This window comes from Lytechinus variegatus, chromosome 5 (genome assembly GCF_018143015.1).
Source record: "Lytechinus variegatus isolate NC3 chromosome 5, Lvar_3.0, whole genome shotgun sequence".
Lineage (NCBI taxonomy): Eukaryota > Metazoa > Echinodermata > Echinoidea > Temnopleuroida > Toxopneustidae > Lytechinus > Lytechinus variegatus.
The window spans coordinates 48,207,427-48,317,475 of NC_054744.1; the positions used below are offsets into that span (position 1 = coordinate 48,207,427).

General features: G+C 35.9%; 5 protein-coding genes across 6 annotated transcripts; 3 read left to right on the plus strand and 2 right to left on the minus strand.

The window, feature by feature from the left end:
• The first annotated feature begins 6,996 nt into the window (after positions 1–6,996).
• Positions 6,997–8,178, plus strand: LOC121415497 (uncharacterized protein F54H12.2-like). The gene has a single exon (XM_041608697.1). It carries the CDS (start codon positions 6,997–6,999, stop codon positions 8,176–8,178), a length of 1,182 nt encoding a protein of 393 aa, XP_041464631.1.
• A 2,554-nt stretch (positions 8,179–10,732) lies between these two features.
• Positions 10,733–19,538, minus strand: LOC121416344. 2 transcript variants are annotated; one of them, XM_041609910.1, is made up of 2 exons: positions 18,731–19,538; positions 10,733–17,668 (listed from the first exon to the last, which is right to left on the minus strand). In XM_041609910.1, coding segments are annotated over exons 1-2 (5,100 nt in total). In that variant the 5' UTR covers positions 18,732–19,538; the 3' UTR covers positions 10,733–12,569. The 2 variants fall into 2 exon arrangements, with proteins under 2 accessions (XP_041465844.1, XP_041465845.1); XM_041609911.1 differs by lacking the exon at positions 18,731–19,538 and having other exon boundaries at positions 10,733–16,905; positions 17,263–17,854.
• Positions 19,539–19,916: 378 nt separating this feature from the next.
• On the plus strand, positions 19,917–63,894 carry LOC121416345 (alpha-N-acetylgalactosaminide alpha-2,6-sialyltransferase 2-like). Its single transcript, XM_041609913.1, has 11 exons — positions 19,917–20,112; positions 27,680–28,051; positions 37,807–37,944; positions 38,474–38,702; positions 39,111–39,279; positions 39,902–40,082; positions 43,587–43,725; positions 46,788–46,891; positions 47,931–48,014; positions 60,707–60,797; positions 63,661–63,894. Exons 2-11 carry the CDS (start codon positions 28,032–28,034, stop codon positions 63,838–63,840), a joined length of 1,335 nt encoding a protein of 444 aa, XP_041465847.1. The 5' UTR covers positions 19,917–20,112; positions 27,680–28,031; the 3' UTR covers positions 63,841–63,894.
• A 12,482-nt stretch (positions 63,895–76,376) lies between these two features.
• On the minus strand, positions 76,377–97,199 carry LOC121416346 (46 kDa FK506-binding nuclear protein-like). The gene is made up of 14 exons (XM_041609914.1): positions 96,965–97,199; positions 95,232–95,324; positions 93,580–93,732; positions 92,690–92,863; positions 90,918–91,007; positions 89,998–90,102; positions 89,235–89,432; positions 88,389–88,474; positions 86,737–86,835; positions 86,176–86,298; positions 84,630–84,716; positions 80,599–80,728; positions 79,641–79,689; positions 76,377–78,242 (listed from the first exon to the last, which is right to left on the minus strand). The coding sequence occupies exons 1-14, from the start codon at positions 96,972–96,974 to the stop codon at positions 78,164–78,166; spliced, it is 1,476 nt and encodes a 491-aa protein (XP_041465848.1). The 5' UTR covers positions 96,975–97,199; the 3' UTR covers positions 76,377–78,163.
• A 212-nt stretch (positions 97,200–97,411) lies between these two features.
• Positions 97,412–104,764, plus strand: LOC121416347 (immediate early response 3-interacting protein 1-like). The gene is made up of 3 exons (XM_041609915.1): positions 97,412–97,623; positions 101,040–101,141; positions 102,374–104,764. Exons 1-3 carry the CDS (start codon positions 97,533–97,535, stop codon positions 102,427–102,429), a joined length of 249 nt encoding a protein of 82 aa, XP_041465849.1. The 5' UTR covers positions 97,412–97,532; the 3' UTR covers positions 102,430–104,764.
• Positions 104,765–110,049: the final 5,285 nt, after the last annotated feature.

Below are 110,049 nucleotides of genomic sequence, written 5' to 3' on the forward strand. Positions count from 1 at the left end.
TAATGCCGCTCATCGAACCATATTGCAAACAAAGGTAAATAATAGTAATTATTTATTGAATATTCTTTTGTATAGTCATAATGTTTTCAGAATATTGTCTATATAACATGACATCGACGGGGATCAATCAAATCATTATTGAAACCCATTATGCTTTAATTGGGGGTGGGGGCATCCTGGGGCAAATGAACTCGAGCCCCTCCACTCAGTGCTGTATGTAGGACAGTTACCGTTTGGTTTAGAGAAAACATTGAGTTTCTTTGTTTATTCTTGTCGAATTCCATGATAATAAACTTAATCATGAAATAATGAAATGCATGATAGAGCTTTTCCAATTTTCTTTCAAGGTCCAAATCCAATCTCTGGATTGATTCTTTCTGATGTTGCAGAATTAGGTCATATGAATTCCCTCGGAAGTGGTTCGTCAAACAGGAACAATCTTTGCATTAATCGATTGTATTAGTGGTTACTGCAGCTGTGTTTTAAATCTTATGAGCCAGTTAATTCATTATGTGAACGATCGCTTATTTTCAATGGTGGATAGTTTAGGAGTCATCCCGGCAGAGATGTAAAGGGGTGAACTTGATAATTGTAATCGGGGCAGATGGTCTGTTACAGGATCAGTCTCCTTTTCCAAGCCTAATAAATCATACAACCATATTAATTCGTTCTGTATATATAGATCCCAAAACGCTCATAAATTTGTACTTTTAAAGGTCACGTTTACCCCAGAAATAATGTTGAATTGAATTAATCGAGAAAAATCAAAGAAGAATAACATTTTCATCAAAATCGGATGTGAAAAAAGAAGAAAAAAAGTTATGACATTGTATAGTTTCGTTTATTTTTCACAACAGTTATAAAATTATGAACAAATCAGTGATATGCAAATGAAAGAGTCGATGATGTCCCTGACGGCCTCACTATTTTTTTGGTGTGAATAAACAATATTTCAATTTTTACAGACAAAAAGGACCAACTTGACTGAACCACAACAAAATGTTAAAACAATGGTAATTCTATTATGTATAGGGTGACAGAAAATATTGCTTCACATGAGAATGAGGAGAAAATTTGATTATTTCATATTTCATACAATAAAATACGAAGGAAATAGTGAGTGAGTGACGTCATAAGTTCTCTCATTTGCATACGGATTAAATTAAGCGAACATCAGTTCTAAAGTCATATTTTTTTTATTTTACATTCCGATCTGAAAGTTTCAGTGTTTGATGCTTGTTAGATTTTTATCTTTTTATTCAAATAAACTTTTTGTTTGAGTAGACTTGTCCTTTAACTATGAAATTGGGACGGAGTGGGGTATTTTGCTCCCTTTCCATTTATATATTGGAATTTCTCAGTAATATTGACTGTGTTGTTTTAAGCTTTGTAACTATCGAGTTATGTTGCAATTGGGCTGCCTTTTCATGTTTTGGGGGCTAATCTATTTCAGGCCGGGATTTTAGTCCGCGAGTAACTTTAACATGTCAGGCCGGGACGACTTGGGCTAAACTGGTCTATCCTTTCATTTTATATAGCCGAAGTGAGAATTACTAAACCACTATTTGTTCATTTTATATAACGGGGTTCGATCCCCGGCTACGGCACCTTTGCTCTTTTATTCTGCATTCAAAGAAATGGAAATGCTTTACGCATTATTGGTATTAATAGGTGTGCACTTAAATAAGAAAAAAAACCGCAGGTATACCCCATACGTTCGGTACCCAAATGGCAAGCATAATGTCTCCTGAAATCTTGAAATCAAAAGTCAGATTAAAAAAAAATGATTATATTATCAATATTATTCTTATTCATGTGTGAGAACAAACTTGATAAAGCCCCATATTGCACTCATTATAACCCCTTGGTGTGCATTGTAGGCTTTACCAAAAGTATAGGGTTTAGATTTGGACCCCCATTTCTTAGTGTAAGTAGTTATTCAAGATAATGAAATGTGTTTACAAGGCCAACTATAATAAAAACTTTATTCAAATTCATGGATGTGTTCCTCGGATGTTGTTCCGGTATATCCCGAGGTCCAGTGTGACATGGGACGATGCATGTATAAAGGTCAGATCTGACCATCTCTGTATCATCGGACCTTTTTGGGGGAGCAATTTGAAGGATTAAATTTGGATTTATCTATACATCGATTTTCACATGGACAAATCGCAATTAAATCAGATGCAAATAAATAAATATATATATCATGCAAGCCTTTGGCAAGATTTCAGGTTGTCAATAACTTCCCAAATCCGATCGTCATTTGGTTAAAAACTTGCATTATGAATAAGTTACGGGTCTATAGAAGTCAAACAATCATTATTGTGTCGTTAGTCTAGAACTGATAGATAATGCAAGAAAAGAGATGAGTTTTAAAGTATTGTTTGATTTGATTTGATTTTATTGACTGAAATGTGTTGAATAAAATCTCAGTAGATTATAAAATCTATTATTGTCATGTATTTTATTTAATACAGTGCTCCCATGAACGTTTCTCTAGCACAGGCACTAGCGTACCTACGGGGGGGGGGGGGCGGGGGCAGTCTGCCCCCCTGACGAGCTTGAAAACCTATTTTGCCCCCCCCTGACGAGCTTGAAAACCTATTTTGCCCCCCTGACGAGCTTGAAAACCTTTTTTGCCCCCCCCCCCTCGACGAGCTTGCCTTTTTTTTGGCTTGTCATTTTTTTTTTCTTTCTGGTACGATTGAAGACCTTTTTCATCATTGAAAACTTTTTTTTGTTGGGGGGGGTACGAAATCCTTTATTTATGATTGATGACCCTTGTTTTTTGCTTGTCAAATTTTTCGGCGGACGGTTTTGCCCCCCCCCCCCCGTGGAAAATCCTAGGTAAGCTACTGAGCACAGGTACGAGTAGTATAAGGATGTCTATGATGTCATGACGTCATCGTCCATTTATGGACGATGACGTCACGAAGTGACGTCATGAAGCCACGCCCCCAGCATGACGTCACGAAGTGACGTCATGTGTAAGCCACGCCCCCAATCCCTGACGTCACGAAGTGACGTCATGCAGATGACGTCACGAAGTGACGTCATGTTTATGACACCATAGAGGGGCGATATTGCGAAAGGGTAGGGTAGACATGCCTGGACGGGAAGGGGTATATGACACCATAGAGGGGCGATATTGCGAAAGGGTAGGGTAGACATGCCTGGACGGGAAGGGCTATAAATAATGTATTACAATAAGAGGGTAAATTTAGCATGCAAGAAAGTCTTTATAAAGAGGGGGAGAACACCATCGTTTTATACATTCATTCAGCAACATACACGACAGCGTACGAATATAATTACGGCTGAGCCAGAGAACTCTCAAGATGTCTCCAAAAACTGTCGAAAAAGAAGACCAGGAATGGTGTCAAATATTCCAGAACCAGGTGGAGAAGGCAGACCTGCTCTTGGTCATCGAATACATAACGATCGTGGAAGTATTCAGGGACCTGGCAAAATATCCCAGCACGTGGATAGAAGACATGGTCAAGGACAATCCTCAACTGAAAGTTCACCAGGCTGTACAATACCTGGACCCTCAAAAGGTGGCTCAATTTTACCCTCATGTTGCGAGAGTAATGTGGTTGAAACCAGAGCTGATGGATCCCTGCCTCTTCACAGAGTATCTCAAATTTCTTCTGAAAGGGGAAACAGAGGAGGAGTTAAAAGAGAAAATGGAACGAATAGCCTTCCACATCGAGGGAGTAGAGAGCGCTGTTCGCACAGTGTACCGTGCCATGGGGGAAGAAATCCTGGGTTTGCCGGAGAAGAAAGCCACTTGCTGACTACGATCGTCAACGGTTCGAGCAAAACACCCTGTCTAGAAAAAGACCTAACAAAACTCATGGACATGTGTCAGCGCATTATGGAAATGGAAAACTTTAAATGTGTGGAAAAGATTGAACTTAATCACGACGATGACTTCAATGCATTCGCCCAAACTCTTTTATTGAACTGCATCGGGGAGCCATCACACGGTAATGCCATGGAAAGAGCCATCGTCGCCGTATGCTATTTTATGAATATGTACAGCTGCATAGACGATCAATGTCAACAAAAAGACGTATTGAACGCGTTCATCAGAGAACTGTATACATACAATATACAATGGACATTTAAACCATCTAAATTCAGCATTTACCGAACTCTAACACAGACAGTGATGTATATTATGTATTACGTACTCACATATGATGTCAACAATGTCAATAATATATGTTAAATTTCAATGAAGAAGAAATGATTGGATGAAGATATAAAGGCATTTTTGCCAATGATATGAAATATTAACTATCTGAATCTGTGTAATCATGATATTCGTCTGCGAGTTTCTTTAAAGGATGCATGATATTGGTGTGTGAGACCATTGACTGTTGAGATAGTGGAAGAGGGAAGTCCTCGATTATGGGTCGTGTAGAAGATATATTACATAAAATATACTATGATCCACGCAACGAGGGTAGTTTTGGCGGTGCCGTGAAATTGTGGAAGGCGTTAAGAAAGAGCGGATTTGAGAAAGTGTCGTATAAAACTGTAAAAAAATGGTTGGAAATGCAGGACGCATATACCCTTCATGCTCCAGTAAGAAAAAAGTTTGTGCGGAATAGAGTGGTGGTGAGAGGCATCGATGAAATCTGGGAGGCCGATCTCCTCGATGTTCAAAATTTGAAGGGGGATAACGAAGGGTACCGTTATTTGTTAATGTGTATTGATGTATTGTCTAAGTTTGCCTGGGCAGTCCCTATAAAAAACAAGACGGGAAAGGCGATAATAGAAGCTTTTAAGCAAATAACGGACAAAGGGAGGGTCCCCGTTATGTTACACACAGATAAAGGGCGCGAATTCATAAACAATGAATTCCAAAACCACCTAAAATCTCAAAACATATATTTTTTCACTACAGAAAATGAGGTAAAGGGTTCCGTTGTTGAAAGATTGAATAGGACAATCAGAGAGAGACTATGGCGATACTTTACGTTTAAAAATTCTTACAGATACATAGATATTTTAAAGAAAATCATGGATGGGTACAACAATACCTTTCACACTAGTATTCGAATGAAACCTAGTGAAGTATCCATCGAAAATCAAAAACAGGTATTGAGGACTTTATACGGACAGAAAAGGATTAAAACTCGAGGATCAAAATCGAGAATATTATTTAAATTCGAGGTGGGGGACAAGGTCCGTATAAGCAGGAGTAAACTGAGGTTTGATAAGGGATACAAAGCTAACTGGTCTGAGGAAATATTCACCATTAAAAAGAGAATAGCAAAGCCTATTGTTGTATACAGAATAAAGGATTATAACGGTAATGAGATAAGGGGTACCTTTTATGAACGTGAGCTTCAAAGAGTGTCAAAATCAGACGGTGAATTATATGCTGTAGAAAAGGTGTTAAAAACGCGAAAGAAAAGTGGTAAAAAGGAATATTTAGTGCGTTGGCAAGGTTATGGAAGCGAGTTCGATAGCTGGGTAGAGCGAATAAAAAAAAGATAAAAATAGAAGGTTGAACACATGATTATCATTTTGACTCGCGAGGAGGAAGTGTGAGGTAATGCACAATGGGTTCGCAATTTTACGTCACATTACCTAGTAACAGTTCCCTGAGTTATTTCCCAGAAAACAAAACGTGTCACTATACCACGAAATTACACAGACCACTCACACTAAGCGAAGATTTTGAAGTTGGGCTTGCTGAAATCCAATTTTTGCACAGTTGGTTTAACCTAAACGGCGAGGAAAACTGGATAAAGCTGTACACCTTAGATGAGTCAGGCTCTAATCTAGTTTTGACGTACATGTTAAAGGTCCCAGCCGGATATTACAATTCAGGAGATGACCTGTGCGAAACCATTAACTCTATCATTCCTGATGTTGTGCGTAGTAAGATCGGTTTCTACTATAAGAAAAGATCACGGCGATGTTACATAGATATCAGAGAACGGGCTGAAATCGTCATCTCTTGCTATTTAGCCCGACTGTTGGGATTTGACGGGGAATGCCGTATTACAGAAACGACAGAAAGCCCTCTACCGGTCGATGTACATATGCAGTTTCATACATTTTACCTCTATTCGGATATTGTACAGTCTCAGCATGTGGGGGATGTGGCCGTCCCACTCTTAAGAACAATTGCTGTTGTACCCAGCAAAAGACACGAGAATATCGTCAATTACTACACATCCCCGCATTACGTCCCCCTGAAGATTCATCATTTTGAAACCATTGACATTATATTAACAACTGAAACGGGAGAAGTTGTCCCATTTGAGCGTGGGAAAGTCATTGTGAAACTTCACTTCAGAGAGCGCTCTTCGAGTTTACCATAACTGAAACAATTTTAACGATCATGGTACGTATGAATAATTTTAATAGAATTATTCATAATCATCCCCTTTACGTAAAACAACAGGGTATGGGTATTCCAGTTTTCAGAGGAGCAGTAATGCAGCGAGGACATGGCCTTGGTAGTCTTGTGAGAGGACTATTTCGAACAGCAACTCCACTCCTCAAAAAAGGGGCCACGGCTCTGGGGAAGGAAGTTTTAAACACGGGACTAAACATAGTACAGGACACTTTAAGTGGACAACCCTTAAAAACCGTCGCTAAAAGAAATGTTTCTCAGGCAGGGAAACGACTAGCTAGAAAAGCCCTGGAAGGTGTACGAAAGAAATCACAGGGTGGAGGGGGACGAGCATTTATAGTTAAAAGGAAACAGCGAAGAAGAAAACCTGTCATTCGATCCGAGAAGTCTCGTGTGAAAAGACGCCGCCTGGACATCTTTGATTAAACCACTCCTTCTTCAATACCCTACTACGCATCACCATGGCCCTTCTTCATGAAAAAAGTGACATTTGCTGTAAGTCCGAATTGGACCTATTTTCAGTCCCCTTTACCCAGATGAGCATTGTAAAAGGTCCGTGGGTGGAATACCATCCAGTGAGCAACATAACAGATTCAGGACCTATTGAATTTAACATGGCTGGAACCGCCGAAGAATACATCGACTTATCACAAACCATGCTTCATGTACTGCTAAAAATTGTCAACCCAGACAACACAGCCCTCGCGGAAGATGCACCAGTAGGACCCATCAATCTGCTGCTTCCTTCACTTTTCAGCCAGATAGATGTGAAACTGAATGAGACTCTCGTTTCTCAACCATCAAATACAAACGCTTATAGAGCTTACTTAGATGTGTTAACCCACTATGGACACGATTCGATGACATCCCAGTTGACCCAGCAGTTATTTTACAAGGACGAGGCTGGCTATTTTGACGTAGTAAACCCCCTCCTACCTCAAGTGGAAGCGAACGCTGGTTTGAAAAAGAGACAGAAATTTACGAGTCAGAGTAAAACTTTATCACTACTGGGACCCTTGTATGGAGACATTTTTTTCCAAGAGCGGCTCATGCTTCCAGGTGTGGACGTTAAAATCAAGCTCAACCGAAACAAAGATGGTTTTTGCCTGCTCACATCGGACGCTACGTCCAAATACAAGATCATGATAGAGAAGGCTACCCTCTACGTCAGGAAGGTGAAAGTCAACCCGTCAGTGATGCTGTCGCATGCAAAAGGGCTAGAAAACACTCCTGCCAAGTATCCAATAAACAAAGTAGACGTGAAATCCTTTACCATTCCAGCCGGAAATATGTCCATTAATAAAGACAATCTTTTTCTAGGACAGATCCCTAACCGTATCATCATAGGATTTGTGGATAATGACTCTTTCAACGGGAGCTACAGAAAAAACCCTTATAATTTTAAGCATTATAATTTAAACTACATTTCAATAACTGTGGATGGAGAGCCCCTTCCCATGAGGCCTCTGCGCCCTTGTTTCGAAGAGGGCGGGAACCAGAACTATATTGAAGCCTACAATACCCTGTTTATGGGAACCAGCCGCTTATTCTCAGACCATGGAATAGCTATAAATAGGGAAGAATATGCCCAAGGATACACACTTTACGCATTTGATCTCACCCCCGATTTAAGTGATGGCTGTCATCTTAATCTTGTCAAGGAAGGGAACGTACGTCTCGAAGCAGGTTTTGATGCTGCGTTGCCCAACACAGTGAATTGTATCGTTTACTCTGAATCACAAGGACTTATCCAGATTGATAGGAGTAGAAATGTCATCTATGATTTCAAGGGTTAATAGAAAGGACGCATACATGGATACGTTTCAGATTGATCACGTGCTCAAGAGTCATCCTACTACCAAGGACTATTTTCAGGGGGTTTTCGCATTGGATGAAATACCCCATGTCTCGACAAACAATAGATACTGTTACGTTTTCAACACCGACCCTAGCAACAAACCCGGCTCCCACTGGCTCGCATTCTATTATGATGGAAACAGAGGAGAATTTTTCGATTCGTATGGGAATTCACCATCTTTCTATAGCGAAGAGTTTAAAGAATACTTGGATGAAAATATAAAGCATTGGGATTTCAATACCAAACGACTGCAAGGATCGTTTTCTACAGTGTGTGGACAATATTGTATCTATTATTTGATTAAAAGACTGGGGGGAAGGAGACTAAGAGATATTGTGAATGTTTTTGGCCTTGATTTCAATAATAACGATAGGAAAGTAAATGCTTGGTTTAATACCAATTATAATACATCATTTCCTACCCATGATCTTAAACACACCCTTTTGCAAATTGCAAACAGTTTTGAAGACCGTGAGGGTAACTCTTAATCTCCTTATTTAGTGGGAGTAGGGGTCAGAGTTTGGAATAGGGTCAGGGATAGGAATAGTGTTATTATTAGAAGTTATATTGCCCATTTCCATACATCATCCGTCCTTTCTTCTCCTTTTCTCTCTCTCTCTCTTTCTCTCTTTGTTTTCTCATCAATATACCGCCCCCCCCCCTCTCGCTTTCTATTTTCATTTACCCTTTCATCACCGTTTAGGGTTAGGGTTACATTTCATCAACATCTCTCTCTCTCTCTCTCTCTCTTTCACAGCCACCCTCCTCTCTATCCATTCTTATACACAGTGAATGTACAGTAAAAGAAAACAACACTACATGTTGAATTTACAATGTAAGATACTATAATATCGATGAATAAAGATTTACATCCACATATATGTCATTTGTGTTCATGGTTATATTTCCGTGTCTAACTGTCTGTCTTTTATTCTTGAATTAATTACATCAGGTGTACATTAAATAAACCTGTTACTCCTAAACCGTTCAAAAACCAAAATATGTAAATATATCGTCATTCGGACTAAAAATAATATTTAAAAATTATCTACTTTTCCGTATCTTTTGGTATGGAGATCTTCCTAATTATAGCTTGAAGTACGGAATTATACTAATTATCAATTTAAATAATACAAAGTATGGTCTCTAATGGTACGAAAATCGTACCAATTATTCTTAAGAAATATCAAAATTTACAATTCCTAACACATCACACTTCATACAGGAACTATCTACATTTTATTTCATACGTATAAACATTACCAATCGTAGGGAATATAATATAAATTCATGGTTTATATTGGTTGTAAATAAATACATATTTTGATTATGAAAGATACAACTCTAAAAATATGTACGTTAGACATAGCAGCCGATTGACAATTTGACAGTTTATACATTATTAAATAAGTTAGATCTCAAATAAACATTTACAATTCCTTACACATCACACTTTATACACGACTTATATACAGTGTATTAAATATTAAATATAAGCAAACTTTACCAACCATGCTGAATATAGTATAAGTTAAAATATTTCTGTTAGACATGACATGCAATTGGTCATTTGCCCGTTTATCCATTTGCCCATTTGGCCGTTTACCCATTTTTCCATTTACTAATTTTGCCACCTATTCCCGAAATATTCTTAATTCAGCATGGTTAATGATGCAAATATTTCTGAATACATTAAAATAAAGGCAACATACAGTATAAAGGGCTTCACTCTGAAAAAAATGACTTGTAAAAGTCTATTAATTTCCAATAAATAGATAGGCACGTTCCCCAGCACTGGTGACTGAAACTTTGATCCCACCCTCTAAAAATGAGACCATTTTTTGGATGGAGGTTCATTTTTGTTTCTTTTGATGGATTTGACTACTTTTAAAGATGCACCTGACCGTTTGGCTACTTTTTCATTTTTCGTTACCGCTTGGTCCTCTTCAACCTCTTCTTTCTCGAAGACGTCATCTCGTTTCCATTGTTGTAGATCGTGCCTTCTCTTAGGATTGGTGAGAACCGTCTCCGGGATATTCATCTCGGCCAGCAGCCGGATAAATTGTTCACTGCCACTGGGGACGTAGCTTTTCCGCTCGCGGAAGATATCGTACATCAAATCGCAAATATTACTCCCTCGCACGGGTTTTCCATGAATAACTAGTTGACCGGTCGATGTCCATTGTACAGTTGGATTGTTTTTTAATTTTTGGAGTAGCTGGTGAGCACGGGTTGCATAAGATTTGGGGATATGCTGCATGATATCGAGTTCGACCGGATCAGTCACATGGTCAGGATCATAGTTCGTAGGCGGGGTGGTAGCTCCCATCTCCTTCTTTGAGGGTTCGATGTCACGGATCTCGATGGGTACTGGTTTTTTCAAGTTGTCGGACGCTTTAAGAAATGATTGTAAATACTGAGAGTACATGTTTGCTTTGTCGTGTACATTCAAGTCCTTCATTTCCAAGATCATACGCATTTTTTCGTCGAGATCATCTAACTGATGCTGCGTTGAAGAAGATGGACCAGTCTGCAGAGATTGCAACATATTTGGAGGGACGAGAACCATCTTACGTGTGTGCTCCATGACTGTTTTTATTTTCTATTTCCAGTAAAAGCGTTTGCGATGGCTCCCACAGCTGGAACAACGAGTCTCATTAACATGGGTAAGATGAAACCTCCACGTTGATTCAACAGTCTTTTTCTTTCCTTGAGTGAAGTTCGACGATCGGAGAGCTTTCTCAGTCTTTGTTTATGCTTAGCGAGGGAGCGTTTATGAGCTGGGGAAATTTTGATATTGCCGTTGACCACGTTTACGATGCATTCGCAAATGGCGTCTATAAGTCCTTTGTCTGCTGTTTTCAATAACGCCTTTCTTTGCTTGGATGTGCAGTGTGCCAATGTCTTGAGAAGGACAGCGTGTGTCCTGATACGTCGAGACATCTTTCGATAATAAAATAGATTCTGAAGTGGAATGTTCATTTATACTCTAGGGACGTAGCTAAATTGTCTTTCCCCTGGGAAAATATTCGTTCTCAAACGGAAGTCCTCGGGGGTATCCGGTTTCAGATCAATAAAAAGGTAGCCATAATTTTTTCTGGTTGCATCGGCGTAAGCTTCTTGAAAATATTTAACGCGGCCAGGATACATCTGTTTAGCTAAACATGATATTTGCATTTTATCTCTACAGTTTTTGAATATACAATAATATTGGGTGTTGAGTGAAATCGCCCTTGATTCTCTCCCTTTATGAAATAGGTTTTGGGTAATATAAATAACACTAACATTTCTATGATGGCACCCCTTCGTAAATAAAGCAGCCACCCTTTTATTATCACCTGCAGCATCCATCAAATCATCTATTACAAACAGAGTAGGGTTTGCGCTGTCTGTATATGCATAAAAGTCCTCGGGTAAGTTTTCATGAAATTCAATATTTGGAATGGTATTCATCATGCTGAGATATTCATTTTGGAATTCACCGTAAAACCATACAATTCTTTTTGGCGTATGGTCAAACATAGTTGGAATATTTTTTAATAATTTTTTAACAAACATGGTTTTACCCGAAAAAGTTGGACCGACAACGCACATGGTAAAAGGATGTCTCATCCGTACATCCATGACAAATATAAATATATACACAGTATAACAAAGTTAAAACACGTGTAAGTGAATGCAACGTAAAATCAGCCTAGTAAGAGATGTGGGTATAGTGACGGCTAAACAGTAACTAACGCCCAAGCACTTAATTGGACATTTAAATATATATATATATTCATAACACTATTAAACAAAAAGTACACCAAGGAATTTTATCTCAGTCAATGGAGAAAGAACTAGCGAAGCTCTCTTCACCAGTAGAGGAATTTGAATACGACAAGGCCACTGTATCATTACCAGTGATCTGCTTTGTAAGTATTATATCAAGAAAAAAATTCGAGAATAAAATGATAAGAAAGAGTACAATAGCAATGAAATTCATGCGAAATGAATTTTGAGGAATGCCCCTCATAGCGGATTGCTGAATTCTACGAAATGATGTACTATCCATCTCAAGGTATAACAACAACGACAACCTCTTCTTAAGAAGGCTAATATAAAAAGTGAATCTAAAACTTTAGGACAACGTATAAATAGACATAATGATGTTCTCATAAACATTGAATTTAACCAATCCAGACTAAGATTCCAGTTCGCATCAGAATAATGGATTGTCTCAATAATAATTAATTAATGTATTTATTTATATTTATTTGTCCGTTCATGTATGGATTGCCAGTCGGTGTACCATATCATCGTATTGTACTTTAGTAATTTTTTGTTTGCCTATGGGATTTCTACATGGCCATAGGGTAAGGTTTCGGAACCATCCCCCACTCGAACCCTTTTGGTGAAAACGACTCGATAATCTTTCTTTCGCTCCACGGTATGAAGGGTCTTTGTCTCCGTGTCACGTATGATTTTTGTTTCATGGATTGTGCGTTTTTCTTCTTCATGAGAGCGAATGAGCTCTTTGAGAGTGTCGTGGTTTATTACAAGAGAGTTAGCATTGTTTAGGGTAAACCCTCTTACTTTGCAAACCGTGTTCCCCTTATTCGTTTTATAGCTATAATTCTTTGGACCTGCACAAAGCCATGTTTCTATGTGTTCATCATTGCTCGAGTCAATTTCATTAGTCAATTCCCCTAAATAGTCGCCCGTTTTAGGATCAGAAGGTTCGAGGGAGGGGTCCGTCCTAAATACAACACTATCGGTGTCGTGGTACAAGACTCTATCTCCTAACATTTCTAGAATACTGTATAACTTCAATCTAGCCATGGCTGTGGTGAAACTTGCCAGTATTATGTTTGTATTTACATTTTGATCCACAAAGCCTTCACTGCATGTATAATTCACCTGTACCATTTCGTTCATGACTATTAAGTCGTTCACAATTACCGAATCGTCATTAAACAATTTTAGTAATTCTTCGGAGGTAGTGACATATTTTGTTTGCCTCAAATTGTTGCGCTCGGCAAATTTCCCCCAAAGTACATTAATGATCTGCTTTGAGATTGCTCGTAGCCCTGGATTTTTTTCGATCTTTTTTGGATCGAGCAGAATCCCTTCATGATCATAGTACTTTCGAACATAATTTCTTTGCTCTTCGGGGGTCTTTGCATTGGCAGGATACCCAGAGGCTTCCTGCTTCAATTTCATGAATGCATTGATATAGTCTGCAAAAAGACCACCTGATTGCGTCTCTACATTGTACTGTGTGGAACGATCAAATTGCCATACCTCGATCATGCGCAGATCATGGTATCCCATGTCTAGAGCTTTTTTCAATTCTTCCGACACCCAAACGCCCTTCAGTTTACGCTCGCTGTCTGGATGGGTACATTTGTTCTGATTGAGGGATTCTGCGCATGCCGCGCAGAGTGGGAAGGTGAGTTTGCCAGAGGAACGGTAGGGAAGCACAGGATGGAACAAATTGTTGGGTGGTGTTATTTCACACTGAATCAGACCGAATATTTCCTCGATGGGTGGGAAATTAGAATGTAGAATCCGAGGGTGACCCAGAGGATATCTTCCAAATTTATTTATATAAGGATAAAGACTGGTGAAATCATAATAGTGTATCTTTTCGCCTGGCTTCACCTTGTAGAAAAGGTTGCATCCGTCGGTACGGCCACCAAAAAATGAGTGACGGGGATTGAGAGGATCTTTGAAATTTTCAGTCACATTTTGGATGTGGGGAATCACCTCTGGTCTAATCCTCTCCCTATCCCAATCATGTTCCCACATAACTTCAACGGTATACCCAGCTCTTTTCATAAGTTCGATCCTGTGTACCGTTTCATTGTACAGCACTCCCATTCTTTTGTTGCAACGTTTGTTTATGGTGTCTGGTTGATAACAAGTGTTACACCCATGAAAGAAACAGCCTAAAAATTCATAGACGAATTTGGTATCCCCATCTTCTCTGTACCCATCCACATAGCGTCCGTGAATCTTGCGTTCGCCGCCGTTAAATGCGTGGCGAATATCAATCCCTAAGGATTGTGACAGGTAATGCAACCACTCCCCTGCTTTCAGAGAATGGGACTTGGGATTAGTGTATCCATCGTGAGGAATTAGCGCGATGGTGTCTGGCTTCAGGTAATTCGTTCGAAACAACAAATTGCACGCGCCAGGGAGCGTCAGATTGTAATGAAACGGGTCGATCCCATCAGGATTACTTTCAGTTTGTGTGATCTTCTTGAAATTAACCCTGAATAACTTACAGCTTTCATGAAGGATTTTCACATCGCTTCTACAATATTCCAAAATTTCTTTCTGGAAATCGAATACGTAGTCTTGGGGGACATTGTCATACCACTCATTGAATTCGAGGAGAGTGTTTTTCATCATAGAGGTTGTTCCGTAATACTTTTTATCTGGAAGGGGTCCCACGTAGTTTTCATTAGCTTCCACATTAAAGAGGTGAGGGAAAAAACCCTTTTTCAGTTCCTGTATCCCGAATGTTTTGGGCAATTTCGCTAGTCCCATTTGGAAAAAGTTCAAGCTATCTTTCACCGTGATTTTGGGGTCTTGTGTGCGCAGACTCATAATCTTACCACCATTCATTATGACCTCTGGAATAATTCCTTTGGCAATTAAATGATTGAGGAGAAAATAGGAGTCGTAGGCCTTGCTATTATGTGCGATTGCTATTGCACCATCGTTATCCTCTGAAAATAGCCACTTGCAAAATTGCTCCAATGTCTCCCGCCCCTGGAAAGTTATTTCCCTGTCATATTTAGAGTCGCAATACAGGCAACCTTCTTCTTCGTCTTCGGGGGGGATCCCATCCATGCAATTGGTGCATTCCCACGATGCATGTACAAGATTTGGAACGTGGGACCCTGTATTTTGAGTACATTCAAAATCGAAATATATGTATTTCTGAGGTATGGGCAAATCTTCCTTTTCTTTCTCATTTTGATTCTCCCCATCTTTTGGTTTAACAGATTTCTTTTTCTTGGATTTGCTCTTTTTCTTTTTCTTTTTCTGAAATATTTTATCTAGCTCTTTTTCTTTTTCTGATGGTACATAGTAAGGACTTTTTTTTGTTACCTTCATGTAGCATTCATGAGTCGACCCGTCCACATAATCCTTGCATATCCTACAAAATACTTGAGAACAGTCGTGATCTCTCCTCTTACCAGGAAGGACATTTGTGTCAAACACGCGCTCGCATTTCAGGCATTTGTTTTTGCTATTACAAGCCGTTTCATTATCGAACAGCGTCACGCTATGCGATCGAAAGCACTGCTCTGTCAGGAATACCATGTTGCAGTCTTTGCATGTACGAGGGTCACGTTTGGCGAGATCATTACGATCACAATGGTTAGAAAAGCAATCTGGACAGATTTCGCAGCATTCATGCTTACGCGCGTCATTGTACACCTCTAGACACTTTCTGCATACATTCCTTACACACAAAAAAGCCGCCATATTTCTTATCACATTGTAGTGAGACGATTCAGATAGGTACAGGTAAATATTTTTGTCAGCAGGAGGACCAGCATAAATCCTAGAGTGATGTTTACGACCCTTATAAATTACCAATCTGAATTCTGGTTGTAATACGGATTGAAATTTACTGTATTGGCTTGAGTCAACTTCCCCTAACGGTACCCCTGCCAGCTCATGGAGTTTTGCAGCCTCTTTTTTTAGTCCCGCGGTGGGCGGTCGGTCATTACGGGACCAACGCTTATAGGTAGGGTCATTATTTACAAAATATCTGGCAATGACAATTGCGTTTGCGAAACATGTTTTATCTTCAATAGAAGATGGCACTGTAATAATTGATCTTTTTCTTAGACATGCTTCGTCATCGGCAAGACCATCCATTTTACGTCGGTACCCACCAACGGGGTTAACAACATGGTGAAAACGGATGGTAAAGCCCGGTTTTAACATGAAGTCTTGGTTGCTATTCAAAACTCGCTCAATGCGGTCCAGAATCGCGCTTATATCAAAATCCCTAACTGTAGACCAAGGGAATGCAATGGGTATATTCAGTTGATCGGAGACCAACACGAGTCTAACATAATCTCTTTGAGATGTTCCCTCAAGTAACATTTGCCTTAGCTCCTCGAGAGAGGACGCTATGTATGAAAGAACTTCCCTTACAGTAGCATGGTCGGGAATATCGCCCACAAAATCGTACCAGGACTCCCGAACGCCAAATCTTTTTGACATTCGAGTATCTACGAAATTCCATAGCGGTTGGGGAGTGCTGGTACGATTACCTGCGCGATATTCTGAATTTTGAGTTGAAGGGGATAAAGAGTCAGGATTAGAGGACTCGTCTTGGTCTGTATCTGTTGTCTTGTTTTTAGATTTCTTCACCTTTCCTTTACCACCCTTTCCTCCTTTAGAATTTGGATCAGTTTTTCCACCACCCGTCTGGAGGGTGGATTTTCGTTTTTGAGATGATGGAATTTCCACCTCATCGTCCGATGAAATATAATAATTCACATGGGGAGGGGGTGTGTGTGTTGGAACGTACTCGTTCCCCGGGCCAAAATGGTGAGAGGGGGCTGGAATATTCCAATTCCCTGTGATATTGTTCTGAAAAGGAGCGATCGAACTGGATTTGGCTGCATTATTTACTCTTTTTTTCCTACGTAATCTATCACGCGCAGCGAATTTTGCTTTAGACTTTTGGGGGGAATTTTGTCTAGATAGGGAATCGCTTTTCTTCAACTTTCCTTTACCACCCTTTCCTCCTTTAGAATTTGGATCAGTTTTTCCACCACCCGTCTGGAGGGTGGATTTTCGTTTTTGAGATGATGGAATTTCCACCTCATCGTCCGATGAAATATAATAATTCACATGGGGAGGGGGTGTGTGTGTTGGAACGTACTCGTTCCCCGGGCCAAAATGGTGAGAGGGGGCTGGAATATTCCAATTCCCTGTGATATTGTTCTGAAAAGGAGCGATCGAACTGGATTTGGCTGCATTATTTACTCTTTTTTTCCTACGTAATCTATCACGCGCAGCGAATTTTGCTTTAGACTTTATTACAGGCTTAGATTTTTTAGGCTTTGAAGAATTTTTAGGCTTTTGAGATTTTTTAGCCATTGGAGCATCTCTTCTCCTGAGAGGACATTTTCGTTTTCTAGATACCTTAGCATGATTAGGATTCGATATAATAAAATCTTCATCCTCTGACCAACCATTATTCGAATTTTCAATGCTAGAGGCTGCATGAACTCCATCGCTAGCAGGATTGGTAATGGAACTATCAACCACATCTCTTACATGACTGCTAAGTATAGAAACGTTGCATTCACTTACCGGTATTGTAGATGGACTTGATGGATGTTGACTCTCGGTGGGGTGATGTGCAAGGCCATGAACTGCATCGACTGTGCTTGTCACCAAAGATTGCACTTGAGATATGGAAAAATCATATAGATTTGAAAGTAAATTTTGAAGGTTTTGTCTAAATAAAGTACTACGCTGCGAAGACGAAGGGGTTGCCTGAGAATCACCCATGATTCTGATCTAACTACTTGGAGAGATTGTTTCAGTCACCAGTGCTGGTCCTCGGGTGTGAGGAAATTAAGTGATCCTAAGAGTTTTTCAGCTGAAAATTTATACCCTTTTTTCGCGCGTTTTTTTTCTTTATCTGTTTCTGTTTTTTCTTTGTTTATTTGTATAATCTTAAAACACAATTCAAGTTCAAGGGGAATAAAGAAAAGAGCTGTATAACATATTTACTCTTTGAAGTGGCCGGGTCCTAATCGTAGGGACCAAAAGGGTAATCTTAAAACACATTTCAGAATTAAGAAGAGATCGAATGGTATTAATTATTTACTCTTTGAAGTGGCCGGGTCCTAATCGTAGGGACCAAAAGGTAATCTTAAAACACATTTCAGAATTAAGAAGAGATCGAATGGTATTAATTATTTACTCTTTGAAGTGGCCGGGTCCTAATCGTAGGGACCAAAAGGGTAATCTTAAAACACATTTCCGAATTAAGAAGAGATCGAATGGTATTAATTATTTACTCTTTGAATTGGCCGGGTCCTAATCGTAGGGACCAAAAGGGTAATCTTAAAACACATTTCAGAATTAAGAAGAGATCGAATGGTATTAATTATTTACTCTTTGAAGTGGCCGGGTCCTAATCGTAGGGACCAAAAGGGTAATCTTAAAACACATTTCAGAATTAAGAAGAGATCGAATGGTATTAATTATTTACTCTTTGAAGTGGCCGGGTCCTAATCGTAGGGACCAAAAGGGTAATCTTAAAACACATTTCCGAATTAAGAAGAGATCGAATGGTATTAATTATTTACTCTTTGAAGTGGGTCCTAATCGTAGCGACCAAAAGGGTAATCTTAAAACACAATTCAAGTTCAAGGGGATTAAGAAAGAGCGGTGTTTATTAGGCTTATACCGTTATTTCTTTTCATACAAGATTAAAAGGGCTCGGTAATTATACTTACTTATTTACTCTTACATTTTCCTTGTAGGGCGTTGTGTACGTTAGGGCTCTCCGAGCACAAAGCCCTGAATTCGTCTATAGATAAGGTCAACCCTTTTTTGCTGGGAAGTAGTTCTTTGTTTTTCTCGAAATATTCTCTCACATCGACGTATACACGTTTACGGTACATCTTAGCCACGATGTATTTAGGACGACCTCCTTTTACGCTGATTGGACGTTTAAGATATATCTTTGATTCCTCGTCGTCTGCAATGTTTTCTGGTTTGCTAGGCCATCCTGTAGACCCCGCCTCCTCTCTTCCAACTTGGTGATGGTTGGGTACTTTCATCTTTCTACCAGGAAACCACACCCCTTCTTTTCTATTCTCATTTTCACGATCCTGCTGTTGGTTCTGGTATTGCTGCTGCATCTCCATGAAAGGTTGTTCCTCGTCTATAAACAAAGGATTTTCGGAGAATAACTTATCTGATTCCTGTAGTTCTTCTCTTCCTACATCTTCGTGTACTTTCGAACTACCGTAGAAAGACGTGTAATTTCCAGCCATGGTTTCAGCCGTAATTATATTCGTACGCTGTCGTGTATGTTGCTGAATGAATGTATAAAACGATGGTGTTCTCCCCCTCTTTATAAAGACTTTCTTGCATGCTAAATTTACCCTCTTATTGTAATACATTATTTATAGCCCTTCCCGTCCAGGCATGTCTACCCTACCCTTTCGCAATATCGCCCCTCTATGGTGTCATATACCCCTTCCCGTCCAGGCATGTCTACCCTACCCTTTCGCAATATCGCCCCTCTATGCTGTCATAAACATGACGTCACTTCGTGACGTCATCTGCATGACGTCACTTCGTGACGTCAGAGATTGGGGGCGTGGCTTCATGACGTCACTTCGTGACGTCATGCTGGGGGCGTGGCTTCATGACGTCACTTCGTGACGTCATCGTCCATAAATGGACGATGACGTCATGACATCATAGACATCCTTATACTACTGGTACGATTATGATTTAACTCATCGCAAGGGATCGCAACGTTTATTTCTTTCCTCTGCGTTGATACCTATACGAATTAAAAGGTGTATGATGAAAAAAGATATTTTTTTTCATTTGAGTAAAAAATCCGACTTTCTTCCTTCTACTACAAATGGTATCGGAGATCCTGAAAACACATCCGGATCTTACCAATGTGTTGGAAGCTCCTTGATCCTACCGGCATACCATAGAGCTATTAGCTCCACGATCCACCAAGAGGTCGCGCTTTTGTATACCACTGCAGTGACTGCACATAATACACCAGCATTGCGAACCACACACAGTACATCTTGAAGGTCGAGAATCTCTAAATTTTTCTGCTTTGTCTCTGCCGCAGTCATTGCTTAAGGTAAGAATTGTTTTTGGTTTATTGTTTTTCCTTCAATCTGTCACAAATTCTGGCATTACAGGTGAAGATCCGTATGGATTGGAAATTTGGAAGTATAGAATTCTCACCAATTCCAAACCAAGAACTGAAGAAGGCAAGATGGAATTGTTCGGACTCTGGAACTGGAACTGAAGGAAACGCCTTCTCTGGTCAGTTGGTAGGCCGACAGCAGCGGGACCGGTATCTACCGGCGGTATCTTCTATCTCAAATCTGGTGCCAGATTTCCTACCTAACGTTAAGTCTAACTCAAATGTTAGGTTAGGCAATATGGCACCAGATTTGTGCTGTAGAAACGTATAAAAAAGGTCAATATTCAATTCAATAGTCAATATTTCAATTTTCTACACAGATATGTACAACTTCATTTTCTTCATTTTCTTTGGTGGTCTTACCACATTCAGTGTTCTTATAATCTTGGGCATCATGGTCACACATTTTATAGTAATTGTAACATGCATAAGTAGCGGAAATCAGCGAAAAAGCATAATAATCCTTGCAAATGTAGTATGGATACAAATTAACAAAATTATTAATCCAATATGAACTCACTCATTCAATGAACAAGGTTATGATTAGACCAAAAGCTTCGGTCTCTGTTAATGTTATGTTGGTTGTTCAGCTGAACTTCGTTGGCTTCACTCACCAAATACATAGACCGAAGTTAAACCGTCGTTTGTACGGGGCTCAATGGCCACGGCTAATTTCTTGTTTTTCTCCTCAATACCGTGATATTTTACACAAACAGTGCATTTATATGCACCATTAGGTGACTGATAATGTTTAAGTGATGACAGTTTCTTACCCTAAATTCCCGCTTTGAAACTGGCATTCAGAGGATTGTCTCTAAAAGTTGACACTTGCGACTCGAGTGGGCAGCCATCTTGGTAATGAATTATTCATGAAAAAGTGGCCGACGAAAGTTAGACTCCGCCCCATGACCTTTACGTCACACATATACCACGTATACAGTGCCAGGGCGAGCAAACGTTGAAAAGGAAAAGAAAATTAATATTCATAAGCCTGACGTAAAAGAGATGATCTGATTGGCCAACGGTTTCGATAAGCAGTTGACCCGGAAGTTCATCCTACCTCATATGTTTGTGTACATTATCGACTTCGGAGGAACGAGTGAATTGGGAGCTACACGACAGCCGAGGAAAGTCACTGTTTTTGTTCCTTTTCAATTGAATTTTCACCACTTAAATGCCAATCAAAGCCTAGAGGAAATAACAAGCTGCATTTTGGTAAGCTTCTTTTTATATATTGTAATTCATTTAAGAAAATATTCGATGAGCCCCGCCGGGGGGATTTTGCGTTGTACCTCCCCTAATGGCGGGGACACGCTAGCGAGCCGTCTGTCGACGAGGAGAAATTAAAAAATTAAAAAATGTTAAAAAACTCCTCGAAACAGACGGCTGCCAGCTGTCTAGGTTATGATACAACCTTGTTCTCACTTTAATAGGCTATATATCTCCATGTGTGGCAAAAAAAGGGTGGCAATGTTTGGCTAATTTTCTCTTTTTCTTTGGGGAAAATGCTTGATTTTTTTACACTGACAGTTTCTATTACACCTATTATTCATACAACTTGACTCTTATTTAAATTTGATTCTTTAAATTATTTTTTGCTTAATTAAAAATAGAGATCAAAAAATGAAAATTTTCTTGCCATATTACTTTCCACCAATAGAGGGCGTACTAAAAAATATGCCCAAAATTCAAGTTTTTGAGCGCTGTGGTGAATATATAAATTATTCCTAAGTTACTAATGAAAAATAAATTGCAACTGTATGGAAATTAGTAATTTTGGTCACAAAAGTGATATTTTAATGATTTTTTAAAGTGTGTGCTCTGTACAACCTTGGCATACCATAGTCCTACATGTACCTGTAGATTCCCCACAGGCAGGGTGGTAGCAGTGAACAAGTGTATGAACTGAGAAATGAGAAGGGTTATTCGGAGCAAAGACCTTACCCTGTGTAGTTCCATGGGTATGGTCCACATCAGGACCAGTATCACTGGTCTCGGTACTACCTTGGAACCAGGTCCAATCGAAGTCATCTCCCTGGTCCTGGGTGTAGCCGCACGAACCTTGCTCGAAGTTGCAGCTAAATCCACAAAGAACATGTTCTGTCAAAAAAACCGGTGAAATGGTTTGCATTTTATTCATTTGTTAAGTTATTTATATGCTTATTTACATTAATTCAGTGAATCAGGTAACCCTATATATACTAAACATTTGAGGTTAACATTATGAATTATTATTTATTGGCCTCAAATTTTTATTTTTTTGTGAATTGGCCTCAAATTTTTATTCTATACTTTGAGAGAACAATTTAGTTAAAGATAAATTCCAGTTCTGGTAACGATCTCAAAACGACTGTTTACAGAATCTAATATAATGACCACCCAAGTGTCTGTATAAAAAATATGTGCCAAAGGATTCTGGAAGAAATTGTGTAATTGCTGAGAAATAAGCAAATTAAGTGCGGATTTGGTCACTTCCATTGGGTCTTTATTCCAGGAATAATAATACACTGTCCCACGTGTGCCTATCTGTGTTGGTGATCTTCAGTGTGAACATTTTTCAGCGTAGATTTCAAGATTTCACAAAGTTCAGTTTATGTAACTGTACCAGATCTAGATCCTCGATATACTGACAGTTAAGCCTGGTTTTACAGACTTTCTCATAAAATCAGTGTTTACTGCAACTACTGGCATTTTTTTTAAATGTATGTAGCGACATCTTCACACTTTCTGGCAGCCAAGACTCTATCAATGTAACACATAATCTGAATGCACATGTAGAATTGAAATCTGCATCATATAAGCAGGAAATAAAATATGGCAAAAACTAGTCCAAGACTGTTGATTTCATAAATTCAAGCATGCAGGAAAATATATGTGATATCACTCTGCTATAGAAGTGAAGAAAATGAAATGCGTAATCTGGAAAGCAAGAAAAAATTACCCAGCTTTTCTTTGTACAAACCTAAGGAATCACGCTGCTTCTCACACATTGTGACGTCATGGTCTCGAGGCCGGTGAAAAGCACATTAAAGCCTGTTTTCTATTAAAGCTTGATAATTGGAGCTGTTCGTAAGCAAAATACTCGGCTGCTAAGCGGTGAAAATGCATAAAGCTTTACATTGCTGTATTTAAAACTTGAGATTGGTATATGATTTGTCATTTTCATTTTTGGGTTTCGGTCTGGGTCTTTAAATTCATCAAGCTGCCACCATTAATGCACAAATACCTCCCATGCCTACAAAATATAAAGATGTAAAATTTTTTGTTCAGATCACTTTTCTTTTTTACGATATCATCAGCTTCCGACCGTTAAATTGAAAATGGTAGTTTGTTTTCTGTGGCACATCTGCGGCACATACATGTAACTACTTGTACCTCTTTTTTTATCAAGTACCCCCCTCCATCCCCCCCTCCGGAATTGGACGGATGTTGCAAAGTAATATTAAACGTATTTAGATCTAGATCTAGATAATTTTCTAATACTATGCAAATTAATGCACACATTTGGTAACAATCACTCACTAATACCATAACCCAGCAGGCTCCAGGTTAAAAAAAGTTGATCCTGACTAAAATTTGTGTGTCACAGATTGACTAAAGGAATACTAGATCTAGAATTCGAGTGGTTGATTTGACCATGAACTCTTAATCTGGTCACATTTATTACACATGTTGTCAGACGAAAATAATTGATCATGCTTTAATACGGGGAAGCTCCAACCAATGGGGAGGCTCCAACCATACTTGACATCATGTAATGTTACACCCCGTGTTTCTGCCTCAACTGTTGAAGCTGCAAAGACTTGGAACAACCTCCAACAGGATCCAGCCCATTATCCCAATGTTGATGCCTTCAAGGCCTTCTTCAGTTGGATTCAGAAGTAAAGTATGCTCCTCAAACAAGGATGTTTTTACTTTGTGATATGCACAGGTCTGCACTACAAGGGAAAAGGGCCTTTTATATGAAATAATAGTATGTGAAAAGTTCCACACATACACACAGAACCAGTACGTTTATCTTGAAGCAGCACTTTCAATTGGAGCGTTGTGGCCCAGTGGATTAGTCTTCGGACTTTGAAACAGAGGGTCGTGGGTTCGAATCCCAGCCATGGCGTAATTTCCTTCAGCAAGAAATGTATCCACATTGTGCTGCACTCGACCCAGGGGAGGTGAATGGGTACCCGGTAGGATTTTTCCTTGAACGCTTTAGCGCCTATTAATATGGCGGCTCAGCTACAGCCGGGGTAATAATATGATACCAATTATCAAAGCGCAGTAGAGTATATGCACATAGTAACTGCGCTATATAAATGGACCTATTATTATTATTATTATTATTATTATTATTATTATTATTAATAGACCATAGGTCTATTTCTGTCAGGAATATGCTCCACTTAGACTTTGTCTGGCTCCGCGGCATCCCCTCCGTCAATAGACCGATGATGGTTATTTGGGCTTGTAGTGGTTGAGCTCACTGATGCCTTATAACTACAGCTTCTATGGAGAAAAGGGTGTGATTTTTCACCTTCTTCGATTATTCCTAAATTTTGCTTTATGACGAGGAAAAGGGAATAGAGATCTAAGTGATAAAAAAAGAGAGAATTTATATTAAATATAACCAGCTTTGTACCACCTTTCAGAAAAAATATGCTGGAAAATAGCAAATTTTGATGACGAACAGATCAGAATTAGTCAGCCTTCGATCTCTTGATCGCCATCAGCTACAGCTGAGCGTAAATGGACGCGCCAGTGGCTGCTGGCTGGTATGCACAGCTGTAGCTGCGCGATCCTCCCAAACATCTGATTTATCAGTTTACACTTACATGTACCCTGGAAGAAGAAGTGACCATATTGGGGGTATGCTTGGTGGTAGGCATATAATGGTGACTGGTGGCTACATGTATACTTGCTAAAGATCAGCAGATCCAGATCATCCAGGCCAGGCAATGGCACTAGGGACACCACATACTATTACATTTACTATACATGTATCTACCCAACTCTGAAAGGATTGGAGTGCCCGAATGTGTATAGTGTAGAGAATAAATCTGTGATGAGTAGAGATTTCTTTCAGGTTTTTTCATGTCATAAAATTTTTAATTGAAATAAATTATAATCTTTCAAATAGCCATGTTATGAATCTTGACTCTTCTTTATGAACTGATGATGTGTGTCCATGCATGCATCATTATCGGTGCAGCGCATCCTTTGTAGCGCTGCATGGATCTTTGCATTCAAATGGCAGTCCATTCATCCATACTCTATTCAGGTGTACATTTTGTAAAGCAGCAATTTGTGTGATTAGAAACTATTCATGAATGAAGCACTTGCATTTATCTAGGTTGAAACAGCTACAAAAAAGTACATAGCATTTTTACAGTGTACAAATATATCTAGACAGGTTATCTTATTTTATTTCTACACAAGTTGTATTTGCAATAATTTGTAGAGAAATATCTGGGTACCAGACCCACACACATTCAGTCCATCTCTAAATTAAAGCACAAGAATTTAAGCAGGAACTGAAGTACATTTTTTTTCAATTTACGTAAAAAGCAAAAATGGTGAGATCTATTTATATTTTTCAGAGCTACATGTAGTCATTCTTTCAGTTTAGATCCATCTAGTCTTGGTTTCTGTGTTGATGTTGCATTAAGAGCTTATTTTTTGAAGCCCATCTTTAGTTTTGGTAAATCCCCTCAAAAGCAAATTGTCAAGTACATTGCTAGATTATACATGTATGCCTTGCCCCCGAATGGATGTGAAGGATGTTTGTAAACTAAAATGTGTTTTATTGGATAAAGTTCAACATATTGATTTTACATTGATTTTAATTTGATTTGGTACCTGATCAAGATAGAATATATTTGTCTTGTTTACATGTATAAAACACCTTCTCAAACACATAATTGGCTGAAATCTTAGGAAATAATCTGTCTTCTTCCAGAGTAGGTGCTGCTTCAAGGTGATGAAGATAAACACATTGGTCAGTAGCGTTTTAATAATAATAATCCAATTGCTAGTGCTCTTAAATGGCTATTTTACATCAAATTAAAAACATTGCTGACATTGTCTAAATATGCAAATGAGGTGACTGATGATGTCATCCACTCACTATTTCTTAATTGTATTTTTACATGAAATATTCTAATTTTCCCCTCATTGTCATGTGGAAGAAAGCTTTTAGTCCTCCCTGGAGATGAAAAATTACCATTGTTATAACATTTCATGATTCAGTCAAGTTAGTCTGTATTGTGAAATTGGTAAAAATTGAAATATTGTATAATTCAAACTATTTACATGTACATGTAGGGACATCATCGACTCTCTCATTTGCATGTTGCTGAGTTGAACACATCAACTGTTTTGTGAAAAATGAGCAAAATTTTAAAATGTCATAACTTTCTTATTTTTCACCCAAATTTTGATGAAATTTTCAGCATTGTGCTTATATTCAAATCAACACATTTCTTGGGTGGACTTGACCTTTAAAATACAGTTTGGTTTGAACCTGCTCACAAAACAAAACATTGAAAATTCCATTAAAAATTGTACAAGGAATATAAAGTTTATATGACATTTTAAAGTTCTTCATTATTTTCGGTGAAGTGGCTCTACATGTGTAGATCTACAGTGTACATTCACTTTTTCATGAATGTAATGTACACTGTACAGTGAGTAAGATGATGATATATTTTTGTATTTCATTATATATATATTTTTTTATTGATTTATTGATTATTTGTGTCTCCCTCCTTTTGTTTTACTTTTATTTGCTCTCCTACATGTACTCTTTTTTGTCATTGATATTTTTATGAGACTCTCAATGCATATTCATTGGAGCCTTCAACCAACAAGCTTTGCTTTTTATACTTTTGGCTACCTCATCTACATCTCTCATTTTCTCTTTTATCGTTATTTTAGAACCAACTACAAGAATACTTTCTCAGATTTTTCTTTTATTGTTAATTATGTACATGCATTTCATGTCTTACAAGGATATTTAATTTATGCATATCTAAGAAAATCTGTATCATCTATTATGTGTATTGATTTGATGATATTTGAAAATGGAAATGTTGATATGAATAAACCTTAATTAATATCAAATGTTGTTCACCAAGAAGAAAAAAAAGGATTGAATAACAAGATAATCATGCCGCATCTTATTCTGTCTCAAGACTACTGTGTATGAATGATTTCAATGACATGAGAAGAAGGAAACTGGGGACATCACATCAGAGGGAGGGAAGATAAAAATACATGTAGATGGGTACACAGTGGTAGGACATGAAGAGAGAGAGAACAATGAAAGAAGAGAAATCGTGGGATGTTAGGATGGGGTCACCTGTGGTTATTGAAATCCCCCCCCCACCCTCTGAGTGTTGAACAAAAGAGATATGTGTCTTGTACTGTACATGTTTGCATGTCTGCTATTTTACATGTCAATATATCACAAGATTCAACCTCATCATATTTGGATTTCTTTTTTCAGATCATCTGTGGTTATTGAAATCCCACCCACTTCAGCCCATCAATCAGGAAATCTGCATGTGCTCCCCATTGGCTGGATGAAAACTGTCCTCTATCCACGACCACAATGGGTAACCCAATTCACAGAATTTTTAGACGATGATGATGTGAGCAGGGCGCTTTGACTGCAGACGGTGATCAGTCTCAAATACTTGGATGGTTTGAGTTGGCACGTTTGGGCTCTGTACACTATTCCAATAAGATGAGGTGCTGAACCTTGATATTGTGTTCCTCTTCTCCATCGTTCATTTTCATCATCTTATCTTTAGAGAGACGACGGGAGGTGTCGTTGGTCGTGGAAGATTTACACCATCATGGCCAACTGCCCTAAATGGTAAGCCCTTAACATAAATTATGCAAGATGAATTGTACGTGTCTTGGGCTGTGGATGGGGAATTGGTAATGAGCTATCTTGCTGTCAAATGTTTACATGTTAAGATTGCCTGTCTTTATATTTGTTATTTTTGGAGGGCATTGTGTGTTTATTATACATTAATGTGCATTCATTTGTTCATGAGGCAATGACATATCTTATAAAAAAATTCATGAGATTAAAATTAAGTGGAACCTTTAGAATACCTGCATTACATACTGTATGAAAAAAAATGCAGTGTTATTCCTTAAAAGTCAATTTGAATGGAAAGATAAAACCAAAGAAGCATTTAACATTGAAAATTTCAAGATTATCAGATATTATTGAAACTTAGGATATTTTGAAGTTTAGCCTACATTGTCATCTCACAAAATCATTATTTGTGCAAATTGCCAATAAATGAGTTGGTGTCACATGTTGCAATGATAGAATAACATATAACACATTTACGATGCCTTTTGTAGTTTATTAAAATTAGAAATAAAATGATTTTAGTGAATACCTATTTACATACATGTACCAGACAGTATTTTTTTTCTCCAACTGATTTTTTTTTATACACGTGTGCAAATTTTATATAGTAAAAGAAGATCTTGATGGAATCATGTTTAGAGTCAAACTATATATTAAGTTCAGATGAGGAAAAGTTTTTAGTATTTCCTATGTATACATGTACCTACAGTATATTATTAGTTTCTCATTTGTAAACCACCCATGCAGTGCATAGTTTTGTGAAAGGCAAAAGAAAACAAAAATAATTAAATGCTAGGCTTACATTTCATTTGATTTCTTATGTTGCATATTATTTTGAACCAAGATAGATGGCGAATAAGAGATGCGCCTAGTACACCTGTAGTACACAATAGACATGCATACAGTCTGAACTGATAGAGAGGGACATTAATATGCGATAAAGCCATTTTGGGTTATTGCTTCTAAAAACTCACTTTAATAGTCTTTCCAAATCATAAATTTATAATAACAAAAAGCTTTTTCGCTTTGATATCAGGATAATTATTCTATTTTATGTTTTCCTGTATTGAAATGAACATGTGAAAATGGTACTGGTTTCTGCAGCCATGGTAATGAAAGGAAATCAGCTATCCTCAATCCATCAGTATCTCCCTGAAGGATCTGACTGTCATATAATTGCCAGAAGCTATCAGACACATGGGATGTTTGTCATGTCTTTTTGAAATCCATGCTCTCTCATCTCATATTGATGAATTTTATCCCAATTCCTGAACCTGTGGTTCAATATTGCTTTCATTGGATGATGTACATGTACATGTATGCATGCATAATGAAGAACAAAACAAATGAAAAACTTTGTTTAAATTGCATGAACAGCAGAAGCACTGAGTCAAATAGATCCCAACACTCTAAAACAAGAAATGTCATCTTAACATTTGAAAGGTTGGAGGAGTGACAACATTTTCTAAATGTTGCATTTACCACTTTAAATGGTTCTACCCAACACCTATTTGGATTCAGCTTTATACACGGTTAACATTTGGAAAAGGTTGTCGCTCCTCCAAACTTTCAAATGTTGATTTAACATTGAATGTTTAGAGTGAAAATGATCACCATTGTACCCTGATTTTTTTTTAAACATTGATCAATCAAATGGTCTATATTAAAGTATCAGTGGAGTACTTCTCATTTTTTCCTCAGTAAGATAGATATTGGGGATAATTTGTGAGACAATGAGTTTGTTTACTTTGTCGTGAAATTCATTCTAATTTTCAGTAGAAGCCTGTAACATCAGGATGAGGCTTTGTCAGACTCAATTTGAAGCTATTTTTCAAGGTTTTCAAGAAAGCTCATCTCAACAGGGGTGTTAGATCTACACTGTAAATGGATTGTGGGCCTTTTCCACTGTAGGCCACATCTGTAATATACATGTAGCTGTTCATTCCAATTTTCTTTTTTTTTATACGCCCGTCTAGACGGGACGTATTATGGTATCATGCTCGGTGTCCGTCTGTCTGTCTGTCCATCTGTCCATCCGTCCGTCTGTCTGTCCGTTAACTTTTCCTTGTAAACATGATAGACAAAACCTAGGTTCATGTAATTTTGTGTGTATGATACTAGCATGGATCCCAGGAAGCCTATTGATTTGGACGTCAATAGGTCAAAGGTCAAGGTCATAGTGACATGTTATCATCTCCTTGCCCTTCTGCAGTTCTTGTAAATGCAAAAACTTCAGTTTAACTTTACCTAAGCTTATATAATTTGATGTGTATAATACTAGCATGGATTCCAGGAAGCCAAATGATTTGGAGGTCAAAAGGTCAAAGGTCTCATTGACATGTTTTCATCTTACCCTTCTGCAGAAACGTGATGCACTCACTGTAACTTCAGTTTGACTTAATAATCTAAGCTCATATACAGTAATTGGGTGTGCATGATACTAGCATGGATCCCAGGAAGCCTTTTGATTTTGAGGTTAAAACTTAGTCAAAGGTCACAGTGACATGTTTCACCTTACCCTTCTGCAGTCCTTTTAAACGCGATAACTTCAGTTTAACTTTATCTAGGCTCATATGATGTTTGTGATACTAGCATAGATATATCAGCAATTCTATTTATTTTGAGGTCAGAAGGTCAAAGGTGAAGTCGCCACCTACAACATTTCGTTTGACCAATAACTCCATTTTCCACGTTACAGGCGGGCATATTATGTGCTCGCATTAATAGCGACACTCTTATTTTAAGTGATTTTAAAGGAGGTTCTTTTGCAATTTACATGTACAACATGAGGGCTACATTTGATGGGCTTATATAAGTACTCTCCCTTGTGTTATTTGAATTTTCAGACCTTGTGATGAACTCTCTGTAGTAATCTTATTTTGTTTCCCCGATGTGAAATTCAAACATTTGATTTGCTTTCGATAATGTCTGTACAGTAAATATAGATGGTGTTATGCTCGACGCTTCAGGTAAGTGCAGAGACCGACCAAATATGAGACTTGTTTGAGTGAACTAATCAACTAACCATGTAGAGACTCGAGGAGTTTTTTGGATGCTTTGTGGGTGGAGTTGTAGCACTGAAGCCCTTACATTGACGAGTGGATACCATGCGCGACCCCAAAAACATGTAAAAATGATGTCTTTTTCAAGGGCACGTTACATACGTAATGTGACAAGGGTGTCAAAAACACTGAACAATGAAAAAAGGGTATCTATTTTCGCTAGGAGACTACGTGTTTATAAGGGTCAAATTTGCGATGGTATGAAAAATTGTGATTAAATTGTTAAAGGATGTACTTTTTGCCCCAAGAGTCAACACTACATGTTTATAGTACGATTTGCGGGAGGTGGGGCTGTACTAAACCCAATGATATAGGTAAAGGTAAAATCGACGGCCGAGGTCCATGACATAACAATTAAAATATTGCTGTACTTGTTTAGAGGTTCAATTCAGGGAATACTTGGCAAGAGTATTGTTTTGTTTCCATTGGTTGTTAAGGGTAGGGTTTCAACACACACACCAAATAAGGGGTGCATTTTCAGAATATGGAAAATATGTGTTTAGGGTGCTTTTCGAGACCCCATGGCCACGCATGGTATCCACTCGTCAATGGAAGTGCCGTTAGCAAGTGCCCCTTTGCCTTCTTACAGGTGCTCTTTCTTGTATCAGTGCCCCTTTTTTTACCTGAGAATAGTGCCCCACGAATGTGTTCTGTGCCCCTTTTACCTGAGAAGGACTTGTTATGTGTTAATGAGTGCCCCTTTGCCTTTATATACTGTACCTGTTCTTCATATCAGATACATGTACATGTATTAGATGTCCTTAAAATTAAAAACCACTCTTTTTGTGCCCGATGAGCGCCCGGTATCTTTATTTAGCACTGTTCTACTTCCTTCTGCAAGTGCGTAATGAATGAAAAACTTGTAAAACTAATCCTACGGTACCTTAATTATCATAAGTCGTGTGATGAGTGGGGTATATTTATAGTAAGTAATTTCTTCTTTAAGATGTGGCCGTATGCAGGGGGGGGTCCAATTAACCCTTAAAGGGGAAGTTCACCCTGACAAAAATTTTATTGTAAAAATAGCAGAAAAAATAATAAAAAATATTGCCGAAGGTTTGTGAAAAAAAAAAATCATCAAATAATTAGAATTTCAATTATTTGATTTGTGACGTCATATGCGAGCAGCATTCCTACATAGCGAATGGTAAAAAATCAATGAAATGTCATTTTCTCAGAAAATTGAAAATGGTTTTCACTGTAACTTTTGTATATCAATAGACAAATGATTTCACACCAGATCATGAAAAGAAAAGAAAATTAAGTCATCAGGAACCATACAAAATTTGAAATTCATACATTTTATATTACAAAACACATGGGGCAGCTGCTCGTTTATGACGTCACAAATCCAAAATTTTGAACTCTAATAACTTTCTTACTCTTTAACGGATTTTCCTCAAACCTTCACCAATATTTTTTATTATTTTTTCTGCTATTTTTACAACAAAGTTTTCTTCAGGGTGAACTTTCCCTTTAATAACGTGCCATGAACACATATCCGTGCATCCACTGGAGTGCCATGAACACATTTTCGTGCAATGGTCATACAGCTATTGTTATGCCTATTTAATTTTGAGGAGTGCATTGCATGCATGAGTGATTCCATTGTTCAGTTCAGCTCATGGTCAAGAGGTTTAACTTTATTGTCTCAGGAGTGATTCCCTTTTTTCATAAATAAAACAATTAAATATAGACGCTGAAAAGAAATATGGCACTTGCTGATTACAGCGAATGGCACATTAAGAGTTAAAAAAAACCACATTATTTCACTGCGCCTCCATGATAAGCGAGGGAGCAAAGTTTTTTCCATAAAGTTTATGCGTGCTGCCCTCACCCCCTGCCCTCCGCGAGTAATATATTCACTGACGATGTATGACGTCACAAAGTTTAAACTGTAAATATAAAGATTCATGAATCTTTTTTTATTTTTTTGTTCCTTGATGGATTTGCTTTTACAAAACCTTCACCAATGTTTTTCTCAATAAAATCAAACTAACTCATTATCAGGATGAACTTCCACTTTTATAACAGGTTCTTAAATTTACTGTATTTTTGTGATTGGGCAGATTTGAATACAAACATGTAGCCGATTGATATTTCTTTGATTCTGAGCATGATAGTTGACTTTTTGTCATTTTAAGCATCAGATGCAGACATGCAGTGGATCCCCACCCCTCTATTTGAATAACAGCTATTAAAATTATTACTGCATGCCTGGTATTGGTAAAAGCTTCAAGGTCTAGTCTATCTCAACAAAATTTTGCACAAGTGTGAAATTAGTTACAGTTTATAAAAAAACTTTATATCCTTATTTTTCAATTCAGTATGTACCAGTAGTACTTTTTAAAAATGCCGTTAACATTCACACATGTTTTTTTTTGTATGTAATGAATTGGCATGATTTGTGGATTGTTTGAAAGGAAATATCCCTCAATTGAATGAAGATTAATAAAGTTTTCATTTTTATAAAATGTTGTGCTTGTATTTCTAATACAAAAATGTATTATGAGAAATGCCTTTTCATATTTGATTTCAATTTTTTTTTAGACATGTAGATTTAGAGCCAACAATCAAAACCTAATTTGACATCAGGGCAGATGATTTGTAATTTTGATGGTTTTATTTTCTATTGTTTTTATAACTCTCATGAATGAAATTTAGCAATTAAATGCTTTCATCACAGCTGCAAGAAACATAGATACCAAAATTACCAGGATTTATGTCATGGTATGGTGTTATAAATATTACATTACAGTTTAAAGTGAATTTTATACTGGCATCATATTTCATATCTCATACGTACTAGCAGAGATTGGGTGAAATATAAACATACATGTAGTGATCAATTGAAATGTTGATCTTCTTTAGCGGTATCATGATCACTATAAGAACAAAAAGAGAGAATACCAGGATATGAGTGGATTGAGGAACAATTTTCTTGGTATCACATGCTTCAGACAGAACAGACATGTACATGTAGACTGTGATCACCCTGCCTGCCTACTGTTCGCTTAAATTTCTGACAATAAAGGTCTAATACAGAACTGTGTTGAAATCAATAATTTCCTTTTTATCAAAACTGTTAATCACTTAATAAACTAAAGAAATAATAAGTCCACAAATATTTCTAGTCTAAGTCCTGTAAAATTGCATGAGAATATAGATATGTCATTTCTGTGTCAGGTCTGAATGCTGCCATGGCCTATTGGCTGTCCTCCAAAGATCTGGATAAAGATTTCTGCTATGAATGGTGGGGGGGGGGGGGCTAAAGCTAAGCATTTTGTTTTTGAACGATAATAATAGATATTCTAAAGATCCTTTAAAAAAAATATATCACAAAACTCGCTAATATAAAAATCCTGCCGTGTTTTCTGAACACCTCTTGACTTCGCCGCCCGATGTAGAAAGGGGTCCTAAGGCTATGCACTTGATTTATCGTGCAAATGAATAGTATTTCCTGTGCCTCAATTCTTAAGATATGTCCATATTACGATAGAAAAATATAAAATTAAAGTGAATATGACTCCAAAATTCCAAACATTTGCTTATTTTCTCTGCATTCAATGCCCGGAGGGGGGGGGGGCACTCCGTATATAAATCGTGGTGGGTATGTAGGGAAGGGGACCCCCATTTTTACATTCAAATTTCTGTTCCAAGTCAGCATTTTTATCTTGGGGCATTTTCACGGTTGCTTTTAAGAAAACTCCCATCATTTGTTTTTTTAGAGATAATCATACTGTACACACAATGAAAAGTGTGTAAAATTGTGCCGCGTAATGTCAGTTAACGTGAAGATGCCCTCGAGAAAAAAAACAAAAAAAAGCTGTTCCCAAGCATAGCCCATTTTCTTCTCAAATTATTGAGAAAAAAAGAAATGTGTCTCAAAGCTTCGCATAGTTTTCGTCACGCCGTTCCAGCCACATTGATCCACTACAAAGAGCTGCAGTTTTGGTGAAAACCAGCCCACATAGTGCTGTCTGACCATCACTTCTGCGCGAGCGTACCCGGCGCCTGTGCCGCTGGGCTAGCTGTATGCCCATTCCATAGGGACGCATACGCACTCACACAAAGGCAAACTGTTCCTAGGACCTCCGTTTTGACAAACATATTTGTACTTTCAGAAGCCCATTCCGAAGACCCTCCTTTTTACAATAAGCCAGTTCCAGAGCCCCCATTTTTTGTCTTGCTTGCAGCACATACCTACTGCTTTTGTGTTGAGTGCCCCCCCTCCCCGTATTGATTGGTTTATTGTAGCCTCTGTAGTCTGTAGAAAAATTGAATAGGGATCGTTCGTCACTCTGCAGTCACAGTTCCACACACAGAGATAGAGTTCGCATTTATTTTTCCATCGAAATTGCATGCACAATGAAGTGGTGCGTAGCTTTTAGGACCACCTACATGTAGCTCTAGGACCCCTGACGATACATTTTAATTGCTTATTACACAAGGGACACAGCTAGACACGTCAACGTTCCACTGTTTGAACGGTCAAGCACTACTCTGAAACGTGTTACCTGTTCCTGTTTGAATTTTCTCACCTTATTGATGGTAAAGGCAAACATCCTTCAGGTTCAATAGTGTAAACACTATTTGAACTTCTCTAATATCTACACTGTATACCATTCTCATATGTGTTCTTTATTTGTTCTTAATGAGAGATCTGTCTAAAGGCAAACAGTGGGCAAAAACTGACTAAACACAATAAACTTCATGAATACACTCATCATCATGAATTTCACACCATTGGTGTAGGTCACATTGTGTGACTGTGATGAATTGAAAGAAATATGATACATTTATTTGATTATTGAAGGTCAAGTCCACCCAAGAAAACTGTTTATTTGAATAAATGGAGAAAAATCAATCTAGCAAAATGCTGAAAATTCATCAAAATTGGATGTAAAATAAAAAAAATTTATGACATTTTAAAATTTTGCTTATTTTTCACAAAATAGTGATATGCACAAATCAGTGACATGCAAATGAGACAGTCGATGATGTCCCTCACTCACTATTTCTTTTGATTTTTTTTGTTTGAATTATAAAATATATTTCATTTTATACAGATTTGATTATAAGGACCAACTTGACTGAACATACATAAACAATGCTAATTCCACATGTTCAGGAAGGAATCAGTCATTGTTTCACTTGACTTGAAGAGAAAATTTAGAATATTTCATATTTCACATAATAAAATACAAAATATATGGTAAGAGGGGGATGTCACTAGTCTCGTCATAATTGCATACTGACTGGGATGTGCATGCATACATTGTTTTGTGAAATTAAGCAAAACTTGATTTTACATCAGAATCTGATGAAATTTCGATTGCTATGCTTGTTAGATTTGTCTTGTTTTATTCAAATTGATCGACTTTTTTGTTTGGATGGACTTGTCTTTTAAAGATGATAGGATCGAATGGTACATACAGATAATGAATGTTTATGAGTGCAATGGACAGATTACTTCATGAGGTGAAAGATGAAATGATCCATTCAACGAGGCGTAGCCGAGTTGAATGGATCATTTCATCTTACACCGAATGAAGTATTCTGTCCATTGCACTCATAAACATTCATTAATTGATTTGTATGACACCTAAAAATAGATTTTTTTTTCAAATGAAATTTTGAATTTCGATGCAAAACACACTCATGCAGTGCGAGTTCGGTCTGTTGATTGTTACGTCATTATAACATGTGCACTGCTTGTGCCTTCAGCTGCATGCAGTCTCGGTGTGCGAGTGCAATGGACAAAATCGTATGGATCCAAAATTGCATGGTGAATGGATCCAAAATTGCACGATTGATGATGCCATTGCAAAATGGGCTGAATGAACGATATCAAACAACCAATCAAATCACAAGGATCTACCTAGGTGTCATATAATGACTGCTATATATAATATATATAATATATATATTTTTGAGCAGGGAAAAGTACCCACAAAAGTGTCAACTGTAAATGTACATCAATGGTCCACACTTGAAGGTAGTGTGTTGAGCTTTTTGGTTTATACAAACCTGTATATCAGGGTTTTTTTTAATGAGAACGTAACCTTTGTAATAAAATGATTTGTTTTTAAGGAGGATGAAATTGAGGGAAAAAAGTCAAACGGGTTTAACATGAAGATATATATTTATATTTTACAAATTATTCTAACTTTCTGTACATTTAATGATTTCAAATGCCATATGATTATGCTTTCAGGTCATGGGGAAAATACAAGTTTTTAAGATTCTTTGCCTGCTAATGTTTGTCTGATATTTTTATCTTTTTCTTTGAAAAAAATTGTTTATTTAAATTGAATGTCCCTTGAACACAAATTCAATTTTCTTGAATCATTGTCAAATGAAGTACATTTAACAGTAGCTCCACTTCTGGAGGATTTGAATGATGTAAATCCATATACTGCATTACATGTACTTTAATGACAGAGGAAATTTGACAATGATTCATGAAAATTTAATTTGTGTTCGAGGGACATTCAATTTAAATAAACAATTTTTTCAGAGAAAAAGGTAAAAATATCAGACAAACATTAGCAGGCAAAGAATCTTAAAAACCTGTATTTTCTCCATGACCTGAAAGCATAATCATATGGCATTTGAAATCGCATGAAGTGACATTTTCTTTTTATTTATTTATTTTTTTTTCTTTGTGAATACCCTTAGGTTACAGCATGGAAAGAATTGGTTCCTGGTATGTTTGGCATTGTGTGTGTTAGGTTTAATCTTTATCCTGCTCATCAATGATACAAGTATTAACATCATGCAGAGGACTGTCAGTGCGCACAGTAGAAACATTGGCAGGTAAGACTACTTTCAAGTCTGGACTCATGATCGTGAGGAGCATTTCATTAACATTTTTGTCTGACAAGTTGTCAGATCTGACAACTTTCCTTGATTTTGATTGGCTAAAAGCACTGTTACTAAAACAGGACTTGTTGGGTAAAACATCCAACATGTTTGAAATGCTCCTATCTGAAGATGTTGTGTGGATCGTATCTGAGTCACCCTTTCCTGGGTTTTGTCATATTTTCAGTGATGGATAATGCAATTTTGTATGACGTAATTAACTTTTTGCAGTATAATTTGATTATTTCAGTAGCTTATAACAGATTTTCGGTTGCAATATTTTCACAATTTTCTATTATTCAGGGTCCTGCACTACTTGTGCCAAATCTTATGATGTGCTTTAAAAGAATATTCAAACAAAGTTATGTTGATGTTTTATAGTGCCAATTTTAGCTTTGACACAAAATGAAAGCATAATATTTGACAAATTGCAAAATGAAAAGTCAAGTTGTCATTAACACTTCTGTTGTTTTATAATCCCAAGATACTCCAAGGATAAGATCCTACCCATCTTATCAAACATGTTACGAGGCACGAAGACGGAGGCAGAGCTTGGAGACATGGAGAGAACCTCGGTCAATGGGTCATTCTTCAGGTCAAACTTAGATGATATCCAAGACCAAGATTACAGCCAAGCCCCAGAGTTACCCATGGCTAAGATGCTCATTGAAGAGAAAAAATATCGCCATGATGAACAGTTTGAAAAGTACATTGTGAGTCAATGATAACTTAAAGATTTTGTTTAGTAGAATGGAATATGGCTGTACTGTGAATTGTTCACTTCTTTTCATGAACTATCTTCTCTCATTAAGGCTTTGTTTATTCCATTGCACTCAGCCAGCCTAATGGCTTCATGTGATAGTTAGAACACAACCTAATTCGTGTGCTGATCAGTTCATATATTACTTTTTAGATAGAACTTTATATTAATTTATAAAGCATGCAATCAGTTATATTCTATTCTATAATTCTGTATTCTGATTTTAAAAAAGTTTTGAGTTCAACACTTCATATAATCTCTGTCTTTTCAAAGAAGAAACGTCACTTTTTAAAATCAATTTTGATTTGTTTATTCGCCCCCTCCTGACGACATTGATTTCCTGTTTTCTCCTCATCTCTAGAAATGCCCTACCTCAGTGCGGAAGAAGATGTTGGATAATCCTAAGATTCGATCCAAGTTTATTCCTGATATACCAATCCTCATGTGGGATAAACACTTTAATGCCAGCGAGTATAGAAGACTTACTCAATATAAAGGAATCAATGGATGGAGAAATATAAATTATACTGGTATGTAAACCCTGCTTTTGAAAAGTGGTATCTGGTTATTATTTATATTTGTTTTGCTAGTTTAGTACTTGTTTTATTGACAATTCCATTCAAAGCTATCAGGTGAGAATTCAGGGGTCGGGACATTGTTTCTTCGAAAATGATATCAAAATAGTGTAGATTGCTTATTATTTATAGATTGTTACATTTCTCACATACAGTAATATTGATTGATTTTCATGTATGAGATTATTCATTGGATTCTTAACAAAAGCCACTTTGTTAGCCTTGTCTAGATACAAAACAATAACACTTCTGATAATATGAAGGCATGTGATTCTCTCTCACTCTCTCTCCTTAGTCCTTCTTTCTCTCTTTCTCTTTCTATCTTGCTTTTTATTCTTGTCTTCTCTCCCATCATCTCTCTTTCTTTCCATCTATCTTTCTTTTGCTCTGCCTTTTTACCTGTCTTCTCTCATTTCTCTCTCTCTTCTGCCACTACCTCATTCTCCTTCTTTTCTACTCATTTCCATCTACATGTATCTCTCTAAATTTGTTTCTCTTCCTTGTTTCTCTCCTTCCACCTATCTCATCTCTCTCCCTCTTCTTTCCCTAATACGTTCATAATCTTCATATCTTCCAGATGTTCGTAGCATGGTTGGACAGCTCAATTCTCCCAACAATCAGTACATGTTTGATGACAGGTTACGGAAGGTCAAAGGTCAATCAAGCGATTGCACAACATGTGCTATCATTGGCAATGGAGGCATTCTTAAGGGTTCGGGTAAAGGAGCAGAAATAGATGCTCATGATTATGTATTCAGGTAAGCACAATCTTGTAGAATCTATGAAAACTATGATTATGCTATACATGTGTATAGATATGTAGGCTTATATATATATATATATATATATATATATATATATATATATATATAGGAAAATATATTCATCCTCTGAAAAGATAGATTTCAGTCGAAATGATGGACTTCAAATTATCAAACTTACATGTACAACTATTAAACTGATTGTATACATGTGTCGTGTGATTCTGGTAGAAAATGAGATATGGAGAAATACAATGTAAATATATAAATAGACTCTATTGTATTTTGTTGGTAGATGTGCCCACATGTGTGAAATTGTGTTGGCAATTTTCAGTTATTTCATGGTAGTTACATCATTTCACAGATTGCTTGATTAAGAGGGAAATGAAACCAAAGTACAAATAAATAAAATGGGGGAAAAGTAGAGAATCAGTTGCAGCAAAAAAAAATGACAAATCACAAACAAAATTTCTGCATGAATTACTAGAAGTTGTATAAAGCAGTAATCACCATACCCATGGGACTTCAAATTGGCCACATTGGTGATGTTATTGTGATGACACAATACACAAAGTGACAAAAAAATTTATCTTTTAAACCAAGTTCAGTAGTATATTCCAATATACTACCTGTGTATGTTCATTACAAAGTGAAGATTCTGATAGTTAGGAAATAACAAAGAGGAGAATTTTGTTTGCTTTTTTTTTTTTTTTACTAATGTTTGATAATCTCAAACCTTCCCTAGAAATTACTCCCTATCTCTTTGTTTCTGTGCAAATTGCTCCTTACTCCTGCCAAATATACTCTATTTTAACAGCTGTGCCAGTGAACATTCATGTTTAATCTGAAATTGTAGTATTTGCTCAATTCTTGAATGTCATAATCTGAAAATTGTGATTGAATGTGAACCACAGTATTTGTACTCATTATTGATTACTGATGGCGGCAGCATCAACATTGAAATGCCTAAGGTTAAGTTTTTGAAATGTCATTAGTCTGATATGGACCTAGTTCATGAAACTTAGACATAAGAATGATCAAGTATCAGTGAACATTGTGCATGAGGTTAGGTCACGTGACCAAGGTCAAATGTCATTTAGGATCAATGAACATAATATTTTGAATGGTGTTTTTTATGAAAAAAATCTATAAAATAAGATGTTTTCAAAGTTAGCACTGCTGCTATATTGAATCATGTAATGCAGGCGAAACTACCAAAGGTGCTGCACGTGTTGTCAGAATCTATAAAATAAAAATAAAAATAAAAATATCCCCATTTGTACATGAGCATTCGTACAAATCACTTTAAAAAAATTATCATGGGGCATCATGGTCTACTGGTTACGACTTTTGTCTCTCAATCAGAGGGAATGGGTTCAAATCGCAGCCTCGGCGTGTTTTCCTTCAGCAAAAAATTTACCCAAGTTGTGCTGCACTCTACCCAGGTGAGGTGAATGGGTACCCAGCAAGATTAACTCCTTGAATGCACCGAGTGCTGGAAGGCTGCTTTAGCGAAAGCTGGGGTTATAATTTGGCATTTTATCATCCGCAACTGCAGCAACATTAGATCTGCGGTGTGCAAAATTCTTGTTAATACTACATGTATGGTATGTCTAGGTCACTGCATGCATTCTTTATCTTTTTTAATGGATTGACTGTATACTGTTATAATCTGCCAACCTGTGCGCTTTGAAACACCAGTATAAAGTGCCCTACAAATGTTATTATTATTATACATGTACATGCATGCATTCACATACGACTGAACAGCACAGCATGCCCACCCCCCAAGACTTCAGTGGGCTGACATGTCATGAGAAGCTCTAGGCCTACATGGTGTATTATGGCATGGATAAGAAAGTGGTTCTTCAAACAAATTGAGTACATATTAAGGGGTAATTTTTTTAAATTTAATTAAAGGTATTCATATATACATGTAGTCCATCGAATCGATATTGCATCTAACATGGATTATTGGTGGATCGCTGGCAATTGAATCCATGGGTCATATTCACCCCTCCAGCTAAACTATTTCACAAGCGCTTATATTTTTATTATTTCTTTTTTTGCTGACTCCTACACAAACATCAAGCCATTTCGCACACAAAGTGAAGCAATTTCCCCTGAAATGGGGGATTGGATTTCAAATTATTCTTACATTGTTAGGAAATTAGGTGGTGATGATTATCAAATTATGTGTATTTTCAAAACCTGAATCCATTATATTATTTTGATGAAATTATTGTGTTAATGGGAAAATCAAGAATTTACTTGTGGGCATACATGGAGCTAGGTTTCCTGTTCAGAGTGCAATAATACAAGAATCTATCTAGGTGCACGTTGATTGACTGCTGCTTCCATATCACAGAGGTGCTCTCGAGCTCTACGACGACTATCATGTGGCTCTAAAAATCATCCCAAATTGGGGTTGTCTTTGTTACCATTGTAGCTACTAGCATTTTGCACACAAGCCGCAAATCTAATGTCCCCATTGCGGTTGCAAAAAAAGTAAACTTTTTCACGTCATAGGCAACAAATTGTGTTGCAGGACAGTTTTTTTACTACAGTGCTAAAAGTCTCTTGCAAAATCAACTAGTGACATAGAAGTCTGTTTCCCTCGTTGAGCGAAAAGTGCATAGTAACAATGTGCCTTGGAGTAGATTATTTTTAGCAGTATAAATTTGTAGTGGAAAAGTTGTTTTGAATCTCTCCACATTTTTGAGGAATGCATGGATGAATTGATCACACCTGCTTTCTATAATGATATTACAGGAGTATCTAGTATGAGTACCTATTAAATGTAAGCCTTTGCCAAAATCCTTGCCATAGCCCTTTCTTTGAAAGAATGCGTATTTCGCATGTAATTCAGATAGCTTCGTAGTTTTTATGCAGTTTGGGTAAAACTGAAAATGGAAAGTGCTGCATGCACAGCTGGGGGATTGCAAGGAATTAAAGTATGACCCTATGACCTTCATATGCACTCATAATTGGCAACATCCTTGAACCCATTTTAGGAGTTCTTAAGCATATTTTAGTACTTGATTAATATACTAATTCAAGGAGGAGAATGAGGAGGAGGATGAAGATGATGAAATTTATGATGATGATGATGGTGATGATTACGATGATGATGAAGATGATGAAGTAATGATGAATTGATAAAAGAATACTGACTTTAAATGATTTTTAGATATCCATAATGACACCACGGTTGCACAATCAAGCTAAGCTTAAAGTGGCAACCCCTGCAACAGTGAAACAATTTTAATTGATATAGAAAACATAACTTGTTCATTATTTTTCCAGCCCCGTTATTAAAGATGCTTTTATTTCCTTCAAATATCTCTTTGATACAAAAATATTTTGTTACATTCTCTGTTGTATTTTCTTTGTTGATTCAATCATTTGTTTGTGAAAAAATTGCAGAAATCGATAATTGAAGAGAAATTAAATAATATTTACAATTTTTTGTGCTTGTTTCATTTAACTTTTTCACTATAGAGTTAATGCAGCAGTGACAAAAGGGTTTGAGAATGATGTAGGTAAGAAGACATCCTTTTATTGTTTTACCATGGTCACACTCCACAACACATTGGCACTGAGACACAGGACAGGATTTGAAATACCAAAAGGAGATGAGGTAAGCAATAGGGATGGGAAGGGAAAGAGGGAAAGGGGATATACAGTGCGTCCCAAAAAAAACTATACACTTTTGAAATGGCTGCCAAATAAAAAATGTAGCACTTTGGGGGAAAAGACTTATAGATATGGAAAGCCAATAAAGTCAACTTTCAAATGACACCAAAAAGTTGGAAAATTATTCATGCTTGAGCGAGCACTGCCCACTGAAACAGAGGGTATGCAAATTTGGGTGGGCTGGAATTAGCCTTCCAATTTCTTTCAGATGTTTTGTTTGGTACTTGCAAAGTTGAAGGTTATTTGGTGAGTTAAAGATCAGATGTTATCAATTTGTTGTTTGTGAAAATTTCATACGTTATTAAATTGAAATTTAATGCATGAGTGATCATGAATTGCAATTTTTAGTGCAGCTTTATCATGTGGATCATGTGGATCTTAACAATGTGTTCATGACAGTCAGGAGAAGAGGGGGTAATATGACTTAGGCAGGTGAAGTAAGTTGATGGGCTTAAGGTCAACAGAACATTTAGCAACCCCTCCCTCCATCTCTACCCCCTCCCCCCACTTCTCTCCTCCTGGGAGACTAAGCTTGGCTAGGCTGGGCAGGAATTAGCCATACAGTTTTTTGAGAGGTTAGTCCTTTGGAACTTACAAAGCTAAGGGTGTTCTGCTATTCATGAGTGAGATAAGTTTTGGTTTTAATAGGCAAATTTCATGAATTACTCAATCGAAATGTACTGCATGAGTGAACAGGAATGCAATTTTAGTGTAGCATATTCATCTTGTGGACATCAGAAGTGTGTTCATGAGAGTCAGAGTAACGTGATGGTACATGTACCTGTTACAAGCAAGAGGGCGAGGTATGCTAAGACTTGGTTAAAAGGGCATTCCTCTTCTTTTTGTCGTTTTACAAATTAAAAGTCATAGGTACCCTCCCCTCTTCACCTCCATTTTCCAGCCCCCCCCCCCCTCTCTCTGTCTCATCTCCCGGATTGTAGCCTTTTCAAAACTTAACTTCCAAGTGACCGGTGGCTGATGGTCAGTTTGAATGATTGCCCAAACAAATTAATGATTATGATGATTAATGAAATAATTTATCGGAAAAAAAGAATGTTTTATTGATCACATTGAATATTGAATGAGTTAATTTACTGATAAATTGTTGATTGAATGATTGATAGGAAAAAGTTGATGCCCTAATTCAGAATTAATCATTAAACCAACATTCTGCTCTGGACTTCACACGTACATAAGAATAGCCATCAGTCTCTCAACAGGAGGGGAGGGTGGGAAAGAGGGAGGGGGCGGGGCTGAATGTTCTGTTGACCCTTATTCCATCAACCTACTTCTCCCACTTAAGCCCTATCTCACCCCCTATTCTCCCGACTGGCCGACTCCCATGAACACATTGCTGAGATCGCCATGATAAAGTTGAAATGCTGCCCCAAAAGAGATCCAAATGATAAAGCTGAAATGCTGCTCCAAAAGTGTAATTTGTGTTCACTCATGCATAAAAGTTCAATTTAATAACTTAAAAAATTTGCTTAAGCTATCAAAACTGATCAAGGTTGATCATTAATTTATCACAACGCCCTTAACTTTGTAAGTTCGAAATGATTTGCCTCTCAACAACTGAAATAAATTGGAAGGCTAATTCCAGCCCACCCTAATTTTCATACCCTTTGTTTCAGTGGGCAGTGCTCGCTCAAGCATTAATATTTTTCCAACTTTTTGGTGTCATTTGAAAGTTGACTTCATTGGCTATCCATATATGAGAGTCTTTTTCCCCAAAGTGCTAGATTTTTTTATTTGGCGGCCATTTCAAAAGTGTATAGTTTTTTTTGGGACGCGCTGTAGAAAGAGTGAGAGGCATGATGAAGGATGAGGAAGGGGCGAGGATGAGAGACCCCGGGGGGGCCACTTCCATTCACGAGTGGATACCATGCGCGACCAAGGGGGCTCGAAAAGCACCCTAAACACGTAATTTTCATACTTCTAAAAATGCACCCCTTAACGAGTATTGGCGTGTGAAACCCTACCCTTAACAAGTATTGGAAACAAAACGATACTCTTGGCAAATATTCCCTTAAATGAACCCCTAAACAAGTACAGGAATGTTTTGTTGTTACGGGTCCTTCGGTCGTCGGCTTTATACCCTATTTGGTTTAATACGACCCCAACTTCTACACCTCGTGCAAATCGGACTCTAAACACGAAGTGTTGGGGCAAAAAGGACATCCTTTATAAAACATTTTAATTTTGTTTTATCATCCCCGCAAATTCGACCCTAAACACGTAATTTTTTTGCGAAATAGATACCCTTTTTTCATTATTTTTGTGTTTTTGACACCCTTATCACGTTACGTACGTAACGTGCCCTATCGTGAAAAGGACATCCTTTTTATGTGTTTTTTTGGTCGCGCATGGTATCCACTCGTCAATGTAAGTGGCCCCCCCGGGACTGAGAGACTTACAAAGAAGAAAGATGAGAGCATACCAGTTGTCATACTTCCACCCACCATAGTTGCTTGCTAGTTGCATTATGTTTGCAGGTTGTGTATCTGTCCCTCGCATCTCATTTCTGTTCTCTTGATACTTTTAATAAAGAATTGTTTAAAGGGATTATGGATCAACTTCAAACTTTCTCTAAGCTCTGAATGCATTTAGGAGTGACAATCATCTTTTTGGAGTACCAAGGTCAAATGTCACAGTGGTCACTACATCTTGTGCTATGACCAAAGAAATGTTCAACATTGGGAGTCCTTGGCTTATTCATTGTGCATCTTGGAATGGATGATAATCTTATTTGATTTGGGGGTCATGAGGTCAAAGTTGAAAGATTACAAAGGTCATTTTATGCAATGAAATAATCTCTTTCTTGTGGTAAACTAAAGAACTATTTGAGGGATCAACTTAAAATATAGTATTTTGGAGGGTTAGCAATCATTTGGGTGCTCAAAGTAACAATGCCCATATAGAAGGCATAAATTTCTATTGCTTACAGAATTCATCTCGTTTTGTTTGTTGTTCAGTATATTTTCAAATCTTGTTATCATTCCATAGAATCTTCGTTACCTATTCTTTGCTGATTCTGACTGGACGTATACCTTTCTATCGGCTGCATTGTCTGGAAAACCTTTACCAAAAAGCACAGGCAAATACCATAGGTAAGCTTCTTATGCCAGGGATTTTCTTCTCATATTTTGAATTCATTTTTGCTAGAAGATTTTTAAAATATGACTGACTTTGAATGTTCAAGTAAATATTTTCATATAATAGAAAATCATGTACACTTTTTGGAATTTTAGTGCCTTGTTGTGCCAACTTTCTTTGATTTATACCTTGAAGGTGTAACATTCTAACAGTTTGGCAGCCCTGGGGCATCGGGCCTTTAGTTGTGCTTAGCTTTCATCATGTAACACAGTAATTGAATATAAAAGAAAAAGTATGTTATTTTTAACCCTTACTAGGATGTGGGAGTCTCCCCCCCCCTCCCTGACATTTCAAGAAATGTATTTGCAATGTTTGCGACACTATTTTCTTTTGCCGCAACTTTTAAGACCAATTTTTGGATGCCTTGGCACGCGGTTCTGAAGATATGCATAATTTTGTATGTACGTGCAGGACCAAAAATTGCCCCAAAACAGGATATGTTGTGTATAAAATGATAAAATGTATGAATATATTTGCTATCACTGATTTTATGCTATTCATGATCGCATATTTGTCACTGACAAATTTCATTTTAAAAAAAGTGAAAAAAAGTACTTCTGCTGAGAATACCTTAAAGGGTTTCTACACAAAAAGTAGCACATTCAAAACCACAGTTAGGGGGTTAGAATAAAAAAGTATATTGATATGCATGTTCATAAAATAAATGACAATTTTGAAGATTAGTTAAATGGCAATGTGAGTGCCAATTTTCGGTGTGATTGGGTGATTTACGGCCGTGTTAGCTTGCAAATAACCCCAGCCTAGTTTATAGGGTTAAAGTGTACACAGTGATGATAATGATGATACAGGTGTTGTTAAACTACTCATGATGGCACATGGATTTATTTACTTTTGAGTAGGGACGTGAGCAAACAGCTGTGTATGTCATTTTGAGGTACAAAATCCCTCATTTGATAGCCCCAATTTAGATGTGAAAATAATTCAACATTTTACCTGAAAATAATTGTTTTTATACTATTTTTACTTTGCAAGAGGTCCTCCAGCCTTTCCTAAGCCGTTGACTGCTGATAATATCAAAGTTCTACATCCAGATTTTGAGAGATATATTAAATTAAAGTAAGTGTGTATCATTTTTCAAAATATATGTATATATTTATAGTTTCTGTATCTTTGATGTGTGATTCATACATGTAGATGTTATTATGTTTGTTATATTATATGTTATATTAATCAAGCATTCTTATCTCTATTATTTGATTATAATTAGAAATGTTTCTGTAAATCAAACTAATTAAGTCATAGCTGTCTAAAATTTCCTCCAGTTTTTAGCTCAGTATCATTAAAGGACAAGTCCACCCCAACAAAAAGTTGATTTGAATAAAAAGAGAAAAACTCATCAAGCATAACACTGAAAATTTCATCAAAATCAGATGTAAAATAAGAAAGTTATGACATTTTAAAGTTTCACTTAATTTCACAAAACAGTTATATGCACATCTCGGTCGGTATGCAAATTAGGAGACTGATGACGTCACCCACTCACTATTTCTTTTGTGTTTTATTATTATTAAATATTCTAATTTTCCCCTCATTGTCAAGTGAAAAACGATTAATTTCTCCCTGAACATTTGGAATTAGCATTGTTTGATATCATATGGTTCAGTGAAGTTGGTCCTTATTTTCAAATCTGTAAAAATTTGAATATTGTATAATTCAAACAACAAAAAACAAAAGAAATAGTGAGTGATGCACATCATAGACCGACTCATGTGCAAGTCACTTCCAACTCCTCTGTTAATCCTTTGTTATTGCTTCCTTCGGGCGAAGGAACGATATCTAACATCAATCGGCGAGCCGCCAGGCGAAAGTTAGAGCGCGCTTACATAACGCGATAAGCCCCCTCGTAAAATCTGAGGTCAGAGATTTTTTGAAGGACCCTGCGAGGCACCGCCGTAAACAACGTTCTCCCACATAACTTCCCCCGAGCTCAGTTTTTTTTTCAAAATTGAAACACGACTTGCTGTTCTTCTAACATCCATATCTCTTTGTACGGATTCCTGATGTACGTCTTTTATGTATGGTTGAACTTCTGAGATGATCCCCTTTGCATACATACCAAATACGTTGCAATCTGAATTGACTCAACAAAATTACAAACGGAGGAAGTTGGAGATTGGTCATTTTAAGTATGTCTGTCTTTCTTCCGTAGTTAAATCTTTTCCTAACCGTACCTGGTTTAGAAATTATAATACGGAGAAAAAGCATACTTTGAGCTTAATTTTGATGCAAAGATCATTAGTGAGGTTACAATGGAATTGATAATATAACAACGAATCTGCGGGGCATTTCTCTGGCGATTGTCGCATCGTGGAGTACCCTCCGGTGCCCCACGCACTCCTATTTGTGTAAGTTGAAAGTGAGTGTATGAATGACGGGAGCCGTGCTCGCTCAGCTCTTGTCTCTGTATCGTTTTTGGAAAATAGCAGGGGCCGCGGAGCGAACAGATTTAATTTACAAACCAGTAAAAAGGAGAACAAAGTATAAAAATTGTTATTCTACATAATAAAGAACTTAAAAACAACATGTTTGGACCACAAAGAAGTATACCCAGTTCTATGTCAGGACGATTCATTTTAAGTTCCAAAGTCATTTGGAAAAAATTACAAGCGAAGTTTTACAATTTTTAGGACAAAAATAATCATGATTTAAAAATATTATAGAGAACAAAATAAAAGATGATTACAACTATTGAATTCATATTTTTAGTTTAATCTAAAGAAAAAAAAGGCTTCCAAAATATAAAGTGTCCGGACACCTGACCCCCCCCCCCTCATTTCTAAAACATTCTATTTCTGTTCTAGATATATTTAGAAACACCGAATATCATTATGATTTTTGTTAGATTATGAGATTTTTTGTTTAAGATTGTACTTTTTTCTTTCATATCCTTTTTCTGGCAGCATTCTATCCTTCCTCTTTGCCCCCCCCCTTTTTTTTTTATCCTATCTTTCTTTCCTGATCTTCTCTCTCTGTTCATTTTTCTTTCTTTCCTTGTTTGTCTTACTCTCCGTCCTATTTTAAATTTCCTTTTTCCTTCATTTTTTCTTTCCACTTTTCTTTGCTTCCTTCTCCATTTTCTTTTCATTCTTTCTCGATCCTTCCATTATTTTCTTTTTTAAATTCTCTCCTTCATTTTTTCCTCCCTCTCTTTCATCCTTTCTTTCATTCTTTATTATATTTTTTCCTTCTAATTTGTGTCCTTTTTTCTTTATTTCCCTCCCTCCCTTCCTGTTTTTCTTCTTTCTTTCAAAGAATAAAGGAAGCATTTTTCTTTTATTCGTTCTTTCTTTCCTCATCCTTTTTTCTTGCTTCTTTTCTTTCTCTCCCTTATGTTCTCTTTCACACATCTTCCCTTCCTACTTTTCTTTTTCTTTCCTTCTTAATTCATTTCAAATAATGATGGAAACGTTTTTTTCTTTTATTCTATCTTTCATCATTTTATTCTAACATTCCTTTTTTTCTTTATTTTTTCCTTCATTTTCCCCTTCATTTTTTCTTTCTATCCGTTCTCAATTCAACTCTTTTCTTTCGCCTTTCCATTCCCTCCTTCATTCTTTCGTTCACCCCCCCCCCACCTTCCAATTCTGTAATTTTTTTCCCCATGTCGAACACCGTGTAGCCTCCTTTGTTGATCTTTTTTAAGACCTGGCTCGGTCGATCGCTCATGCAGCGTACTTTGTCGATTTCTTTTTGTGAAATCTGGTCAGGCCTGCATTCAGCTGGTTCCAAAACCAGATTTTCGTCTTCGAAATCACGACGTTCGAAATCGTGAGCCGCCATGTTTGCATAAAATTCGTGAAGCCGATGTGAAATGCATTATGGGTGAAAACACTACTGCGCAAGCGCAAACCCGAGCTGTTGATCGCGTCGATCAACTTTCCTTAGCTGATTTACGAGCGGCCTCTGTAATGCGCCGTGAGGGACCCTGCTGAGAGGGGATTAGCGGTGCTGCGCATGGGGCAAAGGGTACGAGAGAGTCAGATCTCCTTCTGTTAATAGCTCTATGGTTGTAGATATAACTGCTTTCTGAAAAATAAGGGAAACTTTAAAATGCCATAAAATATTCTACATCTGATTTTGATGAAAATTTTCAGCATTCTGCTAGTTTTTTATTAAAAGAATCCACCATTATTGCTATTATTATTCAGGTATCCTGTTTAAACTTCTGTGGGTAGCATAATCCCTTTAGTAATTTATTGGGGATTAAACAAGTTTATGGTCAACTTTGTATCAAAATTGAAAATAATAGAATGGAATGCCATCATGCATTGATTTCAAAGATGCCAGCTTGGGCTGAAGGATTGTGAAACATATATGTATAGCGCATGCTAAGGAGTTCAATATACTATAATATGAGTGTCCATAGATTTCAAATTTCTCACGTGCGTTTGATTTGAATATAAACACACGTGAGAAATATTGAACAACAATTAGCATGTACGATGTGTTATATGGGAACACTTCTGACTTAAAACTGCATTAAATATATTCGAACTTTGATACCTGAACTACAAAATGTACCGTTGCATGGCTTTAGCATGGCAAGCCATTAACAGCACAAAAGCATTTCAAGGAATATTATTTCTTACAATATTGTAAAAGCTTAAGTAAAGATAAATACCAGTTGTGGTAACAATCTCAAAATGAGCTCGAACAAAATCAAATGAAATCCCCACCCAAGTGTTTGTATGCATAAATAAAAATTTGTGCCAAATAGCTGTGGATAAAAAAGTATCATTGATGAGAAATGAGCAAAATAAGCATGGAATTCCATCAAGTGTTGGGTAGTTTTCTAAAAAATATTACTACACCGTCCCACATATGCCTTTTTGTGTTAGTAATCATCGGAATTATCAGTTCATGATTTTACAAAGATAAGTTCAATGTACCATATTAGTCTACAAATGTAGACCCACATCTGCAGTGTGTGTACCTTAGCTGATTCAACGAGTCTGCATAGCAGACTAGGTCTACTGAGGCTGCAGAAGTGGGTCTACAACTTCTTTGAGCCACATCCACGAAACGTGGATGTGAGGCGGAGCTTGCTGAAACCCTCCGTTGCCAGTAGATACCATGATTGACAGCAGATTTGTGGAAGTAGGGGCAAGAGAGGGATTAGGATCCAGCTGTTATGACCATTTCTTATCTTGTGGAATGTATACAAATAAGGCCATTCCACAGGTATATAGGTCCATGGCTATATACATGGGTAGATACATATATGTGTTATACTTTGAAATATCAAGGAGTTTGTGATATCGCCTTGGAAATATCTTCTATAACAGAGGAACGTGTATACAGAATATGAATACTGTATGTAGAAGATCACCCCCGTCATGTAATTGGGCCTAATAAGTAACATAAAAATAAACATTGCCCTTTCTTTCTTTTCCTTTCTTTCTTCTTTTTCGTTTTCCTTTTTTTCCCTTTGATTCTTCTTGATTTTTTCTTTTCCTCTTTCTTTCTTCTCTTCTGTTTTCTTTCTTTTTTTCTCTTCTTCTTTTCCTGTGACCCCCTTACTTTCTTTTTCTTTCTTTCTTTCTTTCTTTCATTCATTCATTCATTCATTCATTAATTCATTCACTCTTTCCTTCCTTTCTCTTTCCATTTTTTTCTCTTTCTCTCTCTCTTTTACTCTTTCATTCTTTCCTTCTTTCTTATTTTTATTTTTCGTTTTTCTTTCACTTGCTCTCTCATTCTTCTTCCCTTCCTTAAAGTATCCTGTTTTTAAATTATGTATCTTTATCATTTCTACATTATAATGGAACCGATTGATTAATGTGCAGAACCGTTTTCTAAGATAAGAAACTATGTAAGCGATGACTTGTTCTCCTCTCTTAATTTCTTCCCCTTCCTTCCTTTCTTTCTTTCTTTCTTTCTTCTGTATTCTTTTATTTCTTTCCCTGTCCCCTTGTCTCTTTCTCTTCTTTTCCTTCCTTCTCACATCTTAATAAATTAAGTCTTGTTTGCCCTGCCATTAACATTTAGCTTCACATTTTCTTTATACATGTAATTCTATTCTTTCGACTTAAATGTTTTCTGTCTTCATTAAGCCTATTGTGAATGTGTTGATGTTTTGTTTTATGGCTAATATCAAATAAAGATAAATTGTATACATATTTCTTGAGATGAGATTCAGACATCGCCATTGCACATGAAATACAGAGGCCGCGGAAGCAAGGGGGGATCCAGTTCCAAAGCCGTGTACATAATCGTAAAAACGACCATACATGTATATATGATTGTGATTTTTTTTCGTCATCAGCCCCCACTTTGAAAACCATTCCACGTCCCCTGAAATATACACTGTTCATCACATCAAAATCATAGAAACTTGTCGATATTCTATTCTGAAAAACAGACAATTTAGATATTTGGAATTCATAAAAGTGTTATTATTTTATTCCGTATCTAATATAGAGCGTGGAACTTGTTGATATTGCGGCATGAAAACTGGACATTTTAAAGCACATTGCATTATGAATAGGATGCACGGATGATATTTTTAACAATTCATGCAAACGCAAATCGCAAGCAGACTCTAAGTTTTTACATGTTTTATGAAATCCCATAAAAAGCGGATTTTAAGTAGTGTGTAATAGAATTAATATACAGGTATACTGGACCTACCAATCAAAAATGCTAGCGCAAAGCGCTAGCTCATATGCCTACTTTTTCAAAATCAGACACCTCAGAAGGGATATTTTGAAACTTTAATGTAATACACAAAGACAATATGTACAGTACTTGACAAACTACATCATGCGAACGCACAGCGAAAGCTGAAAATGTTGATATTCACACCATAAAACAAAGCACTTATGAAAAAAAATCATTTGTAAAACAAAATAATGAAAGCTCGATGTCGGAACTGAAATAAGATATGTATCTCATCGAACAGGCAATGTCAGCGCGAAGCGGGAGCGAAAATTTTACATATTTTTGTTATTTTCCCGGAGTTCCCCTGACCTTATCTTATTCTCTTGTCTTTCTTCTCTTTTTTTCTTCTTCCTCTCTTTTCCCTTCTTTTTCTTTTTTATTTCCGCCTTTTTCCTTCTTTAAGTTCTGCCAATATAGGGGGGGGGGGCGGACACTTCGGGCCCACCCTGGATCCGCCTATGAAATGATATAAATAGCATACAATACAGCCAATATAACTGGTAAGCACATATTTAACAGACAACAAAGATCTGACCTACTTTCCACAATTCAAATCCAACAAATTGATATTTGGAAACAAAATAATTATCCATGTAAGCAGTTTGCACTAGTAAATAAAGCATCAAGGCATGTACATGTAGCTCCCGGGCATAACTATATGCAACTTTCACATCTTTGGCATCGACATTGCATGTGTTGACAAAGCTAATTGTTTTCATATTCAGTTCATTCAGCAGGATTGGCTGATTTAAATCACTATGATGATTATTTTTTTCAAATCATTATTGATTTAAAGGTCATATCCACCCCAGAAAAAAAAGTTTAATTGAATAAAAATAGAGAAAAATCAAACAAGAATAACGCTGGAAACTACATCAAAATTGGCTGTAAAATAGAATAGTAATATAACATCTTAAAGTTTCGCTTATTTTTCACAAACCGGTGGGTGTTTAATAAAGCTGTTCGTAAGAGCGACTTTAAGAACGATTGGTGATCCTTTCTTGTGGTAAATAGTATATATATTGGCGATGATTTATCGCGTAAGAACTTGTGAACAGCTTTATGAAAAGGCCCTTAGTTATTATGGACAATTCAGTGATGTGAAAATCAGAGAGTCGATGGTGTCACTCACTCACTCACTATTTCTTTTGTATTTTTACTTTTTGAATTATACAACATTTCAATTTTTACGAATTTAGAAAATAGGACCCTCTTGTTTGAACTACAAAATGTTAAAACAATGTAATCCCACATGTTCAGGGGGGGATGATTTTTTTTTGTTCATAAAAATATTTCATATTTCACATAATAAAATACAAAATAAATAGTAAGTGAGTGATGTCATCGGTCCCCTCATTTGCATACCGACAAGGATTTGCATATAACCACAACTGTTTTTTTTAATTAAGCAAAATTTTAAAACTACTTTCTTCTTTTAGATTGGATTTTGATGAAATTTTCAGTGTTATGCTTGTCTGATTTTCTCTTACTATTCAACATGTTCAAAGCAGCTTTTTGTTGGGGTGCATGATTTGTCCTTTAAATCACTTCCATTCGAACATCTACAAATTTGGGATTTTTTATTGTTTGTGGCAGTTTTACTTTTTAAATTCAAAAGAGTAAGATTTTACCAACTTTATATCATGAGAAGAGGAATAAACCCTTTATATCTACTCATAACAATTGAAATCAAAATCAAGTCAATCTTGCAAAACCAAAGATGTACATGTAGCCTATATGGGACACCTACTCGACTTGTATATGTATATGAGTGGACTTTGTAGATAGTAAAACAAAGTTCTTATTTCTTTTTGTCAAACTTCAGAAGTGTTTTAGAGGACAGTTTTCAAGAAAGAAAAGTACAGGAACTCTGAACTTATTAGGCTGAATCTCAACATAAATTTTGCCAGGATGGGTTATAACCTTGGATCCTACTAGAAAAAGCCTGTTCAGACATTCTGAGTGAGATTGTGCTTCATTCAGCCAGTTCACTGAAAAAGATTCAGTAAAATGTACATTTTTATTTTAAAAATGTATGAATGTTCTTGGCAAAGGGCACTAACATGACTAAATCATAGCAACTATACATTTTAGTGCCCTTTGTCAAAAGGATTTATGTTTGTACATTTTTAAGTGAATGTTTTTAATGGAGTACAATAAAAGTAAAATTCTGCAATGTCCCTGGTGACCCATTACGCCCATGACACCCATAGTTTATAATTTTATTCTTTTATATGTCTTATTCAAATTAATAGGCCGACACAGTAGGATAAGGGAACCCGTTTCTTATTTTTGCGAAACTTCTAACAACTGCCAAGTACTGGTATTCAAGTTTATGAAAGAAATCATTTAAATCAACTTGCAGGTTTGTCAAAAAATTGCAAGCAAATGCTTTGAAATAGTCCAATAGTTCCAACTATGGCTCAAAGAAGAACTTAAAGGAATTGTCCAGGCTGGAGAAATTTATATCTCACTGATAACGGAGTAAAATTCAAAATGCTGAAAATGTGATCAAAATCGCATAACAAATAACAAAGTTATTGAATTTTAAAGATTTCTTTTCCATCTTTCCGGTGAAACATTTCTAGGCATGTCTTCATGAATATCCATTAGTTGGGCTGATGGTGGCATATCTCCACTTTTTCTTTTTATTATAATTATATGATATTAGGTTTATTAAAAAAAGAATTAACCAAGAACTAAAAAAAATTGATTTGAGAACTAATTAAGTACATTAGTTATTTATTGCCGCAACTTATTTCATCATAATGGAGACACATTATTTACACATGTATGAAAAATTGAAATAATTATGATTTCGTGTTATAAGAAAAAGGAAAGATGGGATGTGACATCAAATGAATATTCATGACGATGTGAATATAACTGTTTTTCACAAAATACTGATAAATCTAAAAATACAATAACTTCATTATTTGTTTATCAAATTTTGGTGAAACTTTCATCATTTTACTTTATATATTTAGATGTGAATATTTTTAGCCCGGTCCATTTCTTTAAGGTTGAATGCAGTCGGTCAAAGTTTTGCAAGCCAATGCTTTGAAACAGTTGTTCCAACTGTGGCTCAAAGAACAACTTGGGGTTGAAACAAACAAAAGATAAGTGCAGTTTTCTTTAACATTATGATCTTCAATCATTGGCTTGAAAATAAGATTTAAAACATGTTTCTCTTTGGAGAATTTGAATCTCTGAGTCATCATGGTCATGGAATTCTTCCAAATAAACTGATTCTCATTAAATGTTCAGAGTTTTAAAATGAACACCAACTTTGCAGCATTAGCTGTACAAAGACAGTTCCTTTGAACCAATCAGTAGAAGCTCTCTACATTCACTTTAGACACAGCAGAAAATGTCAGCCTATTCATGGCTTTAATATTTTCTGTAAATTATATTTTGACTGGATTTGATTATGAAATAGTTAAGAATATTCTTAGTGGTGAAATGTATGATCTTAAAATTGATGTCAGTGTAAAGGGTTAAATTTTATGTGTTTGCGCTTTGTTTAAAAAAAAAATCTGTTAGAAAAAAATCATATTAAAATTTTAAAAATCTGATATAAATCAAATAAATCCGATTTAATCCGATCTATTATTCAAGTTCTGAACTCTATGAGAATGGTGTTTTTTAGTTGGATAATATTTCGAGTTTAAGTACCATTATGATGCATGTTTTAAGGAATACTGGTTTAATTTACAAACTTAAGCGTAGTTTGCTTCATAAAAATCTGATAACTTTATACCATTCCATGATTTGCTCTTATTTAAAATATTGCAATACCAATGTAACCTCATATGAATTTGGACTCAATATTCAAAATTCAAAAGAAACTTAGAATAATTACCAATTTCCATTACCTAGCACTATCCGCGCATTTATTTAAAGGACAAGTCCACCTCAAGAATAACTTGATTTGAACAAAATGAGAAAATTTCAACAACCATAACACTGAAAATTTCATCAAAATTGGATGTAAGATAAGAAAGTAATATGGCATTTTAAAGTTTCGCTTCATTTTACAAAACAGTTATATGCACATCTCGGTCGGTATGCAAATGAGGAACCGATGACATCAATCACTCACTATTTCTTTTGTATTTTATAATATGAAATACGAAATATATTTATTTTCTTGTCATTGTCATGTGAAATGAAGTTTCATTCCTCCCTGAACACGTGGAATTCCATTATTTTAACATTTTGTGCTTCAGCAAGGATGTCATAATCGTCAATTTCGTAAAAAGTGAAATATTCTATAATTCAAACAATAAAAAACAAAAGAAATAGCGAATGAGTGACATCATTGACTCTCTCATTTGGATGTAACTGGCTCGTTCATATAACTATTTTGTTAAAAATAAACGAAACTTTGAAATGTGATAACTTTCTTATTTTACATCCGATTTTGATGAAATTTTCAGCATTGTGCTTGTCTGATTTTTCTCCATTGATCCAAATCAACATTTTTCTGAGGTGGACTTGACCTTTAAAGCACAAGTCCACCCCAACAAAAAGGTTGATTTGAATAAAAAGAGAAAAATCCAACAAGCATAACACTGAAAATTTCATCAAAATCGGATTTAAAATAAGAGAGTCATGACATTTCAAAGTTTCGCTTAATTTAAATTATGTGCACATCCTGGCTGGTATGCAAATGAGGAGACTATGACGTCATCCACTCACTATTTATTTTGTATTTTATTATATGAAATACGAAATATATTTATTTTCTTGTCATTGTCATGTGAAATGAAGTTTCATTCCTCCCTGAACACGTGGAATTCCATTATTTTAACATTTTGTGCTTCAGGCAAGGAGGTCATAATCGTCAAATTCGTAAATATTGAAATATTCTATAATTCAAACAATAAAAAACAAAAGAAATAGCGAATGAGTGACATCATTGACTCTCTCATTTGGATGTAACTGGCTCGTTCATATAACTATTTTGTTAAAAATAAGCGAAACTTTGAAATGTCATAACTTTCTTATTTTACATTCGATTTTGATGAAATTTTCAGCACTATATGCTAGTTTGATTTTTCAGTACAAGTCAGCATTTTCCCATTTTCCTGGGGTGGTCTTGAACTTTAAGAAACTGTCCTTATGATATTAATAAGCAAGAACTCACAATATTTATGTATAAGTACAAGCAGAGGTTGCTACCCATGTAGTTTTCAGATTTTTTTTTTCAATACAGTAATCAAGTTCATAACCATAATGCCCGTTCTTCCAATAAATTTCATTTATGGTCTATCAGGTCTAGTCACGAAGCTGGGTTATGTAGGTCCCAAACAATGGAATGAGATTCCCCAAATAATAACTAATTCACAATTTTTATCTCCCTTTAGAAAACAGTACTACAAAATTTTCTAGGAAATGATTAATTCTCACAGTTGATATCAATGCATACTTGTACTGTATATACCCCTCAACTCGTATTCTTTGTAATGTGTTGTTATTTTTTTCTCCTTTTTCCTGCACTAATTATTATATTAATGATATGAGATTTTGTTTTGTATAAATTGTGTTTTTACTATGTTCTGGTGATCCAGCCTCACAGGTTATATTACCTTCATGGGAAGCCACGCAATTTATTTTTATTATCTAATCGCATTATTTGATGTTTCCTTGTATTTTTATCCTATTTGTGAAATAAAGATTGAATTGAATTGAATGAGTTTGATATGATGAAAAGTGTTTGATAATACCATAATACCATAGAGCTATCCACTACCATGCATACACAATAATAATATGAAATGTATTGGTTTGGGCCATGGAGCCATACATGCAGCTGCTCAGTGGAATGTCATATGTAAACACTGTCTGATGGCCTGAGCCAAATGCAGGGTATTATATAATAACCCTGCTCATGGCTCTGTGGTTAAAGTAGGGGATTATCTATACTCTTCAGGGGTCCTAAAATTTGGTTGATAGACAGATGAAGTTATCCAATGAAAGCTCTCTGAAATTTTGGGTGGGTGGGACTTATTTTGACCGTGGGAACAAGATTTCCAAAGAAGAAGCAGACTCTGAAATGGCTCGCTACGCTCGCCCTTTCAGGCTGGTTTGCTTCGCAAACCAGTAGCAGATCCCACCTCACGAGCCATTCAGAGTCTGCATAGCAGACTGGTACCATATCTAGATCTATGATGATATGGTGGCAATTCAACCTTGATTTGTAAAAGCTTTTTTGTGAAATTATTGTTTGCTGCAACTACTACCGTGTTTACACATTGACTCGGCTCGGGGGTTGAACACGAGAGCCGTGCTCAACACGGCAATTTTATGCTGTGTAAACGCGATCAGAGTGATCCGCGAGCCGTGTCGAACACGGCTTTATCGATCCTACAAAATCGAAGGTTTCAACCCGCGACCCGAGTCAGACTCGGCAATTTTTTCGTGTGTAAACAGAAAGCCGTGTCGAACTCTCTTGACCTAGGTCACTGCGCGCGCTTTCACTTTTGGCATTGTTGTTGTTCGCACGGACAAGATTCGATTCCGGCGGTGAATTTCCCGCCTTTAATTTGCGACGTCATAATTCTTCTTCCGTTCGAGATCCGCGAGCCGTGTTGAACTCGCCTTTCATATGTACGTATGAACGCGATCTCTGATCCCTTCTTCACAGTCTTCAACCCGGCTCGCGGATTCAACACGCGAGCCGAGTCAATGTGTAAACACGGTATACATATTACATTATATAGAAAGTATACATGTACTTTCTTTTACCTTTTATATTATCTGCCTTGAAATGCTCTAAATCTTATAGGTAAGGTCATAAAACCCAGATGTTATCCCCATTACCCCAATTCAATTCACCTGCTACAGCTATACATGGGAAGGGACCATAATAATATCTCATTTATTGCACCTGTTGCACATAGCTAGCTGAAGAATAAATAGTATGTTAACAGTTTCTGACAGTGATTGAAAATAATTTGTTTGTAAATATATATACATCACCGCATTTTTATAATGTGATTTTGCTCATAAAGGATAATGAAAGTGTTATCTGTAAGTTTTCATTAGTTTAATTTCTTTAAATTAATTATTGTTATTTGTTTTAGTTGGGTTAATTCATCAGCGCAACATAAAGACGTCCATCGCCCCACTACAGGTGCAATCATGCTATTAGCAGCCTTACATACATGTGATCAGGTAACGTCGTCTCAATATCATCTTCAAGTGTTTCAGTGATTACTGGTTTACATATTAAATTTGATAGTCCATTGGAAATTATGAAGTGCCACGTGTGAGTTCCTTATGTGAAAAGTTAAAATGCTATACAGTAGTACATGGATTTATTATCAGTTAATTGATCAAGCACAGCAATATAATGTGATGTCATCTCTCATTTGTTTTATGAGGTGATACCAGATTACTGCCATTTTTGGTGGTGGAAAGTATGATATTTCTAAATTATATTTTTCATGTATGTTTTGAAAAGCATATCAATTTGTTGTGTACAAAAAACGCTCCTTTTATAAGGCATAGAAATGGGACGTTTAACGCACAGTCACTAATACGCGCCGCTATCTTCGCATCGTGCAGGCAGTCTACGTGTATAGTGGCGGGCTGCTACATTGCGGTGCAGGGGTGTTCAACTTACATATCGTGAGCGCACTCAGCTGCGTGTTTTCACTTCTTCTCCTTTCCTTTTCTTTTTTCCTCGCATTACTTGTTTTCATAAATTTCCCTCTCACTTTCCTTGTTTTCTCACTCCCTTCAGTTTTGTAACTCTTCTTGATCACTTGCATTCATTGGCACACCCCCCGGTCAAAAATGGTACGGTTCTATCCAACATACACTCAAGTCGTCGCTGTACGAATAGTGAAATTCTTCACGCGCTGCGTTGCCTAGCTATGCGTGTGTACTGTGTACTATACTGTGTACACACAATGCCATCGGCTGAACCCGCCAAACTATAGTGACCAAAATTGCAAAAGCTTTTGCAAATGTGAAAAGTGACAGAGGTTTTTTTTATCCAATCAAAATCATTCTTAGGTATTCGCAATCTACAGCATTTTCTGCAAAATGTCTTTTTTTGATAGGGTCTATTGTGACGTATATATTTTTTTACAACAATGTGAAGTCGCACCAAACGTTTCGTTTCCCGCACTTGCCCATTGGCTCATGTACAAATGGATTTCCAAAATCATCAAGAAAGGTTCCAAAAACCTCAAAAGTGACAGAACTTAATTTGACTAAAATTGAATGAAAATCATATCATGTTCAAGGTGAGAATCTGCTCTATTCTATTCTGTTTTGATAGATCACCTTGTTGACGCGTTTGGGAGATATCTTAGCAAATCCCTCAAAAACTGCGTATTTTCTATTATTCTCCATAGGGAAATAATTTAACACGCTACGCACTGCAAAAAAGGAGCGCAAACAAATTGATATGTTTTCTCAAATTTGTTATCACTAACATATCGTTTATGGGTCCTGTTCCACAAAGACTCGTTACAGTATTACAATTCAACAAGTTTTCTATCAGCAAATTAATCTGAATGATTTCAAAAGCTTAAACTGTTTAAATTGCCAATTGTTTTTATCACAAGGTTTATGAGATGGGCCCTGTTGGTTGTTTTATTAAGTTTTATTTCTAAAGTTAATCCGGATCTTAACAAATGGTGCTAATATTAATTGGTCAAATTAAAGCTAACCAAAACCCAAGAAGAGAAGCAATCTTATTGGAAAGAGTAAAATGAGAGGAACAATTAAAAAAAAGTTTCATCAAAATCGGTTGTGAAATAAGCAAGTTATGGGAATTTGAAAACTCTTGTACTTTCTATGGGCATCCTCAAATTTGCAAACGTGCTTCAAAATGGCTGATTTTTGTGGACAGCTCTCCATTTGTCTTGTACACAAATTTTCAGATTTTCCTCATCTTTCAAATTGCATCTTGCCTCCTTCTGAGCACAGTCATGGGAAAATATAATCCACACCATATATGTCAACATCAGGAGGAGGTAATGTGAAATATGTAAAATAAAGGGGAAAATCTGAAAATATGTGTACAAAACAAATTGAGAGTTGTCCACAAAATCAGCCATTTTGAAGCACGTTTGCCAATTTGAGGATCCACATAGCAAGTACGACAAGACTTTAATCGTCCATAACTTGCTTTTTTCACAACCAATTTTGGTGAAACTTTTTTTTAATTGTTCCTCTCATACTCTTCTTGGGTTTTAGTTAGCTTTAAAGCTAACAATAACAGAGAGTATCATGATTTCACTTTTGGCAAAATGTAGACTTTGAGGTGCATTGTATTTAAATAATGAGATAATCAACATTTTAACAATTCAGCCTATAAAAGTTAGTGTCATTAAATAGCACTTCAGATATTATTTGGATTGCCATAGTAATTTGTAAAGTCCTTTTGTAAATAGATAAAAATATGTTACACTTATATAGCACTTATACTTAGTGTTTCTAAGTTCTACACATTTTAATTATTGCCATGTACATTTACAGAGAGCTTTGTGCAATAACTCCTCGTGTACATGTTGTCATTGCTATTCAAGAAAATGATGGTTAATTTATAACAAATCCTTTAAATGAGAGCAGAAGAAACAGAAGATATTAAGAAAATATCTCACAAAATAACATTTGTATATTACACTAGCTATATTCTGTATCAAGTATTCTGTATTCATGAGGTCAATGTAAACCCGTTGGTCTGTATCCTGAAATCAGGTTTAATTTTAACTCTGGTTTAAATTCATGGTTTAACTATGGAGAGCCAATAGTGGAATAATAAATCTCTAACAGTAGAATTTAAATGTATCAGCTCATTTTCTCTCAAATTATTCTTAACCGTTTTGGAAGGATATATGAGATAGCTTTCTTCACCATTCAGGAGCACAGTTATCATAAGAAATATACAATGTAAGTGAAATTTTGACATTTTTGGCTCCCCATAATTTTAACAGAGTTAGACCATGGTCTAGGTTAAATCTGCCTTCAGAATACAGGCTTCTGACGAGATTGTCTACTTCTATTCTCTTTTATTCATCAGGTATCTATATATGGATTTGCAGGGAGCTATTCTGCCTTCAGTGAACATTACTATGATAAGACTTATTCAAAGCATGTCAATTATGCAAATCATGACAACAACGCAGAAAATAAGCTTTGGCAGTTCTTAGATGAGCAAGGAATTGTCAAGCTGTACCGGAGGTCTGCCGAAGAAGGCTAGTGTAATGGAATAAAGCTTGCTCCGGTGAGAGGAATAGAGAGCATTTTTTTAGATGGGGAATATTTTGCTTTATGGGGACCGATAGTGTGTTAATAACTGCACTGAGGGAAAAGGAGCTTGAGAGAAAACTGCAGAGCCATAATAACTCCACAATGGGAGAAGTGTCCTATCCTGTCACAACATACTCACTATAATGACACTTTGAATTTAAAGAGTCATAATAGTGATTTTATTGATCAAGTAGCCATATCATTCTTATCACTTGTCCAATTTTATTCAAACTCACAGCATTCTGTTGTCTCTTTTCTGTTTCCACACAAGTCACATTGATGCCAATGTTGGATACCCTTAAGCTAAAGCCTTCATGTTTATGTGATTTTATCACTTTGATCAGAGTGATCAAGTCCAGTGATGCCTTGAATGTAATGCTTCTTCAGGTGGGTGTTTCATAAAGCTGTTCCTAAAGTTACGGACAGCTTCAGGCACGACTGGAACGTGTTCTTAGGTCATAACTCAATTACATAAAGATATCACATAGCACAAGAAAGGATCACCAGTCGTATCTTATGAACAGCTTTATGAAACACCCACCAGATGTTTTTATCCCCTGTCAAAGTGTCCCCACAGCTTCATAGCTCTGTCATAGTTTCCTAGAATGCCTAGAGATATTGTTCTGCAATTTGATGTATGCAGAGGGCCACTGTAGTTGCATCAAGACCGTACCAACACAATGGAGGGGATCATTCTTGATCTGTTTTCACCTACAGGTACAAGACGGTCTCAACTTTCTCATCAAAGGCTGTGTTGTTTACTTTTAGAAAGGAGTATGAGCATTCTAAAGTTCCTATCATAAATGCCATTTGAGTATATTGATCATGGTGTATTACTAGCTGAACGTGGAGAGAAGCAAATTTCATAAACATACAGCACAATAAATTCTTTTCAGTGCAAATATGTTTTGTTTTTAGACAATCACAGAATTTCTATATCAATGTAGATTTTAACTCTTGTGTTTTAACCATGTATACAGTACACTTATCTAAAAAATCAATTGATGAAAAAAAATGACTACTGACAATGATAAGAATGGAAGTGATTATAACAATCATGATTATAAATGTAATATAATTGTTTGGCATTAAAGTATTCTATGCGTCACCAAAGTCTGCAATAGGGGTTAATGTTGTGCCAGTCATATGAATAACGAATGTATGCTATTGAATCATCTAGTTGTATGACATTAAAATATGCTGTAAACTTGTCACTAGAAATTGAAATAGGGAATGTTATTATTGGTTAATTAATAGTGTTTGTTTTTCTGTACCCACTGGAGGTAAAGACAAGATTGATGCATCAAAGTGCCATGTCGTTTACCTGCAAGATTCTCCTGTGTCATAATCACACAATACAGCAGATGTCTTGAATAGTGATGACTAATGTTCATGGAATCCTCTATATGGTCAGTATTTGAATTGGGATTGGTATTAGTCTGGTATTTTCCCCTCGTATTGGACACCTATTTTACTTGAGTTTAGATGTATCACAACTTTCTGTTTTAGATAATGCTGCAAATCTGTTTTAATTGTAAAAATGAAGAATCTTAAATAGATGTGTACTTATAAATAAATATTGCCAAATCTATGTGAAATGTTTGGAGGAGAAATCTATCACTCACATGTATGTACTGTTTGTCTTTCACTGATCATTCCATGTACTTTTACATTTAAGATGTAAGATATGATGTTTTAATTAGGATTTTCAATGCTGTCTACCAGTGTATAAATGTTGTCTCCATCGTATGTCATATATTTTGTTGTTGTTTGTCTGTATGTCTGTTTATTAATTAATCATAATTATGTCTCTGATTTATTGATTGATCATGAATGCATCTATTTTATGCTCATTGATGTTTGTTAATAAGTAGTAAAACAAATTTCCTCTGGGAGAATGATTTGATGCTTATACATGTAGCAAGGACTTTCAAGAAGTTTATATTTGATACCAGGTTATATTATATAGGTTATGTAGATTCGAATCAGTGATAGGTCAATACGCCATCACATGATCATAGCTGTGAGGATCGCATTTGTTATATTCTGGGTTTTGACGTCACCTCAGTGAATATAACTGCGTTGTATTGTCAATTGTGGCGTTTTATTCACTAAGGTGACGTCACTCGCTGCTTACAAGTTGCGTAATCTGATATTGTGATGTACGCGCTAGTGTTAACGCGTTTGCACGAAGAACGCGCTTGATGTGTTTTCAAAATATTTTCTATTATGACATAGATGGATCAGCGCTGCAGCAAGAATTTCGGGTTGGAGCCAGATGATGAATGCAATCTCTGATGGCGAATCCACATAGACTATATATTACCTGGTCTATCGTTTAAATAAATAACATTTCAACTCCCCTCCGAAGCGCGCTTCGGGCAAAATATAATCCCTTGGGGAAAAATATAACTCCGTCGGGGAGAGGAAATGTTATATTAAAACTCTAGGTAGGCAATATCTGTATAATATTATATGTTCAATACTTGATATCACCCATGCCTAATAGTTGGATGCAAAAAGAAATTCACTCATTGCATTACCATGGTTCACTTCCTGGATACTGTTTCATAAAGGCATCTTGCACAATTTCTAAATCAAAGTAGCCAATCAGAATGAAGGATTTCTGTAGCTTTTAACTTGTTCATGCAACTTTGTTATTACAACATTACAAGTTTCATGAAACGTGGAGGTGTGTCATGTATTGAAATTGAATTGGTTTGTTCATAAAATTTGATCACAGCCAAGCTTTTTACTTCAAATAATGTCATTGTCAAAGCTATTCATAATTTACAGCCAATAGCTGGAGAGTGGAAACCTGAAAAGGTTGCACAATAGTTTGTAATCACATCTACAGTTGGTTTCAATAGATGTTGATTAAATGTGTTGAAGTAACTTGCTAGGCATTTATACAAATTACTTGTGGGAAATATGTAGTTTTCCATAAATCAAATTGAAGTGAAGTCATGCTTTTTATAACAATCAAGAACTGAATATGTTACCTTAACTTGTTCGCACCTCATACTCAAGTTATTCACAAAGTCATCAATAACTTTTCATGAAAATTATGAAGTTGCTCCCTGGTATGACAATCAGGGCTGTGTAGATAGACTACTTCTAAAACAGATACCCCCTCCCCACCCCTCTCCTTATCGATAGGGAAGTAGGTTTGTAAAAAAAAAAAAGAATGTGATTTCATATCCCTCCCACATTAGGTGGTTTCAAACCGCCTCGATCACAAGAATCCCTGTTAAATTACGAGAACTTTTTTCAGGCAAAAAACACCCGTTAATTATTCCCACATTTTCACACCGCCCTGAAACATACCTGTTGGGATAAATTCCTGAAGTTACGAGCATGCACAGTAAACGGTCTTATAAGCAAACAAGGCGCGAGATTCTAGATCGCTAGCTCAGCAGCCACCCACGCCCTACAACACGCTGTGGTAAAAGTTTCCGTAATTTGCTTTAACATTGCCCGAAAAACCCGGGACATTGAAAAAATCCCCGCGAAAGTTCTTGTAATTTTGACAGGTACCTACTATTTAGCGGGTATTTTCTTTCGTGGAGATTAGGCGTAATTTGCTTTCACATTTCCCAAATTACCTGGTATTTTCTTATCGGGGTAGATTTCCAGATCAGAAAATACCTGGAACTGACAAAATTTGAGGCGGTCTGAAACCACCTATTGTATAAACATGTTCATGTTCTTACATTTTACTAATTGTCATGACTTAAAGAGAAGATTACAAGAATTGTCCAAGTCTATTATCTTTTTAACATGTCCCTTTTTTAAGGGGCCTATTCATAATGTAAGGACTTGGGCCTTATTCAGTCGTAAGTGAAATTCCAAATCAATATTAAAATGCAAAACAGAACAAGATTTTCACTTTTTTAAATTCCTGAAGATTTTAATCTACAATGTAAAAATAAAGTTACATACTTTGGTGAAGTGCAATAATAACTACATTCTCTGTATCTTTGAATTATTTTCTATTTCTTTAATGAAATACACTACATGTGAGAAAAGCATCTCTTGGGCATGAGGGGGCAATGTTCCAGAGATTTATTTTTTCCTAAATTCTTACAGAGATATAAATAGTTTGAATTTAATAATTTAATCAAACTTCTTGAAAGCCTTTTGCAAATGTATGTAAATATTAAATCCAGGGGTGGTTTCTAAAAATTGTCTTGAATATTCTTGTGACTCAGCAAGATAACAGCTAATATTGTCTCAAATCGGTATTCTGAAAAATCTCTGTAAGGACGTCCCTTATTTTATCTCTGACCCTCCCAATATTTTATCATCAATCAATAAATAAATTCTTTATATGCTCAGCAAAAGTTGCTTGAAAATTTACAAGAAAAGTTACAAGAATTTTCAGAATACGGATTGTATTGTAACTCTAAAGATTCAAGAATATTTCTCTTAAGACAATTTTCAGAATACTGCCCCAGCTTCCTATGACTTGTTCTCCTGTACATTCCTATTGATCATTTGTATGCACTGTGAGCATATGTATTGTTTATGTAGGTATTTTAAAATGATAAAAATGTGTATGTTCCTGTTTTTTAGTTCAAATGCATCAGTCTTTGTTGAATGCGTGCTGCGCGCTCTCTCTCTCTCAACCAATGTAATATTTATATGATTGGTTATTTAAGACAAAGAATGTCTTCTTTGATATTATGTGTGAAAAAAAGCCACTGAAACTGTTTGGAAAGCCAAGTTGATCTTATATATCTGCAATGACCATCAATATGTTCAGCATCATAAACAATTGTATATCTTTGCTTTAAATAGTAATGATCTGCAATATGATTGGTCAGTTATGGAATGTACAACCAAGCAGCATTAATAGGCAATTTAAATCAAAACCTGAGCTTGGTGTAGGCATGGGGATCTTCGGTCTCATAGGCCTTTGGTCTCCCAGACTTCTAGAGAGTGGGATATGAAAATTTTTTTCACAAATGAAGATCTTGTCAATTTGAATTTGACTCTCCAAACAATGTTAGGGTTGTATTATGAGTGTGCCTTTTAAACTTCAAATTGGTTATCAGTACTGGCAAGTCGGTTTACATTTTGGAGGAAGGGAAGTTGATTACCAAATCTAAATGAAAATGATTATGAAAATGTGATAATGCGTTTTACATTGTGATATTTGAATGTTATTTTTCATTTATAAAGTTTTTAATAGTAAACTCTAAGAACTGAGCATTATTTTTTTCCATAAAGAATGGGGTTTGCATCCACATACATAGGTTTGGGGTGGAGAGGTATTCCCCCTCCCCCCCAAAAAAAAAACACAAATACATGTTTGTAATTTGTAAATGTTGACAGGTGTGAATTCATTGTTTAATAGATCATGGTGTTAGATCAACTTCATACAAAATGAAAAAAAGAAATTTGCAGAATGAAACCCCTTCTTTAGAATCATTTAAAAGTTTTCAATTCAGTATAATTCATTCGAGACAAAAATCATACTATAAACCAAGTAGTGAACCAAATGAAGGAATATCACTGTGAAGTTAAATATGGGCTTGAGGCTCTGAATTTTTTTCATTTTGTTATTTTTACTCATTATGTAGATCTTTTGAAGGATAATGATCATACTTCAAGCAGGTCTATATTAAAGTGGGGTATAAGGCTGAAAAAAAAAATGAAAGGAAAAACAAACTATTGACCAATGTATCCTCAGTATCACACACAAGTGCCTGCGCAATATCACACATTGTATCAAGCATTGTTTTGTTTTAATTTGTATTTTGTTTTGGACAAAATATTCGTGCATGCCTGTTATGTACTATTAATGAATTCAATTCACATTGGTAATATTTTTTTTTAAATTTTCCATTCAGTTCATATTCATTTTAATAAGTGTGATTATCTTTGCCATAATTGTGTAACAGGAACAAGTAGTACTATTATAATTCATATTCGATAGTATTTTGATGATTGAAATCAGTATTGGATGACATGGTCTAAATGCTTTAAATTGATTTATTGTATTCCTGTGCTTTGTTTTTAAATTGTGTTTCTTGACTAATGTGTGCTAATGACTTAAGTATCAATTAAATAGTGATTTATCTTTTTAATCATATGAGTTCATAAGTATTGATTAAGTATTGATTTGTGCTGGTGTTATGATTAATGTGGACAAAAGGTTATCATAATTAGCATTGTCAACATAATGTTAATTAATGGTTTAATGCTTAAAGCAATTACAGAAAGCAAATGAATATCTACATGGATCTCTTTTTTCCAAAATTGAGTCATGTGGGTGAACATTTCTGATTTTATTTTATTATATTCAAAACTTCAGAGATATGTCAAAACTATTACTTTTGAAATCATTCTAAGCTTTGGAACACAAAATCCAGTCAATTCATCTTTCTTAAAAAATAAAACAATTTATGTTTTGATTGGCATACAGATGTTTGTATTGCGTTTCACTGCACACATGGCACCCGACTTTCACATCTGTCCAAATCACTTATACAGCCGATGTCACTGGTTAAACAGTGTCAGATTGCATTGCACTTAAATACGCTGACTGAATATAAAGATGAAGAAAATCAATGGGAAAATAATATCCCCCATCTTTACTACTTAAAAGCCAAGTTTGAAGCGTATGTCAGAATTCTGTTTGTATCAGTACTGGTTTGTCTGAAAATATAGAATATTTGAACAGTACCAATATTCTAATATTAATCATAAGTATTTTATGTGTCCTTATACTAGTTCATATGAAAATGAAATTTCATGATGTATTGGCAGAGGTACTGTTGGTACACTTTGGTTTACAAATGCTTGCAATTTCATAAACTTGTTTATATTTATATTTAGGAAAGCAAATTGCAATGTAATCTTGTGTATCGAGGGGGGGGGGGTACTGATAATATTAAGTCAATGTAGATTTAGAAGGTCTCAAGTATGGCCTATTTCATTAGTAGATTTTGGGACTGTTGTAAGAAAATGTTTACAATCCATTGCAATTGGCTTATTTCCAATTTATACAGTATTTTAAATGTTACCATGTATGTTCTTAATGTTATGAGAAGCAGAGAAGCAATCATGTCCAAATATACAATTAATTTTTATGATTAAGTTTGGACACAAAATTGACTTTTAATTGATTGCTTGTTTCTTTCAACACACATTAGACAATCATTTTCATTTTCCACATATTATCATGTAGGGAGAGTGCATTGTATTTGCTCCGAAATTAGTATTCACAGTGATGTTCTTATATACTACTATCAAATTGTTCACATTTGAAAATGAAATTTAACTGATTCCTTCTTTTGATCTTGCCATTAAGTAGAGTTTAATTACTATGCTACGCTGGCCATTTTTTTTAATGAGAAATTGAGTTAAATTGTAGAAATCCTGAATAATGATCCAGGTGGGTGTTTCATAAAGCTGTTTGCAAGTTAAGAACGACTATTGATCCTTTCTTGTGGAAAATGGTATATTCATTGGCGATGGTTAAGCACATTAGGTTCACCAGTTGTTCTTGCAAGTCGCTCTTAACTTACGAATAGCTTTATGAAACGGCCCCCTGGATATAAAGGAGGTGGGGGGTATACGGTAAACATCCAGTCAGTATTAACTGTATGTACTCCTTTCTTTGCAAATGGGTACTGGTATTCAGTATGCCCGACAGCAGTGTGTATGTTCACGAGAGCTATCAGGCAACATGTCAAAGGTATATGCTGGGTCTTTAACAAAATTTTGCTATCAATACCTCAGTAACATATCCCCTACAGCAACCGTACGGAGAGTAAAAAAAAACGGCTGTTATATTCATTTCTATTCAAACCACCTGTATGTAGCTGTTACAAGAAATGTTATAACGGCTGTTTTCAAAATGTGACTGAGGTGTAAGGCACTGTATTTGTAGTTCTTCCATATTTCCCATTATTCTGTCTATGATGAAATATGAGGATTGGTAGTGAAACACTTCATGCAGGAAAGAGTTGGCTCTTAAAGTGTCTTAGCATGGTTGGACTTTAAACCCTTGGAGGAACAGGAATTGTTTATATTTAATGTATTAGGTCATGCTTCTTTGATGAAGAGTTTCAGATTGAGGGGTGGGGGGGTGTTAAATGAACTAATGTTTAATGTTCATAGGGATGACAAGTAAGGGGTATTTTTCATTGCATTTTCAAGGTAGAAAATGTTCCTGTCTCTCCATCTGTGTAGATCTACAAGTGGTCCTATCTAGCTCAATCTATTATATATATCTTAAAGTTTCACGTATTGGCTTCTGTAAGGTAACAAAATAATGCTGAAGATAATGCTTTCATTGCCAATAAAGTTTTTATTCTTTTTTAGTTTTTTGTCATCACAGCAACATCTGTCTGAGGATGCGCTCTCTGATTGATACCACACATTGTATATACTCCTGAAGAAGACGGAGGACTGTCAAAAATTTGAGTAAACAATAAAAACTTAATTGGCAATGAAAGCATTATCTTCAGCATTATTTTGTTATTATATATATAGGTACACTTCCTTTCTCTTTAATAACAATAATAATAATATACCAAATCTATAATGTGCTTTATGCAGAAGTTTCAAAGTGCTAAAAAAGAAGAAAAAAAGAATATAAGTACAAGATAACAGAACAACAAAGAAACTGAAAGTGAAAACACCATTACAAAAAAAATGAATAGTTTGCCTAAATCATGGCCTTTTCCGGCTTGCCCATGACCCATATTTTCTTCATTCAATAATGATTGACAAATCTCTTCTTCCAAGGGTTGGTTGATAGTGTTGTGATAGTATTATTTGAATGTAATATTAATGCAGGGATGATTGTAGGCCTACAATATAAGGATTTGTGTACACCAAAGATACATGTATGATTAATCAATTAATTCTGTATTGAATTTATACTGTTTGATTTAAGATACTATGTGTGGATTATTTTACCTATTCAACATTCATATATTACTCTAAACCCTACATGAAGAAAAAAGTATGAAAATAAGACCACTTTCATATCATGTACATAAACATGTATTTAAGATAATTCTTGATATTTTTAAGATGAATTTTATTGACTATTGCCTGTGTGTGATGAATCAAAATTAAATGAAATTGTTTTTTCTGTCTTTTACATGAGAACTATGCAGTGTCATTTGTTGATTCATTGAAAATTTACTTTATGTATGTGTGTTTATTACCCATTGAGTGTCTATGTGAGCCACTAGACCAAGACACGCCCACAATTGAATTTGATTTATGAATTTTCCAACTATATTTGCAAATTTCTTGAGATATAAGTCCCACAATTGAATTTGATTTATGAATATTCAAAATATATTTGCAAATTTCAATTGACTTTTGAGATTTAAGTCTCTAAGAGTAATTTAATTTGTTTCAATCAGCCATAACTTCCTTATTCCTAAAAAAATTTCTTTCAAACTTTCACTATCATCGTCAGTGTTAGATTTCACATTCAATTCACATTTTTTTTTGTAATCATACATGACATCATCCTATTCTTTTTATTTACAGTTACACCTATATTTGAATTGCCTTTCTATATGCCATTCATATTCTATTCTAATGCAATTATGTATTTATATTTATTCAATCTGTTCATTGTTGAATAACTTGTACACGTTGTGTGTATTTGACACATTGATTCAAATGCAAAGAAAATTAATTAGACGATTGCGACTTTCACATATCTGAATTTCTATTAATAAGTGATATTTGCTCCACCTGTTCAAATACATATTTTCCCAGTGATTGAAATATAAACTAAAGGATGATTATAATTATCAAATTAATGGGGGGGGGGTAGAGAGGATGGGGGTGAAGAACGAGAGAGGGGTTGATCATGATGAAAAAAAACACAATTTATAAGGGATTTTCTAAAAAAAAATGATGAAGAGGGCAAAGAGAATGAAAAGCAAGGAATTTGAAATACATACTAATAGCCAATTATTATTATTATTACATATATATTATATTACATTATATCATATTTATATAATATTGACTGGCCTTGAGGGGAACATCAAATATATTGCCAGCAAATGAATCATATTGGCCCGAGTCTTTAGACGAGGGCAATATGGGTCATTTAAGGGCAATATATTTGATGTTCCCCGAAAGAAGAGCCAGTCAATATTTTTATTATCATCCAAATCAGATATCTAGAGCAAAAATCATAATGGGGATATTTCTTTTAAAAATAGAGTTCTATTGTGTCATGTTAATATCGGTCTAGGCTCTGCACTTTACCATTATGACGTACTTGCAAGCGCTCGGATTCAGCGTTGTCTTTATTATGACGTATATTGTTGGTGGGCGGATCCTTATGAAGCGTATCTCTTTATACGCATCCCGGATTCCCGGATGTGAGACCAGGGAAAATACAAAGGTATATTTTGCTTCGTCTCTGCATGCAAAGTAAATACGCGCACTGAGACCGAGGAAAATACAAACAATATACCTACCCTTCCCGATATTCAGAAAATGTAGGGCAATACGGTTTTGTAAATGACCAGCTCAGATGTCTGATACGGGTGATAATATATTTTATTATATTATATGCTGTACACTGTGTAATTCAATCTATTATTTTTAACAATTTATATGCCTGTTTGCTTATCACTAATCCTGATTCACAAACTTAGCAAAGTAACCCTTAAAGGGGTACTCCGTTTTGAAAATATTCATATTTACATAGAGTAAAATTCCCAGAGCGAAGAGCTGAAAATCTCATCAAAGTCAGACAGCAAATAACAAAGTTATTGAATTTTAAGTTGAGAAATATTGTGAAAATAGTTGCACATCATCATCAATATTCATTATTCAGATTTTTTCTTTATCTGTTCAAATAAAATTGTCAGCCTGGAGCATCCCTTTAATAAGCAATTGTGACGTAAATTGTTACCGTGCAGTCACGCATCATGCATGGCACGCACATACACTCAAGGCGTAGAAATCTTGCGCTTGGGTTACGTTAGTGTATGCACTGGCCATGCCGCGCATTGTCTACAATGCATTGGTTCATAAACTGGTTCCAGCCAGATTTCTGAAGTACGGAAACTAGCGATTAAAATCGGCTCCTACTGCCCAAGCACACTAGCAGAAATATAGCCAATATTGCCTTCTGTTTTGTACAGGATTCCTATGGACAAAGCCAGGAGAGGGCAACATGGCAAATATTTACCTTGTTGGTCTCGAATTGAAAGTCGCGAGCGAAATATGACTTTTATTATGTTAAAATGCCTTGTATAGGTACATGTAATTATATTTTATTATGCCTCTCTGCCATGGGATATGAAAAGAATCCTTACATCCCTAAAAGGACTGTGCTAATGCAACTTTATAAAAGTTTGTCATCATGAGAAAATGTTTTAAAAATGAAAGTTATTTTTTTCCCTACATATTTTTTTCATAATATCCTTTTCGTATTTTTTTTTTTGAAGGGGGGGATCTCAATGAAGTTATTACAGACCAATATATCAACTCTAAATTTATTACAATGTCTCATGAAAAGTCATCTGGCAATGTGAATTTGTTCTCAAAAGAGTTGCAAAAGTTTTCTTTCTTAACTCTGCCTTTTGGAGAATGGCATGGAACATCAAAGCCTGGCTCCGAGGAAGCAATGCAATAAAGAAGATAGAAAGCAAAGAACAAATAAAAGATTGCACGTCAATCCATACCCCAAGATCGATTAATTTGAGTTTGCCTATTACTTGAGGAGGTAATTCCTCTTGCAGCTCCAAAAAGCTTAACTGGAATGAACTTTGCAATATGTCATGAGAGATTGGTGTCATAGAGAAGATCTCTATTATACAATATATTGGATGACGGTGACGATCTTCCATTCAAGTTTGAGATATACTTGCAGAAGGGCAATTGGCCCTAGGCAAATTTGTGATTTGTTCATGGGAATTATAGAACTTCTACAAAATATCTCATGTGCTATCTTATAACAGGATACACGACAATCGTCTTGGAAGATAATACGTAAAGCAAATTTTTTTTCTCTCCTTTTATTTTTCGTCACTTCTTATATTTCTTACAAAATAATAATAAACATATCACTACATGATGTACATTCCATGTAGTATACATTTTACAAGCCACAAATACATGTAGTATTCAAACAAAATAACATTTTCTAAAATGAGAACTGATAGTACAGAAACAATGACAAAATATGATAGCTGTGCTTAATGTGTTTAGACTAAAATGTCAACGACAGAGATCAAATTAATTATTTGCTATGAATAAAGTGATTTTATCGTGTTTGTAAACCTCCATTCAGTGGTGGTTCAAGGTTAGAACCGCCTAACACACAATCAACGTGTAACCCAACTAACGTGTAATATCACCGATTGTCATAAAATATGTGTAACTTAGTAACATTCTTCATTCAATCATTTTACAATGATCAAGTTTAGGGTTCTTGACAAGTGTTTAAGTGGATCCTATAAACGTGATTTTGATTTCCAACGATCGTGAGAACTTTGCATGAAATGTACCATAGATAGTACCTCAGCCTTCAATGGTTGGTGTCAAGGTAATCATATGATGCAGCATCAAGTCAAAAATCTACAATACAACAGTAGTTATCATCATGTTGGCAAATCACTGCTGGGTGACAAACACTTGCACCTCGACACAAGTTACCCCTATATGTTCAGAGAATGATAAGGTATGGCTACTATAAGTAAACACTGTATCCAACAGGGTAGTCTTTAAAATGATGTAGTTGGATTATCTGGACACTAAAATTAATGATTGATTTTTCTTTTATTTTTTTCCCCATCAAAATAATACTCCTCTGTGTATTTGCTATGATGCTGACTGATGGTTTCATTAAGCTGTTCATATGTTACAAATGACCCTATGCATGACTGGGCATCCCTTCTTGTGTTAAACAATTTCTTTTCCTATGTAACTGACTAATCATTTCAGAACATGTTCCAGTTACGCATGATTTAACAACTTTATGAAACATCCACATGATGATCCAATGTTCAAATAATTTGATACTCTGCATATATAATCCTAAGAAAGTTGAATGGATTAATTTCAGGCAAATCCATTAATCAGCAAACCTCATCCAACTCTTAACAAGGCCAAATATCAAAATTGAGTAAAATTTACTACATGTACTTCTATTATCATGGACGATGACACAGTGACACATGATACCAACAGTTCCAAACATTCAAGATTTCAGAAGATTCAAATGCATATTTCGTCATGGAAATTTAGAAAATTTATTATTTGCTGTAGGTGTAATCGAAAAAAAATATTTAAGTTAAACTTCTGTACAATAATTTTTCTGTTCGAAAATATCATCCTTATTGAAGTATTGTTTTTATTTTGCAGAGAATGCCTTCCAAGAGTAAATACACCTGCTGCTTGTTAAAGATTACCCTTCAATGCAAACAATATCTTATAATATAATGTTTACTTTTTGAGTAGTCCACCTACCATATTTAATTAGAAATCTCATTAGTGTGGAGAACCTTTGCAGGTTCAAAAAGAGTATTTTTTTATATAATTTAGTTGAAATCGTTAGATGTAAAATGATCAAGCCTGCCATTTCTTGAGTATTGTGTGCTGCAAACAACTGACTTTTACATTCTCAACTGACAATCTCATTCTCAGCAAATTCGCTGGAAAGCTTCAGTGAAGATTGCATTTTTGAAGGAGAAAAATAGATAAATTGACTTATTGGGGAATGTGTCAGAAGCCAGATTTGATAAGATTATAAGTACACTTAGTCTATTGTTCTGGGTTGAATAGTGCTATAGTATCAACAGGTACTTGTATCCTGCTTCTCAGACACATTGCACATCACTCCACAACATTTTTGTCCCTGATACATTGGCCTCTTACCGATGCTGAAATCTGTGTCATATTGAGCAAGTATTCAATACTGGAATAGATATCCAAGATAATTGACTTGTCCTTTTGTTGCCCACACCTAATTTCTTGTCCTTCGCATTGGGAAAGCCCCTGATGAATTGTTCACCTGTTAAACCAATTTGTCCTTGATAGCTGACTTGTGTCTTTCACTGGGCACTATAGAAATATTTCAAATGCCTTTAAATTGTCAATCAAATTGTCCAAGTAGGAGGACTAACGAATGAGTTGTCTAAGATCTTTGACTTGTCCTACAACTTCAGCAAGTAATCCAATCCTCTCACAGTAGTCCTACTCTTCTTAACCCTGTTCTTGCTGAAATGACCCACATTGTTGTTATTGATTCAGCAATGTCTCTTGGTGAGTTACCTGACTGCTTTGAGTTCAACATCAAAGATGAGGGTGCTGTTTGGTGGGATGGGTCCAATTCTCTGTGATCCATACCTGTAAAGATATGCAGAAACAAATTAAAAATCATTTTAATATCACATTCAGCAATCACAGTGAACCCTAGGGATTTTTGTTTTTTAAGAAATCACCTTGGAACCACTGTCAATAAAATGAAATTTTGAGGGCAGCAAGACAGGATATTGCCTGATGGGCATGGGCTGAAACAAGGCCTGAATTCGCATTCATACATGCTAATTTTGTGCATGATCAAGTCATGATTTTGCTGTCAATTTCGATTGAATCATAGAAAATAATTCATTAACCCTATCTAGGCCGGGGGGGGGGGGCCTCCGAGGAAGAGGGGTTGTCACTTATTATAACAATGATAACAATGAAAATCATATAACATAGATGATCATCATTTTCAACAAGATTGCCAGAGCAATAGCAACATCTTCACGATAGATATTCTCACAGATAATGATACAATAACAATTGTGACCTATGACCTCATGACATCCAATCTGAACAGATCATTGTCCCTCTTGTAGGCACACATGAACCAAAATTAAAAGACAATCCATCTCAGTTTTCAATTATCCTAAGAGTGAGGCATTCAAAGGACAAGTCCATCCCAACAAAAAATTGATTTGAATAAAAAGAGAAAAATCCAACAAGCATAACGCTGAAAATTTCATCAAAATCGGATGTAAAATAAGAAAGTTATTACATTTTAAAGTTTCGCTTCATTTCACATAACAGTTATATGCACAACTCTGTCGGTATGCAAATGAGGGAACTGATGACATCACTCACTCACTATTTCTTTTGTTTTTTATTATATGAAAAATGAAATATTAAAGATTTTCTTGTCATGTGAAATGAAGTTTCATTCCTCCCTGAACCCGTGGAATTCCATTATTTTAACATTTTGTGGTTCAGGCAAGAAGGTCCTTACTGTCAAATTCGTAAAAATTGAAATATTGTTTAATTCAAACAATAAAAAGAAATAGTGAGTGACATCATCGACTCTCTCATTTGGATGTAACTGACTCGTTCATATGTACTTTGTGAAAAATAAGCGAAACTTTGAAATGTCCTAACTTTCTTATTTTACATCCGATTTTGATTACATTTTCAGCATTGTGCTTGTCTGATTCAACATTTTTTTGAGGTGGACTTGATCTTTAATGAACTGTGACCTTGACCTCCAAAGAGCCTCCAGCAACCACCTACAGTGGGGAAAAGGCACAAAACATATATTACTTCAGTCATCAGATCAAATTAGGGTTGTTTACACACAATAAAGCCACATTTTCTACCCCCTGGGAAGTATTCCAACCAGACACTGAGTGAGGCACACACAATGATGATAATATATTGCTGATAACCACAAGTATGAACCAACTTACTAAATTTCATGGCATCGTACATGCAATGTTATCTACTTACGCTTGAGATGGTGGAACTGTCAACCGACGCTTGCCCCCTACTTTCATTCCTACATTGGAAACAGAAAACAAAAAGAAATCAATCATAAAAAATGTTCTTACTAAATTCTTTCAAATTATCCTTTAAAAAATGTATTTTCTATGATACCATGTCAATTTTTGACTCACAATGGCTGCCACAATCAGCATATGAATGCATCTTCACCTCTCCTTACTTTTCATGTTACCATGGTTAATACCAATATTCCTATACTTTTAAGTTCTTTCTAGATAGTATTAATAATCCAATGATTTTGTCCATAATAACCCTTACTTATATTTCATTTGTTGTAATATACAATTCCCCTATTCCTCTTTAACATTGTCACGTTGCTATTATTTGTAGTGATCTTAACCCTTTGATATTTTATAGTTAGACATCTATAACTGATTGCCATCAAAATAATGCCATAGTTATTTCATTGTTCAGTGTTATCAGCGAATAAATTATACAATTAGTAGTTTTAAATTTAGTAACCGTTTCCTTTTGATAACTTAAAATATTTTAGTTAATTTGATTCATATTATCATTTAAGTAACAATATTTGTTTATTTATGTTACTAAGTATTGTTATCTTTGACTTAGATTTTGACTTTATTTTCATGTGTGATTTGATGATTTATGTTGTTCTTTTTTTTCATCAGGTCATTGATGAAAAACAGTTTTATACTGATCTTTTGTACCTGATTAAATATGTTCTAATAAGTAAATAAATAAATAAAAATAAATTTCCTTTCAAGAAGAATAATAAAGATCAAAATCAAAATAGTGTTTTATTTAATATACAAATATGACTCTGATATTTAATACAAATATATAATTTATTTACAACTGAGTACCCTGTCAATAAAAACATGAAATACAACAAAATATTTTTCTCTTTCATGAGGAAACAACAATTCTAATAATAAAATCTTACCAATTATACCGGCATCCCATCCTTTGATGACTTCACCTTTACCAAGACCAAACATGAATGGTTTACCTGATAGCTTGGAATCAAACTCTTTCTGGTTGCTAGCTAATACTCCACGGTAGTACATAAAGACCTTCAAATCAAAATATGAAACAGTTAGGTCAAGACTGTATTCCCGTATGAAGTATGCAATGGCTTCCATACTGTTCAGAGTGACTGCTACAAAATGGTTGTTTAACTTTTATGAATTTTTGAACTAAAATAATAAAATCATTAATTTTCCCCTCTTATACAGAGTGAGTAAAAAACAAAACCATTAAAATATATTCTGGATAATTTTTTAGCAAACTTGTGAAAACTTATCTTCATGATAATTCAACATATACAGTAATAAACACACACTAGAAAACTGCTAAAGATATGTCAACCTTTATCGCTTTAACTTATCAACGTTGCACCACACAAATCTAGTCCATACACCATTACTCCCATATAAGCACATGAGCAAATTTGTAGTTCATACAAGTGGTTTCCTCATATGAAGAACAAACATTTAATAAAAAGATGCAGCAATTCACAAATTGACCCTCCTGGGTTGCAGCTCAAAGCTCTAGTTAAATCTCACCGGGCAGAACACATCCTGAAGGAAGTTACATGTAGCATGGCAACCCCTACTCACACTCCCAACCCAGCCTAGTCATCTACTAAAACTGTCATAGAACTCACTGACTGAACAATTTACGATGACAAGTATTTTTTCTTTAACGAGGCCTCAACTTTGCTGTTCCTCCAAAGAATGTTAGACAGATCTGCTGCCGATAACATCAGATTACAGGTTACTCAGGCACTTTCCAAGACCCAACCACCAATACCTCATATAACCCGGGAATAGCAGGCTGCAGTCAAAGGAAGAATGATCCAGCAATCCGCAGCTTGCCAGCTGACAAGGGAATGTGATGGTCATCATGAGCAAGGACGAATATGACAGCAAAATTTCTGACACGTATACCCACCTACATGTACCATGGATCCTACACAAGTAACAGAGAGGAAAATCAACCTCAAAGCTACTCACTCTAAACAAGGTCCATGTCATACCACAAAAACCATACTTCAACCTAAAGACATCTTCCACATATCCTATCTTCTTTGGCCAGCATAAGATCCACAAGGATGGGAACCAGCTTTCATCAATCATTTCTACCAGATGGTCACCAACTTAAAATATACCTAGTCTTCAAGCAACTATTCTGCAGCCACTAGTAGGAAAGTTGGCACACATGTCATAAACTCCTAACACTTCATCAGTAAACTCCGAGACCTCCATCACATCAGAAGACAGTCTGGTCAGCATCGATGAGGAGTTACTTTTCACCAGCGTCCCAGTCCGAGAAGCTTGCAACCTTATCAAGAGGAAACTCCAAGAGGACTCTTCCATACCAGAATACACACCTTCATCATTTGACCAAATTCACGACCTGCAACGAACCTGTCTTGAGTCAATTTCCTTTCAATGGTGAGGCAGCTTCTACAAGCAACAAGAATGAGTAGCCATGGGATCACCCCTATCCCCTATAGTCCCAAACATCTACATGGAACAATGAGTCAGCAGCAATTAAGTAAGCTGTCCTCTCACTCAAACTGGCTAAGATATGCTCAGATATATAGATAATACTTTTTGGAAACATGATAAAGACAGCCTACAAGCCTTTCTTCACCAACCTCAACTAAAGATCAAATTCAAAATGGTAAGGGAGAAGAACCACTCAATACCATTCTTGGATGTCCCTGTCAAACAGGAACCAAACAACTACCTCTCACACAAAGTCTACCACAGACCATCCCATGCATCTCCACTTCAAGACATTCCATCACCCTTCAGTCATCCAGTCTGTTCTAAGAACACTGGTCAAGAGGGAGTACTCAATCAGTGATGACAGCCACCTCTGACATAAGCATTCAACTACCCCAACTGACCAATCATCACCTTCCTATTGGTCAAACAGTAATGACAATCATGTTCACCATCCTGCTTTGTTTTGCTATACAGTCCGACCTCTCTTATCCGGCCTCCCCTTATCCGGATCTCTCTATTATCCGGGCGCACACTTGCTGAGATTTTTTTTCAATTCAATCTATCACGTGAGGAAATGAGATTTCAATCTAAACTCAATCCTATACACAAACTCTCTGTGATTAAACATACATTTTCAAATATAATCTACCCAAAACAATATTTTTCATTTTTTTTTACTCACCCAAATCACTAAAAGAACTTAAAGCAGGGCGCAGCGCAAATATTTCATTAGGTTGTTTACCAGGTTAAACAATGCATGTTTTGCTAGCAGACGCCAGGCCTCAATACGGACAGCGCCATCTATCATGTTTGAGCCTACAGTCAGTATCACGATGGCTGACATTGCGGAGCTGCGATACACGCCGTGATGATCTAATTGTAAAACTTACTTTCATCGAGTCATTCATTCTCTTTCTTTCGTGGTATGCTCGATGTATACCTCAATCATTTTAGCAGGTAAATTATCCAACAGTTTTGGCCATCGAGCAATTTCATTTCTGTAAAAATACCACCTATAATTTGCACTGACACTGCATTGAATACTGTCTGTACGCCCACTACAATAGATAACATGTAGCTACCGCCGTTGATGAGCTGAGGCAGCAGCTGCGTGTATTTAATATTGGGTCTCCCAGATCCGGATAAATCCCTTATTCGGATTGTTGCTGGTCCCAACTGTATATACCCAAGCATTCTCAGACATCCTCATCCTGATGACGATCAGAATAAACTGAGCGAAATGCTGAAGTACCGTATTTTCCGGTGTATAAACCGCGCCTTTTTTCCCGCTTTATGAACTTTAAATATTGGGTGCGGTTTATACACAGAAACAACAAAATTTCGTAGGAAATTTGACTACGTGTTGTCGGTGATATTAGTTTCATATGAACCAACAATAATATAGAATATTTAATGTATAATTTGTTGGTTACTAAAAATAGGAAGTATATTTTGCAACGTTTTCTTCGAAAATCTTCTTTGTAAAGATTGGTTTATATTATTCATTTAACTACTATCAATTTAAAAATGTTTTCCAAAAAAAAATTGTGTTTTTTTGGAAAAGATTGTTTTGTGATGAAAACTTTTTTTTCAACTAAAATTGCATGGGAAATGCTCTTCAATAGGCATGTAATCGTAGTCGATTGTAATTGTAATCGGTTATTAAAAAGGCAATAAATAATGTTCTTTAATTTTTTATTTCTCTAGTTTTTCTCTCAATATTAAAAAAAAATCCCCTTTTTATACCATTATTTTGATATTAAAAAATGTCATTTTATGGTCACCTTTTCCTAAATAAACCCCTATCTTTTTGTAATGAAAACTTATTTTTTTACACCTAAAAAGTGCATTGAAAATGCTTTACAATAGGCATGTAATCGTAATCGGTTTGAAAATAGGCAATAGAAAATGTCCTCTATTCTTCATTTTTTTCCCTCACTTTATCTCAACAATTTTGTTTTCTTTTTCCGTTTTGAGACTGTAAGTTTGATATACAATACTGCCATTTCATGGTCTTTTTTTCTTTATTTTACAAAGAAAAAAAAATTCTTTGAAAAATAAAGTTAAAGAATGTAATAACCATTTTTTTACATACAAAAATTAGTAATATATGTTTTGGTCTGTCAAGAAGTTACAAGGTTAATTTGCTCATCCAAATAATACCAAATTTGATTTGCCAATTTTTTTTTTTTTTTAGAGCCTCCCGATTTTGGGGGTGCGATTAATACATGGCTGCGGTTTATATTCCGAAAAATAAGGTAAGTTCTATTCAAAGCTACAATCAGCCAAAGAAAGGTCACCCAACAGTCCTTTTCATGACTACACATGGTGGAAATTGATAACCTACCGAACATTTAAATCTCTATGACCTTTGTGACCTTTGGCCATGTGACCTATATTACATAATCATTCTCTAAATGAGCCAACCCTTTTGGCTTTCAAACAAAGATACACATACCTTCTTGCCTGGCTTAGCCAACTTCCCCTCTCCGGTTTTCAGGTCTTCAATCGTTGTTCCTGATTGTAACTTTATTTTCTGAATTTTCTGCAAAAAAGAGAGGGAAGTACACATTTGCACAACATGTTTAAACAAAGTAGATTTATACTTACATATTTTGATATAAGCCAAATGTAACCTCATGTATGTGTTTTGTGTGTGTGTGTTTTTTATTCCCTTTCATTCCTAATCGTAATTCTTTATCATTAACAATCACAACTAACAATTTAATCTAGGTTCTGTACAAAAAAATATCACTCTTCACCTAAACATGATGAGAGCAAATGTTTAGCAGCAAACTTTCCTAAGGGAATATCCTATCACATAGCATATATTTTCTTTTCTTTTTACTTAGACTTGAGCACTTCCGATGGTTTCATGTCTTGATGGGTGTTGTTTGTGTTGACCTGTACAGACTGTTAAGGGTTCCAGAAGTACAAAACCTTGATAATCTGACAAGAATATCCAGAATAGATAAAAGGATTAGCTTTTGACCTAGCCCCTGTGACTTTAAGAAGATATCTTCTTTAAAAGGTACTATGACTCACAGCACTCAACAATGGACATGACTTCCTGGGTATTGTTCCCCAGTGAAGATTTTATTGATTTTTCATTTTCTTTGAATAGACTTCCTAATTATGTTTCTCAATAAACTTCTATGACTTTTAATAATGTTTTACCACATCCAGTAAGTACTTTTATGTTAATTGTTGCATTATCAAAGCAGTGTTTGATTACTTCACGTTAAATCACAAACTCAAACAGATAACACATCCTATAGTATCAGTATTAATAATAACGATATATTTACTTAGGGTAGCAAATTCAGTTCCAAAAACTGTTCTCCCAGCGGGCCCTGCTATTATTATTACCCGGCTAAGCTAGGCTACCTATTCAGGTGCACACTGCTTTTTGAAGAATTACTTCCTGCCGGTACCCATTTACCTCAGCTGGGTCGAGTGCAGCACACTGTGGATTAATTCCTTGCTGAAGGAAATTACGCCATGGCTGGGATTTGAACCCACGACCCTCTATTTCAAAGTCCGGAGACTAATCCACTGGGCCACGACGCTCAATTAATCTCAATAATTCCCATAAATATCCAGACTTCCAGGGAAGGACATTTTCCCAATATTTTTCAGGACATTTTTTTTAAATGACCAGAGACAATATTTCCAAAGGAAAATATGAGTCAACCCCAAAACCAATTCTCAAACATACATACAATCTCTACTTTTGATCTGAATTGTTTGTACTATAAGCAGTATCACAATACTATGTCACTAACCCAAGAAAAAAAATTATCAGTTAACATTGCACCCTATGGGAAGTTTAGGGGCTTCTTATTAGCTTTCAAGGACTCTGGGTTGCATTTCTGGAACATATTCACCATAAACCCCGAGGTAATTTTATCCACAATGTCTTCATAGAAATGAAAAACTGATGCTACTTTTGCAAGAGTCCATTTCACCATACATTGCAAATGAAATGTGTTATTAATACTAACTTGTTTAGCTGGTGTTTGTTCCTTCTTGGCAGGTTTAGCCTTCTTTTGAACTTCAATATTCTCTTTATTATTAGTTTTAAGATTTTTCAGAGGTAGATCTACTTCTTCTTTGCTCTCGTCTTCCTGGATTCATTAAATGAAAAAAAAAAACAATGACAAAGCCATTAATTTTTCTTTATCAAATAGAGAGTGGGGAGGTGAATAGACAGGAGGGCTAGCCTTTTAAAAAGATTCTGATGTACACCGTTCAAACTCTATTTGACAAAGGTAAAGAATCTAACAAATGTAAACTAAAGATGGGATGAATTCTTAATTTACATTATATTTCACAGACCTGAAAGATGCAAAACATGTAAAATAAACATGGGAAATACACTTTAGAAGGTAAAGTTGAGTATTATTATAAATTGACACTCTCAATCGGAAGAGATCAAAATTGCTTCCTGAGGTAATATACTTCATAATATACGTAATAATATAAATTTTCCTAGTTTCTTTCCTTGCAAACCCAAATAATAAATAACCCCCAAAATATGAATATTTGAGAAAGATATGACTAACCTTCACTTCCTCCTGCTGCTGTTTCTTCTTCTTCTTTTTCTTTTTGAGAGGGGATTCAGTCTTTTCTTCAGATTCCGCCTCCTCCATCTTTTGGGAAGCCTGACCAAAAAAAAATGAACAACTCAATATTGACTGGTTCCAATCACATTGCTTGTCACCTGATGAACGGCACCATCAGCATTGTCTTTTGATGCAACAAATTCATAAAACTGATATTTTCCTGTGTTACATTGCAATTAATGCACTCTCATCTTTATCCTATAAATTTCAACAAGTGGAATGCCTCTGGCCGTCTCACCTGCATCACGCGATTCAATATAGCAGCAGTGCTGACTTTGAAAACTACTATAACTTGCACAAGATGTTCAGTGATACTTGGTTACTCTTATGTCCACGTTTTATGAACTAGGCCAATACACTTACAGAGATATGATGGTAATTCAACAAATACCCCCATGTGGCCAAAGTTTATTGACCTTACATGACCTTTGACCTTGATCATGTGACCTGAAACTTGCACAGGATGTTCAGTGATACTCGATTACTCTTATGTCCAAGTTTCAAAAGTCAGATCCATAAACTTGCAAAGTTATGATGGTAATTCAACAGATACCCCCATTATGGCCAAAGTTCATTGACCTTTGACCTTGGTCATGTGACCTGAAATGCGCACAGGATGTTCAGTGATACTTGATTACTCTTATGTCCAAGTTTTATGAACTAGACCAACATACTTTCAAAGTTATGATGGCATTTCAACAAATACCCCAATTCGGCCAAAGTTCATTGACCTTTGACCTTGGTCATGTGACCTAAAATGCGCACAGGATGTTGAGTGATACTTGATTACTCTTGTTATGTCCAAGTTTTATGAACTAGGTCCATATATTTATGATGACATTTCAAAAACTTAACCTTAGGTTAAGATTTTGATGTTGATTCCCCAACATGGTCTAAGTTCATTGACCCTTAATGACCTTTGACCTTGGTCATGTGACATGAAACTCCTCCATCTTTTGGGGAGCCTGACCCAAAATAATGAACAACTCAATATTGCTTGTCACCTGATGAACGGCACCATCAGCATTGTCTTATGATGTAATTAAACAAATTTATAAAACTGATATTTTCCTGCATTATCTAACATTGCAATTAATGCACTCTCATCTTTATCCTATATATTTAAAATATTATAGAGCAAATTAGAGTTATTACTTGTACGACCAAATACAAGCCTGGAAGTTCTTGCCACTGAAGATGTAGAAGGAAAATGCTGATTACCTGAGATGTAAAATTCTTTGAATTTGCAATTGAAAGTTTCTAGCATCATAACCAATATGAAGGTGATCTAATTACAAATGTGATAGCTTGATTCATTAAAAATTCAATCAATCCGTCTTTCCATCCATCCATCCATCTTTCCATCCATCCATCCCTCCATCCATCCACCCATCCATCCATCCAACCTTCCATCCACCCACCCATCCATCCACCCATCCATCCATCCACCCATCCATCCATCCATCCATCCAACCATCCATCTTACCATCAATTTTCTAACGAGCTTTTGATACTTATTTGGAGGAATACACCTATTCATGCAAGATGAATACTCAGTCTGGATAAGAAAAATGAAAATAAATGGCACTTACCTTTTGAGGGCTTGCCGTAGGTGATTTCCCTTCTTTGCCTTTCGGAGTTTGAGCTTTCTTCTTTGGAGAAGGTTTGGACTTCTCCTCTGTGAATAGAAACAAAAATAGAAAATACAATACCACACCATGAGAAATATTTCTAAAATTCATATTGAGTTGATGATTCTCTGGTGTTAATCACAAGTCGAAATCAACCACTGTCTAAACTGAGAAACATGAAAAACCACTATGGAAGAGGTATACTGTCCACCTAGTGGTAAGTCCTGAAATGGACTGTTTGAATGGTGGAATAAAGGGAAGTAAAAAGAGAGAAATCAAAAATTCAATTGGAAGTTGAGAAAAAGAATGGCTTACTCTTGTCTTTCAATTCCAACTAAATAATTCATATTGTCATCAACTTAAAACATCACTTTCATTTATATTGTCAATATGAATCATTGTCATCAATGTTTCATATATGTATTTATTGGTTCTATACCAGCTGGGCGTTGATACAGCAGAAAGCTGCTTTGCCGAGTTCCTAGGAGTTACCCCACCAGAAGCAGAAACAGAAACTTTTCTTCATTCTACGATGCATACAGTCCATCTCAGGGGAGCGTTTCATAAAAAGACTTGTCATACGTTTTATCTGACAAGTTCTGTTTTATCCGACAGTTACTATGGTAAAAGTGCCTCTCAGCCAATCATAATCAGGGAAAGTTGCCAGAGCTGACAACTTGTCGGACGAAAATGTTGATGTAACACTCCCCAGGACTAGCCAAATAGAGTTAAGCCGCTTCCATGTTATCCACACCACCACACAAACCTTCAAAGGTCATATAAGTATATATCTTTCTATGCTCTAACCTTCTTCCTCCTCTTCATAATCCTCTTCATCTTCCTCATCGTCATCTTCATCATCATCTTCATCATCACTCTCTTCGGCTTCCATATCAAGGACTGGATTGAAATCTCCATCCTCCTCCTCCTCTTCATCATCCTCTTCATTACCACCTTCATCAGCAGCTATTTCCATTTTGGACAATGTTTCTGCCTGTACAGCCGCTAAAAAAGAAAAGGAAATCGTACCAATCAAGAACAAAACATTCTGAGAAATAAGGTTATACAAATAAAAAAAAGCCTTTGCCCACAGCAAGAATGAAACAAAATGCAACTTGTATAATAACATTCATATCAAATTACTTATATAAGCAATACTACGGTGCATTAACAGAAATAAAAAGAGACATCAAGTGATTTTGTCTTACTCAATTCAATAACCAAACTAAAGTATATTGGCTGCCTAGAGAAAGATCCCCCCCCCCCAGCTTCAAGTATTTGGTAAAATACTGCTGAATCATAGGCACTGAATATTTTCCAGATTTCACAAGGATTGACTCGTGAAATCTAAGAAAATGACCACATATGGTTTCAAATTCACTAGCATGTCAATCTACACATCGTAAAATTGTAAATTCACCACGAATGAAGAAAGCGAAAATACTAATTTACTCTGAAAAGCATTCTAGATTGCAAATTATGGTTTCACTGGCTATCCATAGTTGAAATTAACTCAGAGTAAAGATACTCTTTTATAATGTACAATGTTGTATATGAGCTGTTTACTTACCCTTTCTCTTTTTCTTGTAAGCTGAAAGAGTCATATCATCAGATATAGAATCATCTTGAGATTTCCTTTTCTTCTCTTTCACTGCTTTTTTTGCACTTTTCTTTGCTGGTTTTAAAGAGAAAATATGGATTAAATAGTTCATTTTTTAAAATTGAAGAGCTGATTTATATAATGGACCGATGCATTACTCATACATATCAGTGATCCACTTAAGTGGAGTATTTTCATGAAGCAACAGTCAGTGATTTTCACTCATAATAATTCTAAGCCAATGTAAGTGAAAATCACTATTTCTTTTATTAAATGCTCACAGGATGCAAAAAAAGTAAATACAAGTTATGAAAATGAATTTGCATAGAATTAAATCTTGCATTCAAGGACATAGGCTGGTTTGAGCATGGGAAAGTGTACATCTTGGGGCAGTGGAACTAAAGTTTGCAAAATCAGCTGTTGGAAGCAGAAGGGGTACAAACTTAATTTTGCTTGCCAGAGTAGGAACTCCTCTGCCTTATTGGAGGGTGCCAAAAAATTTTGGGAGGGGGTCCACCAAAAATTTTGGGATGGACACGGGTAAAAAATTTGACAAGCAAAAAAAAAAAAAAAGTTATCGAAACAAATTTTAGGGGGAGGGGGGACCGCCCCCACCTCAAATTTAGGGGGGGGGGACAGGTCCCCCCCCGCCTATGCCCCCAAAGTTGTGCTAGGGGAGTCCTACATACTTCACATTTTCACTATAAGCTGGTAACTTTTTTTTAAATTGTTAAAAGATTCTGGGGTCATTAGAAGCTAACTATAAATCAGTAGATCAAATGATGATAATAGCCAACAGACATTTTGCTTTTAGGATATTTTTTCTTCAAATTAGTATTCGGTGTAATGTGTCTCATTATTAGGTGCAACTATGACCTTTGACCTCTCACCTGATTCTGGAGTCCATTCTTCTTCTTCACTGTCATCATCATCCTCACCCTCAAAATCATTAATTAGATCCTGCCAGTTACACGAGACATCTAAAAAAATAAACACACAAGGAAATATATTCACCCTGCACTCAATTTTTTCTTTCTTTTTTTGGATATATTTATATACATATTACTGATATAGATACATATTTACACTTACATTCTTCTAGTTTGTTTAATGCTTTATCATATATACTTATATGTCTTTTGCACATTATCAATTGTTCCCCATTCTTTTCCTTCCCCCCCCCCCCACTCTTATGCACCAGTTTATTATGCCTTTCTTTGTAACCTGTTTAACCCACCTCTCACTAATTATCTTGTTATTCATCTCTTCCTCATACCCTCTATCACTGTTTTGTTCCAGATCCTGTTTGATGTTGCCTGCCTCATTATCTTAATCCCTCTTGGCTGGAGGGCTTTCATTGGCCCTACTTACACTAACTTCCCTTTGTGTCTGCCTACTCCTTTTCTTTCATCACCTTCACTAACCTGATTGGTCATCTCTACTCACTAATGCCCCTTTTGTATCCTTGTTTCTAGTGTTGCTGTAGCTTGTCTGTGGTCTATATTATGGTTGTTCCACTTTATATGTTTGTCATTTTGCCTCCGACGAAGATTCTGCTAGGATCGAAAGCTTTGGCCCCTTTTGACTTTTAATTTACTCCATTGGCTCTCTTTTATTAGATACCGGTAAGCAGTTTTCAGCAGCTTCTTTTTGTCATAGATCCATAAACTTTCAGAGTTAGGATTGTAATTTAACAAATACCCCCCAAACGGCCAAAGTTCATTGACCTTAAATTACCACTGACCATGGTCATGTGACCTGAAACTCGTACAGGATGTTCAGTGATACTTGATTACTCTTATGTCCAAGTTTTATGAACTACTTCCATAAACTTTCAGAGTTAGGATGGTAATTTAACAAATGCCCCCAAAACGGCCAAAGTTCATTGACCTTAACTGACCACTGACCATGGTCATGTGATATGAAACTCCCACAGGATATTCAGTGGTACTTGATTCACCTAATGTCCCAGTTTAATGAAATAGATCCATAAAATATCAAAGTTATGATGGTAATTCAACAAATACCCCCAACTTGGCAATAGTTCTTTGACCCTGGTCATGTGACCTGAAACACAGGCAGGATGTTCACTAATACTTGATTTACCTTATGTCCAAGTTTCATGAACTAGATCCAGAAATTTCCAAAGTTAGGATAGTAATTCAACAAATACCCCCAACTTGACCAAAGTTCATTGACCCTAAATGACCTTTGACCTTGGTCATGTGACCTGAAACCCAAACAGGATGTTCACTAATACTTGATTAACCTTATGCTCAAGTTTCATAAACTAGGTCCATATACTTTCTAAGTTATGATGTCATTTCAAAAGCTTAACCTTTGGTTAAGATTTTTAAAATAATTCTCCCAACATGGTCTAAGTTCATTGACCCTAAATGACCTTTGACCATGGTCATGTGACCTGAAACTCAGGCAGGATGTTCAGTAATACTTGATTAACCTTATGTCCAAGATTCATGAACTAGGTCCATATTCTTTCTAATTATTATGATTATGTTATGATGTCATTTCAAAAACTTAACCTTAGGATGAGATTTGATGTTGACGCCGTAAAAGCGGTGCCTATAGTCTCGCTCTGCTATGGAGGAGAGACAAAAACTAATCACAGCCAACTGCACCATCAGAGTGAGGTGCTCTTTACCTTGCGATGAAGTGCTTTCCATGTCTGAATCAGAATACTCCTCCTCCTCCTCATCGCTATCGTAGTCCTCTTCGTCATCAGATCCAACCAGGAGATTACGAGCTTCTGCTATCAAACCAGGATCCTCCATGATTGGTTCATCGGTTACTAGGTAACCAGTCAGATGAATCGTTCCTTGATGATGAATAACATTGCATTATTATAGAGGTATTACATGGGATTGGTACAGTTATAAAACAAAAGCTTAATTTAACCTAATGTCTTACCTTTCAAAGAGCCTCAATACCCCTTGTACTGGCCCCCAAAAAATCATGATAAACTTTAAATATCTGTGTATTAAAGCAGTATGGTATTAAATTTGATCATGGATAATTTCCCTTGAACAGAACAGATACCCTTTACAATGGACGATATCATTATCTTGCTTTTTAATGAAATAAAAAGGTAACCAATTATTTTTTCAACTTCTCCTTTCCGATTTTCCTTTTCTTGATGTAATGATAGAGAAACATTTTTCATGAGGGTTTGATGAAAATTAATCAAACAATAACATAGCTATAAATGGATATATGATGTTTATGTTTTGAATTTGTAACCTCACATTTGTCCAGTAAATATGCCATGGTCTCCACAAATTAAAAAATTATTTTATCTATGGATAACCAACACATTATATATTAGAAGTTTATGAAATGATATCTTTGACAACCATGTATTATCAAAAGTTGGTACATGTAATTCATTGTATCCATTAAATACATGTACATGGGAGAGGTGCTCATGTGCTTTGTCACAAAACCAAACTTGACAATTCACAATTATAAATTCAATCAATCTAGTAACAATGTCTCAGAAGCTTAAAAGATACCCAAACAAGCTTTTATACTAACCTTTGCCCTCTGAGTAGAAGCTAATTTCCGAACCCTCAGACAAGTTGAGATTGAGAGTTTGTTGAAGGTATGGATATGGTATATCATCACCGTATTGAAGAGTGCAAAGGAGAAACTCTGCTTTCTCATGGCGCACTAACAGCTGCGTTATACCTGTAATAATGATAGTTAAAATGAAGGTTATTATTTTGTGTTGAGATGTGTTAAAATTCATTATGAGAGCCTGAATCAGGTCACCAAACAAAGAACATTGCAAATTTCTCTGTAACTAGGGATAAAATTATGAAAAAATAACAAAATATGATGAATTCTCGCAGGTTTTAGAGTTATCATTACATGAGCAGATACAATCAAAATTTTGAGAAAAAAATGAATATCAACAGATAATAAAACTTTTTTGCCTTTGACATTTAAAATACTCTTTTAAATTAAACATTTGCAATTTCTTGTCCATGAAGTTAGGATTAATTGCTTTTAGTTTCCTTTCTGCAAAATTTAATGTACAGCATGATTAAAATAAAGGTCAAGTCCACCCCAGAAAAATGTTGATTTGATAAAAAGAGAAAAATCTAAGCAGCAAAACAGTGAAAATTTCATCAAAATCGGATGTAAAATAAATATGACACTTTAAATTTTCGCTTATTTTTCCACATAACAGTTATATGCACAACTCAGTAATATGCAAATGAGAGCGTTGATGATGTCCTTCACTCACTATTTCTTTTGTTTTTTACTCTTTGAATTGTACAATATTTCAATTTTTACAGATTTGACAATAAGGACACAAAACTGTCAAAGCAATGATAATGTTAAGGGAGGGATAAACATTGTTTCACATGACAATGAGGAGAAAATTAGAACTTTTAATATTTCATGAAGATAAAAAATACAAAAGATATATAGTGAGTAGATGATGTCATCAGTCTCCTCATTTTCATACCGAACAGGATGTGAATGTAAACTATTTTGTGAAAAAGCAATATTTAAAAATGTCATAACTTTCTTATTTTACATCGATTTTTTTATTAGATTTTCAGTATTACATGTCTGATTTTTCTAATTTCATTCAAACCAACATTTTGCTGGGGATGGACTTGTCCTTTATAATAGGACATGGTGTAAATTATAATCAAAATGTTCTTTAAAAGAATCATCAACATTGCCAATCAAATATAATGCTAAAATAGTAATAAAAAAAAACATGATATAATTGCTGATTCAAAACAGTACAAGTCGAAAAGGGTCAATACTAATGGCAAAAATGTGACAATAAAATGATAACAGAGATACAGATGATGATGATAACAATGATGATGATGAAGATGAACATGATGGTGGTGATGATATGATGATGATGAAAATGATGATGATGAAGATGATGATGTGATAATGAAGATGACGACAACGACGATGATAAAAAATTATGATGAAGATGATGATAATTGATATTGAAGATGTTTTAGCTGGTGATGATGAAGATGATATCAGATGACCTAGATGATGACAGTGATGATGTCGTAGCTAAAGATGATATCATGAGATGATGGTGATGATGATGATAAATATGATGATGAAGATGATGATATTAATAAAGATGTCTAGATGATGATTATCATGAGATAATGATGATGATTGCAGTGCTCCATGCTAACCTGACTTTTCCCTCGTATCAAGTGCTGCCATGGAAACATGAAAAGACTGATCCACAGTCTGGGAATAGTGCTTCCCTGGTTCTATTGTCAGTCCTGCATAAATTAAAATAAAAGGAGAAAAGAAAAGAGAGATTTAATTCATCACTTTCCAAGAGCATATCTTATCTACATAGGGTAGAAAGGAATAATCATCTCTTCTAGAGTCTGGATTTTCTGACATCTTTTCCACCATTTAGGCCTATTACGAGGATAATAGCCAAAGTAAACATTAACAAACAGTACAGAAATGGGTCAGAGCCATATGTTCGTGCAGAGCAAATGAAATAACGACGAGAATGCTTAAGACTATATAATAATAATATAGGATTTGTAAAGGGCACATATCCACCTTGCTAGGTGGTCAAGGTGCTCCTATAATTACTCCGGCTAAGCTAGTCTACCGATTCTGGTGCCCACAGCTTTTTGAGGAATTACTTCCTGCTAGTACCCATTTACCTCAGCTGGGTCAAGTGCAGCAGTGTGGATAAATTTCTTGCATGCTGAAGGAAAACACGCCATGGCTAGGATTCGAACCCAAGATCCTCTGCTTGGAAGGCAAGAGTCAGAACCACTAGACCACGATGCGCCCAAATATATACCTGTCAGGGCATGCCTTTAACTATTTTTATTGAAAAGAGTTGAAACCAGCCTGTTTTCTGGATTTTATCGCTAGTCTTGTTGATAATCGCATGTTTTTTGCCACTTAGCGATATCGATAACCTTTCTCTTGTTACTTGGATTTACTTGGATGTAGAGACATAAAGCTGGAAGCTTATAAAATTTGTCCCTGGTCACGTAGGGTTGTCTCTGGTATGGTGAATATTTTAATGGGATTTCCAGTGCAATTATTGCTGTTGATTAATACCCCTTTATTTATACTAATTATAGGCTGTTGGTGACATGGCAGTGATTTTCCAAGATTGCAATATGAGAAAAACGAACGGAATTCACGGAAATGGCCTTTTGTCTTGAAAGTGGCTTTTCAAAGGGAAAATCACAGAAGATGTATTTTTCCTCAAAATGCACAGAACAGCAACAGAAATTACTCCAAAATCTCAACAAAATACAAATACTTGCTAGCCACAAAATACAATCTCACTTCTCTATTTGTATGTAATCATGTCTATCCTGACTGCACTCGACTCCATTCGATCGTATCGAAAACATTCACAAGCGCAAGCTCAATTTTAGCGACCAAAAACCTAGGGCTAGGCTTACTGCGGCAGCCCGAACACGGCTAGGCCAACGTAAAACTAGAACGCAGCACACAGAGACAGATTTTACTTTTTAACAGTGAAATTCTGTTTTGTGCATTGATCATTCAGATTTATCAAAGACAAAGTTAGTGTGACAAAGAGTGATGTACCAAACTACCAATCCTGGTTTTGCTGACTCAGTGATTAACCATTAATTCATTCAAATCAAATCAAATCAAATCTAGAGATAAGAGAAGGCCTGCATGGAAAACCAAGTTGAATTGTTTCGACCCAGAAACAGAATTCTCATAATTCGTCCAAACCTACACATGCACATATTGTTACGTTTATTACTGAGGACAAGTTCTAGTAGTACATGTAGTAAGAAGATGCAGAGGGCATGGAGGGGCTAATAAGTCTTCTATACTTTATGCCCAACATCAAGGTAAATCAAGGTAGGCCTAACACGGAAGGAAAGCCACAAATTTTTTTACTCACCCCAAAACATTTCTGCAATGTCCAATGATCAGGTAGCCAAGCTAAGGATAATATTAAAGGTGATATCTCCTTGGTGTAGCAGTAGACAAGGCTTGATTTCAATTAGAACACAGCATGTACAACTGAACTAGAAGTAGAAAAAACTCTTGAAACATCAAGACACTGATAGATCCGACTACAGTATACTTCACTAGGCTTACATCTATTCTAGCCGCATAGTCTGGCGACTGCAACATACATCATGACATGTAGCATGCGATGCATGCCAATATACATGTATGCACGTGCTCACTATCAGACTATTGCTCCTCCAATATCCGATCCGTGTACCCAGCCATAGAGTTAACTCTATACCGTACCCAGCAATACCGTACCCAGCAAATCTCGCGGGGAAAGGTTGGGCTGCGCGCGCTGCGCTGTTTAGCTATTAGTATTGGAGCGCCGGAGCTAGTGTCAGCAAGTCCTATGTATTGCCATGCCACGTATGGTCGTCGTACTCTCTTGTCGTCTTGACCTTATATAGACTCGACTTTAATAATCCCACATTTTCAGAGTTTCGCCTATAGGCATGGCATTCGGATTGTATACGTTACTAGAGGCAGCGTTGCTGTGCATTAATGCTATTGCCATACTCAATGAAGAGAGATTTCTAAGCAAAGGTGAGTGGGAATCCTCGTTTTTAATTTTCCTCAGCCCAGGCCCACACAAGCGATTTAATGTCATGTTCGCCATTTTAATTTTTATGTGACTTATTATTAAATAGCCATGATGATAGCCTAACTTATGTCTTTGACTATGGCCTTGTAACTGTAGATCTCTAGATTTTATCTTGAAAGTAATACTAAATAGCGTTTTGCCTTAGCAGGCCTTAGCTCTGTGCTTCCAGCAGTAGAGGCGCATGGCCAATATTGGAGACTGTCTCCCATGAGAGAGATTATCTCCAATATTTATAAGAGACTTTTGTAAAGAATTTGGGTATCCAATTTCAGAGACAGTCTCCAGTTTGGGAGACCAATTTCCTTTGTTTACATTTGCTGCAAAAGGATTACCTTGGCGGCAAATAAAAATGTGATAAGCAGATTCCTCATGAAAAATTACCCCTTTTCACCGTCTACTTTAAAAATTCACCGTCTACTTTTGTTTTGATAAGGATTTTTTTTATCAATCACACACAAAACCAATGGGCTTCTGACCTCAGTGAGACAAAATTTGGGGTGGAAAAAATCTTGTTTTTGTTGGTGTTGTTTCTTTTGTCCTTTTGCAAAGCAAGTCTCCAGTGTGGGAGATTGTCTCCCCTATTGGAGAGAGTCTCCCATATTGGCCGTGCGCCTCTACTGTCCAGTTCCACTCTTCCTGCCTGGAATCCTGGATTCCTGGAAATTCTGGAAAGTTCTGCCTTTTTTTAGTTTGGCTTTTGCGATTTTCCAGGATAATTTTGGGAAATTATCATTGATTATCATTTCCCATGATCCCTAGCCAGGAGGCTTCTAGAGAGTAAAAATTATTTATTAACGTATCAGGGATTCGATTTTAAGGCGCGCGAGAGCGATCGCGCGCTACATGTGCGCCTTAATCCATTTTACTTTTAGGTAGCGCGATTAATAGTGCGCCTCGCGATCGTTGACCTGCGCGGAAATGCCTAAAGTCACCCTCGAAATCACCCAAAATCATGCTTATTGCCGAGTGATAACAACTCAATATGCTCGAGCTCCGCTTACCATTTAAAATTCATCCAAAATCCAACACTCAGAGTCATGAATAATCCTTAAAAATAGCGAGTAGTGCAGTTTCAAATTCCGACGTTGCGTTATTTTTTCTGTACCACGTATTTCCATACACATGGTACCAAGTACGGAAAAAAAATCAATGCAACGGTCGGGAAACAGTTGCATGTATAGGGGTCCATTATGACTACCACCATCATGTGCAATTTCGAATGCACATGTTTCCCCTACAGATATCACAATTCTGTGATTAAATAATTCGAATTACACAGGAAATAAATCCCTGAGTCTTGTAGCCTAGCATTGGTGAGTTGTCATTCGCCATTCGCCGGCTTTGCTTTTCAAAACGGCTTATTATTTATATTGACTTCCAAAACAAGTTACCTTATGTATTAATTATAACTAAAAAAATCATTTATTTTCTTTTTCTAGGGGATGAGGTATTATATCAGACCATAAATCATCAAACAAAGATCCATCTATTTTACAAGGCTGGCGGCAGGCTCACGCATTGGCGCTTTTACTAGCTAGCCAGTTAGAGCTCTGTCTCTGCCAGAGCTCTGGGGGACAATTCACTCAGTAAAGGCCTCAATGATGGTGATTTTCTGTTTCAGACAGAGTTTACATTTCATAAATATTATTCAAAACTGCCAATAAAGTTTGATGATTTCTTCATTGTCATGTATATTTAAGTTCTTAATGAATACATTCTCACTGAATTTAGACTCCCCAATAGAGAAATGAAATTTTCATGGAGATCTGCGTTTTCAAAGAACTTCAGGAAAAGTTAGGGGATGTGGTCCTTTATTACATGTACATGGCTGAGTACAGGTGATTGTACTGGAATAGATGGAGTAGAAATTAGATATTGAATTCATTTATATCCAAGTCCAACTCACAGTCACACGCACATGCACTCACCCACACACACCCACATCCAAGATTCTAAGCATGAAAAATAACTTTAAAAAATCATACAAACAAAAAGTAATAATTCATTAATAAGTGAACAGGTATTCCTCAAAATACAAAAAGTAGCATTAAAAAAGAGCCCCTGAAATGCAAAAAGTAGCCCCCAAAATTTGCCAAAAAAATTTAAAATGGAGCCCCTGAAAAAAAAATTGTCAGTGACTTAACTTAAAGCCAAAGTCACAACCTAACTCAAACAGGTTTTGATAATACACAATCTAATTACAAAACATTGTAAAACGAGTACAAATACTTCCTTTGGTTGTTGATTGTAACTGTATAGTACATACATTTCCTCCATCTGTTTTGTTATCTGGACAAAAAGCTCCCCTTGTATGTTGAAGAAGAGCTTTTTGCAGTGCTCCTCTACCGCTCTCCTAGGAGAGCTATTTATTGCTCCCCTCAATTATAAAACTGAGTCCCTGACGTATGCTCACTCTCAACGAAGCCAGGGATTCGATTGCATTCAGCTACAAGTACGTAGCCTGGAGGCGTGACGTGGGGAGTAATGACGTGGGGAGTAATAGTCATCTACTTTAAGTAGGCTTACTCCCCACTGACGCCTGGGATCCCAAGCTATATTCACCCACATACAGGTACAAAAACCTGAAACTTTCGCCCCCGAGATTTCTACTTTCCCTCTAAAAGATCTAGCCCTAAATCTAAAACATGTACATGGGGTTCAACTTCATTTCCAACATTTCTGCGATATTGATTTCATTTTCAAAGAAGAATTCAGTAAAAAAAACGAGAAAAATGTTATGAAAAAATGGGAAGAGCTTACGGCCGTGTTTACGTCACCATCTTGATTTCTTTGTCTTCCGCTTGGCGACAGCACGCAAATCGCATGATTCACAAATGAAACATAAAACATTTATGCAATTATGCTCATGAATAGGTATCTGTTTAGGCATTTTGATGTTCAGCAATATATATCATATATACATTCATGTTTAGTAAAGTGTTTACTTTTATATACTCAACAATATGATGAAAAAAGTAAGCACTTTATATGTATATGATATATATTGCTGAGCATCAAAATGCCTAAACAGATACCTATTCATAAGCATAAATGTTTAATGTTTCATTTGTGAACTGATGAGACGGTCAGGTACAACCACTAGGTGAATCCAGATGGAATGACCCAGCATCTAAAGATGTGACATGAATCATCTCCTTTATTTCTGCTTCTGTGTTACTAACAATTGATCTTATCTCAAACAGTAGCACTGACCAACTGATCTATGTTGTCTCTATTTTTTGCCTTGCTCTACCCTCTTTCTTTCATCAACACATTTCAACACATTTTCAATCAATTTATCATCCTCTATAATCCACCAATTAATCATGCATTAATTTTCAATGTCTTTTATTTTTAGTTGGATGGGGAGGAGACCAGAGTGTTGGAGGTTTTGGAGAAGATCCTGGAATGAAAGCACAGATCATCAATCTCATCAGATCAATACGTCTAGTCATGAGAGGTAAAGGTGATTGAACCTAGTCTGCAGCTAGGCACAGACCTTTGGTTTATGCAGTTTGCATAGTGCATAATACAGAGTCTGAAGCCATGAGACTAGATTCATTATGTACTTTGGTTGCCTCTACAGACAAAGGCCTGTATTCTGAAGGTTTAACTTAAACTCAGGTTTAAAGTTGTGGTTTAAGTATGGATAGCCAATTGTTACATAAATCACTAACAGTAGAGACATCATATTTCAGCTCATTTGGCTCTCAAATGATTCATAATTGTCTAGGAAGTTTAAATAGATGATTGTCTTCACCACTAACAGTAGAGACATATTTCAGCTCATATGGCTCTGAAATGATTCATAATTGTCTAGGAAGTTTAAATAGATGATTGTCTTCACCATCGATGAATCAGTAAAGAGCACAGTAAATATAAGAAACATACAACTTAATCAAAATTTTGACACTTTTGGCTTCCCATAAGTTTAGCACAGAGTTAGACCATGGTTGAAGTTAAACCTGACTTCAGAATGTGGGCCAGAGAAATTAGCATATAGTCTTCACTCTATACATGGTATGATTGGTTAACGTGTCAAATTTGAGGCTGTGCATGCAGACTAGGTTGAACCTGTGTCTGCATGCACTGACACTTGTTTTTCACATAGTGCACAATGCAAAGTCTGAAGTAGGAGACTAGATTCCCACATGTAGTATTAAAGGCTTCTTCTCTTTGACATGCACCCTAAATATGGTATATTTTAAAATTTGAATTGTCAAATTTGAGTCTATGCTGCAGACTACATGTAGTTGAACCTCTTGCAGCTTTTATATAAATCCTGTACTAGCATCTGTCATTTTCAAAGATTAATTATCATATAGTAATTATGCCTACAAAGTACATGTAAACTTGCATGAGTCGACTTCCATAAAGTAGAAGCAATTTTGTACCAGATTATGCAAAACATACATGTATGCGATACTTGTATATGCCTTTTCTAAATTCAAAGTCACATTCTTCCTATTAGACATTCTCTGGTCCTTTTAGATTTGACTTTTGCAAAGTTACATGTACCTGTAATTCAAAATAAGTCTTATAAATATCTTCAAATATATCATTGTATGATGAGCAGATGACATGTTCAATGCGAATCCCCAGTTTGATCTACAGTCAGCTAATCTATACTTTACCTTTTGATCTATACCACCAAAATATTGCTTATAAAATTCTTTTCTTGTTTTTCAACAGTCCCATTGATCTTCCTAAATGCAGCCACTATAGTGATAAAGCTACTCCTCGGATAGCATGATCTCCAGTTCAGTTGTAGCAAAGAGACACGGACATAAACTCATGCAATAAGGAACAAAAGTCTATTCTCAAGAGCTTGGGAAAGAGATCGATCCATGCTGTAAGCCTAGCATCAGTCCAGTCATTCTTCAATTATATTGATGAAACCAACATCAAACTGACCAAGAATGGAATGGACATGAGGAGCTCTGAATGGCTAATAAGTTGGTCAGTCGGAGTCACCAAGATATTGGTATGGAACTGAGGATATCAATGCCTGCACAGCAGGGTATAGAATCGGTTCTTTTTCTAGATACGATGTGGGATCAGATCTGCTTTGAACAAGGGAACATTTCATGAAAGAAATAATGATTTTCAGTGATAAGTGTTGTTATAAGCTACTGCAATCCTTGCATCTGATTGGTTCAGTACAAATTAGTCAGTGAAAATCTTCGGCCAATTGCTTCATGATACTTTCCTCTAGTCTATGGGTAGTGAGATGATTTTCTACTGTAAGGGAGGACAGTACTGGAGGTGCTTACAACCACTAGGTTGCATCATGGTTTGAACTAGATCAAGTCATCAGTAGAAAAGGCCTTGGTGCTAAGCTGCTACAAACCTTGAACTCCATTGCAATCAATTCATCTTTGGTATAGAGAATGGGTGTAGCAGTTTCACACCAAGGTCTGTTCTACCGATGTGTGAAACTGCTACACACCTTGAACTCCATCCATGGACTAGAGTTCGTAGTATCCACAATTAATGCATCTTTGGTATGGAGAATGGGTGGAGGATTGCCTTGTGCCTCTGGTTTGCAACCTAACAATATTCAGGGGGTTTTCATCAAGCAGTTTTTAAGTCATGCACAACTTTATGTTCTGTTGAAATATGGTCAGCTGCATATCTAAATCATATTTAATTTAACTAGCTCAGGAGGAATAATAGGCATACCTTCTCTAAATGTTACCAAAATCAAATTGAGCTTGCATTTATCAGCTGGTAATATTCCAGTATATAGGTCATGTGTATTACGTATGAACAGCTTTATGAAAACCTTCCTGTGTAAATAGGTCAGAGGTAGGTACTGCAAAGAATTATTCTGGACTATAAGTTGCCCTTCTACTACTAATTTGCTATAATTTTTGTTTCTTGCAAAAACTAACATTATAGGAAGACGTCAAAGCGTTAAATTTGTTGATCTGTCTTGAGGTACATATATGTACTTTTAGGAGTTGTCACATTCACTTTCCATGGAATACCCCCCCCAACCGATGAAGACTCGACGTTTTACAAAGATTAAAATGTGACTAAAGTTACACTTTAATTCCCAGTTGCACGTGGTACTCACAGCTTCGATCAGATCAGTCATAGCGGGCTCCTGCTACTGTATCCATTGATGGTCAGAACATTAGAATGGAATTGCAAACATTGGCCTGTTTCTTGCACCTATTGGTTGCAGAACCTTGGCATTTCTGGGGAGTGTTTCATGAAAAGACTTGTCAGAGGTTATATCCGACAAGTCCCATTTTATCCGACAGTTACCATAGGAACAGTGCCTATCAGCCAATCAACATAAGGGAAAGATGTCAGATCTGACAACTTTTTGGTTGAAAATGATGAAATGCTCACCTGATTGAGACCCTTGACCATATTCTGAACTCCAGTTTAACTTTAATAAGCCATAAACCATACTAAAAATATCTCACCAAAATATCCCAACCTTATTTACATTGTATGTTTCTATTTGAGGATTTAGACATACCTAAAGTTAAACCTGAATTCAGAAAACAAGGCTCCAAGATGAATAAAAATCTTGCCTATTTGATATCCGTTGACTTCTATACAAGGTTGTATACATGTGTATAATTGTAGATATACCACAGAATATGTACACCTGTATGTTTCTTTAAAGCAGACTAATGTACATACATGTATAAATCAATGTTTGTTAGAATTGTAAGTATGTTATTGGATCATACTTTATGGTACTATTTTTCATAGGTCTTACAATTGCATAAAATTTGCGTTGGGACAAAATCCTGAAAAATCAAACACAAGTCTATTTTCTCACATTTTCAGCCAATTAAATGTGCACAATTAGGACATGCATTTAAATTTTAGGATTTTTTTTGACAAATCAAGTTTTCATGATTCATGCAATAGCTTGCAGTACATGGTTGTTTGATCATATCAATATTTCTTTGATAAAGTATCTTAAACCTAAATCTTGAATATTTTTATTGCTATCATAGTTTCTGTACAGACATGTCATTGATATATTATGTTATTCGATGTATTATCATTTCAGCATATTAGAGTAAAATTGAAGTTAAAGTAAAATGAAAGATACATACACAATTTATTTTGAAGTCTTTTGTGAGTGTTTATGCAAAGAAGTGCAATTAGTATGAGGTCTTGCAATTTCTAGTCAGACTCACTTTTTGAAACACCCCACCTGAATGACTTCTAATTTTCAAAGCAGAGAGAGAGAGAGAAACATCAATAAAATAAAGGAATGACAGATATCTATCACAATTTAAAAGAACTACAACAATATAATTTCTAGAACTTGCATGCTTTTGTGATGTCAGATGTGTTTTTCCCACAAGGCTGTGGATTAAATTTGTCAACATCAAAGTAATTTCTGCTAGCTCAATCTCTCAAACCTTCCTTTCGGTTTAAAAACATGCCCGAAAGGTACATACATGTAGTTTGCTTCAACATGGTTAAAATGTCTAGTGTTGTACATTTCAATTTACACGATTGACATTCAAGTTAAGGCAAAAATGTTTTAAAGAAGACAAACATGTAACACTTGGCCAGGGCCCTGGGAACAATTTTTTTTTGCTGGGGGTGCTGTAGTAAATTTGACAAGCAAGAAAAAAACAAAACAAAAAACTTGTTTTACTACAAAATGATCCCCTGAAATTCGACAAGCAAAAAAAGGGGGTTTTACTACAAAATGAAAGTTGTTTTGGTCCCAAGAAATTTGACAAGCAAAAAAAATAGTACAAGGTTTAACTAAAAATGAAGGTCATTTTCCTTACATTTCTCCAATTTTCCACACCTACAAGAATTCCAGGGGGTGCTGCCTATCGAGAATAATGCACACAGCATCCCCTCGGAAAGTCTTGGGGGTGCTTCAGCACCCCCGCTTCCCAGGCCCATGCACTTGGCCCTTGTGGACCCCCGGTGGGGTCGCTCAATATGACTTTGGGACCGCATGACCGTTAGCAAAATGGTGGGAAAAGCGGTCAATTTCACGGAATGTCCACGCACAGAACACTCCTCGAAGTAGTGAAAATAGGGGTGCTCACCGTCCTCGATCTGATGGAAATAGGGGTCAGGAAAAAGGTGAGTACGATTACGGGAAGTAAAATCCGTCACCGTGTCACCAGCCGCAGAGGGCGCGCGCATCATGCTCTGTATCTTTATATGGACAACTCTACATTTATTTTTACAAAGAATTCTACTTATTTTTCAAGAAAAATAAAGTTCTTTTGGATTATTTTATCAGTATGACATGGCTCTTCGTCATCTTTAAGGACTGAGCACTCTGACGCCTGTGTTGCAATTTCCTCTAATGAGGAAAGGGTGTAAATGGCCTGTCCTTAGAAATACGGTAAATAGGGGTAAATTTGCGAAATGGGCAAAAGTGTCCTTACAATCTTATAATTAGGGGTGTTTCAAGGTACCATTTTACCGCAATTTTGTCCTTGTTTTGCGTGAAAATAGGGGGGTAAATTTCACAAAATGTCCTTGAAATTGACTGCAATATGGGGTCACTTGCATTTGTGTTAACGGTCATACGTGTCCCCCTCTGCGGCTGAGTGACCACACCGGGTGTGGACCCTCCCCATTATTAAATAAGATCTACTCTCCTACTCTCATGTAAATTCCATAAACTGCAATTTCTTCTTTGTTTCATGCTATTATAATTTGACAGGATATAAGGGAGCTTGTCTTCCAAGTCACTGAAAACTTTGTTTTTTATGCATTTTCAACAAAACTACAAATATTCCATTTTTATATTCTTGCAATTTTTTTCAACTTATCTCTTCTCTTTCATCACCATAAGCATAAAACTTTCTCTTATTTTTTTTTGTCTCTATGTTTTCACTACCCAATTGCCTCCCATTTGGCAGCTCTTTCTTATCCCCACCCCCCTTGCTCTCTACAAATCTGCTAGATAACATTGGTAATATCAATCATGAAACTTTCAATTGTGCTAACTGTAGAATACTTGGCATAAACTTGTGTAAATTAGCAATTTTAACCAAATCATCATTTGAAAACATGCCAAATTTCTTGTGGATGTGCACTTTGTATCAGGATACATAAACTCTGTTATAAAGTTGGACATTTTAAGAGAATTTATTTCAAAATGCATTTATCACAAGCGAATTGATCGAAGAACGAATGAAAATACCTCATCCCTATTTTCTCCTGAAGTACATGTAGTCTTGTTTCATCAACCATGTGAAAAACTATTTAAATCATTTTACTGAGGTCATAAAAACAAATCTACATCTACTTATCACACAATATTCAATCATCTCACATCCAACTCAATGGCCCAAATTCACAAAGGTGGTTTCGAAAAACATTGGTTGAACCCATGGTTTTATGCAAATTTCATGTATAAATTATGCTTTGAATGTTTTGAATTAATAAGTCCACTTTTCAAAACGGAGGAAAATAGCATAAATAACCACAGCAACAGGCGTCAGATTTGGCGCAGCATTGGATTGAACCGATGGTTTTCAAATTCACCTTTGTGAATTTGAGCCTGTAATACTCTACACTGAAACACTGGTAAAAACTTAAATATCTTCATAACACAAGAACTTTATTGCAATTTACCTTCAACATAAAATGTTAGTTTTTATAATTTCTTTATAATTCTGTGCATATACTTCTTTTTTGTTTTACATGTATACATTTATTCCCACATTCTAATCATTTTACAGTTTTCTGTTTTGATTCAGTTTTGCAATTGATATATTATACTACCCATGCATAAATGGTCTCCATGTAAAAGTGATGGAGATAAAAAGCATGCTCTAAGATTGTATAATACAGGATATTGAAGAAAAATGTCTCAGAATATTCAAAGGATGATTACAAGATAGGTGTTGAAAGCAGTGTTGGTTTCAATCAAGTGTTAATGTTTACACCACCCACATAAAAAACCATGGAATTAAAATTCTTGGTGGTAGGATAGTGTTGGGTTATATACATGTTAAGTGTCAATTTGGAAACCCACTGTGCTAGATGATGCATAAGGACTTCTTGACACTAGAACCATACTTAATTTCATGTTTGGTGTTAGAGCTGGATTAGGCAGCCTGACTCACAATCTTGACATCTGACTTTAAATCAGCAAATTTAATGTTAATGCTTATTTACATGTACATGTAAACAGCCTGAATCATGCTCTTAACACAGCCAACACTATAAAACACTAACACCATAAAACTATTAATTCCTCTACTGACTCCCCTGTAAATCTTGGTTTGATGAATCCAAAACACATCAACATTGCATTCATTAAATTTGGTCAAGTTTGGTAACAAAAATAAATAATAATTTGGTGCTTTGGCTGATGACTTGACTCAGAGCTTACATGTAGCCCAAAAGGCAACGTTTTACATGCTGTACCTTGAGAAATTGAGATGCTATTAAATGTTAAATTAATTTAGAATTAAAATTATGTTGAGGGAGTCAAACTCTGTTCTAAATTTTCAATCATTTTTGCCCAAACATTTCTGAGACACTACATTTATTTCAAGTCAGGTATTAAAGATTTTAGTGTTACCACTTTGAAGAACATAATCATAGTCCTTGAATGATAATGCTTTTCTACATAATATGTAAAGCTACATAATAAACATTCAACCAATGTACCAATGTGTATGCTAAATAGAAGATGGACATAAAATTATTAATTAAATAGTATGGATAAAGTTAGTCACCATTGAATATTACTTGAGAATACTTTACATGAAAACATAAAATTGAGTAATCCCATTTCATTTCATTTTTCCACCTAGATTAGAATACCTTTGCTTTCTATATACTCTATGACCAGGGCATGTAATATACAGTGTATGAGTACACACAATCTCTTTTCAAAATTAATTGTAATTTTTTTTGTACCTTGTTTGCCATATACCTAGTTTCACAAAGTTATACAATTGAATGTATCTTACAAGTTTAGAACCCTGTATCATTCGTGCACACATGAAAGAATGATCTATAAAAGAATGGCATCTTTTAATTTTACAGATAATTGTGCAGGAGTGGAGTGACATCTGGGCACCAGATTAAAATTTCTTAGAATCAAAATGAGAGATAAAAGAAAATACACAAATTTGATGCCAGGATACAAGACAAGAGAAAACTTCAGTATGATTGTGTACATGTATGAGCACATATTGGCTGTACTAACAAACAAATCTTTGACAGTTAATCAAAAAGATAACATCACACCTGCACAGTCATTAGGTAGGTCCCAAAAAGTGGTTTCTTTCATCCAAGTGATATTCATAACTAGAGGAGAGGTTTTGCATATTTAATGAGCTTGATGCAGACCATAACACCTCTAAATTCGATCATTGCTGCTCTACATATATATATTAAATTTCATGATTTTGGTACTACAGTATTGTAAAGAAGATTATTCTTTCAGGTCATGTGTTTGAATTCATTTAAAGATTTTGTAATGTAGGTGAAACTTTCGATCTAAAATATGCTACAAAGTAATGATTTTCACCTGAAAAAAATTATTTTTACACTTTATTTTTGTTTGAGCCTAAATGATTTTGAAATCATGATAAAGCTTAATATCTATGCTTTAAAATGGTATAGATGTCAAAACAAGAACAAGAATTGTTTTAATCGAGTCAAGATCACACTATTCATTGGCCAAGTACATAAAAAGCAGCTTGAAAACAAGAATACTGTACTCTGATTGGTCAAAGAGACCATACACTCAATGCCTCCAGTGCTGGATTCATGGCAAAGTCACACTCCCCATGTGGTAATCTCATCTAATTCCCTGTGCTTGTTGTTTTGAAGCATTATCCAGCCAATCAGAAATCTAGATTTAATGCTACTCTAAAAATTTTAGAAATCTTGTCTTGTAACTTGGTGGGAAAAGTGTGATCTTGACCCGATTAAAAGATCTTGCATATTAAGAGTGACATTGTGAGAAAGTATAGAAATTCAGCTTTGTAATGATATATATTCTAGATATCTTTCAGGCTCAGAATAAAAAGTTTTGCACAATTTTCAAAAGAAAACGGAGGAAGAAGATTCAGTTTTGATGCACATCTTCAGGCCTGAAATTCTCTCATCTATCAAAATATTTTATACAAAATAAGTGACCTACATGAAAGAGAAACATTTTACTCTGTCAAATTTTGCAGATATTTCATTTGACTAGAGGATGAAGTAGGTAAATTCTTAAGAGAAAGAAAATATCACAATTGAAGACATTTTGCAGGAAGGAGGATTCAGCCATAAGAGGATATGGATGAATCTGGCCTATTTGCTCATTACCATAGGAACCTGTGGTGTGACTGTACACGTTGATGTCATTTGTAACAGTTGTAACTACTTGAATTATTGTTTAA

Coding starts and splice junctions, on each gene's coding strand:
- LOC121416345 (XM_041609913.1), top strand. CDS start 28,032: ATGGCCAACTGCCCTAAATG. Junction 28,052..37,806: donor ATGGCCAACTGCCCTAAATG/GTAAGCCCTTAA, acceptor GAATACCCTTAG/GTTACAGCATGGAAAGAATT. Junction 37,945..38,473: donor CACAGTAGAAACATTGGCAG/GTAAGACTACTT, acceptor TATAATCCCAAG/ATACTCCAAGGATAAGATCC.
- LOC121416347 (XM_041609915.1), top strand. CDS start 97,533: ATGGCATTCGGATTGTATACGTTACTAGAGGCAGCGTTGCTGTGCATT. Junction 97,624..101,039: donor AGAGAGATTTCTAAGCAAAG/GTGAGTGGGAAT, acceptor TTTTATTTTTAG/TTGGATGGGGAGGAGACCAG. Junction 101,142..102,373: donor AATACGTCTAGTCATGAGAG/GTAAAGGTGATT, acceptor GTTTTTCAACAG/TCCCATTGATCTTCCTAAAT.
- LOC121415497 (XM_041608697.1), top strand. CDS start 6,997: ATGGCTGGAACCGCCGAAGAATACATCGACTTATCACAAACCATGCTT.
- LOC121416346 (XM_041609914.1), bottom strand. Junction 93,733..95,231: donor TGATACGAGGGAAAAGTCAG/GTTAGCATGGAG, acceptor TCATTATTACAG/GTATAACGCAGCTGTTAGTG. Junction 90,103..90,917: donor AGAATGGACTCCAGAATCAG/GTGAGAGGTCAA, acceptor CTTTAAAACCAG/CAAAGAAAAGTGCAAAAAAA.